Genomic DNA, 142,328 nt, shown 5'->3' with positions numbered 1-142,328 from the left:
GCAGTACTTCAAGTTCCATTATCGCATGCGTTGGTAAAGCAACTTTGTTCCATACCACCTTCCCCAAGATTGAGTCACTGTCTAGTTACAGCTGATCCTGCAGTGTTTTAAGATGCTGTCCAACCAGTGAGTACACAAACTGTAAAATCCACTGTCCGCATACCTCCACTCAATTTCTCTTAATATTTTGCACTCAGAACTCCTTATACTGCAGACTGTGTCAGTTTGTGCCAAATACATTATGTAATTCCAAATAACAGGTATTACTAATGGGTACATTGTGCCTCTTCAAGAATGATAGAAGTTTCTATTTTTAACCTAGAAGATCTCTAGAAGATACTCAAACCAATGATGACTTCTGCATTTTAGTGAAGACGTGGCAGTTATCCTGCCTGGTGGAAATTTTAGACCTTCATGGCATACACAGATAGGACAGCCAAACATCGCTACTGGCTTAAAACTTGGGCCACATATTTAGTACCTTTATGCTTTCTGGCATTTATTTTCCCTATAAAACAATCCTAGAGCATTCTCCCTTGCAAGGATCCATTGCACACAGACCTTAGCATATTGATCTACACATGCAAGATGGGCTATCCGTCTTGACAAACATTCTTTCAAAAAGAATGTATGCTTGACCTTCCACCACTGACCTGGCATATGAACCAGTTGCAACACCTCAGAACCCCTGCCTGACTGGATCTTTCAGAATACAAGCTTGCATTTTACTACCTTTTAGTAAATTATATAAATCAAACTACTGGAAGGAAGGAACCTTCAGATTATTATAGTTTAGAAGCTCTTTCTACATTACTTAAATATACAGACCTGCTCTTGGTGGGTTACAACTTTTGCCTAGCCAGTTATGTACAAGACCAGGAAGACTCAATGCATCCAGACTATACAGACTCTGTCCTGCTAACACAGGAAGCTGTTACAAAGTATCCTTCAAGGTCTGAAATGAACCAGAAAGGATTATGACTATCCCTCCATCTTCTTCTCTGGCAATGGGGAGAGGGAAGATGCTCACCGAGAGTGTGTTCATACTAAGTCCCTACCAATGGAGATGTTTAAATGGAGATTGCTCTTGTTTTGTGATAGATGTTATTTAAATTGGCCAGTTTTTCATTATCTGCAAAACTAAGCCATTTTGTTCCACCTGGAACCCCAAACTTCTTTCAAATTATATGCTATGTTCTGTGCTATCAAAAAATGGCTGTCTGCTTTCTGTAGACAAACAAGAGTTCTGGCCCCTATCCCTAACAAGCAGGAAAGAGGGGGTGCAATGTGGATGCTCTTCACATGCTGCAAGACAATCTGCAGCTGGGGTCTAATTCTGGCACCAAGGTTCTAGGAGACACAGTTGTGATGTACTGTATATTTGCACAGAGCCAAACATGGAAACTAGAAATGGGTGTCTATGTTTCTGATGAGTATGAAAAGTGTCCTATGAGCCCTACAAGGGCCTGTAATACAAATCTGTGGAATTAAAGCAGAAGAATTCAAACAGTTGCTTCCTAAGAAAATAAAGGAGAACATCATCTTAATTAACCAGTCAGAGCATCTGAAAGCACAGAGGGCACTATATTCCCAGAAATCCCAGGTAGGGCTGGCTTATCCTCTCAGTCCAGTATGGAGGATGCTCTGGGACTCACTCCTCTCCAACAGGAAGATTATCTTCAATCCGTCTGATAAATTTCATCCTTATTTCAGTGACTCCATCTCCTTTTAATGTGTCCTGGACAAATTTGACATCCACGGCCATCTGAACCTGTGATATGGGAGAGAAAAATATAAATACTTTTGAGATACTTATCTAGGACAGTCCCCCAAATTGCTTAGCCTCTTTCAATCTTGTTGCATGTACAGAGGTTAAGAAACTCTACCCCATTACTCTACCAAAAGGTTATCCCCACCCTTTACTAACCTCACCTAAGATTTACAGCAGCAAAAAAAACCACCTCTCTAGCCCAGAAGGCTCTTACATTCCCCAGTTAACCACAATTCTAGCCAATGTTCTGTTAACAAAGATCGCAAAGTACAGGCAAACTCCCACACCCCATAGAACTGAAGTATTAGACTCTTAATCATAGGGCTGTCGGTTGGAGCTCAGTGTTGGGCAAAAAAGATGCCTGCATTGTAAGGAGTTGGGCCAGATGACTCTCATGGTCTCTTCCAACAATACAACTCTTTGATTCTATATACAGTAGTACCTTGGGTTACAGACACTTCAGGTTACAGACTCCACTAACCCAGAAATAGTACCTTGGGTTAAGAACTTTGCTTCAGGATGAGAACAGAAATCGCACGGTGGCAGTGCAGCGGCAGCGGGAGGCCCCATTAGCTAAAGTGGTACCTCAGGTTAAAAACAGTTTCAGGTTAAGAATGGACCTCCAGAACAAATTAAGTTCTTAACCCGAGGTACCACTGTGCCATCCTGACCACCCTCTCTTCTGCTTCCAGGCAACTGGAATTTAGTACACACAACTCCATTAATTTAACTCAGAAAACTATGAATTTGCAGACCAATGGCTACATGTATTCTACATATCTACCAGAAAGAACAGAATATCTTGTTTATTTCATTTATATCCAACCTCAAAGTGGCATTCATAATATATTCTTTGTATGAATGAATGAACTGATTTATTTCAGTCACTGACCACAGTGACTATTATTTGTATAATTATATTTTATTATACACACACAATTTATATTCCATGCATTGTCACAGCACCCTGGCACAGGTTGCAATCAATAAATGTCAGTTATAAGTTAAAAACACAATACACAATCCTTCACTCTCACCCTGACTGTTATTATATGGCAGTTCAATAGTTTGAGAATCAAAGTTTTTGTTAAAATAAAAGGATAAAGCTGCAAGGATTGCCAGGAAGAACCCAAACATATAACGCTTAATAAAACATTCTGAAACTAGGACAGCACTGGAATGTATTTTGACTTATCAGGTGACGCTGGCATGTGAGTGGCCTTGAACAGCCCTCTATTCCTTCTCATTTGATTATCCTCCATGGTCTATGACACTAGTGATTCTCTCCCCTTTATGGTTCCCTAATAGGTGAATAAATATAGTTGTAAATCTGAATCTGGACTGTAATGAGATACAGAAACCAGCCTCCCCCACCAATTTTCTATGCATTCCATCACTGAGAAAGTAGGTCTAACCACTGCTGCAATTAGTATCCCCCTTTCCTCACCATTTCCAGGGCTCCTCGCAGCACACCACATAATAGGTTAGAGTAAATGAGAGATGAATGGTTGTCAGGAAGCTCCACAAAGTCCACCAGTGGGTTGTTTTCCAGGATAAGGGAGAATTCATCACCCGCTGGACTCCAGTTTGTGATGCTCGGGGTGATACCCAAGTACATTTTAAATGCCACCTGCCAAACAAGACAAGCACAAAGGACTAGGCTTACACAGCACAATGTTTAGCATGAAACTCTTTTATGGGTAACTAAAGATCTGGCCAAAGAACCAGAAGCAATTCTGTTACATAACATACTTGATGCAAACCTTTTATTACACATCAGACCAGGCTTCCCCAACCTTGCGCCCTCCAGATGTTTGGGACTATAATTCCATTCAGACCCAGCCAACATGGCTGTGCTAGCTGTGGCTAATGGAAGGTATAGTTCAAAATATCTGAAGGGCACCAGATTGGGGAAGGCTGCATTAGACAGGTAATGAAAATTTGATCAGAAGCAGTAGAAAGCATTTGCCCATGCCAGATCCAATATATCCTCTCCTAGAAAACAGTGTGGTCCAGCAACATTTGATCCTAGATTGTGTTTTTAGACAGATATAAGAAAGAAGGCATATGTTGCTGCCATTAAAAGGTACAGCATGATGCCACTATGAAACGTGTTATGTGGCAGGAAAATTGTGTCCTTAGACATCTATATCCCCACAATGGAAACCTTGTAATAGGCTAGTATATTGGAAACAGAGGGGAATAATCAAAGACAGGCATCACCTTAGCTATTACATCTGCAGTTTCTCGGAAGTCATGGCATCTCCCGACATTGGATCGGGCCAGGAAATCTTCAACGAGTCGAACGCCTATGTTGTAGCCCCTGTCAAGGGAGCCAAAGAGCAGCATGCTATAAAACTGACAGTGTAATAGAGTCCAACTTGAGTCTAACATTATAGGGATAGAAAGTAGAAGGGAGAAAGTCTGTTCCCTCCCTTTTCTTCAAAAACTCCAGTGAATTCAGAAAAATAAGATTCATTCTGCCTAGAGATGTAAAAATTCTGGAAATTTTGAAACTGTGGAAAAAACCCTGCCCTCCTCCCCGGGCTTTTTTGGGGAAACAATTATCCAGGGTGAAACAGGAAAGAATGTCTCTCCCCGCCTCTGAATTTTCCCAGCTTTTTTCTGGGTCTTCACATCTCTGATTCTGCCAAGTAGATGTCCCACAGAAAGAGATCATCCAGTACCCCTAGCTACTGATATTTTGTAAAGATTCCACTCTGCCTCCACTGGTTTACTTACATTTTGTCAAGCTGCTTGTTGACATCTTCATCATTCTCATAGTCCTTGCACAGCTGAGTGACCAAAGCGCCATAAGTCAGAGTGAAGAGCTCCGAACTCTAGACAAATTCAAAATGCATTTAATTTAGACCAAGATAGGACAATCTACACATGTTTAGGGACTGCCACAAAGAACAGTTGGGATTGGCATGGAGAAATGAAATGGGCAAGGAAGCTTCAGCCTCATAGGAACACACTAAGCACTGAATTCTGCTGGTGTTTCCAGCTTCAAATTTAAAACACATTTGTCTTGGGGGCTACTAACGTGATCAGAAGTTTGACAATCTTCAGCTGCTCATCAAAAACAGTTATTCCATCTTCTGCATTTGTAACGTAACATTCTGCTTAAGAGCTCAAAGGAACAACAAAGCCTCCTTGGTGTTAGGATGGATGTGCAGTAGAGATGTGCATAGCATCAACAAAACAAAGGAAAAAACAAACTATAATATCTCCCTCACATTTCCCCAAGCATGAAGTAAGTAAAATATACAACCAAATTAAATCCTTTGATTATCGGAATTGTAGTTACACAAATACCTTCCTGTTAAAAACTGAAACCTGTCAGGATTATTAAAAAGTCTGTGAAGTAAGTGTCAGCTATATTAAGTATGGTCTGCTTTAGGTTTTATTAAGGTTTCATTTTATACAGCAAAATGTCTAGTCTCAGATTAAGAAACCTATCACCTACCATGAGATGCATAGATGCGGAAGGTGAAATGAATGGCAAATACCAATACTACAGAATGAAAGCAGCAGGCAAGCAGAAAGGGAGAAAAAAAGAGACAATGTCAGAGTTCAGTGAGACAACACAGATCACACCACGTTCTCACAAGCTCAACACAAAGTCAAAGTGCAGAAGAAAGAGTGAAGTCAAATTTGGAATTAAGGTACGTTAGATGTTATTTAGGATTCAAACATGCTATTTCTACCTAGCAGCAACTGATGAAGCCAGCCGTCAAGACATCTCTCAGAAGGCTAAGAGATGCTGGTTTTGCTTGGTTTTAAAAAGGCAGAAAAGGCCAACCATCTTACAACCCCAGAGTCATCTTTGAAATAAGAAGGGTCTGTTTTAGAAAGTAACAGGACTTAAAAAGTGAAAATCAGAAGACTCAGCCAGTTCATGTATGGGGAAGGAACTTAACAAGCAAAAAAGAGAATTAACAGGTTAGTAAACGCATTGGCAAGGCAGCTGAACAGAACAGTTTATGAAGAATGCCTGGCTGCTACCAATCCAAGGTATAGTCATTAAATTATTTAAATTTTGAGCATTTCCTAGAGTTGTGGAGTTGGAAGGAACTCCAAGGGTCATCTAGTCTAATCTCCTTCAAGGCACCTATCACTAGGTAGTAAAAAGAAGAAATTTAAGTTGGTGCACATATAAATTCACCATTTTGGATCAATTGTTCAATAATAATCTTACAAAAAAAACCAAGGACATTCACGAAAAACAACTTGGAAGTTTATGGTCCAAGCCAGGTGGATAAAAATCAATGGTTTAAAAATAAATAAATAAAAAATGGATTTTTTTAGATTTAAATCGGATTTTTAAAATAAAATTCTTTTGGAGAAAAAAAAATCTAAATATATTTTTCTATTTAACTTACATTATAGTCCAAAGGCTATTAATCAAGAAATAAGGATTTGTTTTAAGTTTTTCATGTGTGCTAAAACTCAGTCTAAGTTTTTTTTTTTTAATGTTAAACCACATCAGTTAACAAACATGGATACATATGCTATAATGTTATTGTTCTACTTAAATAAATTGTTTAAATTGTTATTAAGGAAATGATTATTTTTCTCCTTCCAATAAAGTACAGCAGAAAAGTTGTCCAATTATAAACAGTTAAATTATTAAACCTCACAATAATTTCATAATTATCTGTCTATGTATTTCTAATAGTATAACCAAATCAGTAATTTTTGACATAACTGTAAAAACTACTCTGAAAATTTATTATTCAAAAAATGACACCTTCATCTGGTTGTAAATATTAAGCTTATACCAGCAAGATTGAATCACTCTGTAAAAAAAATGATTTAAATCAAGTCTTACTGACTAGTGATTTAAATCGATTTGATATAAATCAAATCCACCCCTGTTCCAAATGTACAAAAACCTCTTCCAACAGCATTATTAAAAGACTACCTGATAAAAACAGACTGCCTAAGTTGTGAAGCTGGTTGGCCACTGCAATTAACTGGAAAACAGTAAAAAGTTGCAGTTTACACATGCTTCAATGGCACATGCGTTAATCCTGTCAAGTGTCATAATCCCATTACTGTTGTGGAGGAAAAGCAGCACTTAGGCCCTTAAGTACACCTAAGGCAGTGATGGCCAAACTTGGCTGGCCAGATGCTTTGGGACTACAATTCCCATCATCCCTGACCACTGGTCCTCTAAGCTAGGGATGATGGGAACTGTAGTCCAAAAACAGCTGGAGGGCCAAGTATGGCCATCACTGACCTAAGGTCAAGAGAGGAGTTAATAAAATAAGCATTGCATCTTAAGCACCAAAGGACAGCAATGGCCACAAATGAAATGTATTAGCATTAAGCTATATTAGCATTAAGCAAATTAAAATAGCTTCTGTATGTGTTTGCCAACTATTCACAACTCTACTGGATAATTTTAAAGGGCCACAATCCTGCTACAGTTTTAGAATATTGGATATTCGCAGGGTTAGAGCCCGATGAAAAGAAAAAAAGGACCAAAAAAATCCAGCAGTGATCCCCCCCCCGAACATTCTTTGGAGATTTGTCCCAATATCATAATTTAAGGTTTTGTAGCAATATCCCCATTTTTGTTGAACTGTTATCACAGAACCAGGTTAGAAACAGACATAAGAATGAAACGTGAGAAAGGCACCAAGACCAACACACACACACACACACACACACACACACACACACACACAAAATAGCCTGAATTAAAACATTTAGCACATAACACAACATATTTCTATATAATCTAAAGCAGCATTCACCAACATGGCATGCTCCAAATGTTTTAGAATGCAACTCTCATCAGCCCCAGTCAGCATGGCCTGCTTATTAACATGAAGAACATGAGTTTGCAGCACTAGCTCACTACAGCTTAAAAATCAGGTAACAAATCAGCATGATTGCCCATTCACATAATTTTCAGAGATCCTGCATAAACGTAAGGGCCACTTCACACAATGTAGATAAAGCATCCTTTATTTCCATCAGGGCTGACAGTAAGGGCTCGTCCACATTTCTGCTTGCCCTGTGCCTTAGAAAGCACAGATCCGAGCATTTTTTCTGCTTGTCCCATACTTTATAGCCATGGGTATGAGTGGCTTTGCCTTTGCCCTGCCACAGTCACATGGAAAAACCGTTTAGCGATAAATCGAAGCAAACATCAATCCAGAGAAAACTCTATTGATGTTTGCTCCGAATCAGTGGTAAACAGCAGGTTGTGCTGGGGGGAAGCATTGAAGCAAATGGAAGTGTGGGTGTGCCCTAAGTGTTCTGTTTAAAAGTATGTTTTGAAGACGACCAAATTTAGCTCTTCAACAGAGGGATCCTAAAACTGAAGACTAGGAGACTTCACTTTTGGAGATTACGTGCCCTCCAGCAACTAGGTAATGCTACCTATTTCAGATTCTACTGACTCCTTATCTAGTACAACCCCCTAAAATTAATTTAATGGACCTGCACGTAAAGCAAAGGACAATACAAACACAAACAATTTAATATCCCAAGTGCCTGACAAAGCAACAAGATGATGGGATGGGTTACTTGGAGATCTACTCTTTTTCCAAGGAATCCATTACATCTTGTTGGCCAGAATGGAGAATAACTCATGCCACATGGAAAAGCTCCACTGCACAGCACTATGAAGATGATCACTGCTACAGAGTAGGACCCAAAATGAGCTCTAATTTATACTTAACCAGTTCCAGTTCAAGCCTTCCTACACCACGTTCTAGAGGCCTATTCAACTCCCATTTCTTTGCTCCCATCTACCTAGGGAACCATGGTCTGCAGCAGAGGGCACTTAAGAGCAGTTGTGTCACCTGCCCAAGTAATCTTGAAATTCCAAAGAGCAACCAAGATGTTGGCAGGAGCACTAGCCATGCTTGGTGGAACCTGCCCAAGGGGATTTCAGAATGTATCACGACCCATCAACCTCTAGGGATGGACCATTTAAACAGCCCCTCCCATCTATAGAGAGAAAAACACCACCATAGTAAGCCTAAAGCTCTGGCTGAAACGGTGTAAGACAAGACATTTAAAGGAAAGCCCCCCACTATCTTCCTGCCCAGATGAAAGCACCAGATCCAAAGATCTCCAGCATGAGAATCAGGTGGATTATATGCTGGGACAGCTCAAGAACTGTCATGGCATTCATGAAGTCCAGAGTCACTGGACATCTAGTCTCAGCCCAATTCTGTCAGCTTAGATAGGGAGATGGTTAGTCAGTGGGATGGATGGCAAGCACCAACAGAATCTCTGATCTGTCTCAATTGCTCAAACATTCAAATCCACTGCCAGAAGATTGCCTATGAAATGATGCGGCCTTCAGACTGAAAAAGTGCCCATGACCTACCCATCTTCACAAAAAGTCTAGTAGAGGGAGATGGAATTCTTAGAAATCACTGCAACCCTCCTCCATTAACCCTAAGTGGCTACTACATTAAAAATCCAGGTGGACAAAGCTAAGAAAGTTCAGCTCCACCAAGCTCATCTACGCACATCTCATTAATACAGATCAGTAATGCAGGGATTCTTGTCTATGGTTAAATGAAGGACAGTTTATGCTTTCTCTGTGTCTTCATAACCATTATCTCAATAATTCTTTCAACAATCCTATAATGTAGGTAGGTCAGTATTATACACACACTCTCCATATTTTTATGTTGTGAACTGCTCTGTAATCTCCAGGTGAAGGGCAGTATATGAATTTAATGAAGAAGAAGAATACAGTTGGGGAAGTCAATAAATAGTGGCTTGCCAATGGGTTTATAATCAAGATACTGACTTTACAGGATTAAGGCATAGACAGCCAAGATTAGTAAACTCTTCACTCCATTATCATGGAAATCCTTACACCAACCTTATCAGGTAGGTCAGTAGCATAATTTACCCTATATGGGAAGATGGGAAGATTAAAAAGCACTATTTGTCTATGACCAGCTCAGTAATCCATGATTGAGGTGAAATTTGAACAGGGGGCTTCTCAGTTCACAGGGTTTGGCACAGCCCCATAGAACTAATACTTTACTGCCCTGGAAGATTAAGGACAGACAAAAAGAACACAGCCCACAGAATTCACAAGAGGCAGTGACGGCCACCAGTTTGGATGGCTTCAGAAGACAATTATGGAGGATAAGGCTATCAATAGCTACTAGCCACTTTTGTATGCTATTTGTATAGCGAGATAATGTACTTTCAAAATAAGGGTGTTTAACAAAAAAAAGCAATCTCCAATTAGTGCATATCCCCAGATGCTTGTAAGCATTTATTAAGAAACCACTACACTGCCCTTGACCTAAAAAATGTCACAGAGGCATTTACAACAAAATAAGGTGATATAAAACATAGTATGAAATAATATTTAAAACATTCATAATGAAAATTACATAATTATCAACTTAACTTTTAAAGTGATTTGATCCATTAGCTCTGAAAAGCCTGATAAAAATGAGACTTTCTTTTTTTAACCTGGTGTCTGAATGACATATCAATGACCAAATTTTGCGGATGATGGGAGGCACAATCAGGTTGCTGCCACTGCCAGGAGGATGAGGACCACCAAGAGACTGTGTACTCTCTGGCCTCCCAGACAGAAGAACATGATGGGAAGTGGGGAGACCAGTCTGGCTCCATCCACGGGAGGGCAAAGCTGCAACTACTCCAACCCTGACTTTCCTCTTCCCTGTTCATACAGGGGTGTCCTTTTTGCATGGTGGTGTTTAAATTGTGAGCCTACAAGCTGGGCCTCCTCCCTCACAATTCAATCTATGCCTACAATTCAAATTGCAGGTGTTATTATAAGGGAATAATAATACTGTAATAGTAATAGTAATAATAATAATAATAATAATAATAATAATAGCAGCTGCCTGTCTTGGGGTAACTGAAGTGAGCAAACCCGCTCTTTTGGGATTGTTTTATTCGGACTTTATCCTCTTTCGTGCCTTCGACAGAGGTAAGCTAATAAAAGGAGGAATGAAGGAACAAACATGGCCCTATTCAGGGTGGGAGGAAAATGCACAAGGTAGAAGTTAAGCCTCTCCGCTAAGCCTCCCAGCTGTCCATGGCGGAGGCGTCTTCCTCCCGCCCCTCAGGGCTCCCTTCCTCCTCATGAGACCTGCCGCCGCCCCCTCGATTCCCCCCACCGCCATTACCATTTTCTTGCTTTCCGCGCCCCCGCGGCTGCCCTGCCGCGCCATTCTGCCTCCTCCGCTGTCGTCGGTCTCCTCAGCCCGGCGGCTTGCGAAAAACGGGCCGCTGCGATCGGTACGACAATCCTCAGAGGGGGAAGGAAACCGCCCGGCCTTGACTTTTAAGTCGACGCCGCTCCTCCCACCCTGGGAACAGAACTACTACCCCCAAGGTGCACCGCGCGGACGCCCTGTTCCAGTTCTCTCGCGAGGCATGCCGGGAAGCTAGAGGCTTCGCGCAAAACTACTGTATACTGTATTAGACGGTTGCATGTGGCAAAGGGCGGTTTGAGTCCCTACCCAGCATGCTTTGGAGAAGGCCCGGGAGACGACGCTATACTACAGCTCCCAGCATGCTCCTGTAGCCGCTTTGCAAAATGCCATAGAGCCGTGTTCGGTTACCAATGTGAAGCGGAGCAGTAGAAAAACGGGACGCGTAGAGCGGCTCCACATTTCGCAGACGTAAGAAAAGATGTAGAGTAAACCATGTTATTTTCTCGACGGGTCATTTGCGAGTTAGATGGGAGAATCAGTGTTTTTGTTCCTGGGGGCAGACAAAGGTCATAGTCATAGACATCAATAGAGAAAGACAAGATTTTAGCTTCCCTGTGCTCGGACAGCAGAGTATCCACCTAGAAACTAAAAGAAGGAGGAAAGAATTTTCTAGATCGAGCAAAAATCTAATTTTGGAATAGTTGTTGGAGTTTTTTTAGGAATAGTTTTTTTTTAATTTTAAATCCTAAAATACTACTATTATTGATAACACCATCACAACATGGTGATGATTTCGCCACTCTTAGAAATAACTTCACTGATACAGTGTTGCTATTAACCTGTGACTTAAATATTAAATAAATATGAGTGGGTGGGGACTTAAAGCATTGAGAAGGAAGTGTCCTGCTTATGTTGATTCCCATGCCAAATAAAATCCTTAATGCATTCAAGACCAACAATAACCATGAAACAAGGACAGTTTACTGCCCTTTTCATAACACCCAACACCAGTTGACGATCTCATTCTGTCTAATGTGGAGATGGGAAACCTGTGGCCCTCCAGATATGGCTGGACCACAACTCCCATTACCCCTTGCCATAGTGCATTGCCTTGTTTGTTTAGTCATGTCTGACTCTTCGTGACCCCATGGACCAGAGCACGCCAGGCACTCCTGTCTTCCACTGCCTCCCGCAGTTTGGTCAAACTCATGTTCGTAGCTTCGAGAACACTGTCCAGCCATCTCATCCTCTGCTGTCCCCTTCTCCTTGTGCCCTCAATCTTTCCCAACATCAGGGACTTTTCCAGGGAGTCTTCTCATGAGGTGGCCAAAGTATTGGAGCCTCAGCTTCAGGATCTGTCCTTCCAGTGAGCACTCAGGGCTGATTTCCTGAAGAATGGATACGTTTGATCTTCTTGCAGTCCATGGGACTCTCAAGAGTCTCCTCCAGCACTGTAATTCAAAAGCACTAATTCTTCGGCGACCAGCCTTCTTTATGGTCCAGCTCTCACTTCCATACATCACTATTCATAACTATATGAACCTTTGTCAGCAAGGTGATGTCTCTGCTTTTTAAGATGCTGTCTAGGTTTGTCATTGCTTTTCTCCCAAGAATCAGGCGTCTTTTAATTTTGTGACTGCTGTCACCATCTGCAGTGATCATGGAGCCCAAGAAAGTAAAATCTCTCACTGAAAGTAAAATCTCTCACTGCCTCCATTTCTTCCCCTTCTATTTGCCAGGAGGTGATGGGACCAGTGGCCATGATCTTAGTTGTTTTTATGTTGAGCTTTCACCCTCATTAAAAGGTTCTTTAAATCCTCCTCACTTTCAGCCATTAAGGTTGTGTCATCTGCATATCTGAGGTTGCGGCAATCTTAATTCCGGCTTGGGATTCATTGAGTCCAGCCTTTCGCATGATGAATTCTGCATATAAGTTTAATAAGCAGGGAGACAATATACAGCCTTGTCGTACTCCTTTCCCAATTTTGAACCAATCAGTTGTTCCATATCCAGTTCTAACTGTAGCTTCTTGTCCCACATTGAGATTTCTCAGGAGACAGATGAGGTGATCAGGCACTCCCATTTCTTTAAGAACTTGCCATAGTTTGCTGTGGTCGACACAGTAAAATGCTTCTGCATAGTCAATTGAGCAGAAGTACTGTATTTTTCGCCCCATAGGGCGCACCGGCCCATAGGGCGCACCTAGTTTTTTTGGGGGGGAAATAAAGAAAAAAAATTCCCCCGACCCCAGCCCCCAGAACAGGCTGCTATCCGCAAGCCTAGGGAGCCCGGCGGGAAGTCGCACCGGTCTCCCCAGGCTTGCGGATATCTTCCCAAAGCCCAGGGCGTGTGGCACAGCGCGCCCCAGGCTTCTGGATGCAGGAAGCTGCCACTGCCAGCCTCCAAATCAGGTTGGGGAACAGCGGGAAGGAGCGCTCTGCCTCCCCGCTGTCCCCCGAGCTTGTGGGGCTGGCGGTGGGGAGAAGCGCTGCTTTCCCCACCGCCAGCCTCCAAACCAGGTCAGGTTTGGAGGCTGCTATCCGCAAGCCTTGGGAGCCCGACAGGAACTCCTGCGGAGCTCCCAAGGCTTGCGGATAGCTTCCTGAAGCCTGGAGAGCGAGAGGGGTCGGTGTGCACCGACCCCTCTCGCTCTCCAGGCTTCAGCGAAAGCCTGCATTCGCCACATAGGACACACACACATTTCCCCTTCATTTTTGGAGGGGAAAAAGTGCGTCCTATAGGGCAAAAAATATGGTAGATGTTTTTCTGGAACTCTCTAGCTTTCTCCATAATCCACCGCATGTTTTCAATTTGGTCTCTGGTTCCTCTGCCCCTTCGAAATCCAGCTTGCACTTCTGGGAGTTCTCGGTCCACGTACTGCTTAAGCCTGCCTTGGAGAATTTTAAGCATAACCTTGCTAGCGTGTGAAATGAGTGCAGTTGTGCGGTAGTTGGAGCATTCTTTGGCACTGCCCTTCTTTGGGATTGGGATTGTAGTGAAGCTGGGAAATCTTGGTGTGTCGGGTGCTGGTTCACATGGGAGTGAGGCATTGAGGGAGAGATAAAACTGTGGCTTTCTGGGGAATGGGTGTTTGGTCTCTTTAAATGTAAGGTGTGAGTCAATTACATCTTGACTCTAGGCAGGATGAGATGTTATCTGATTTGTAGACCTTGGTACAGTTGGGGCCTGAGTGTGGATTGGGTTGTAAAAAAGGTACAGGAGGCTATCGAGTAATTTACAACTTGGGAGCCTGGTATGCATAAGAGAGGCTTGGGAACAGAAGAAGAGCCTTTTGATCTCAAGGTCTTTGAGTCCAAACAAAGTTCAGCTGTGCTGGTCTCCTGACAATTAGGAGATATAGTTTCCTCATACAGCCATTGGTAAATTGGTAATTAACCTAAAGAAATGATTGGTCCCTAACCTGTCCTCCACTTGGGTTTTCAAGGATAAAAGATTTGGGAATTGAGATGCAAAGGGTAGAACATCTTGCCCTGGTGCTTCGCCTGGGGGTGTATGACCAGTGAAAGGACTCTTGACTACTTGCTGTGTTTTGAACTATTGTTGCTGCGTGAGTATGGTTTTAGCTAGTTATATTTTACGTTTTTATTTTTGTTTGTTTGTAACCTTCTAAGAAATGTGCAACTTTTTGAGTGGCTTTTTCAATAAACTTGGAAAACCTTTTGTCTTTTGTACTCTGTGCCTTTGCTCGGGGAAGCTAAACTGGTACATACTGTTTGGACACCTATCAGTTGAATTTCTGTCTGCATCACAGTAAAGGTACTCAGGGCTGGGCAAATCTGGTAAATATTGAAGGGGGGGTTCCCCTCCTTGAACCCCATTCGAGGGTGGTCCAGGAAAGGAGGTGGTGGCAGCTTTACCATTTGGCTTGTGATTTGCAACACCTAGATCTTTCCCCTTCCTGGCCAAGTCCTGCCAGTGTCTAGGAGGAATGGGGGGGGGGGATGGATAGCCCTGCTTACTACAGGGATGTAGACTGATCCTTCTCCAATCCTCTGGCCACTGCTGAGTTTTCCAAACTTGCTGGCATATTGAGTGTAGCACCTTAACAGCATCATCTTTGAAAATTTTTAATAGTTCAGCTGGACTATCATCACTTCCACTGGCCTTGTTATTAGCAGTGCTTTCTAAGGCCCATTTGACTTCACTCTCCAGGATGTCTGGCTCAAGGTCAGCAACCACACTACCTGGGGTGTGCGAGACATCCATATCTTTCTGGTATAATTCCTTTGTGTATTCTTGCCACCTCTTCTTGATGTCTTCTGTTTGTTAGGTCCTTACTCCAGTGGAAACAAGAAATGTGGATCCTATTGCCCTTGCTTACTTTTCCCATCTGTATGATGAGTAGATCATATGGCTTCGATTCCCAACATAGTTCACAAAGTTAAGTCTCAGTCTGATCTAACTTCAGTCCAGAGGTGGAGCTGTTTTCTGTGAAATCTGCCTTGGAGGGAACATAGTCCTAAAGAAAGCAGGCCTATATTAAATATACTAAGGACATTGTAACAACATTTTTTTATTATAGGATCTTCTTTTTTATGGGTAATCTTGGACCACTAAAAGCCATAACGCATTTCTTTTCTAAATGGCATATTTAATTCTTTTAAAAATAGTTAAGAAAAATACTGTGGGGTTTTTAAGGGCCAAGAAGAAGCAGAATGTTTGTAGTGTATGATACGATATGTGGTGTGACATCGGTGCAGCTCTGTCAACTAATAATGGAAGTTGAGGAGAGGCAAATCACATTGACTGTTTGTTTAATTATCCCTAAGTAAAACTGATATCATGGAAACATACTATTTCACAGTACATAATTTACTTTATGAATTTTGCTGCCTCTGAATGTCATGATGGGCTTAGGTGATTTTAAAAGTGGATTAGATGAATAGATAGAGAATAGATCTACCAATGGTTACTAGTCATAAGGTTTCTGTCAAATACCAGTTGCTGGGGAGCAGGAGTAAGCTATTGCCTTCATGATCTGCTTCTGGGCTTCCCTGGGGCATATGATTGGCTACTGTAAGAAATAGGATGTTATGGTCATGCTTTGCATGCAAATGATCCCAGGTTCAATCCTTGACGTCGCTTGTTCGAAACTCTGGAAACTACTGCCAGTCAGTAGAGATAGTACTGAGCTAGATGCAGGGCCAGCCATACCATTAGACAAACTGAGTTAGCCGCCTCAGACAGCTTCTTTTGGGTGTCATAATAGGGGCAGCAAATTGTCAGTTGTTTAATTTCTTGTTATTGTAGTTGTACTCCCAAGGAGGGTGATAGGCACTTGTGGGGAGCTCTGCCTCAGGTGCCAAAATTACTTGACTGGCCTCAGATATTACGCACCATGAGCTGGAGGGGGAGGCGTGGAGAACCATTTGCCACTCTGCCTCAGGCAGCAAAATGTCTTGGGTCTGTCCTGACTAGATGAATTTGTGGGCCAAATTAGTGTAAGGCAGCTTCCTGTACTCCTGCCTATTAAACAGGAGCAGTGTCTCCTTTCCCATGAAAGGTGTATCTGTGCCAGTGGGGCTTATTTGGGAGGAGCAAAGGATTTTGCAGTGACAGAGAAAAGAACAGAATTCCTTAAACCCAAGTGATACCTCTTTTTTACACTCTCATACTTTCCCAAGTGGTTGATACTCCTGGGCAATATTCAACTGTGTGCTTTTCTTAAGAGGAGAAACTTATTTCTTAATATTTAGTGCTGAGTCAAAAAAATAAATCCCATGATTTTCTCCAACCATTCTCCATCACAATGGACGTTAGACTAAGTCCAGTCTTTATTGAGCATTTTTTCTGAATTAAGTTATATAACGTTCATTCAAAATTCATTCTGATTTGATTGTGTGATGGTTAATCATCCCAGTTAATTGTTCATCTCACACTTTCAGTTCTTCCTCATCACTTTTCTAATTGCAACATTCCTTTAAAAAGGGGCAGGGCGGGATTTATTGCACTAGAGCGCTGTAATCCACTTTAATTGCACTAACCCGAATCCTTCCTGCAAAAGATGGACAGTCTGAAGGAACCCTAGAGAGGGGCCTGCTTTGCATAATCACGAGCAAATTTATGACACCTCCTTGCTGCTTTCAAGGAAAGCTATCACAAGCATTTGATGGGTGACATTTGCCATAGTCTTCTGTGACAGCTGTTTGGCATGACAGGGGCACAACTGTCTCCTATAGATAGGAAAGGCAGAGCTGCCTCTATTAATAAAGTGTGGTGGTGTGAGGTTGCAAATTCATCCCGTGGCTTTGATAACCTTAGAGCAAGGCCTCGCACCCGAGGACGCATGTTTCAGAGCAGAGACAGGAGATGGGTGCCAGAGGGGCAGAAGGCTGTGTGTTTACTTCATGCCACAGCCGTCCAAAATCTGCATCCAAAACAAGTTTAATTGGTGAGCCGGTGTGGTGTAGTGAGTTGGACTAGGGCCTAGGGAGACCACGGTTCAGATCCCAACTCAGCCATCTAAATGACTCAATCACACTCATGTCCAAATGTGGCTAGGAGAGAACAATGACTACAGTCCTGGAGAGCTGCTGCCACAAGATTGGTAGATCTGCGGAGCTAGATGGACCAGTACAGAGCTGCCATTTTGTACAAGGCAGCTTCATGGCAAGAGGGAGACTGGTTTGGCTCCTTCCCTCTCCTGGTGTTAGCTCAGTTGCTCTTATGCCTGTTTTCCCTCTTTGCTTTGCTTTCCTTTCCATTTTCCTTTTGTATCATGCCTACTAGATTGTGAGCCTGCAGACAGGAACCATCTTATCTTTTAAAATTATAGATGATGAGGATAGTGATTAGAGGAGTTGATGTTCATAAGACCGTTCAAGTCCAAAGTTGGGTAATTACCCAACTATCCCACTGCCTTTCTGGGTGACAGAAAAGCTGAACAGAAAAACTATCTTGCCAGTCCCCTAGATGAGGGGCCCACCCCAAACAGCACTTCATAGCTGTGCTTTAAGCTGCAATTGGTGCTTATACTGAACGGATACTCTTGACTCCCAAATGTTTAACTTGGGGGATTTCTGTTTATCACTGGACTTAACCCAGGATACTTTAGGGCTTTGCAAATCAACAACGGCTCACCTTTTTCTCTTGTGCAGCCAAGGAATGTTCCCTGGTCTTTGAAGAGTGGCAGAAGGCCCCAATACCACCATTAATATAGCCAAGGGGCCTTGCTGTTACATTGGGGGAAAATGTTTCTCTGTAATTTATGGGGCTTTTAAACTAGGTGGGGTCCTTTTTGTGCTTGACGAAAACAGCATAAGGAAGAAGGAATGCCAAATCAATGCATACCCTCCCCTTCCCCTCCAAAATAAATGAGTGGGATTGAAAACATAATGAGAATTTCCAGAGATGGGGGTGATGGGTGAGTTCCTCCTCTCTGTCAGTTTCCTCTGGGGAAGGGAGAGCTGAAGGGGATAATGGCATAAATGGGGGTGAACACTATAGAGAAAACACAGATGCAACTTGGTTTTTGCTGATGCTGCAAATAGCATTTAAATATATCTATGTGTATCAGATTAGTTTGGTTGGGAATGGATTTTGGATTGGTTTTGTTAGTGTAGTTACATTATCCACACATCACAGCGGCAAGCAAGACTTTGAGCCACTCTGGTCTCGTTTCTGTGGTATTTTTAATCGTCAGTCCAATACAGAGAACTGTCAAACAGGTAAAGAAGTACAGTGGTACCTTGGTTTAAGAACAGCTTAGTTTATGAACAACTTGGATTAATAACGCTGCAAACCCTGAAGTAGGTGTTTTGGTTTGTGAACTTTGCCTTGGAATAAGAACATGTTTCGCTTCCTGTTGAGTGTGTTCCATTTGTAAATTGAGTCCCCCACTGCTATGAAAAAGTATGCTTTGGTTTAAGAACGGACTTCCAAAACGGATTAAGTTCATAAACCAAGGTACCACTGTACTTTCATTCCCACGCTTGCCCTTTGCTACTATGCTCAGAAGTTGTGTGGTTTAGGAGTTTAAAATATAAACTGCTATTCTCACAAAACTACAAAATGATACATTTTTAAATTACCATCACCACAGGTGATGGGTGAACTCTCCTTTGCTCAAACAAAGATGGTCTTGGCTTTGTTCTCTCCCAGCTTGTAATGATAGTGCACGAGTGCTGATGGTGGTCCACACAAACCTTGTTGCATTGTTCCTTGGGAATTATTGATCTGAGCACCAACGATGGAAGAAAAATTCAACTGCCTCCCCCCTCAAAACATACAGTGGTACCTCAGGTTAAGTACTTAATTCGTTCCAGAGGTCCGTACTTAACCTGAAACTGTTCTTAACCTGAAGCACCACTTTAGCTAATGGGGCCTCCTGCTGCTGCACAGCTGAATGACATGCCCTGACCTCTCTCTTTTTTGCTCCAGCTGCCTCCATTCCTTTTCTTGTTCTCCCCCATGCAGCCATTTGGAACTTTAGCTGGAAACTATCAGCCTGACGGATGGCTCTTGGGGCTTTTGTTTTCCTTTTTACGCAGGTGGAAGCCTTTCTTTCTCACCTACAGAAAATGCTGACAGTAAAACTGCAGTTTCCATTGTGGGTGAGGAACAGGCCAAAGCACGTTGACTCTGGTTCCTTTTGGCCAAGCTCAGGCTCCAAGGGTCTCGTCAAGTTATGGATATGCCAGAAGTCCTGGCTTCTCATCTAAGCAGCTGTGGGGGGCAAGGGGGGAGGCAGCTAGATCCCCCCAGCAGACTTCTGGAGTTTTCCATGCGCTACGTGTTGGCCATCCATTACTTCATAGCCATTCCTGCTGTCTGGCACAGAGAAAAAGCAGATGGTAAGGAACTGTGGCACTGTCAGATCCGATCAGACCCAGCTGGTGTTTTTAGCCAGAGGTTTTTTTTGGGGGGGGGGAGTGGATGTGATCTGGATTACATCCCAACCTGCAATGACCGTATCTGTGTTGCGTGCAGAAGGTGTCAAGTTCAAACCCTGACATCTCCAGGTAGGGCTGTGAAGGGAGCAGTGCCTGAAACCCAAGAGAACAACTGCCAGTAGACAATGTAGACAATGCCTGTCTCCTTTTCTGCATCCATTTTGTGTTATGCCACTCCATGGCAGCCATTTTGAGACTGGTGCCATGGCACTTTCTCAAAATTCCGAATGTGCCCACTGGCCTAGGAAAGCTGGTGACCCCTGCTGAACAGTCTAACATACTATGTCCATATCTTCCATATCAGCCAGCTCTGAGCCTTGAACCTGTCTCGATCACTCCTAGATGCAAGGGTCATGACAAAAATAGCCTCCCATTGGCTTCATTGGGGGCAGGGTGAGGAGGTTAGTCCATGGGCCAGGGGCAGATCCCCCCTGGACCTTATCTAGCCCATGGGCTGGAAGTTCCCCATCCCGGCTCTTACCATTATACTCGGACTCCAATGTTTGGCTGGCAGCAGCTTCCTCCAGCTCCACACCCGTGTAGAAGTGAAGCCAGAACAACAATTGCTTGAGATTGTGATCACAGCGACTGTTGTAAAAACCAAGCAGTCATTCCAGAGATGTATCCAAATTCAATCCTGTATTTCAGCCAAAATCTATTCATCATAACCAGGGTCACTTTCCAAACTGAGAGTGGAAGCCTGAATGTATAGAAATTGTATGTTTCATGTACATGACATAATCCCCCAAGTTGGCAATCAGTTTCAGTTTCCAGAAAAGACTTGGATATTATCCTGCTTGAGCATGAAAGATTTTCCTCAAGTCAGTGTTCTTCTGGACCGTGGATTGGCATCTGTGGTGTGCTGGAGTTTGTTAGAGATGATAGTACAAAGTCTTCCAGCAGGAGAGTCTGACCTGGTGAGAAAAAAGACTTTGTTTACCCCTTGGAGGCAGAGAGATTGGGGGGGGGGGCGCTCCAAAAGTCCTTTTAATCATGCATTCATCATGATTTGCATTCATGTTGGTATTGGAGCAGCTACACAGGATTCCACTTTCAGGACACTTTGGTGCTTTTTTAAAGAGTGTTTTAAAAAATACATTGAATTTTCCATAAGGCTCACCATCGCCATCTAGTGTCACATTGTGTCAAATGTTTTATTTGCAGCTGTATAGCTGAGTCCTTTGTGCCTGCAAAAGTGTGGTGGACATACTGCTTTGTTTCCAGTCAACGCATCACCTGCAAATTCCTGCTGAAATCCTGTACCTTTTTACACAATAAATGTTCTGGCTTATTTCTGAACCTGCTTTTGTTGCGCTACAGGGTAATTCTTGGGCCTGGAGGCGGCTTCTAGACCAAGCATATGTTCTGTGGCAGATTCTTCTCCAAATGTTCACAGACTGTACGTTCAGCCCGGATAAGGAGCCTTGCAATTTAAAATGCTCTAGAGCTGGACAGAAATATTACTCCCGATGACCTCTAAATCAGAGTGATTATGCTAGCCAAAATATTTGTGTTTCAGGGATATTAATGAGCATAGCCACACACACAAACATCTTGCAAAATTTAAAATATGCAAGGGGCCAGTGATCCGGATGAACTATTTTGCAAGATATTTCTTAGGAGGAGGGGGAATAAAGGGCAGAATGGGCTGTTTAAAAGAAGGACTCATGACCACTTAAAGGAGTACTAGCTTATTAACTGTATACCCTTGAATTGACCATTTAATAATCTCCATTTTACATTAATTTCATACTCCCATAGGCTCAGCAAAAATACATTTTTTTAATATATTGAAGGAAATGTGCGAACATACAACATTTTCAAACTCTGCAACTAGAAAGGGGAAAAGGCAAGGAGGGGACATTACAGAGGTATATAAAATTATGCATAGTATGAAGAAAGTAGATACAGAAATGTATTTCTCTCTCATAATACTAGAACTCCAAGATAACTAATAAGGCTAAACGTTGGAAGTATTTCAGGACAGATAACAGCATCTTCAGGACTTCTCACAGCATGTAGTTTAACTATGGAATTTGCTCCCACAATATGTAGTGGTAGCCACCACCTTGGATGACTTTGAAAGATTAGAAAAATTCACAGAGGATAAAGCTATCAATGGCTGCTGGCCATGCTTGCTATGTTGTGCCTCCACTGTTGGAGGCAGTATTCCTCAGACTGCCAGTTGCTGGAAATCACAAGAAGGGACAGTGCTTTTGTACTTGTGTCAAGCTTATGGGTTTCCCAAAGGCATCTGGTTGGCAACTGTGTGAACAGGGAGGCTGGACTAGATGGGTCTCTGAGGTTCTTTATATTAAACAGAAGAAAATGCCATTTTAAAGTCTGTTTTCAAAGATGAACTTCAGTTTCATTTAATATCCCAAACTTTCGGGGGCCTACAACATTTCCCAGACTTTGGCCCAAGATGAAGTGACATATAGACAGGATGTCCAAAGTGGGGGGGGGGGGTGGGGAGGGGAAAAAGACAGAAAGAGGCAAATTGAATATGTACAGCACTTTGTAAGAAACAAATTCACCTGGGCAGAGAGCCAAGTCAGAAAATATTGTTGCATGCCACCCCAGTCTCTGAGTGATGCAAGATTCCAGGGGTTCCAAGCACTTACCCAAGGTTCAGTTTCCGTGGAATGAGGGATACCAGAGACTGTGGTGTCTTTATGTTATATGGTTTATTTACGCACACAGTGGACACTCGGGTTGTGAACGTGATCCGTGCGGGATGCACGTTCGCAACCCGTAGCGTTCACAACCTGCAGCGGCGTGTCTGCGCATGCGCGGGTTGCAATTCGGCGCTTCTGTGCATGCATGACCACCAAAACCCAGAAGTAACCCGTTCCGGTACTTCCAGGTTTCGGCGGTCCGTAACCCGAAAAAATGCAACCTGAAGCATCTGTAACCTGCAGTATGACTGTATATGTAGCCTGAGCCTACGTTGGAGGGGCTCACAGCATTAACACCCTAAGAGGGTCTTGATATTTTCATAGCCACAGCTTTGGATTCAAACAGAAATCAGACATGTCTCTCCCTCTCAGGCTTTTGCCTGCAGCCTGCTTCTAACTTCAAGTCCTCTCACACCCCTCAACTCTGGCTTTTGTCCTTCTAACTACTAGCCAGTTGAGGGAGGGGAGCCCACCCATTTTCCCTCTGGCACAGAGCTACTTCCTTCATTACCTTAATGACCTATACCTAGGGGCCATTACCAAGAAGATTGCCTGGTTATCCCAACAATTGAATCCTTTTTGGATCCAGGAATTAGAAGGGACTCGGGAGGGATAAGGTGGCGGGAGGGACGCGGGTGCCCATCAGAAGGTCGGCAGTTCGAATCCCCGTGACGGGGTGAGCTCCCGTTGCTCTGTCCCTGCTCCTGCCAACCTAGCAGTTTGAAAGCACGTCAAAGTGCAAGTAGATAAATAGATACCACTCCAGCGGGAAGGTAAACCGCATTTCTGTGCGCTGCTCTGGTTCGCCAGAAGCAGCTTAGTCATGCTGGCCATATGACCCGGAAGCTGTATGCTGGCTCCCTCGGCCAATAATGCGAGATGAGCGCCGCAACCCCAGTCAGTCACGACTGGACCTAATGGTCAGGGGTCCCTTTACCTTTACCTTTACAGGCATGCAGCCTAACCCCCCACCCCCAAACTCACAACAGCGTAGAGCTGGGAATCAAAACCGCCTTCCCCTACTTTGAAATCACATCATGCCAAATTCCTTCTTCTTATTATGCCAGGAGGCCCCCAACATAGCTGGAACTCTGAAGCAGGAAGTGCTGGGACTTTGTTATTAGATGGAAGATGACTAGATAAAACACTGAACTCCTCTAAGAGGCTCATACAGCCACAGTTAATGACTTATTTTCCCCCACCCGACTCCACATTTCTCCTGTCAGCAATTTTATGTGAAACTGCACCATGTTAGCAATTCTCATACCAAAAAACACTAGGGGTGTGCACAGGCCCCAGGCTTCCCCTTAAAAAAATATCCTATATGTTTGTTCTTTGCTCTGTAGTTTGGGTTCTGAGCCATTGTGTCAAAATGAAACCCTGTGTTCCCTCTTCACTCTTCATGCAGTTCTAAAAACTCTTATAACGTTTTTTCCCATTTGGCAGAAACAGATGAAATTTGCCAACACAATAACTCCTCCAGAGTGGATTAAGCCTGCCAAATTGCAGACAAATAAGCTCAGAGACTTTTGTGAGGGGAATTAAAGTGATTTACTTTACTCCATGATCCATATTAGGTCAATGCTTTTATTAGGCCAAGTAAAACACCAAAATCAATGTTAGTTTCACATTTTTGAGAGGAGCAGGGTTTGTTTGTTGCACTTTCTTTTCCTAAAATAATGAAGGGTGGCTGAGTAGCTTGTATATTTAAATGCAGCTTGTATATTTAAATATATAAAATATATAAAATATATTTATATATTTAAATATATAAAATATATTTGCAGCTTCCTGCTGGCCATCTTGACTTTCCACATACTTTTTTTTAGTGGTGGGAGAGGATGCCTTTCAGTAGGCATTACAGGTGAAAATATACTTAGTACTGCCTGGGGTGTGATTGTCCGCTAACAGTGATTAGGAGTTCTGGAGTATTTTTTCCCCTCCCATGCAGAGCTGCCGATTATTATTTTTTAAGTTAAATTTAACTTTTAACTTAAAAAAAGCCACAAACTCCTCTGCTGCTCTGCTTTAACAAATGAAAATAAATAAATAAAATCACCAGAGCTCTTTAGTGCATCAAAGCCTATTGACCTAGAGCACTGGTTTTTCACCTTTGGGAGGGGTTCACGAGCCCCTCCAAGAATCTGATTAAAGCTATGGACCCCCTCCTTAGAAAAACGCAGATACAAAATATTGCATACATTTTATTTTATTACATGGGTTGCGCCCAGTTTATGGGTGCCTAATCATGGATCCCCTAGGGTTAAAAACTCCTGAACCAGAGTAAAGGAACATAGGCATAGAAGAACACAGAGAGGCAGCACAGAGAAAAGCACGGAGTACAGAACAACAGCTGCATGAGGCTTTGTGTGGGCACATTGTTGACATTGTGGTTTGATTCGGAAAGGGGAAAAATAACTGTGGTTTGCCTTGTTGTCCAGTCCCAACACAGAGTGGTTGCACACACCGCCCCCCAGCAAACACTGGTATCCACTGTGTTTTGTGGAGGCTAAGGACATAGATGTACAGTGGTACCTCAGGTTACATACGCTTCAGGTTAAATACGCTTCAGGTTACAGACTCCGCTAACCCAGAAATAGTGCTTCAGGTTAAGAACTTTGCTTCAGGATGAGAACAGAAATCGTGCTCCGGCAGCGCGGCAGCAGCAGGAGGCCCCATTAGCTAAAGTGGTGCATCAGGTTAAGAACTGTTTCAGGTTAAGAACGGACCTCCGGAACGAATTAAGTACTTAACCAGAGGTACCACTGTAATTACTATCATGGGCACTACCCAATAGATCACCCTTCACCAGGCCTTCCCTCACATTAAGTGCTGACAATTATTATTATTATTATTATTATTATTATTATTATTATTATTATTATTTTATTATTATTATTATTATTTTATTTATTTTATTTTATGGGGGAGAGCAATAAATAAGTCTGTTAGGTACTTCTGGAGCTCTAACCAGGAATCCCATGGCAAGTAAGTCTACCAGGACCCACTGACAGGAGGGGACCCATCATAGGTCCCTTCACCCAAGACCCTTTCAGTCCTTAAGCCGCACCCACAGAGAAACCAACTACAGTCTGAAATGTGCATCCTCTTGCTCGGAAATTGGCAAGTTTTACAGGTTTTCTGTGCACTGACACAAACAAAGGAACCTCTTCCATTTGGTCTAGCTTTTCCCCATCTCATTTTGGATGCAGGAGGCTGGGATTCCTCAGACCAGACCTATGCAGACAAGTGACGCTCAAACTGTTCATTCAAAGTTTCTTTAGTGACATGTAGAAGGGACCAACCAGCATTTATGCAACTGGGAATGTGCAGGGATATAGAGAAGTTGTTGTGTTTAAAAAAAAAAAAAGTTGTTGTGTTTTCTCTTTTTTAAAAAAGAGAAAAGGGAGATACCGTAAATCACAGTCTGTGTGGGATTCCATGGAATGGAGCCATAAACATTTATTGGAACAAATACGCTCCTAATTACCCTTGTAGGATAGAGCAGTAGATCTTCCCGAAACACAGTTTTAAAAAATGTTTGGGATTCTACTCAGAATGTCTCTCAACAAATGAAACTGATTTGTAAAAAAGGTTACTTGGGGGAAAAAGAGAGAGATTGCACATACTTTTGTAAACCAAGAAAATCTTTAACAAAAATACATTTTTTAAAAAAGAAAAAAGAAAGTTTTGGAGAACAAATTTCAAGTAAGAAAAAAGGGTTGGGCTGTTACAGGGAAGTTCTACGTCTAGACAAAGCAGATGTGATGGGTATGTTTTGCAGTGGCTCTTGAATGTGAGTTGTGGACCATGCAGCTTCTGGGTAAAATCAAATCTAGGAGGTCTCAGGTGACCTGCCAGGGCTGTTTTAAGGATTAAAGGAATGTACGTATGTTAGGTGTAAAAGGTAAAGGTAAAGGTACCCCTGCCCGTACGGGCCAGTCTTGACAGACTCTAGGGTTGTGCGCTCATCTCACTCTATAGGCCGGGAGCCAGCGCTGTCCACAGACACTTCCGGGTCACGTGGCCAGCGTGACAAGCTGCATCTGGCGAGGCAGCGCAGCACGCGGAACGCCGTTTACCTTTCCGCTGGTAAGCGGTCCCTATTTATCTACTTGCACCCGGGGGTGCTTTCGAACTGTTAGGTTGGCAGGTGCTGGGACCGACCGACGGGAGCGCACCCTGCCGCGGGGATTCAAACCGCCGACCATGCGATCGGCAAGTCCTAGGCGCTGAGGTTTTACCCACAGTGCCACCCGCGTCCCTTACATGTTAGGTGAGCTAGCCTTAAATGGGGTTTAAACTTGGGTTTATTGTGGACCCCCTCTAGCTGGGACCTGGCCTGAAACAAGATATCCTTGCTCCATGTCTGATGTAAGTACAGCATCCCTGGGAGATAGCCATCCAGCCTCTGCTTAAATACCTCCAGGGAAGGAGAACCCCCTTTAGCCATTTGTTAACAACCCCTTACTATCAAGAACATTCCCCTAATGTTTAGCTTCAATCTGCTTCCCTGATGTTTAGGGTTAATGCTTTTAGTCATGGTGCATGCACCTATCATGAAGGCTAAACGTTAATGCTAAGTTCTCCCATGCCAATTGTCCCTGCTTTGGGGAAATTTTCTTCCTGTGCTCCTGCTTTATCACTGAAGCAGGATTTCTTGTGCAGTCATATCCCAGGTGCCAATTTTGGAAACAGAAACTCTTGTTTCTTTCTCTTATCCAGCTGGCTGGCAGAGGGGGTGGTTGTGGACAGAAGTGCGCTGGAGAAAAGCAGAGAGATCCAAGCGCAATTGACTTTGGAGTGTACATTCTTGCGGTGTAATTATCTCATCAGAAGTGGAGCTTGACTCTGTGAGCAGAGAGACAAAGCATCTTTAAATGAAGCCAGGCTGTGTTCCAAAAACCTGTAGGGGGCAAGAGAGGAGGGAGATGGTGGGAGGGTTTAAAAAAAATCATAATAATAAAACTTCCTGCAGTGGTCAGGAGGACGTGAGCCAGGGATTGGAGAAGCAATTGACGGGGCTTCCCTGCACGCGGACACGGAGTGCTTGAAGGCTGTCTCCCGTCACACTTCTTCAGAGGAAGGTGCAATAGGTCACAGCGTGGGACTGAAGGAGCTCAGATACACAGGAAAGCTTTCTGAGGCAGGACTGGAATATGAGGAACTGGGGAGCACTGGCATATCTCTTCTTCCCTGTTTGGGCAGGGGTGAATCCAGTGGTTCTAGGACTTGGCCCCCATGTGAAGGGGAAGGATGCTCCTGCAAGGCACCTCCAGCACCAGCTGCAGCATGGCTCCTGCACCTACACTTTCTTGCTGCCAGAGCTTGGGGGCTGTGACTCGCCTGCTGCCGAATACCAGGTTTCCAACTCACTCCAGAGGGATGCTCCGTCCCTAGCCGAGGCCAAGTGGCCAGTAAAGAGGCTTCAGCAGCTGGAAAACATCATGGAAAACAACACCCAGTGGCTACAGAAGGTAAGACCAGGGGCTTGGATCTGCAAGGGACTGTCATGTCCTCCTAGGCTGTGCATACACCATACATTCAAAGCACATCCCACCACCCTAAGAATTCCGAGAACTGTAGTTTGTTGAGGGTGCTGGGAATTATAGCCCTGCAAGGGAGTAAACTACATTTTCCAGGATCCTTTCTGTGTGCTTTAAATATATTGTGTATATATGGCCTTAGATCAGTGGTTCCCAACCTTTTTTTGGCCATGCCTCACCTAAGTATCTCAAAAATCCTGATTCCCTCCACACACCCCGTGACATATAATTATTATTATTCAAAAAGTGAACTCCTGTTCATGTGGAGGAAGCCTAAAAGGCCATTAACTGTTAATAACTCATTATGGGGTTTCCGTATAGCCTCCCATCCAGGCACTGACTGGACCTAGATCTACTTTGCTTCAGGAAGGTTGCAGCATCATACCTCCAGCCCCCTTGTGCAACAGAATCCGGGGAGATCTGTATAAGTCCTCTGCAGAGACCCACAAAGGACGCAGTCAGGTGGGGAGATCTCCTGTACAAGCTCCATTAGCATTAATGAATGCTCCATAAGAGAGGGCATAGCACCTAACATGCACCTAAAGTGTCACAATGTGACTAAAAGACTGAGTTGTGAATTGGAAAATCTCTTTGAATCTTGCTTTTGCCTTGAACTGAGAATGGGTGAATCTGTCAATTTCAGTTTCCCTCAGTTTATCATTTTTTCACTCTTAAGTTCAGTTCTCTACACTTTATGATTTTTTAAAAAAGGCTGCATGAATATCCACCAGCATTTTAGTATTTCTCCTAATATGCACATCTTTGTGTGCAATTTTGCCAAATATATATGTTTTTTACGAAGCAACTTCCCCTAATATAATGCATTTTTATGCACACTTTACTCTTCAGCCATGGATCAGGACCCACAGGCAGGTCACAAAGCCACACCGGGTGGGTCACAGCAAAGCTGTTGATGCCATGTTGGATTCTAGCTTAGGCTGACCAAAGAAGCACAATGTGCATGTCTGGGCCAGAACACATTCTTCTGATCAGATGCTTTTTGTCAATTTCCACAAGTGCTGCAATGTGGCAAGAGAAAGGCAGAATATCTATCATCTATCTATCTATCTATCTATCTATCTATCTATCTATCTATTGCTATCTTTCTGGCCACCTACATTCTCATGCCTTTCTCCTGCCACACTGTGGGGCTAGTTTTCATTTAGTAGTAAGGCTAAGGTAACAATATGTATATTGCTCTGATTTTCCATTTTAGGGTTAAACAGCATGCATTATTAGCACAATTAAATCTAAATCAAAAGTATAAATGTGAATGCTTCACCTACAAAGTAACCTGCTGATCAAGGTACTGGAGCATACTAGGTATCGCCCCCCCCCCCAGTCAGTTGGCAACCCTAATCTAAAACAGTGGCGGATGTGACTCAGGAATACGCAGTAAGATGACCACAGTGACTCCTCTGCTTGTAACCTCATCCAACATTTTAACGATTAATCAAGAGCAGGCAGTTTCCCCACAGTGAATGTGCATGTGCCTCTGTCATTTTCAAATTGCTTTATTGCTGCTCTTGTTCTTAAAATAACAGTGCTACTGGCTTTTCAGCTATGCACATGCAGAACAGTGGTGGGGAAGAAGAATGACAGATGCAAAAAGGGGGGAGAGGGGGCAATGTACTTTAGGAATGCATTGCATATACTGCTCTTTTTCCAGCCTAGCATTTTGATATGCATGTGGACATTTTCATGACTCTGTAATTATATCATTTTAAATATACTCTCTTGAAAGTTCTCAGTACAGGCCCGGTAACTAGAAAGTGACCGTCCGGTGGCATTAATATCCTTAGATACCCATGTTGGAGTTGCTCTCCCTGCCAGAATACTATTTCCCTTTGCTTCAGCTGTTTGAGGGCAGCAGGCGGAAGATGCTTTCTTCAGGATGAGACACAGGCTTAGGATAAAGAGTGGTTACACATGAGCATTCCACATGGAGGTATCTATCAGCTATGGAGACCTGATTGCATGCATTGGGTTGACCCTGAGGTCTACAACCATCATATTTCTTTAAGAAGGGGGCAGGGAAGGGTGAAACGATTGTTGTATGATTCTGTCAGGGCTGGCCCACTCATGAGGCAAGGTGAGGCGACTGCTTTGGGCAGCAGGATTCACAGGGGCAACAGATCCAGCCTCCAAGGAACGCATTGCCTGCTGCTGCAATGGTAGAACCAACAGCTACAGTGTACTCCTTGGAGGCTGGATCTGCTGTGTCATCAGCAGCCCGCACCCCAATGCCACCTCTACAGCAGCCTCTTGGGGTATCCTAGGGATTGCATGCACTTAGCGTGAGGTTGATTTGATTCCCCCCTTGTTCCCAAAATAGATCTTTATCCCCCCGCCATGTTCATTCACTCCATATTCCCTGGTGGGGGGAGCATTTTGTGGTTTGCCTTGGGTGCCAAAATGTCTTTAGCCAGCCCTGGATTTTGCTCTGGCAATACCCCACTGGCAAGCGAAAGCTAAGATAGTCTGTGGGACCATTAGCAAATCTGGGTCCAGACAGCTCCCTAACTGCGCCCCCTCCGCAACCTCTGGCGCCAAGCCTGCTCTCTAATTACAAGTTTTTGGTCGGGCAGTCTTGTTTCCAAAGGACTCTGCTTCCTGCCCTGTTTTATTTTGTGACACTCAGAACAATCTGTCCGCCCTATAATTCCTGCCCATTAGCCAGCACTGCAGTAACCAGTAGCCTTTAACTATAGGAATGAGAGAGCTTTGGGGGCCTTATTAGACAATGCTCTTAAAAACATTTGAAGGTTCCCGTTCTCTGGGGTTTATTGGTAAAGTCTTCCTCTTCATCAGGAAATCTTCTAGAATCAGTAGGAGGCTAGAGATAAAACAAATGTATTTGGGGGAGATATTCTGGAGCGAATCACGTACCTTGGCCATGTATGTTTCTAAGTTGTGTAGGAAGAACTGCTTTCACTGGAGATTAATTTTGCTACCTTAAAAAAGGAGCATGTTGTCATTTTAAGACTCATTTTGACAGGTTTGAATCATGGGTTGCTTTTCTGTATGCTGCTCACCCCTTCTCAGTTCTGGCAATATTACTTTACACCTAACACAGCAGTGGCTTGACTCCAGCTCCCATCAGCCTCAGCCAGGACAGTCAGGGATGATGGGAGCTGTAGTCTAACAGCATCGGTTGGGTCACAGCTTCTTTTCTGTTAAGAGGTGGGATCTGGATCAGCATTTCCTCAGCCAATCTAAAACCATACCTATGGAAGGCTCCTGACTTTCATTCCACCAGCACTGAACTGGGTCTGGAAGCTAATAGGAAAAAGTGCAGATGAGCCAAAATAGGAAGGCTGCAGTCCACTGGTCTGCAAAGAGCTCCAAAAGGCTCTCCAAACTAAGGGTTTATCCACACACCAGTTCATCCTGTAAGTTATTCTGTTTGTCCCGCGATTTCTGGTCATGGGTCCAAGAGGTTTTAGTTTTGTCCCTCTGTTTTCCCCGGGAAAACCCCGTGTTTACTGCTGGACCAGAACAAATACCATTCCACGGAAACCCATTGATATCTGTTACAATTCAGCAGTAGACAGCAGGTTTTCCTGGGGAAAGCAGTGGGGCAAAGAAACTCACTAAGGTTTCTGGTCTTGTGCCTAGAAATCACGTGACAAACTAAAGTGTGGATGAGACCTAATGAGCAACAAGATGGCAAATTACCGTATTTTTCGTCCCATAGGACGCTCCGTCCCATAGGACGCACCTAGTTTTTTTGGGGGGAAATAAAGGAAAAAATGTTTTCCTTTATTTCTCCTCCAAAACCAGGTCGGGTCCCCGCTGTCCCCCGAGCTTGTGGGGCTGGCCGATGTCTGCCCGGCGCGAGGGGCGCTCTGCTTCAAGGCACGCTGCGCGCCAGGCAGCAGGCTGCTATCCGCAGCGTGGGGAGCCCTGCGGGAACTCCAGCAGAGCTCCCCACGCTGCGGATGTCTGCCCGGCACAAGGGGCTCTCTGCTTCAGGGTGTCCCGTGTGCCGGGCGGCAGGCTGCTATCCGCAGCCTAGACAGCCCTGCGGGAACTCCCGCAGGGCTGCCTAGGCTGCATATGTCTTCCCGAAACACCGGGTGCTCTGCTTTTGGGGCGCCCAGCGCTCCGGGAAACAGGCTGCTATCCGCAGCCTGTGCAGCCCTGCGGGAACTCCCGCAGGGCTGCCTAGGCTGCGGATGTCTTCCTGAAGCCTGGAGAGCGAGAGGGGTCGGTGCGCACCGACCCCTCTCGTTCTCCAAGCTTCAGCGAAAGCCTGCATTCGCCCCATAGGACGCACCCAGATTTCCCCTTCATTTTTGGAGGGGAAAAAGTGCGTCCTATGGGGCGAAAAATACGGTATGTTCAGTGTAGGTGTAAAATGATGCTCATATCTCACCCTTTTAGAATATACGGCATACAGTTCTAGTTGCCTCATCTCAAAAGGAGGTAAGGAAGTAGAAAATATAAGCTAAAAGATCAGGGAATTAAGAACATATTTTGTATGAGAGAAGGCTAATGTATTTGGGGGTTTTTAATTGCGGGGGAAGACAACTGAGAGGCAACACAATAGAGGTTAACTGAATTATGGAATAGGTTGTGTGAAGAAAGGGAAGAAGAAGAAGTAGTTTGCAATAATAGGAAGTCCAGTGGGGAGGGGGCGAATCTGGTGGGATGATCATGTTTGTACATGTGTTGGCCAAATCATCTGCATAAACAGAGAGGAAAGAAAAAAATATTATGCAAAGAGCTTCTGAGAACTGAAAGCCAAATATATATCTCATTGTTTGCAAGGAAACATCTTTTAGTTTTAAAAAAATCAGACAACCATTGTTGAAAACAAGCCATGGGAAACTGTTTTCATGCTGATGATCTGAAACTGCTGTGCAATCATACACATGTGCTGCTTTTGTTTTGGCAGAGAGGTTTATAGAGTGGTCATGTTGCCGATTATCAGGAACATAGTTTCCAGGTGCCAAAATGTACTTGTAAATATTGGTTAATATTTTATACAATGATTTGAAGAGTGAAGATGTGACATTAATTCTGCACACTTTTCTTATGCAAATAGCAGTAAGTCTGAGTTGGTCCCAGGACTGTGGGGCAAATAAGAAGGGGGAGTTTGACTCCACACTATAGCACCACATTTATAAGCACAGGTCCGGGCTTTCCAGGTCCAAGCGGTTGCTTTTTTGTCTCAGTGAAAGCCTACATTTTACTGCTGAATTGGAGCGAACAGCAGTCAGGCTTTCCACAGGACACTTGCCTGCCCTAAGTAATTGCTAGACAAGTTGCTAGACGAAGCTTCAGGTAAATGAAAGAACAGGGGTGAAAATCAAGGACATCACAAATATAAGCTTAGAAAATTAAGCCCCACATTTTCAGCTATAAACTAAGGTTGGCATAGATCTTCCATTGGTTTTAGGGAAGAAGAAAGCAACCTAGAGGTTGGTCTGCTTCCATTTTTCGGAAGTCATGGTGCATGTGTGATGGAGTATTAAGTCCTCCTCCTAAGTACAAACTTTTATGATCTCTCTCTCTCTCTCCCCCCCCCCCCCGCCCACTCACTCATAAACAGCTGGAGAACTATATCCAGGATAGTGTGAGAATGGAAACATCTGACAACCACATCAGTGCTGTGCAGAATCACACAGCGGCCATGTTGGAAATTGGCACCAGCCTTCTGAACCAAACGGCTGAGCAGACTCGCAAGCTCACTGATGTAGAGATGCAGGTAAGCTGGGCTGCTATTTAGGGAAGGCAGAGCAGAGAACTCTGAACCCCCCTTTTCTCTACTTCAGATCACTTGTGATTATTTTTTCAGGAGCCCTTGTATTTCTTGCCAACGTGGATTCTACAGGCAAGCAGTTGTTACAGACAATTAAATGGGCCATGGAGGTTGGTCCATTAGGGAAAATGGGGCACTGCCCCACCAAGCTCAGTCTGCCTCCAGCCACCCCCCCCCACCTCAACACCCCCTTACTCGCAACCAGTACAAGAGGTGACACTGGCTGGCTTCTTCCTCCTCAGTGCTGCCTTTGTGAAATTCAGCAAGGTGGATGATGTGGACAAAACCTGAATTAGTTGGCTCCACCTATAATTTGCTCTGGCTCCGCCTACTTTTTGCCTGCCTCACTGTTGAGTTGCTTGTTTTTCCCTCTACTCACACCAACCAGGTTTTCACCCAGACCTCACGGCTAGAAATCCAAGTGCTGGAAAACTCCCTTTCTACCAACAAGCTTGAGAAACAGCTGCTGCTGCAGACTCAGGAGATCAGCAAACTTCAAGAGAGGAACAGGTCAGAGCTGTACTTGCTTCGTGCAGAACAAATCAAGGCAAAGTAACAGAATCCATGCATGTTTGTGTAATTTTACTCTGGTTGCAGAATTTTTGATGTCTAGCTGTCAGGCCTGGCCATGTCATGAGACACACTGAGCAACATGCCTCAAGTGGCAGACTGAGATGGGCAGCAGCCTCTGCTGGACTGCCAGAATGAGCATGCCCCTTTGCCACTCACTGCTTGCCACTCAAGCTCCCATGATCAGCAGCTGCTTGGCAAGGTACTGTTGAAACCTTGCAAGACTTCTTAGCAGTGTCTGCAGTAAGTATCAGCTGATGACACTGTGAGGTGGGGTAGCAGGAGGGTCCTAGGTCGTCTCAGGTGAGAAAGAGCAGGCAAGTTAATATGGGAACAGGTGGTTCTTCAGCTATCTTGGTACCAAACCCCTGATCATGTATTTTGTATCTTTCGTAGACTGCTAACTACCTTGGGTACACTTTCTAAGACAGAAAGGTGGGGTATGAGTGTTTTAAAGGAAATAATACAATTAATATTGCTGGCCTGTATGTGGAGGATTCCCATTATCCTTTCCCTTCCCTAGCTTCCTAGAGAAGAAGGTCCTGGCTATGGAGGGGAAACGTGAGGAAGAGCTTCAAGGCCTCAGGTCTGAGAAACAGGAAATGCAGAGGTTGCTGTCCAAGCAGGTGGACCTTGTTGGGCATCTGGAACAGCGTCTGGGCGCTGCCCTGGTCAACAACACAGTCCTCCAGAGACAGCAGGCCTCCCTGGCAGAGACTGTGAAGCTCTTGATAGGCTTGGTGTCCCAGTGCAACCGTAAGTAACTGTTTTCCCTGAAGTGATTTTTTCCCCAGGGCAATCCTGCTCTACTTATTCAGTGCACTTTGGGGCTGGTGTCAAGGGCTGACATCTGGCCCACATCCCAGTAGGGAGCCTGTTGATGTGAGCTCCTGAGACCTGCTGCAGTGAGGAGGAGACTACCTGAGGGTGTGTGTGTGTGTGTGTGTGTGTGTGTGTGTGTTGCCCAAGGGCACAGCTGAATGCTTCTGTCTGCACTCCTAAGATCCCTGGGAATTATCCACTGCAGACAAACATCTACAAGGAGATGGCTTCCTATCTGGTTGGCCACTGTGAGAGCAGGATACTGAATGAAATGGGCCTTTGGCCTGATCCAGCAGGGTTTTTCTTATGTTTTTAACTTTCTGAGTCTATGCCTACAAAAATGCATGCATGGACATTGCACAGATTGAAGACGGCTATACTGAAAGCACCTCTGTCTGACTCTTGCAGACATTTCTCACATCCGCCCAGAAGAGCAGAAGACATTCAAGGACTGTGCAGCTGCATACAAATCAGGGTTCACCGCCAGTGGCATCTACACACTGCAGTTCCCCAACACTACGGCCACCGCAAAAGTGAGTGCAGGCATCAGGGCCTAGACCCACTAAGAATGGGGGCCCTGTGGCCCATCAGATGTTGCTGGACTCTCAACTCCCATCAGCATCACCAACAGTCAGGGATGATGGAAGTTGTAGTCCAGCAACATCTAGAGGAACATCTAGGAAGTGGGTGGTGGATTGTGTTAAGGGATGCTCTGTTACTCCTTTGCACCTATAGATGGACAGTTCCAGGCAAAGATGCAGAGTCCCTCTTAGGAAGAATTGTGTGCACACGCCTCTGAATTCCCTAGAATGTAGAAATCCTCCCTCCCTCCTGAAGCTCACTTTCCCACAGCACTTTTCTCCACATATCCTCCCTCTTAAAAAACAACAACACAACCACCACCAACCCCCAGGGCTCTGAAACTGGAAGTGAACCTGCACCTGAGAAACTCACAATCTGTGGGTTCTTTGTCCAGCTCTGAATATGAGGTGTTAATGGATGGTGCAGAATTGGAAGAGTTGTTGTCCCTTAGGGCACAGCTGAGGAACCTCAGGCCCAGCTGCAGCTTCTGGACATTTGTGAAGTTTCCCTTCCATTAATGTACTGCACTCCTTGCAGGTCCTCTGTGACATGGAGACCAGTGGAGGCGGCTGGACTGTAATCCAGCACAGGACGGATGGTTCTGTCGACTTTCAGCGCACCTGGAAGGAGTATAAACAGGTAAGGAAGCAGGTGGGCAGAGTAGTTTATCTCTTTTAAGGACCAGAGATGTACTTGAATTTTTTTTTTTTAAAAGAGTTTTAAATCTAGCAGAGGCAGGTTCACTTAATTGCTTATGCCTGTGGCAGCTGCTGATACGATCCTGTGCTCTTCCTTATGTCCATGACAAAACCTATTCCAGCACCTATTGCACAGAGAACGAGTCAGACTCCGATGCAGTGAAACCACCTGCACAACTTCTGCAACTACTTTTTTATGTCAGCTCCAATTGTGCAACTAATTTGTATACCAGATCTGTCTTTTCCCCTTTGAAGTGTCTCCTCCAATTTACTATGCTTATGGCAGCCATCAACGTCCAGGGGTGGGGTGAGCCGAGGCAGGATGTTCCGCGGGGCCTCCGAGGATTCTGCCTGCCTCCTCCCACTCAGCTGCCCTACAGCCAGCGTGCATAAGCCACTGCGTCTCTCCCAGGAAAGACAGATGGTTCGGGTGCACTGCAGACCCTGCAGTGGGTGCCGCCCGGCATTTTGTCACCCCCCTCAATGGTGACACCCGGGGCGGCCCGCCCCCCACTGCACCCCCCTTCCTCCGCCCCTGGATGGGTAGTTCAGACAACCGTATACATGTAAAGGATCTCTCATATGAAAATGTTGGGGCCAGCAGGCAGGGATCGGTAGAGGGGGCTGAAAGCAGAGTTATTTGGATGATGATGAGTAAAATGAAAGTAATATTAAAAATAGGCTAGCCAACACAAAATGACAAATGAAGGTAATAGACAGGACAAAAGGGTAAGAAAAACCCTTTAACGGATAGAAAACCACATTGCCATCCTCAAAATTTGTAAAAAAAAAAAAATCACAATGGAACAAACAACCCACCCACCCACCAACTCCAGGTCTAAACTATTAAAGTCTAAACTATTAAAATACCAAAAGAATGAGTGGGCCTTTCAAGTTGAGGCAAGTTGTGAAGGAGAAAATAAATTACAGCAAGGTGTAATTGCATAAGGTGAACCGAAGAAAAACCTTTGTTTGTTGAGAATACTGGTGCAGCAAGACCCTGGTGGGGTACTTACCTGAAGTTTTACAATTAGTTCGGGGGGGGGAATTGAAGTGATTTGCAGAAATGTCACATTTCTCATTTACTAGCAAGGGTCATTTGCGAGTAGAATGAGAAATGAGCCGATTTTGCACTAGGAAATTCTGAAAGTGAGTGAAATAAAACTTTCCTGCAAGTTCAAACCCTACTAAGGAGTAGGCTAGTTTCTCACGGAAAATGAGAAGAATAGAACCTGTACGTTTTGCTTCATATCTCAGGTTCTACAAATGCTAGAAACTATTTAAAAAGAAGCAGAGGCAGATTGCAAGTGGTGGCTTCTATCATTAGTAACTACCAAATGGAAACTTCTTGTTTGTTTTGGAGGAACATTTGGTCCTCTGAATCCCTACCTGCAATTTGAAGTGGTACAGTCCTGACACAGGTTCACCACCTTAGTAGAAGCCAACCAGGTTGATTACCAGCTGGGATTCCCCCCCCTCCCCACAATCTCTGCCATACCAGACCAGGCGGGCTCTGTAGCCTCGGTTGAGCCTTTATGTGGTTCATTTGTGAACTGCTTTCCCTAAAATATCTCTAAGCAATTTCAAAGTAAAAGCATGAATAAAAACAGTTAGAAACATTGTCTAAGAGGTGAGACAGTCTTCTGTAACTTCTGTGATGTGCTGTATCAGGACTCTATTAATCTGTGCCTCCTCTGACATTTCTGTGTTTTTCTTGCAGGGCTTTGGGTCCCCACGTGGAGAGCATTGGCTGGGCAATGATTTCATCCACTTACTCACCACACAAACTTCCTACTACCTTCATGTCAAACTCCAGGACTGGGAAAACAATGAGGCCTATGCCTTGTATGACCACTTCCATGTAGGGCCTGAGGAGCATAACTACCGGTGAGGAGCTTATTTCCTTGTGGTGCTAAAATAAGCACCTTATTCAGGCAGGGAACATGCTCCATGGCTGCTGACTGGCCCTAGTCCATGAAGGTCAGTTGAAATTTCAGGCCTAGCACCACCACTAGTCCTACTCAGGAAGTGCTCTGGAAAGGTCCAGCCCTGAATCCTACCAAACTTGCTGGACTCCAATTTAAAAATAAAACACAATTTTTAAAACCTCTTGGTGTTATTTCTTGGCGCTAGAACACCAGATTTTGTGTTTCAGCCCTCCAACCAAATAATGTATACACAAATGTGCATATTAGGGGCAAGTGTATTTTATTCAAAACTGTATTTTTAAAAAAAGTTTATATTAGGTGAAATTTGCACTTAAGATGCTGGTGAATTTTCATGTGGACTAAAATACTAATAATTGCAAACTGTTAAGGAACTGTAGAGAACTGAATTAAGATTGGGGGAAATGAGAAACTGAAACTGTCCCGATTCGTCCATCCCTAGTCACATCTAATTTGGCCCTAAAACCACAGTGCAGGACTAAGAAAGAGGTTGGGATAAGGGTTTCGGCACACCTTACTAAATGGTCTGCTCTGGACCAAAAGCATTCAGCTCTGTTAACACTGATTTATAACTACTGAGAGCTGCTGGTAACCATGCAAGTGCATGACCTCAGGTAGGAAAGAGATCTTCCTGGATTGCAGGAAAACAGGGATACACATAGTACAGAGATAAACAAAACGAGGAAACCGCCTGCTTATGAGACTGATGGCACAGCCCTACCACATTCAGACTTTTTGAAATAAACATTTCACCTAAGGCCAAGCAAGTATACCTTGTTTCATATTTCAGAGGAGAGGCAACCAACAGAGCATTGTAGCTGACAATGGTACGTTCCCCCTTTTGCCTCTGCAGGCTTTATGTCGGGAGATACAGTGGCACAGCTGGTCGCACGAGCAGCCTTAGTCCCTCAGGGACAGACTTCAGCACCAAGGACGTCGACAACGACCACTGTGCATGCAGGTGTGCACAGATGGCAGGTGGAGGTAATGAGCAGAAGGGGAGGGGAAGTGTGTGCCACACAACTCCTACATTGTGTTGCAAATTCATATGCCTCAGAGCACAGGTGACCAATCTGCTTGGAAAGAGTGACTTGGGGGGGTTGCTTCAGGGTTTATGGGCAGAGTACCCCAAGGTTCCTTGTTCTTTCTCTTTTTCCTCCTCCCTCTGTCTCCAGGCTGGTGGTTTGACGCTTGTGGACCCTCCAACTTAAATGGCATTTATTACCCACCCAGCCCTGCCATGAACAGGTACAACGGCATGAAGTGGCACTACTGGAAAGGCCCCAGCCACAGTCTGAAGGTGACCACCATGATGATCCGCCCTGTGGATTTCAGAGAGGAATAAGAGGAGCTCGCCATGTGGCTGAGATGGACAGGCTCCAGCAAGATCAACTGAAACTCAAATGCAGCGATGTGTCTCTGTCCAAACTTGTGCAATCTCTAAGGGGGAACTATGGGTGGGTGTACTTTCTGGGAGTCAAAGAACATCACTGTACTTGATATTGGTGGCCACAGGGGGCACTAACCACAGAAGAAGCACAAGGTATATATCCCAGATGCAGCCTTGCCTGTCCTGTGTATATAAGGAACTCCTTTAAAGTCCAGAATCCTGAGGCTGAAAATGGCTTGACTTTTAACAGGAGGCCTGGGGAGGGTGTGTGTAAGAGAAAGCATTTATGGCTTGAAAACATTCAGGTGCTGCAGGAAGAGCTGAGCTAGACTTTCTGGAGTCAGGCAGAAACCGCTTCTGCGCTCTCTGTGGCTCCTGGTTTACACCTCCGTGAGCAGGGTAAATTCGGATAATATGTCCATGTGTACTTAATAATTCAGTTTGGAGGACAATGCACTCACTGTTTTGTGTGCCTTTAACGGTAAGTTTGAACCTTTCTTACAAACTTGCCCCATGTATGGCTGGTAGATTTCTCAACCATCCCTTAGTGTTCTATGCAAAATGTTATTGACTCTCGCTGGCAGATGAAGGCAGAAGTTGAAGCGTTTAATTTTTTCTTACTCCACACTTAACTCTGTTGTGAATTGTGTGCTGATGTGTGAGTATGCACACGTATGTAATCTAACAAACAACAAAACAGTGCTAGATTCAAGTGGATTCTGCAGCCTAAGAAGCTAAGAACATAAGAAGGGCTTTGCTGCCTGAGACTGAAGGTCCATGAAGTGCACCAGCCTGTTTCATACAGTGGCCACCTCGGGAACCTGGCAGGCAGGGCGTGAAGGCAGAAGCCCCCTCCTTTTGCTGTATTCCAGCATGTGATCCTCTTGGCTATATCGCCTCTGGAGTCATATAGCTATGCTCTTTAGTCATTGATAGCCTTCTCCCTTATGAATCTGTCTTGTCTCCTTTGCCATGAATTTAATTCTGTGTTATGCGAAGAAGTTTTTTGGGGGGGTTGCCTCCCCACAATCTATTCTTGCCACATTCTGTCTCATCTCAGAAGCTAAGCAGGCCCAGACAGTGCCCAGATGGGGAGGATCACTTGAGAGTCCTGAGTAATATAGAGATATATTCTCTGTTCACTTTCTTCAAAGCATGCCTAATCTTATAAATATTATGTCCTCTTTTAGAACTCCCCCACCAACAACAACTATAAGCCCCAAATTCTGCAAACTTTCCTTTTTGGGAAAGAGCCCCAGTTTAGATCACGATAGCTGTCCTTTTCTGCACCAGTTCTCCTCTACAAAGGGGTGATCAGAATTGTGGCCAAACTACCTTACATCAAACCATTGTGATACTCAGCATTTGATTTTTCCTTCAGCTGCAAAAATAAAATTAAAATGTAAAAATGTGCCTGAGAACCATCATCTGCAATTCAGATGAAATAAGATATTGGCGCTAAGGTTTCACCATCAAATGCTGAATAGCTTGCGGCAATAACTCTTGATTGAGATATCTGCACCCGTTCAGACTTGTAAATGTTTATAAAAAGAAAGCCATCCAGCTCAGAGACATTAGAAGCTGGAGAGAACTTCTGGGTATACAGAATGGCCTCTGGTTGAAGGATAATACATATTCTTTTGTAAACTGCTTATGAGTTTTCTGCTGAGTAAGTGGTATATAATTTTTGTTAAATGAAATAGGAAAAAATTATAACTTCTACCCCTCAAAAATTATCTTGGTACTTCTGTAGCAGAGGAAATATTGCTTAGAAATCTCTGCACCCTCCACATTCCCACAACTACCACCTTTCCCAGGGTCTGGTATGAATTAAAAGAACAAGTCATTGTTAAAGGCAGAAGCTGGTATGTCACACTAAATCAGGGGTGGATAATCCCTAGTTTTGAGGACCTGATCGGAACCCAAGCAAATTTTGCTGCCTTGTCCTCCAGACCCAACCAATTTAGCTCACTGATGCCAAACAAATAATGGTTTGAAGTAGACACAGTAGCATTGGGGTGGGGAGAGCCCAGGGTCCCGATAGGGATGCAAATCACCTTCTTTTGAGTCAAAGTAGTAAGATGGGGAGAAAACCAGAGCCTGAACATACTGCCATCACCTCGTTGGACATGTCACTTTGACAGCCTAGCAGTCCCACCAGCTGCCACTGCCAAAGGCCTATCTGGTCCATCCAGGATGGTGCTAAGGATAAGAACAGACCAGTGAGAAAAATCACTATACTTATACTGTACAGTGATTCCAGCCCCAAAGATTTCCATTTGTCCAAAGACTCATTATCACCTTGCTGTACAAAGGCCAATTGTTTGGGAAGCAACCACATGTCTGGAATCAAGTTTCAGCTCTATTCAAACTTCAGTGTATTGTAGAAGTTTGTTCCTATCTTAATTTCAATGCTTTTAAAAAAGAGAGATTTATTAGAGCCAGTAAAGAGGGTGGAGGAATATAATGGAGGCCAATAAAAATGCTATCAAGTTAGAGATTTGGAGGTTCCTTTAATCTTCATCTGGCGACTAGCAGGCTTGGAGAAAGTATATACAGTATACAGTGATGGGGTTTGGTTTTTTGTGGTGGGGGGAATTGAGTTTGCAGTGTGACAATATGGTGTTAGACTGGTCTTAGACTGTATACTCTAGCTTAAAAGAAATATCTCCTAGCTAATCAGTATTTGATCACTAACCTGTTTTTATCTGCAGGTAGATATATTTTGGGTTGCATTTGCCTAGCTTCTACTCCTCTGAGTAGACATGTTGAAATTAGTGGGCATAAGTTAGTCATGCCCATTATTTTCAATGGATCTATTCTGAGTAGAACTTAGTTGGATACACCCTCTCGTTTGGTTCCGTGGCTTCTTTATGACTGTTGTCATGATTAATTTGGTACGCTGCCTTAATGTCAAATAGAGGGCAGATTTAAATAAATAAAGTAGAATAAAATCAAGGTGGTTGTCTTTTCTTTGAAAGCCTATGTGAAGGTGTCTTTTCTGAGGCTCTGCGTGCAAGGAAGTGTAAGAATTGTGATGCTGAATCAGAGCAAAGTTCCATCTAGGGCTATAGCCCATCTTTGAAAGGAGCCAGCCAGAGGTCCCTGGGAGGATTATAAGCACAGCGTGATTGTGATGGAATCTCCTATTGTTTGTTCCCAACATCTGGTACTCATATGTACACTGCCTCCCAATATCCCTCACTATCTTGGCTAAAAAGTTATCCATTCCTTCTTTAAAAAGCCACTTAATAGGCACCACAGACTCCTGTGGCAATTAATTGCATAGAACAAGGGGGGGGGGTACCTGCGGCCCTCTCAATGCTGTCGGACTCCAACTCCCATCAGCCCCAGCCAGCAAGGTCACTTGGGTCAAGGATGGTGGGAGTTGTTGTCCAGCCACATCTGGAAAAGGTTCCCCAGCCTCCATAGAGTAATTGTGCACCATGTAGTTAGTTGTCTTTCCTTAACCTAGCATGCTTCTGGACCAGCCTTCCTCAACCTTGAATCCCCAGATGTTGTTGGACTGCAACACCCATCATCCCTGACCCCTTGCCCTGCTAGCTAGAGATGATGGAACTTGCAGTCCAACAACATCTGGGGACCCCATGGTTGAGAAAGGCTGTTCTAGACTGTCACTATTTTGGGATGGGATTCAGTCCGGTTGTGCAATTATAGGTGATTGGGAGGCCTTGCACAACAAGCCCACTCCTCTTAAATATAAGGATTTCTGCAGCAAGGAAAGTCATAGAAAAATGCACTGGAAAGTGTGGAATCTAACCGCCACGGCAACAAACCAGGATACTGTAAGTGCTTTGGAATGGGTCATCTGAAAACTTCCCTAGTGTCTAGCATAAAATCACCATGATTCCATTCCACATCTGGTTTTGATTGAAAAACACTGTTATTGTATTATTATTAATAGGAACATTATAGTAGTTGTTACAGAATCTAGCTTTAAAAAAACAACAGTCCATCGCCAGTTTCTAGTTTATCTGATCATGGAAATAAATTGGAAAAGGCAAAATATTAAGATTTTGTGGTATGTCTGAGAGAGTATAGCGGGCCCAAGACATTTTACTGCCTAATACAGAACAGAAACTGGAACCCCAAGCTCACCCAAGCTAAGGTGCCTAGCACCACAACTAGCCATGTTATTTTGGCACTCGAGGCAGGAAATCCCACAAGCACCTCTTCATTGGAGTCAAAATAAAACAATAATATATTGAAAAACTATTAGCTGCCCTTTATGACACCCAAAATCTGCTGCTTGAGGTGGCTGCCTCACTAATGTGCGTATTGCTGGAACTAGGCATGCCTCTTGATCTCCATGACTGAAAATAATATGCATACAAGTGTCAACTCTTCCTTTGAAAAAAATGTTCTATGTGACCATTTCACCTGAAAAAGAATCTTGTGTAACACAGAAACTTGCATTCTGTGGCCTCATTTCTGTTATATATGTAAAATATATATTTTTTGTGGAAAAAATACTAATAAGAGCCTGGATATGACCATCAGTTGATCCTATTAAATGAATGATTTCCTCACCCCAGTGAATTTCCCCTCTCAGGCGTTGATTTGCAAATGGATCATTGAGATCAGGTTTCTTGTTTTGTTTTTGAAACTCAGGGCCCCTCCAGACTTGTGGTTTATTGTGGAACATGTCCTGCACATTAACAGCACATTAGTGGTGCCTTTATTTTGCTCCAGTTTGGTGATGCTTTCCCCAAACAGCCATTGTTGCTGCCTGGAGATGTTATAGCGGAGCAGAAATTAACCTAAACATTTGTCATATAAAAACTTACAGGACTTCATCAGGAAGTTACTGGACATGCACTGATTGGAAAAGAAGCAGTGCCTGCCCAAAGAGTATTGAAAGTGACACTACCTGATAGCATCACAAGCCGAAACCGTCACACATGTGCAATGAAAACGACGTCTGGAGGGGCCCTCATTGGATTTCGGCAAACCAGATTTTTAAAAATTGCGGGGGGAAGTACACGGGCGGCATTTTAATGCCAACGATGTCGTGGGACCATCCCACACACATACACACCCCACAACCTTGCAGGCAAGAAGAGCACCGATCCGCTTGGAAGCAGTCCGGGCGATTCCCGGCGAAAGCTGGCCAGGTGCTCGCGCTTTCCCAAGAGCCAGTGCATGAGAAACGCGCGCCCTCCGATGGACAGCCGACGGCGACAGGCTGGAGCAGCAGCCCGCGGCACGGAGGGAGGCTGCAAAAGGAGGGAACGGAGAAGTTTTCCCGTTGCAGCTTGCACCGCTTGGGAACAAGTCCTGCAGCCTCCTGTATCCACCCGGGCCTAGAAAGACGCTTCCCGCAGTTCCGCTTGGTCTTTCAGAGACGTGGGAAGGGGAGGCCCGGATCCAGTGGCGCCCTTCCAAAAGACCGGAGGGGGGGGCACAGCCAGGGCAGGATAGGAGCAGCCTGCACCCCACCCTCGGGTTGCGTAGGCTGAAGGAAGCCGCCGGAGCCTGATAAGCGTTTTGCAATCTGCCTGCTGAGAAAAACGGCGCGGGCGGAGGATCTGGCCCCAGATACGTCTGCACGCCTAAATTTCGGCTTCCAGGGAGAAAGGGGGCGGAGAGGGCTAGGCGGCGCAGCGGGTGCTTTTACCAGCGCGATCTTGTCCGCCTTTACTTGGAAGAGGGTCCTCCTCGGATTAAGCGGGGTTTACAGGTAAGCGAGCGGGCCAAGGGCTTTTTAAGATACCCCCCAACCCAATAATTATTGCTTTAATCCTTAACGAGTGTAATGAAATACCGGTATATCTTACAGCCTTTTCTTTTTGACATATGCGGTGATAGTTCGCCACAAGGGACTTGTTGTACAGGGAGTTGTTTTGAGCTAAAACAGCCTGTGCATTAGAGGCGACGCTCAGAGCAACCTTGATCTAGGGCCAGGGACACAGGGTGGTTTGGAGTTTCCTTAGTCAAGATTTGTCTACTCCTTTTCCGCTGTAGAGTTTGAATGATTCCACTGGAAGTTGCCTTTGTGCAAAAAGAACAACTCCTTGAACTGTTACGTGATAGGACCATCAAAGATTAAAAAAAATTGGAAATGAGGTTTCTCAAATTTTGGCTTTATGCTACCAAAATTTCTCAGTTGCTGCATTACCACTGAGTAACCTGTGCTTGCCATTGAAGAAATTTCTGTGCTGCTGCCATTTGGTAGTATGTATCTTTGCAAGACAGGTTTTTCAGCACTGACTCTTATGGAAATGAAATGATCTGAGACAACCATCAAACCCTGCGTTGATGTACCTGTTGGCAAAATGCAAACTCCACCGTCCCACTGGTTCTTGCATAAATGAACTTCATTGTGAATGAAACTATTAAAATAGTTTATTACAGCTAACACTGATTAGTGTAACCATATGTTTTTAGAAATGCAATCAGATGTTTGGTGTTCTTACAGTCCCATGAACAAAATTGTGTAAATTTGTTAACTACTATAAATATCTCAACAAATTCCACATGAATTTAAGTGATTTTTTTGCATGGATGTCTCAAGTAATAATTATAATATAGGCAAATTTGCAGTTAAAATGCATAAAACCAATGGCTGCTGAAGACCTTTGGTCATGTGACAATAAACCAATAGGTCACTATACCAAAAAAAGATTGGGAACCACTGGCATATAAGATTGCAGCCTTCATCTCTTGAGTTTGGGCAGAGTAGGGTTACTTCTCTCCAGAGAACTTTTTTTACTGCTTTTTCTGGGGGAAATGTGCCATTTTTAGAAATGCCTTGGTTTCAGAGAATGTAATCCGTAAAATATGAGCACAGAGCAAGTCACGTTGTGTAACTGGAATGACTTCAATGCTGATGACATCTAAAATCAAGATGGTGTGTGGGCACACTCATCTGGGAAGTTTTTTAATTAATGAGTTAATACATTTATTGGCACACATCAGGGGTGCTCCAAAATGCTCCAACATGGAGGGGTGCTCCATGGATGCTTTCAGAGCCACAATCAGAGCACAAGGAATGTGCTCTCCCCTGTTGCAGATTGGGGGGATGTGTCCAAGGTGAGTACCTTGTACCTGGATTCTGCCAGTCTGAGACAGAGGCAAGGGAGCACAGCAGGGATGGGGAATGTGATACCCTCTGGATTTGCCCCACCAAACTCAAGTCTTCCCTTAGCTGTCAGTTTCCTCGTCCTTAGTTTCAGTTTTGCCCTTGCAGAATTCAGCAGGGAGAAGGATGGAGACAAAACAAGACTTAGTTGGCTGCACCTGCCATTGGCTCTGGTGCCACCTACTGTTGGGTTCCCAGCATTCCACCCTACCAGTCCCAGTGGGCACTCACCACCATTTTGTGTTCTCATCCACGATGCCATTCAAGGAAAAGGGGTCCTTCTTTGGAGGGTGTGATTGTTGTCCTTGGTGGTGCTCATATTTGTTTCCTCTCTCCTGTACCGAAAGCGATGGCCTTTCTCCACATCATCGTCCTACTGCTGGTGGCTGGGCTGTGCATGGGCCAGGACTTCCCTTTCAGGGACCCCACATTGCCTTGGGAGGAGCGGCTGGACGACCTGGTTAGCAGGCTGACATTGGATGAGATGATACTGCAGGTACAAGAAACACTTTTTGACCATTTGACAGAGGTGGCAGGGCAGAACAGGTGAGGAGAGGCCCGGCAAAAGGCATCAAAGCTGCAAGAAGGGAGGAGGGCTGGTTTGGAATTGTAAGGAACATCAGACTCCTGCTGGATGGACCAAGGGACCATTGAGTCCTGCATCTTCTTTCTCATAATGGCCAACAGATGCTTCCGGGAATTTAAGGCAATAGCTCTACCCTCCTGCAGAACACAATGGGACACGGGCGGCGCTGTGGTCTAAACCACCGAGCCTAGGGCTTGCCGATCAGAAGGTCGGCGGTTTGAATCCCGCAACGGGGTAAGCTCCCGTTGTTTGGTCCCTGCTTCTGCCAACCTAGCAGTTTGAAAGCACATCAAAGTGTAAGTAGATAAATAGGCGGGAAGGTAAACGGCGTTTCCGTGCGCTGCTCTGGTTCTCCAGAAGCGGCTTAGTCATGCTGGCCACATGACCCGGAAAAACTGTCTGCGGACAAACGTCAGTTCCCTCGGCCAGTAAAGCGAGATCCCAGAGTCCCAGAGATCCCAGAGTCGTCGGCGACTGCACCTTAAGGTCAGGGGTACCTTTTTACCTGCAGCACACACAATAACTAGGATTTAGTTGTGCACTCTCTTAGAACATGGAGGTTCTTCTTAGATCTCATGGCCAATTGCAATGAAATAGAAAGCCTGGATAGCTCAGCTGGCTAGAGTGTGCTGCTGATAATGCTAAGGTTGCAGGTTCAAACCCTGTATGAGAAAGTTGCATATACCAGCATTGCAAAGGGTTGGACTAGATGATCCTCATGGTACCTTCCAACTCTACAATCCAACGTGATAGAAATCTATAAAACTATGCATAGTGTGGAGCAAATGGGTAGATAAAAAGTTTTCCTCCTTCTCTCTTAACACAGACAAAAGGAAGTACTTCTTCACACAACGCATAACTATGGAACTCGCTCCCAAAAGGTGTAGTGATTAATGGCCAATGACTTGGATGGCTTTTAAAAAGGGTTACACAAATTCACAGAGAATAGGGCTACCATTGGCTCCTTAACCATGTTGGAGGCAGTTCTGAATGCTAGTTGCTGGAAACCGCAGAAGGAGAGTGCTGATGCACTCAGGTCCTGCTTGTGGGTTTCCCAGAGGCTCTTATCTTATCGGCCACATCCCCTGGTAGGCAGACCCATTATGTAACTGGTGGGATGTAGTAAGGCATGTAATCCTTAACCCAGTGGAATGGGACCTTCAGCTCCTCTGGACTCCACATTTTTATGGAATGTCCCAGGGGATGTAGAGAGAGGCCAGGAGGGCCACATTTGGCCCCAAGACCTGAAGTTTCCTACCCTTGCGATGCATCTTTACTTGAGAGTAAGTCTAATTGGATTCAGTTGGACACTTCTGACTAAACATGCATGGGAGTGGGCTGTAAATGTTGCAAGCCTTGTTAGTTAATTTGGAATAACAAGCCTTAGCATAGACAGAATAGATTCCCTGCTTCTCTCACAAGTGTGGGTTGAAAGGAGGGAGGAAAATCTACCACTGGTTACTTGGTGTTTAGAAGTATTTAATATGCACTCAGTGGTCTAGTGGGAGTTGCCATCCCAGTGCACAAAGGAATCATCCCTTTGGGATTCCCTGAGCTGTAAGCTTAATGCCACCGCATTGCAAAACAAAGACCAGGTACGGAAGAGTTCTGAGGGGCTTCCTCATCTGCTGACTGGTGCTGTGGCTTGTTCACCCACAGATGGCAAGAGGAGGGGCAAAGGGCAACAACCCAGCGCCGCCCATTAAACGACTGGGCATTGGGCCCTACAGCTGGAACACGGAGTGCCTGCGTGGAGACGTTGGGGCCCCAGGATGGGCAACTGCTTTCCCCCAGGCCCTGGGCTTGGCTGCCTCCTTCAGGTATGGCTGCTGTTGAAAGGTGGGTCTTGGCTGTGGCTTCTCCTAGGTTCCCCTTGATTCCCTTTCAACCTATTCTACTAGTGTCCCATTTTGGCCCCAACAGAGTTGCTGAGACTCTGTCCTCTGGGAGGGCCCACTAGGGCTTTGCCATGGTCCTGCCTTGTTGAGTGCCAGACAACCATGAGCCACCATTTTACATTTCCCAGTGTGCTTTGTAGGAACTTACCCCATTATACTGATGAAATTAGGCAAGCACCTTTCTGGCATTGTTTCTATCACCTTATAAAAATGTTTTTGTTTTTCCAAGCCTACTCAGATTTCCACAGCTAACGTGCATTTTAACTTGTGATTTTCTTTTGCGATCATTTATATTTTTAACTATTGATATTTGGAATTACTTTTAGATCAGCTTGTTTTTTAACTTTTGGCTTTCCTAGTTCATTTTAATGTATTTTTAAATGTTTTCTGTAAACTGCTTACAGGTTTTGACATCCGAGTGGTAGAGAAATGTTATTTTTAAAAATAAAATAAAAATCACTTTCTGAGGGATTTTTTTGAAATTTAAAATGGCAGTTGCCTAGCATGTGGAGGGGTCCCTTGAGTGCAGGAAGGGACCCTAATAAAAGCAACGTACCAAGGGTTCCTTCAGCCCTGGAGCCAGTCCTGGCCTCGTTCTCTATTCACACCATCTCAGCTCCTCCTAAAACTGCTGCCTGAAAATTACACTTCTAATTATTAGAAATGGTTGCTGATATAAGAGAAGCAATTCTGCTTGGTTGCCAGCTGTCTCTCCCCCCCGTCCTGAAGTAAGGTTCCTGAATGACACAAAGCCCTGTCAGATGGCAACCTGGCCTCCATTCCTGTCAGTTGCAAGAGGCAGTGTCATTTTTTCCAGAGAATTGAAGTTTATTTGAAAGAGGAATCACTTCTTGAGATGTGTGCACACATTCCCTCGTCACCTCTAGTAAACGGGTTTTGTATAATTTAAAAAGCTATGTGGATCAGAGACTGAAGAAGGAATAAAGAAATACGGGTGCCTCTTGAAAACCAGATTCAACCCTCTGAAAAAATATTTTCTAGCCTCACTGAAGTAGTCAATCTATTCCAAGGCCCCTTTTTTTAAAAAAAAAAATGCTGGTGGGAAGCTGATGTGATTTAAATGCCCCTCCATATAGCCAGTGTGGTGTAATTGGACTAGGAAAAGGGATCAAATCTTCACATAGTTCTGAAACTCAGTTGTGAGGACATTTTTGCCTCAAGCATTCAGTCAAACAGGACCTAAAATGTCTCCTGAAGTGCCTCAGCCCAGACATAGGTTTGCTCCACTCCCATCCCAGCCTCTGCGTTCAGCTTCAATAGCAACTTGCTAGATCAAAATGTCCTTTTTGACTTCCTCTCCACTGCTGCTTCTCTTTGCTGACAGCCCTGAGCTCATCTACCGCGTGGCCAATGCCACAGCCACTGAGGTCCGTGCCAAACACAACTACTTCATCTCCATTGGTAATTATGACGACCACACTGGCCTGAGCTGCTTCAGCCCCATGTTAAACATTATGAGGCACCCACTGTGGGGCAGAAACCAGGTATGAATGGTTTAGGAAATGGGGACTCCACAGGTGGGAGGATACAGAGGGATGGGCAGACCTGTTCATTTCAGTTTCTCATTTTCTGCTCTTAAGTTCAATTCTCCACATTTCCACATCAGTTTGTGATTTCCCTTCTAAAAAGTCCTCACGGTAATTCATCAACATCTTAGTGTGGATTTATCCTAATACGAGCATTTTTGCAAAGCAACTTTCCCCAGTACAATGCCTTTTTTGTATGCTGTTTTCACCAATACAAGCATTTCTATGCACACTTTACATTAGTATGTGCATGTTTGAACACATTTCTTAGCTTGAAAAACAGCACTTCAAAATTCAGGAAAGAACGAATTTCATTTTTATTTTTTTTAAAAGATATTTATTGAAGTTTCACAAAAACATAAGTTTACAAAATGAAAAAAGGTCATATAATAAGAAAAAGATACAAAAAAAAGAACATAGAGAAATACATGAAAAAGAAAAAAGATGAATAAAAATACAAAATACGAAAGACAAATAGCTAAAAAAAGAATTAAAAACAAATCCGTTTTTTGTAACTTTGAACTCATTAGCTTATTTCCTTGGCCTCCTCACACCTCCCCTTTTTATATTCCCATTTAAATAATCAAATCAGCAAATCCTTACCCTCTTTCATTTATCTTAACTCTGTATCTTAACATATTATAACTCTATATTTTCATCCATTATCATATTCTTATTAACTTTGTTGCTAATGCCACTTATTTTCAATCCAACATCATTTTAACATTCATTAATTTTACAGTATTTCTGAAGATAGTCTTTAAATTTCTTCCAGTCTTCTTCCACCAACTCTTCTCCCAGGTCTCGGATTCTGCCAGTCATTTCCACCAATTCCATATAATCCGTCACCTTCATCTGCCACTCTTCCAGGGTGGGTAGCTCTTGTGTCTTCCAATACTTTGCAGGAGAGAACGAATTTCAAACGATGGTTGTGTTTCAGTTCTTTTCTTGTTTCAGAAAGTGCAAATTAAGTAGGACTGTCTTTAAATGAAAACTGAATCTCATTTATTCCCCATCCATAGTGGTGCCTAAAGTGGGCAATAAGAGCCAAATATGGATTATTGGGGAACACATGACCTGTTTCTGGTCAAAGGTGTTACTCCTATTACCAAGCTTGGAGTATTGGGATGGCTATTTTTTCTTAGATATTTTCATATTCTATTTATTATTTACTTAATTTTGTAAGAATAAAAATGCAGGAATATGAAAAAACATGAGAAAATATGAGAAAAATGCTGCTTGTTTTAAAATATTTTACCAAAATATTCCAATACCATCAGGTACAGTGGTACCTCGGGTTAAGTACTTAATTCGTTCCGGAGGTCCGTATTTAACCTGAAACTGTTCTTAACCTGAAGCATCACTTTAGCTAATGGGGCCTCCCGCTGCCGCTGCGCCTCCCGAGCACGATTTCTGTTCTCATCCTGAAGCAAAGTTCTTAACCTGAAGCACTATTTCTGGGTTAGCAGAGTCTGTAACCTGAAGCGTATGTAACCTGAAGCGTATGTAACCCGAGGTACCACTGTATATGAAAAATGTAAATCTGACAAACAAAACGGTTTTGTAACAGAAATCTCTCGATTCAAATCCGAGATAGTAAACTCTAAAAGAAAAACCCTCTCCAAAGCATACTGACTCCTCCTTGACTGGGAAGTCAAGGAGGAGGAGGTCACTGCAGCCATGGTTAGGTGGTCACAGGGTATTCAATAACCATGCCACAGTGGGGAAATTTGTGGAAGAATAATTGGAAATTCACAAACTGTTATACTCTAAAAGAAAACTTCCTAAAAATGCAACACCGATGGTATCTAACACCTTGGGAATTGTAAGAGATGTACAAAAATGTCCCCAGTAATTGCTGGAAGTGTGGAGATAAATCAGGCACTTTCTACCATATGTGGTGGCTATGCAAAAAAACCAGGCATTTTGGGAGGGTATCCACTTAGAAATACAAAAAATAATAAAGACTTCCTTTAAGAGAAAACCAGAAGCTTACCTCCTGGGGATCATAGATTTGGATATCCCACAAAAAATGAAGAGTACCGTATTTTTCGCCCTATAGGACGCACTTTTTCCCCTCCAAAAATGAAGGGGAAATGTGTGTGCGTTCTATGGGGCGAATGCAGGCTTTCACTTCAGGAAGTTCTCCATAAGCCTTGGGAGCCCGTGGGAGTTCCCGTCGGGCTCCCTAGGCTTGTGGATAGCAGCCTGCATCTTGAAGCCTGGGGTGCGCTGCACAGCGCGCCCCGGGCTTCGGTTCCCCGACCTGGTTTGGATCTTGGCGGTGGGGAGAAGCGCGCTTCTCCCTGCCGCCAGCCCCACAAGCTCGGGGGACAGCGGGGAGGCGGAGCGCCGCCATCCCGCTGTTCCCTGACCTGGTTTGGGCTTCAAGCAGATACCCGCAAGGCGTGGGAGTCCGGCAGGAAGTCGCGCCGGTCTCCCAAGGTTTGCGGAGAGCTGCCTGTTCAGGGGGCTGGGGTCGGGGGAAGCTCGGAATTCCCCCGCCCCAGCCCCGCGCCTGGGGGGGGAAATAATTTTTTTCCCCTTTATTCCCCCCCCCCAAAAAAAACTAGGTGCGTCCTATGGGCCGGTGCGCCCTATGGGGCAAAAAATACGGTATATTTTTATATGCCACAGTGGCAGCAAGAGTCCTTATCGCTACAAAGTGGAAGAGTGGTGAAATCCCTTCTGTTCATGAATGGATCCAAAAGTTAACGGATTATGCAGAGTTAGATAGTTTATCAGAAAAAATAAAGAACAAACCAAAACAGGAATCATCTCAAAGTGGGAAGTCTTTAAAGTTTATTTGAAAAACAATTACAGTAGTTTAAATTCTGCTGCAGCATTTGAATAACTTTAGTAGTAGATTTAAGAAAGATCTGAAACCTTAGATAAATCAATAATTAGTTAATCAGTTAATTTAAGACAAAAACATGTATGGGCAACAAATAATTAATAATTGAAATAAGGAATGGGCTGGAGGTCGGGTCTATAGTCCAAGGAACACTTTTTGGTTTATTGATTTGTAATTAATATTGTCCTTATCATGGTTTGTTTTGTATTTCTTGTCTTGTTTGTTTTTCTTTTTTGGTGTATCAATAATTATTATTTTTTTAAAAAAACCAAAATTTATGTACAGTGGTACCTCGGGTTACAAACACCTCGGGTTACAGACTCCACTAACCCGGAAGTAGTACCTCGGGTTAAGAACTTTACCTCAGGATGAGAATGTTGGGAGTAGCTCAGAACTTACAGGGTTAAGAGTTCTGAGTGATGACGCCTCACATTCTTCGAGGCGTGGCAAAAGAACACTGACGCAAGTGGGAGTGTTCTGTATCTCTGAGAGAGAGAGAGAAAGACACACACAGTGTGCGTGTTTGCTCTGAGGGAGAAAGGAGCAACATGGGCGAACTGTCGCCAGGCAGAAGATTTACGATGTGTTGATCTGTACGAGAATAAAGACTTAAGATAAGGAGACTGCTGTGTTTCAGCCTGAGTTATTACCACACGACAGAACGTTCCTGCTTCTCCTTCTGCTGTGTTTACTCTGCTGGAGTCAAAAGGTCTTTGAGAAAGGTCAGAGCTGCGCAGGGAAGTGTGCCGGACCCCCGGACTAAATTGACTCCGAACAGGTTATGGAGGTCAGCAATAAAGATAAGCAACGTTCGTGCGTGTGAGAAGAGCTGCAGCCAGAGGCCAGCCGATGAGACGCTGGGAAGGGAAACTGCAGGCAGAATCGGCTGAGGAGCAGCCAAAGGCCAGCTAAGGAGAAGCTGATGCCAGCTAGAGCGAAGGGAGCTCGCTGGGAAGGCTCTGCCGGACCGGGAGGCGCTGCTGTTACCTGTAAGTAGGCCGGGCCCCGGGGGAGAGATGGCAGACAGCCAGGAATCGCGTGCCGTCCCTTTTGAAGAGGCAGACGGGAAGGAGCCCTGGGAAGGTTGGCAGGCGCTGAGAAGAGTGGGAGCCACACCAGAGGGGGCTAGACGTCAGCCTGGGGGACGCCCAGAGGGGGCCAGATGCTGCACAGACGCTGCAGGGGCTGAGGAATGCCCAGAAAGCCCAAAGTGGGCTGAAGCCGTGTCTGAAAGCTGCTGCGATGCTTTGACACGCCAGAGAGATGAGCAGCCGTGTGCTGGGAAGCTGCTGAAAGCTGGAAAGAGGAAAGCAGTGGCAAGCTGTTCCTCTGGAGGCTGTGCACCTAAGTTTGGGGGTGCAGGCCAGAAAGGCCAGTCCAAGGGTCTTGAGAGTGCCCAGGCTGTTTGGCAGGAGCTGGAGGGGGTTTGCAGAGAAACCACAGAGCTGGAAGCCAAAAGCCACGTCCCCAAGCCTCAAAGAAAAGCCTCAAGTAGAGTTGCTGGCAAGAGTGGGGGGGCACTGACGTCCAAAGGCAAGTTTGAAAAGTTCTCCACTCGTCGCTGTTTTGTTTGCGGTTCTCCGGAGCACCTGCGCAGAAGCTGTCCACAGCGAGACAAAGGGCAGGAAAGTCCCAAGGACATTTCCCATGGGAACCAGGCGGGTTTCCATGGCAACAGAGGGAGCAGGCGTGAGAACGCTTATCAGCTGACTGCGTCGATGGCAGTTTTGGAGAACACCTGCAGCGACAGCTCCAAGGTCGGAGGGAGCAGGAAGTCAGTTGCTAAGGCAACAAAGAAGGACAGCTCCAGAGGGGGGAGAGTCCTACGTTGGGTTGTTGACTCGGCTGCGAATGCCCATCTGGTAACAGCGCCACCTGATGGACAAATGTGGAACTGCAAGGCTGTTTCAACTGAGAAAACAGTTAGATTTGCTACAGGTTCACAGGGACGTGTAACCCATGTTTCTAACATGTTTGTCTCTTTTTTACAGGCTGAATTGAAGGTTTATGTTCTCCCTGAGTTAAAACATTGCCTGTTATCTGTACCTTGCCTTTTACAGGAGGGATATTCAGTGAGTTTTGAAAAAAATGTTTGCACAATTTCCAGAGGTGGAGAGCAACTGGTACGTGTTGGGAAAAGTCAGAACAATCTCTTTGTTCTGGAATCACCTCTGGAGGGTGAGGGGAATACTGGGAAAGCCACTGATCACACTCATGTGTCGTGTGCTTGCGTGTGGCACAAGAGGATGTCACATGGGTCCTGTGAGGACGTCCAGATGTTATCAGAGTGCACCAAAGGTTGCAAGGTAAAAGAATGTGGTAAACCTTTGAATTGCAAGGCTTGCAGGAAAGCCAGAAACAAGGGATTTAGCCATCCCAGAGTAGAGAGAGTGACCACAAGGCCTTTTGAGCTTGTGCATGCAGACCTTTTAGGTATGCCACAGCCAAGTCTGGGCAAGGCCAAGTGGCTGATGGTGCTGACAGATGATTTTACTAGGAACTCCTGGGCTTTCACGCTGAAAGCTAAGGAGGAGGCAGCGCAACTGATCAAAGATTGGGTTGCAGAGGTGGAACAGAGGTTCTCCACCAAGGTGCAAGGTTTCCAGTTTGACCGTGGTCCAGAGGTCACTGGGTCTGCTCTAAAGAGTTTCTTTCGCCAGAGGGGGATACGTCACAAGGTGACTTCTCCTCAGAAGAATGGCGTGGCAGAGCTGAGGAGTAAAGCTCTGGTCCGAGCATCCGAGATCTTACTGGATGACTCTGGGTTGCCTCGCAGTTTTTGGGGGGAGGCGGTAAAGACGGCCAATTTCACGATGAACAGGTGCTACAATGCAGTGGTAGGTGACACCCCATATTTCTTGCTCAACGGACAGAAGCCACAGGTGCATTTCTTCCGTTCGTTTGGTTGCAGGGCCATGGTGCCTGTACCAAAGTGGTTGCAGCAAGAAGGTGGTCCAAAGTACCAGGAAATGATCTTCTGTGGGTATGAACCCGCGACAAAGGGGTGGAGATTTGCATACCCAGAAGGTGATCAGACCAAGCTTCTGGTCAGCAAGCATGCTGAGTTCAAAGAGCAGCAGGGAAATAGGTCAAGGCGCAAAGTCAGCCATGACACTGTCTCAGATTGTCTGTCTGAATCCGAATCTGAGCAGGAGGGAGAGCCAGGTAATGGTGATCTGGTCAATGATCAGGATCAGGACCAGGGAGAGGCGTCTCCACAGGTTGTGAAAGGAGTGTCCAAGAGTGAGCCCTCATCTCCTGTGCGCATAATGGAGAAAGCTCACAGACGTGTCAAGTCAGAGGGGGAGTCTGATGAGGAAGACGCACAAGCTGGCCCCAGTGGGTCAGGAGAAGAACCCCAGTTTGTGCCCAGGCGGTCTTCACGGGCAACAAAGGGAATTCCACCTGAGAGGTTTCAGGTCACAAATGTGTGGGTTGGTTTCGCACAGTGCGAACCTGAGGTTTGTGAGGTTCAACAGGTGCCTAACAACGATGCCAGGAAGGGGCGAAAGGCAATGGGGAAGGTGTTGAACACTCAGAAGTCCTCTCAGAACGTGATTCGAGAGGGGGTGTTGGGAGTAGCTCAGAACTTACAGGGTTAAGAGTTCTGAGTGATGACGCCTCACATTCTTCGAGGCGTGGCAAAAGAACACTGACGCAAGTGGGAGTGTTCTGTATCTCTGAGAGAGAGAGAGAGACACACACACAGTGTGCGTGTTTGCTCTGAGGGAGAAAGGAGCAACATGGGCGAACTGTCGCCAGGCAGAAGATTTACGATGTGTTGATCTGTACGAGAATAAAGACTTAAGATAAGGAGACTGCTGTGTTTCAGCCTGAGTTATTACCACACGACAGAACGTTCCTGCTTCTCCTTCTGCTGTGTTTACTCTGCTGGAGTCAAAGGTCTTTGAGAAAGGTCAGAGCTGCGCAGGGAAGTGTGCCGGACCCCCGGACTAAATTGACTCCGAACAGAGAACAGAAATCGCGCGGCGGCAACGTGGCAGCAGCGGGAGGCCCCGTTAGCTAAAGTGGTACCTCAGGTTAAGAACGGTTGCAGGTTAAGAACGGACCTCTGGAATGAATTACGTTCGTAACCAGAGGTACCATTGTACTGCTTAAAATATAGACACCAAACTATGTACAGTTCAAAAACAATATAGCAAAAATAAAATACAAACTAAATAGAACATCATAAATCAATAATACAATACACTAACTGGGTCACACCGCAGGAGAAACTTGTGTAAGTAAAGAGGTCTAAATAAGTGGCTAAGATGTAATGCTGTTGGCATTTATCTAATTTCCAAAGGGAGGGAATGACTGTGGCTCTCTCACCAGAAGTACCAGACAGCAGGTTCCTTTGTGGTGATGAAAGGTGTGGACACCAGGAACTGGGAGGAGGCGGAGGAGGAGGGACGTGTCACAGAGAATGGGCATGACCTAAGTCTCTGTCTGTCTGTCTATTCTTCAGGAGACTTACGGAGAGGATCCATTCTTGACCAGGGAGCTGGGTGTGGCTTTTGTGACAGGGCTGCAGGGTGACCATCCCCGCTATGTCAAGGCCAGCGCTGGCTGCAAGCACTTTTCTGTCCATGGGGGCCCCGAGAACATCCCTGAGCCCCGTTATTCCTTCGATGCCAAGGTCAGTATGACTGGCAGGTTGGGAGCTGGGAGGTGGCAAGGGCTGAATGGAGGAGGTTTCCTTGTCCTGTGTGCTGGCTCATTCCCTCCCTCTCCCTGCTTCCGCCATCATCATTATCATTTATTTGTATGCCGCCTTTCCATAGTAAACTATGCTCAAGGCAGCTCACAACACGAAGAAAGTTACATACAGTGGGCCTGCCACTGATGCACAATTTGTTTTTGCGATTGTGGCCTTAGGCTCATGGCTGAAAAATAAATAAATGGAGTGAGGGGGAAACCTGCTACAGAAAGAGTTTGTAGAGCTCTGCACCTTGTTTTTCAGCCTCTGGGAAGGATGTGTGAGGCTCTGGGACTCTCTCAGGAACCTTGTACAACCTTCCCAAAGGCCGGTGAGTGAGGCAAAGGGCAAGGCCCACTCTGGACAGATAAGGGTTGGTTAATTTGGTGGGTGGGTGGTTCTGGGGGGTTTCCTGCCTTTGCACATGGACCCCGGAACAGAACCCTCACATAAGTGGTAGGCTCACTGTAACTCACTAAGTTACAAGTTATAACAAAATTGAGATAATCAGTTGGTTAATGAAAGCATCTCATTACGAAATATTCAATTCAATTAAGCAACCGCCTTTTAATTCATAATAAGAATCATAGAAATGGAAGGGACCACAAGGGTCATCTAGTCCAACACCCAGCAATGCAGTAATATTTTGCCCAACATGGAACTCAAACCCACGACCCTGAGATTAAGAGCTTCATACTCTTATACAAAAACTTGAATCACAAAAGCAGCAAAAATAATGCACCACTGAAATTAAATATTGGCTCCAAAATCTTGAATCCCCTAAACCTCCCTTCCAAACTATTGCTGCTTTGTGAGTGGGATTCAATCACATACCACATACACTGGGAGAGCCAGTGTGGTGTAGTGGTTAAGAGCGGTGGACTCGTAATCTGGTGAACCGGGTTCGCGTCCCCGCTCCTCCACATGCAGCTGCTGGGTGACCTTGGGCTAGTCACATTTCTCTGAAGTCTCTCAGCCTCACTCACCTCACAGAGTGTTTGTTGTGGGGGAGGAAGGGAAAGGAGATTGTTAGCCGCTTTGAGACTCCTTAGGGTAGTGATAAAGAGGGATATCAAATCCAAACTCTTCTTCTTCTTCTACCAGCAAATTTGGGTTGTGCAGTAGAAGTTGATTTGGTTCTCTTGCACAACAAACAGCCCACTGCTGCTCCTGAGCCCCATAGCTATCCCCCTCTGTTGGTGGGCAGAGCTATGTGTTACATGCAGATTGCTCTGCACTCCCTGAGTTATCCTGCTGCTGTCTGATACAGTAAAGGGTGTTGTTGTGTTGCCAGTGTTCAACTAAGATTCAGCAGCCAGTCTTGTTGACTTCTCTACACAGAATGGGGAGAAAGACGCCATCTTGTTCTTTGCTTCAGGCAGCAAAATGTCTCGGGCTAACCCTATTTCTAGGTGTCCTGGAATTTTGCCAACAATGCTTGGGGTGGTGGTGGTGGTATGCCAGGAGGGAATGATATCTGTGCTCTGTACCAGGTGGAGGAACGTGACTGGCGCATGACCTTCCTGCCTCAGTTTGAGGCCTGCGTACGTGCTGGAACTTTCAGCTTCATGTGCAGCTATAACAGGTATGTCTGGGTTCTCTCCCTAACTTTCGGATGGCAATGGGATATTAGGCTTCAATCCTGATCCCAGTTAACCTGAGAGTGAGCCCCCATTGAATTCAGTAGGATGTTCTTCTGAGTAGACATTGTTAGGCTTGTGGCCCCCAACGTTTCTCCCAACTGAACGTGGCTGAAAAAGTTTCCCACCCCTGTGCTAAAATTACGTGGTTCGTCATTAGAGCAGGGGGCATACCAACAATGTTTGCAACGCTTTTGAGCCTGATAGCTTTCTTTCTCGCCTGTGCCAGGATTAATGGAATCCCCGCCTGCGCTAACAAGAACCTGCTAACAGACATCCTGCGTGGAGAATGGGGCTTCCAGGGCTATGTGGTGAGCGATGAGGGAGCTGTGGAGCTGTTATGGCTTGGTCACAACTATACCCACAGCTTGCTGGAGTCTGCCATAGGTGAGCACTACCCAGCATTGACGTCCGGCTCTCAGCCCAGAGTGGGCAGCTCCCCATAATGAGGACGGGGTGAGAAATTAGATCCAGTTTGCACTTTAATGAGAACATAACCCATTTTGTAGGTCTTGGACCAATAACATGAATCAAAACACAATTATCTTTCAGAACCCACAGTTGTCTTACTTTTGCAACGCAGTTCTCCAATCAAACAGTTGGCATCTGTCTGTCTTGGGAGCCAATGAAGGAGTATTGTGTACAAAAAGGATTATATATGGGGAATGTGTGGATAAAAGTCTATATATTAGTGAAAATAACATACACAGAAATGCATTATATCAGGACGTGGCTTGCAAAATGGTGTATGCTACTCAAAGCTGCATACCAGAATGGGTATATCTTATTAGTAATTAGAAACTTTAGTCTGAATGTAGAGCACAAAGCAATCTATTATGTATTACCGTGATTAATATTTTTGTCCCATTCTTCTGCTTGTAACGCATCCAGAGGTGCTTATGTTTAAAAAAGATACAATGCAGTTAAGTTCAGCTGAAGAAAAGTTGTGTCTCTGAACTCTTGGACTATAATGATCCCAATTCTCTACCTCTCCTGCTGCAGCTTCTGTGAATGCCGGATGCAACCTGGAAGTTTCATACGGGATGGTGAACAATTCTTTCACGTTTATAGGCCAGGCTGTTGCCAAAGGCAACATCTCCTTGGAAGTAAGTGGTTCCACCCAAGGGGAACAAGGAGTGGGAAAAGGTGGGTCATTGGATGCAGTTATGAGTCACCATCCAATTGCAGCTCATGCATGCCAAAATGTGAAATCATCCTATTTCCTAAAGAATATCCTACAGATAGACAATGGCGCCTGAGGAGCATATTCCCTGATTGAACATTGTAAAGGTTCTAGGGGTTGCTCATGCGTAAATCGGCGCCACACCTGGCTGGGTTGCCTGAGTGAACCCTTTCTGTCCGGACAGCCACTTGCCCGTGGCTGTCTCAATCGCTGGCAGAATCCGTCAGTGGGCATTTCTTGAACTTCTTCCAGCAAAGAAGCTCTTTGACGCCTAGTCTCCGCCTATTCTCCCTGTGCGGAAGCCTTCTGCGCAGGGAGGGTGTGGGCAGCGGAGGACCCGTGCTCTCCCCGCTGGTCCCCGGCAAGGAGTCATGGAGCCACCTCGCCGATTCCCCCATCTGCCCCCTGTGCTGGTCCAGGGGGGAGGTTACCGTGGGGCGAGGTCCAGGACCTGAGTTGAGGGTCGCCAGACAGTCCTCCTCGGGCAAAGCAGGGCCCACAGCGAGAAGCCGGGCAAGGACAGGAACTCTGGGGGAACAGGACTGGATGCTGGCCGTTGCTCCCGCAACCCAAGACTGGGCTGACTGGCCTTTATCTTCTCTGAGGCCAGGGGCAGTCTCGGCTCCCAGGAGACCCGCCTCTCCTGGCCTTAAGGCGAGCACTCCTCCTGGGAGAAACCAGTTCCCTTCGCCTCTCTGCCCTGAGCCTCTGCAGTTCAGGAGAGGCTGAAGGGTTACTGGACCCAGGGGGAGACTCACCTGTAGGCACTGAGTCCTCAACCACCTCCGGAGCCAGAGAGGATTCACCTGGTGCCTGCTCCTGAGGATCCAGCACAGGTGCAGGTGCTTCAGATCCAAGGCCCTGCCCCAGTTCAGCCGGCCCTGGAGGCGGGGACTCCTGTGCAGGCTGGGATTCCTCCGGTTCAGCCTCTGAATTGGATTCCCAGGCCATCACACCCCCCTTCTCCACTGGTGCTACGCTGATTTCCTTCCCCAGAAGATGGGCTGCTTCTCTCCCTCCTGGGACGCTCTCCCGAATCCCTCTGGAGCCCTCCCTCTCCCTCCGGCTCCGATGGCAGTTCCCTGACAAACATTTTAGTTATTTAGTTAAGATATTTAAATATTGTTTCTCCAAGTAATTTCCATAAAAGTAATACAAAATGGAAAACAGATTAAAACATCGGAAAATAGAAAAATTAGAACAGCATCCATAGTGCCTCCCCAAAAGACTCTTACCTCTTGCTCCAGAGAGATCTGGTGCTTGCTGGATGTTTTAGACTAAGCTCCCATCAGCCCCATTCAACCGTCCCTTATTTGGCGGGAAAGTCCCTTATCCCAGCGCTGTGTCCCGCTGCTGTCCCTTATTGATGATGTCCCTTAAATTTCCTGGGTTTCAAAGGAAGCAGCTCCTCTCCCTCCCTGCCTGCCGGCAGGGAGGAGGGAGGCTCCAACTGTGTTTCTTGGCTGCGTTGCTCACCCAATAAGGAGTCTAAGAACGACTGGGGGGTGGAGCTTGCATGCCTTGTGCCGATCAAATCGGCAGCGTTGCCTGGGAACTCGCCTTTGCTCAGCGCTTCCCAGCAGAGAGGTGACGGTGGTTTTCCTTGCTGCATCCCCTTTACCGGGTTGCTGCGCTGTGGGAACCACCGCTTGAGGCTTCGTTTGGCTGCTGGCTGGGCTTTCTGCCTTTGGCTCGGAGGGGCTCAAAAGTTGAACGTACCTGTGTTCGGAAAATCCCTTATTTTGGCTGCTGATCCCTTATTTTTGAGGCTGGTGGTCCCTTATTTTCAAATCTGTAAGTTAACAGCTATGGCCCCAGCCAGCATGGCCAATGGTTAGGGATGATGGGGGTTGTATCCCAAAACACCAGGAGGGCACAAGCTTGGCTGTTCCAGAGAGTAGTATCGACACCAGCAGGTTCAAATTTTGAGAAACAGGTTTCCTGACAGTACAAGGTGTTCAATAGTGGGACAGTGTGTTAGAAGGGAGTAGCCTCTCTGTTATTAATAGGTTTTTTTTAAAAGCAGAAGCTGTATGACTATCTTTTAGGGATGCTGTAACAAGGGTGTTGCTCTAGATGCCCTTTGAGATCCCTACAACATTTTTAGTAGTCTGTGGTTTGAGGCTTTTCCTCCCCTTATGCACATTCTGCTTCTGTTCCACTCCTAACTCTGAGACCAATACATAACAAAGAGGAAATGATAGTAATAATAATGTTAATACAATACATGATATAGCTACTAATATTTCCTCTGTCCCTGATCTCAGTAGTAGTATTTGAAGCAAAGAATATAGCCACACCAAAAAGATAGCTCTAACATACTAATTCACCAATCAGTTTATTTAATTAACTTGTAAAATACAATCCTAGCAACTGTCTTCGCAGCAGGATTTATTTGTGTATTTTATTAATAGCCTCAATCAAATGTTCCTTTGCAGTAATCTGAAATAAATCCATCTGGTCCATTTACTTACTATATTTGATGTTTTCTAATGGCTTGGTTTTCCTCAGTATTTTGCTTCTCTCCATGTGTAATTGCTGTAGGCTTAAAACCTTTTGGGATCTTAAGAGCTGTGTATGTTTCTGTAATATTCTATAAGCTCTTCAGTTATATATGACATTGCAGAAGGGGAGGTGAGTGAGGCTTGGCTGACACGGTTTCACGGGAAAGGTGGGGAGGTTCCCCACCTTTCCCTAGAAGTCTGTGGGAGTGAAGATCTTTCACCCATCTCCATCCTTCCATTACAATGCTGCTTCACTAGCCAGCTCTGTGCCTCCCCTCCCTCCTACTATCTCCTGCAGACGATCAGGGGCAGTGTCCGCCCACTTTTCCGCACCCGCTTGCGCCTGGGTGAGTTTGACCCGCCATCCATGAACCCCTACAATGCCCTGGGACTGGAGGACGTGCAGACGGAGGACCACCGCCAGCTAGCTCTTGAAGCTGCCATTCAGTCCTTTGTCCTGCTAAAAAACCAGCGCGGGATGCTACCTCTTAAGGCCCCAGATGCGTTGAGGAAGAACTTTGCAGTAAGTGTTCCATCATGGAGTGGTGTGATGGGGAGGGCATCTCGTCCCTTTCTCATTCTCCAGAGTTGCATCGCCTCTGGCAACACTGGAACAGGGCAGACTGCAACAGAGAAACTAAATGCAGAACTCAGTATTGAAAGATTAAACTATTGATTTACTGCATTCTGTGCTTTGCGTGCATTAAAGTTTCTGTTTCAAACCCTGCCATCTCTAGCTGAAGGGTGGAGAGAGACCCTTGTCCCAAGTCCTTGAGGAATTGCTGCCAGTCTGTGCTCGGTGGACCTGAGTGCAACTGCACTGTCCCCACTTGTGATTTCCAGCAATTGGCTGGAATGGCAGTGACCATTTTCTGTTTTTCACATTAGGTTTCAACCCCTACATGTTGAGACACAATAAGTGCCCACTATTTGCACATTCTGGAAGCAATTTTTTGTTCCAGCAGACTTTCCCAGCTGGATAAAGGGGTGTTTTCCATGAGTGTCTACCTTGTGTGGTTTTCGTTCGGTTTTAAATCCATTTGCTTTCTCTCTCTCTCTCTCTCTCTCTCTCTCTCTCTCTCTCTCTCTCTCTCTGTGTGTGTGTGTGTGTTTAATTATCTTCAATGTACATCACCTTGAAACTGTTGCTTGGAATGTGATGAATAACTTAATAATGTTGCATGGCCCCTGGTCCTCCCACTCTCTGAATCATCTGAATCCCATTGTGGCCCCTAATTTCTTCTTGGCAGGTGGTTGGGCCCTTTGCCGACAACCCTAGGGTTCTCTTTGGGAACTACGCTCCAGTCCCAGAGCCTCAGTACATCTATACACCCAGGTAAGTCCTGAAGAAACCTCTCCTCCCTCCTGATCCATCCTTGGAAGGCATTCCTGGTAGGATGCTGGACCAGCTGTATCTTCATTTAAATTGAATCTACACCCTAGAGTTGGCCTTACTTTTTGCATGCAGAGTAGGGCCACCTTTGCCAGACAGATTCTGCAACAGACAAGAAATTACGAGAGTTTTCAAAAGGGACTGAAGTCCTTCAGGCTGAGGACATGCTGGGTGCCAGACCCATAACTGCCCTTTAAGTAGGGCTGTCTCATACACACATCCTTGTTTGATGCAAGGTTGGCTCCCTCGGCCAATAAAGCAAGATGAGCGCCGCAACCCCAGAACCGTCCACGACTGGGCCTAACGGTCAGGGGTCCCTTTACCTTTACCAAGGATAGAATAGTTGCTGTTCCAGAGCTCAGAATGGCTCGTTGCATTTCCCATCCCATCCTTTAGGGTCTGACTTCCTTAGTTTTACTAGTAGAACCACATCATGTGCATTTCAGAGTCAGAACCTCTCGCTGGAAATGAAGCTTTGAGCATTCCTACACCCAGCACTCTGCTTTCCCCCTCCCACACCGGGCACTTATTTTCCATTTTCATTTACTTCCCTCTTCTGCCTTTGCTTCAAAACAAAAAAACCCAACCCTTAGTGTCAAGGCCAGCTCTTGGAAGCCAAACACTCTATTAAAAAGAAGCAAATACACTCTCATCAATGCAGTGAATTGTAGCCACAGGCTTTGGATGTGCATGGTCCAAAAGTCCAAGAAGCCACTGCCACCCTAGGATGCCAGACACAGCCCACCACCCTGTATGGCCCTGCTGGGTCTCCATAACCCAGCTGGCTTCTGTTGCCTACTCAGGGCAGTAAATACATGGTGAGGTGTATGTGTGTGTGTAAGGTTGGATGGGGCTAAGTTCCAGGCAGATCCCACTATGTGGCTGGTTTGGCTTTGCAGTCCATGGGTTATGCAGGCCAAATCCAGATATTTTTTGGCAGGGAACAAATACGTTTCCAGTGTTTGCCCTTAAGAAACTGAGAGCTGTTCTCATCTCTGCCTGGTGCAGGAGGGGCCTGGCAACAATTGCGGCGAATGTCACCTTTGCTGCCGGATGTACCTTACCCACGTGCAGCACCTATATGCCAGCCCAAGTGAAGGCTGCGGTAGAAGCAGCAGACATCGTGGTTGTGTGCCTGGGTACAGGTAAGCCCCACATCTGGTGAAGAAAAAGGGTAAGAACAGCACCATGCTTTTCCCTATGGTGCAACGTTCACTTCACATATTAAGTAGTGAGACCCAGGAGACCATCTGCTTGCTGCAGCACTGCAGGCACTGATTCTTTAATTTTAATTCTCTGTATCACAGGGTGAGAAATCCATGTGCATTTTTATATACATACAAATGCATCCATGTCCACACACCTTGTGGTTATTTTCCTCTGTGCAGTCAAGTACATATAAAGCCCCTTCTATGCCTTAGTCAGTAAAGAGGCCTCCCCAAATTCAAGGACTGCATGGATCGCCCTGCTCCTGACCTCACACAACTTCCTTGGCCCAACCTCTGTCGGCATCTGCAAAAGGAAACCTTTTTGCAGTGGACCTATTTGCAAGATGACAACCTGTGCAATTGGAGTTGAATGGCAGGAAAAGCCGGGTGCATAGAGGTCTATGCATGTGCAGGCTTCTCTATCTATGTGTGCACAGTGCACAGACTTGGGTGGGTGGGATTCTGGGGAAACTTCAGTCAGCGGCAGGGCCAGCCTTATGGGTTCACAATCATTGGTTCTCATGGAACTCCCTTGAGGCATTAATCATGACAGCAGGGAGCACAGATGTTGTGGTCAGTGGTGATGGGAGCTGTGGTCCACCAGCATGCAGACCTCAAGCCACTCCATCAGTGGAGCCTGGCTTCTCAGTAAGACTGATGGACATCTTCTTTTGCTTTTGGAGAGTGGTACTTTGCCATTTCTCAAACTTTTGGAAAGGAGATTTTCAGAGAGGAGCCTCCTTGGTTTGTTTAGGATGAGGACAAGAGGGAAGGGAGTGGGTGGGCTCTTTTAACATGCCTTCTAACTCCCTCTGCCCAGGAATGGATCTGGAGACAGAAACCAAAGACCGGAAGGACTTAGCCTTGCCTGGCCACCAGCTGGAACTCCTTCAGGATGCTGTGGCCTGGGGTAAGCTTGATGTTTTTGCCCCGGGGGAGACTACATGAGGAAGGGGGATGCCAAAGGCACTTGGTTGCACCAAACACTATAGAAGGTGGGGCCTGCAGGTAACCCACAGCAAGCAGCCAATCTAAACTCTTTTGTGGCTCATGGGCAGTTGTGAAATTGAGGTGTTTGGTGATGGTGGTGGGGCTCCCTTGGCAACTGTTTAGATTTACCCTTAGGAAGCTGCCAATGTTGAGTCAGGCATTGGTCCATCTAGCTCAGGGTTGTCCACATCAAGGGCTGCATTCCTTCTGGGATAATCAGTTGGGGGCCACATGCTGGCAGTGGACAGGGTCAAAGGCATCAGTGGGTGAGGCCCAGAGCCAAATGAGGACAGGGCATGCCCCATTTGCATCTCTCTACCTGCTGCCTTCTTCTCTCCTTCTTCCTTCCCAACCAGCAGGCTCTGGGGTAGGGAGGAATTGGTCTCACCAGAGGTCTCAACTGATAACTTGCAGAAGTCTTTTGAAAGTAGGCCGTATGTTCCCTGAGGGCTATTGATGCTCACTGCTGGCTGCTCCCAGAGAGCTTCCTGGCTGAATAAGGATTTGAACCTTGGACTTGAAGTTCCATGCTCTCCAGAGTGTTGGGTTATGGCTCATTAATGAGTGTTTGCATGCATGGCATTGATTTGGCCTGTTTATTAATTGCTTAGAGCTTTGATTTCAGCTGCTGGACGTCCAGTGATTCTGCTGCTGTTCAACGCAGGCCCGCTTGACGTGAGCTGGGCCAAGGCACAGGACAGTGTGGGAGCGATCTTAGCCTGTTTCTACCCAGCTCAGGCTACCGGCCTGGCTCTTGCCAAGGTGTTGGTGGGAGCTAAAGGGGCAAATCCTGCTGGCCGACTCCCTGCTACGTGGCCTGCAGGCATGCACCAGGTAAGACTAGGATGCCCAGAAATTTGTAGGTAAGACAATCCCTGCCCCCACAGACTTTCAGTTTAACAGACATGACATACAAGAAAAAAGGGGTGGGGAGGGAGGAGGAGGGTTTGGCTCCAAGGGCTAGATCCATATCAGTATTAGCCATGTATTATGACATCACATGATAGACAGGTGGGTTGTCCCACTCACCTGTCAAAATCCCTTGTGGGTGCTTGGGAACCACAGCACAAGGGGCCTTGCTAGCCTTATGCTCAACATTTTGGGAAGCACAGTGCACTGGGATGGCAAAGCACTTTTTTGTCCCGTCCTCTGGAGAAAGGAAAGAAGCCTGCATTTTATATGCTTTATTTGCCATGCACCTGTTCCCTGAGCAAAATTTAACCCTCACCTGTCAGCCTACAAGTGGGGTTTACATTCCGCTGCGTTGGCTGCAGGTGTGTATTCCTTCCTGGCATCCAATGAAATATGGGCATGTTTTAAGGGTGTATGTGAACCTGAGCCTTGCAAGCAGGAACTGAGCAGGAAAAGCAAATAGCATTGTGGGTTTTTGAGGACATGTTAGCTAAGACCCTTTACAGGCACCATGGGAATTACTGGCAAGCACACTGGTGTCCACAGGTGCTGCATTGGTGACCCCTGAGCCAAGATATACCCCTTGCTATTGGTTGTACCTTGTGCATTTCCCACCATGTGCCTCCTCATTCAGACTGGCTTGGCCCATGGGCTTCTTCCCATCCCATTCACTCATTTGTGGCTGTTACCACAGGTTCCACCAATGGAGAACTACACGATGGTTGGACGGACATACCGCTACTATGGGGACGAGGCTCCGCTGTACCCCTTTGGCTATGGGCTCTCGTTTACCACCTTCCAATACAGTGACCTGGTGCTAGGTGCCAATGTCGTGCCCATTTGTGGTAACCTCAGCGTCTCTGCAGTAGTGAAGAACGTGGGCTCCAGAGATGGCAAAGAGGTGAGGCAGCATGTGTGTATTTGCCCACAAACTGGGATAGCAGGGAGAAGAGGGAGGAATTCAACCATTGCCATAGCGCTATGGCAATCATTCCATCAGTGCAAGCTTTTTCAGATGGAAAAATCCCCCCTCCCCTCCATTTGGAACAATCCACCTTCTCCTCCTCCTGCTGTTCTGGGGGTTCTCCTGATGTGCCCAAAGGCAATTTTCGGGTGGGGGAGGAAAGGCATACCATGCTAATGTAAGTATTTCTGCTTAATGGGACTAGGTAGTTGAATCCCTCCCAATTTTAAATATATATATATATATATTATTGATTATTGTATTGATTGAGAAAACAATACAACAACAATATAGAAGTTAACAGAAGAGCAAGCAGTTGAAAAGCTTTTGAGGATACCTAAAGCAGAAGACTTTCGAGTCCAAATGACAGAGGATAGAAGCCACTTCAGCCAGTGTTCCACTGTCTCAGGAAGGCAGACAAATGATGGAGACCTTGTATATGCCCTTTAGCGTATTCCAGAAGTGAGCTCCAAGTAGCAGAAAAGTCAAATGGTTTTGCCTTTGGGCAGTTTTATGCTGAAAGTCAATTTTTCTGCAAGTGGAATATGCAAAAGTCTCTGAAGCCATTGCTCAAACGTTTAGCTGACTGCCAGCTTCCAGGTTTTTGCAATTTCTCGGTGAGCAGACAGTAACAGGAAATATATTAATGCGGTATGCCCCCATGCATCATTGCCATCTATCCTGCCCAATATTTTAATGGGGAGCTTGAACCAATGATATCTAGGGCTAAGCATAGAAAAAGACTGTGGAATCTACATCCATTTAAAAAAGCAAGTTTCTAGCCCTTACGGCTGTGAAGATATGCTTGAAGTGTGTGAAATTCCTGGTGTGATCTTGGAAGCCAGGGAGATTTCTGAGCATGAGCCCGAAATTGGTTCCTGTTCCCTGCCCCAAGTGCACTTGCAGCTCCTTACTGAATAGCAGGAGCCAGGAAGCGCCTTCAGCCACTTTGGTTTGATGAGCATGTATTTCAGATCTGGAACTGGTGGGTGAGGTTTTGGGAGAGGGTGTTTTGGTGTCCTTGTCTCTGGGTAGATGGGACATTATCCCTATGCATCTGCCTTTTGTAGTTTGCAGTTCAGGCTGCTTCCAAACAGTGCTGCTGCCTCCACCACCAACACATGCAGGGGTGAAAACTCCTAGAAGAGCCTTGGGGTTTTCTCCTCCTAACAGTTCCTTCCTTCTGCAGGTGGTGCAGCTCTACCTCCGCTGGGGAGGGGCATCCGTGCCAGTGCCACGCTGGCAGCTGGTTGGCTTCCACCGTGTTCCAGTGCCTGTGGGACGTGCCGTGAAAGTACCCTTCCAGTTAGACTTCAGCCAGAGAGCCATCTGGGCTGGAGAGTGGCGTCTGGAGCCTGGCACTTTCACCCTTTTTGTTGGGGGGCAACAGCCCTTCCAAGAAACCCGGGCCCCTTCTAACATCCTGCAAGCTGATTTTACAGTCTCGGGGAAGGCCAGCCGCACCATCCAATGCTAGTCGTCGGAACTGATGAGGGAGGAGGCCCCTGAAAGGCAAAAGGGCATCTCACTCTGTCAGGCCATGTATATATGAGATGGGTTTCTGCATTAAGTAAAATGTGCAGGAGGAGGGAGAGACTGTGAGGCCCTATGAACTGTGGGAGAGGGTAATATCCCTCTGGATATACGCCAGCCTTGTTTTTGTGGCCTGTGCGGCAAGAACTGTTTTCAGTGGAGCACTGGTGAGGCTGGGGCTGATCTGGAGAAGAAGGTTCTGGGATAACAGAAGGTTGTTCTCTGAAAGGATTATTACAGTTTGCTTTTTAAAGTCATTGATCATGTCTTCAGCTAGCTTTGCTAAAAGTGAATAGGCAATAAAGGGCTCAAATAGCAGCAAGCGGAGGATGCTTGAAAGATCCTTGTTTTGGTCTGATCTCATGTGTCATAGGCATCTGGAGGTGGGGTTTGGGGCACTTACATCATTGGAACTGGTAGGGCAGAAAGCAGGAAAGCCAACAGTTTTTCTTCTTTTCTTCTTTGGCGATCACTCCTAGACGAGTAAGGTTGTCTTCCATGAACACGGTCTTAGCGGTGTGTCCGTAAGTGACTGTGGAGGCCAATTCTGGATCCTCACGTCCTTCCACAGTGGGGACAGAGGTTTCTGGGCAGAAGTTGATAATGGTGAGGGTTTGCCAAATGTGCCTTCCTCTTAGCTCATTTCTCCCTTTCGTCTTGAGTTTGAGTGTCTTCCAGAGCTAGTTATAGGCAGAACCAAGTAATTCTAGTTTTGTCCCCATCCTCTCCTTGCTGAGTTCTGCAAGGGAAACAGACTAAGGAGGAGGAAGCTGACAGGCAGTGCCAACCCTTGAGCTGGGTGCAAGTAAGAAGAGAGGCAAGTGGGGGCTGGCTGTGGGTAGACTGTGGGGCAATGCCCCTTTCACCCTAACTGAGCAGCCTCCATTGAGAGGTGGGCCATGTTTCTGCTTTTAGTCTCCCCAGGGAACTGTCCCCCTCCCTCTCTCCTTATCACTCAGCATAAGGATGCTCAGCATCCTCATCCAGCCACAACCCCCAGGATTCTTTTGTTGAAGCCATGGCAGCTAAAACTGTAAAAAAGTTATTCCCCCATAAATTGACTTGTTGCACATATGAGTCTGCCGTATATGATGTCAGGCCACAGGTCTTGCTGGGGAGCATCAATTCTCAGTCTCTGTTACCTGAGATCCTTTAAACTGGAGGCAGGGGAGGTTGAACCTGGAATCGTCAGCATAGAAAGCAGATGCTCTGCCAATGAGCTATAGTGGCTCTTTCCTTCTGCCAGGCATCTGTTTAAAAATGGTGTGCATCAGTGCACAGTTGACCTGTACCATGCCACTTCTTGTGTTTTCTTAGTTCTCCTCTCAACCATCAGCGCTTTGCTAATTTTGTCCAAGGTAATCAAGAGCTTTTGATTGGGTTGGGGCTCATAGCAGCCCCCACTTCTCCCCTTTTTCTTCCACTGTGAAATATCATTGCAATGTGACCGTGAGTCCACCAGGTGGAGGCTTTGCACATGTTTCCACCACCTTCCCACTTATCATGAGGTTATGAGGCTAGCTAGCTGCTCTGCTTTCTGGAGGACCACGTGGCATATGTTTGTCTAGGAACAAGCCTCATCCCTACAATGTCTATGGCCAGTTTCCATCTTCATCTACAAATTCCTTTTGCCTCTGGAGTTCACAGTTGGGAGAGGTGGGAGGCTAAGGGCTCCCCCAGACTGGTGGGCTTCTTTCCTTCCTTCTTTCTTTCTTTCTTTCTTTCTTTCTTTCTTTCTTTCTTTTTTTGCAGGTGTCATGGATGCAATAGTAGTGGTGGATTTACACATCATTCAGCTTTATTGGTTGTTCTGTGATACTTCCCCAATGTTACTACTTTATTGCTGTTTGGAGGGGTACTCTTCACTACAGTGCAACAAGTGGGACAGCACACATACCCCGAACATTTGCAGTATGCGGTGATGAGGAAAGAAGCAATATGACTGGCCCAAAACTTTTGTAGGCACAAACCATGTTGAAAGTGGGAATTGTGTATAACTGCCCAGATACCATCCTGAGTACAAATCATGCAAGCATGCACAATAAAAGGTTTGGCCAGAGGGGCTTTTATTTTACCTATCCCAGAGGGACCAGATTTGGCCTAAATTGCTGACACCTGGCCTAAAAGGTGGTGAACTGGCTTTCCCAGTTCTGATGGTTAAGTGAGGCTGAGGGACCAAGATTTTGCCCAAGTCGGTGACTTAGACCAGGAATCAAGTCCAGCTACCAGTAGATTGCCTTTTTAGCTGCCCAAATTAAGACCAAGACTGGCTTGAGCATATACAAAAATTAAGGCAGCAATCTTCTTTATGCCTTTACTAGGTGATGGCAGATACTGATCATTGGTAAGAGGGGAATTGGGAGAACTTGAGAGGTTCTCAAATGTTTGGGAGAATGTTGACTATTCAAGCTGGCAGATTCATGCATCTTTTTGATTCACTACATTGCTGGATTCTTGGGGTACTTCTCAAAGGAATATTAAAGCATTGTTTGGATCCTCAAAGGGAGAGGGTGAGTAGGAGGGCAACATCCATCTTCAAGCCCAAGAGGTGAAACTACTTCAACCAATAAATAATATAATGTTTTGTTCTTTGGACACTGAACCCGCCAAACTGCACAAATTAGTGAAATGGAGTGCGGAAAAGCAATGGTATTTTTAAGGGTGTCCAGGAAGCAGTGTGGAATTCAGTAGGGGGTACCCCCAGACTCTCTTAGTGAGCCAGGGATGACTGTTGCATTGCTCCAAAAGGATGGGTTTACTTCTAAGAGCTGGTTCCCCTTATCTAAGGTATGCAAGTGTAAGGTAGCTTGGAAGTAGGATCACGCCAGATGCCTTCCTGGAGAGAAACTGCTACGGGAAGAGTGATGTCACATGAAGGTGTAGCAAGCTACTTGAAAAATGACTGGTGTGTGTGTGTGTGTGTGTGTGTGTGTGTGTGTGTGTGTTGGCATGTTTTTGTAAAGATTCTTGGGAGGTGAGGTGGATGATGCAACATGCCACATTGCCCACACATCAGGTCACCAACATCAGGGCTAGAGGGCAGGCTTCACTCTCTCTCTCTCCACAACCAACAGTGGAATTAATGGGAGCCATGTGCTTGTATGCAAGGAAGTGGAATGGGATGTGCTTTCACAGGGTCACCATTGGGGTGGATGCTGTTGTTGACAAATTTCAGGATCCAGTCTGCCTACCGCCTGCATAGTTACACATTCTGGATTCTGTTCCTTGGAAACAAAGACTACAAGAGAGAGAAGACTTTGTCTCTCTTGTATTGCTGCCAGTCCTCTTCAGGAGTCTTGCAGGAGCCGGAAGCTGCTAAGACCATCTGCTCGAGGGGACCTACAAGATTCAAGAAGCAACCTATTTGAAAGAAGTTCACAGAGGTCCAGGGTCACAGGGGGTCAGAGATCTGCTACTATTCTTGCAGGTCATCCAGTGAGCTTTATGCCTGAGCGGGGATTTGAACTCTTGTCTCCCATGTCCTAGTCCAACTTCCTCACCACTAAACCACACTGGCTTCTCCACTGCTAATGTGTACAAGAATAAATGTGAATTTTCATGCGGTTTAAAACAAACAAACATGAAAGTGCTACAGACGGAGGGGAGATTAACTAAGGTTGCCAATGATAGTTGTTGGGTTTTTTTTATTGGACCAGTTCCAATGTAATTAACAGCATCCTTCCAGGCAGAAATGTAGCATCCAGCTTTTCCTGGCACAGTAGCAAGAAAGATATGGGAAAAGCTTGCCCTCATATATTCCTGGCTGCCACGGCTATCATCAGCCACTGCCTGTGGTGTGTTGGGATGGTGACTGGAAGTGTAGCCAGTCGGCAGGGTTTATATAATGACCGGAAAATCAATCAATATAGCTTTTCTGTAGATTGAGTTCCTGCCCTGCCGCCTCTCAGAAGCGGTTGCCCTTCTGGGACTTATGGAAAAATCTATGAGTTAATTATGATAGAGCCCCAGGACGTCACGTGAGATGCAAGCTGTTCTTCTCTCACCTCTGAAGTATAGGGACCAGGCAAGGTCAGCCCTGAGATGTGGGTAATGAACATGCTGAGCTTATGGGAACCACTGGGCAGAATTATGTGGGCAGCTGGGTGCTTTGCCCAGAGAGGACCACTGTGCCTTTAAGGATGCCACAGAGGAAAATTACACCAAAAGTGGAATCTCTTGTCACTGCAGGAGTGTGGTGGAGAATATTCTCCTGATGAAATTCTAACTTTGGGGTCTGACATGAAAAGTCAAATGTAGTGCCTCAATACATTGTTTGAGCAGCAGTTGAACTTCATTTAACACCAGATTAAAATGCAAACAACAACACGCCAAACTCACACTATCTCCAATGTGGAATGATAAATAATGTTGGCCATGTTGCCAAAAGCTGCACACAAGAAGGAGAAGGCAAGCTAGGGGGATTACCCCCCCCCCAAGGGTAATCTAGTCCAACCCCTGCAATGCAGGAATCACAGCTAAAGACGGCCATTCAACCTCTGCTTAATAAAAGCCTCTAAGGAAAGAGAGTCTACAACTTCCCAAGGGAAACTGTTTCACTGTTGAACAGCTCTGACCACCAGAAAGTTCTTCCTGATGTTTACTTGGAATCTGCTTTTTTGTAATTTGAACCGATTGCTCTCTGAAGCAGGAAAAAACAAGCTCGTTCCATCTTCCACGTGACAGCCCTTCAGATATCTGAAGATGGCTATCATTAGTTTTGGTATAATAGGCATGTGCTTCAAGCACATAAAGAGAGTTGTGTGAGGGAAGAGAATCCTGCTGGCATTAGAAACTCACCTAACAAATGGCTGATGACTGGGAAGAGGTCTAGGGAGGGAATATAATATACACAGGAGGTAAGCAGGTTGAGAAAGGAAAGGAGGATGGGGAAATGATGGACGAGGCAGGGAACTGAGCTGAGGTCTCAAAAGTAAGATGAGAAATTGGATGCTATGCAGACAGGAAAATGGTTGTGCCGGAAGGGCTGGTGGAGAGACAGGATGGCTACATGTGGGTCAACCTAAACAGTATGTAGTAGCCTAAAAGGCAAGGAGTTGAGGAAACAATGGGTGATGGACATGATAAGTCAAGGAAGAAGAGAGACTGGAGCAAAGCTAGAAAGCAAGCCTGGGCTCATGAACTATTTCCAGGAAGCAAATGGTCAGGTAAAAGGAAGAGACATGGTGGCTTAGTGGTAGAGCACATGCTTTGCATGCAGAAGGTCCCAAGTTCAATCCCCGGCATTTCCTCCAGGTAGGGGCTGGGAAAGACTCTGCCCACTATTGGCTGTGGGCTTCTAAATTGAGTACATTTTGTGATGTTGAGCTTCTCCTCTGGGCTCACAATGGAGCAATCACAATCCTTGCAGTGCAACATGGTGACAAATCGCTGAACCCACCAGCACAAACGGACCACTGGAAAATGCCTTTTGATTTAAGTGGCTGAAATTTTCAGTCTCCCCCAAGTTTGTGCAGGTCTGTCTCATTCATCTCTGCCATGTGCTTCTGGAATAGACCTGTCTCTCTGTCGGGCGAGTCAGGTTTCACCCTGACCTGCTTCCCTGCCTACAACATTCTCCTGGCGCTGAGTCAGGCAGGCAGACGGGGCTGGATAGAGTTTCGCAGGAAACCTTTGCCTCTTATGCAGGGATGCACTGCTGGAGGAGAAGTAGGATCAGGGTAAGCTGGCCACAATTCAGAGTGCAGCCACAATTACGGGGTAGACAGAAATTCAATAGGAGCAGACAGAAAGATGCTGTTAATGGCATGAGTTCCAGGTCTGGGACTTTTGCCTCTTGTGTAGGTTTTTTTTTTCCTATTTAAAGCACAGAAGCCCAGCAAAAACAAAGGGCGAGGTAATACAGAAAAATGTAGCATCTGAACAGCCCTCTGCTCAGAACTTTCTGTTTCAGGAGTTCCTGTGCTCAGATAAACAAGCCGGGCACTTTCCCATCCTACCTGCAAAACATGGATGGGTGGAGGAAGGATCTCACGTAGATTAGGTTGCCACATTTTATTGGCCTTGCCTCTGGGCCTTTAACAGGAGCTTGATGCGCACACACACACACCAAGCTTCAGTTGCTTAAATTTCTGTGTGTCAGCTTGCTGTTGAAGGCTCAGGAGTACAGCCATTACAAAAAAAAATGTGACAATTCCTGCCCCTTGTGCATTGCCAGAGAGCTCCTTGAAGTTGCAGTTCTCCATCCTGAAAGCCACAGAGACTCAAGTGGGAGGAGTGAACTACTGCCAGTTAGGAAAAGGTCACCTGCACACCTGCACAGAAGGCAGCAGCTGCTATTCCTGGTGGCAGATGCAATGGCACAGGTGGTGCTAAGAGAGGTTGACTTGCCAGGGACTAAAGCTCTCTAAGGAAGAAGCAGGAATGAAGTGTGAATCGGGAGATGATTTCAGAAAGAAGATCTGGTTTAGCGATCTGTGATGTGGAAGAGTTGCTTTCAAACCCACTAAAGAGTCACCTTCCCTTCTGGGCAAATTCCTGGGGGCCGTGTTCCCAGGGTGGGCAGGGCCAGAGGCAAATGTAGGCAGAGCAGCAAACATGAATTTTACTTTTGTACAGTAGGCTAGTTTCTCTCCGTGCTCCTGCATCCCTCTCTGCCCACCATCCAAACAAGCAAGAACCATTGTCAGAATTGAAGAAAGCATTCAAGCCAGGCATAATCCCTTAAGGAGGATGCAAAGTAAGTGAGTTGCTGGGGAGGGTGTGTGGCCTGGAGGACCCCATTTGGCCTTTGGGCCTTACTCTCCTCACCCCTGCTTTAACTGCAGCCCAGCACACTGACATAGAATAACAGAACTGTGGAGTTGGAAGGGACCACGAGGATCATCTAGCCCACCCCCTGCAATGCAGGAATCTTTCACCCAACACGGCAGCAGGCAAGCCTTCCTGCATCACTGCACCTCCCTGGCAGGGAAAGCATCAACAGCTAAATGTTTGCAGGTGTTCAGCTGCTGTTGAAAGACACAGGGCCAGTTAAAAACCCAGGCAATTCTAGGAACATTGGAGTTTGGCCTTGCTGCTGGGAACAGCTCATAGGGGGAACCGATGTTATTGGACTACAGCCTCCCATCATTCCTGACCCCTGACCATACTGGCTGGGGCTGATAGGAGCTGGAGTCCAACAACTGGGAGGCACCACACTGGCTGCCCCACCTAAAGGCCCCATTTAACACCCTCACCTATTGAGCCGCACCTGAAGTTAGTGTGTGTCATGCAAATGACGTGGTGTCCCTTCCTCTCTCTCTCTGCTGCAGATAATAGGAAACCCTTTGAGTGTGCCAACTCATCGGTGCCCAGCCATTCCTTTTATCTGAATCATGCTCAAGCACCTACGCTTCCAGAGAGCAGGGATCAGGAAACCTGCCTGGCTAGTGTGTTTGGCAAAGATTCCAGTCAGCTGGATGTGCTTGTTGCTCAGTGGCAAGCTTCTAATGTGGGAATTAGGCACTTTAAAAAGTATTATTTTGCCCTGAGCTCTCGAGGGCAGAGGATACACCACTTTCTTCCAGTAGAGCTTCAGCACATCAGCACAAAGGTGCCTGACCTTATTCTCATGCTGGGGAGAGTGTGCTTCCTGCAGACCATCCCTCCAGTCTCCTCTGCCCCACACGTATTATCCAACCCCTTTAATCCCATCCCAGAGGCGTTGTCCCCAGATAGCTTCCTCCTCCTCCTCAGTTACACAGGGCCTGGTACTAAACTGCCCAGATTGGATTTTGAATCACACTCCCGGAAGATCAATTTCTCCCTTGTGTGTTTCTGCCTCTCTGTTGCTAATGCTCTTCCATTGCCATGTCCTACAGGCAGGCCCCTGCATACAATCATGGAATGGGAAGGAATCCCCACAGTTTTCCAATCCTCCCCCTGGCCCCAACGTAGGACCTCTTCAGCAGATGTCTTTCCATTCGTCGCTGCCCCCCCGCCTCTGCCTTAACCACAGCCTCCTCTTGCCAGCTTATTTAGCTACTGTACTCCTCTGTAACTGGACACGAATCTATTATTTTTATAGTCTGAAGAAGGCGTAGGCAAATTCGGCCCTCCAGATGTTTTGGCACTACAACTCCCATCATCCCTAGCTGACAGGACCAGTGGTCAGGGATGATGGGAGTTGTAGTCCCAAAACATCTGGAGGGCTGAGTTTGCCTATGCCTGGTCTGAAGGCAGGGAAGGATTCCTCCTTTAATATTCCTATTAAAGACTTACTCAAATTTCTTGGAACAGTCTGCACCGGGGATGGAATGTAAGGGTGTTCTCCTCTTCCTAGACTTCAGGTCTGTGGAAACTAGGACTCTCAAGATATTTGTGGACTACAACTCCCATTAGCCCCTTTGGGTCCCTTCCAACTCTACAATTCTATGAGGGCTGCTCACGCTGCCTGAGCGGATGAGCATCCTGGAGGGCCACAGGTTCCCCTGTTCTGCTGTTCTCGAATCAGCCTCAGACTGGGTGAGGGAGAGTGTTGCTGTGGCAGCCAGGGATGCATCTATCCATGACTACTGCCATGTTTCAATGGTATTGATAGGAACCCAGCTGCCTCAGACAGGAGACATTTGCAATATATATCTGCAGATCTCAGGACTGAAACTGGGACCTTCTGCATACAAAGGAAGTGCTCTGCCATTGACCTACTGCCCTCCCTGTAGCTCATATGCGGCAGTGGAAGTGCTGGTCACATCCGCACCATGCATTTAAAGCATAGTGTTTCTTTGTCACAGACCTACAATGCTCAGCACCCTTACTCTTAAAGTGGCACAAGAGAGCTTTAAATGGGTGGTGCAGATGTGACCTCCGTCTCCTCGTTTGACTAATGCTACCAACACAAAATTATACCCAGTGATGGTGCATTTAGCTAATGTTAGATTCTGGACTTAATAGTCTTAGGGGGTGCAGGCGGGGCTTTTTAGATGGCAATGTGCATTACTGTCACTTCAAAATGTAGGAAAGCCAACCCTGGTGCATCTGGAGGTCTTGCTGCACATTCTGCTGAGTGGGACCCTGGATTTCTTGACCACATCCTGCGATGATTTCACGGCTAATTATTATGCTCACTAATCCTGAAGAACTGCCACACCCCAGTTCTATATGCACGGGAATCCCTACAGCATCTATAAAATGTACTAAAAACAAGTGGTGGGAGTGTTAAGGAGTATAGTTTCGTTACAATTCACTAGCTGCACTTTACTTTTTTTTTTTTAATCTAATCTAAGGTAGATATAAAGGCAAAGGGTGCTACTTTTCCAGAAGGGTCAGGTGCAAATTAAGGGGAACAGCAATTTATTTGGAAAGCTAGTTCAATTCTGAACTAAAAGCACACTCTGCACATGCTCATGGCTCCTGTTCATTCGTTTTCTTTATGTGGCTGCCATCAGTGAAAAATAATAACATGTATAAGAAAAGTAATAAAAATGTGAAACGACGTATTCTTGATACTGTAGAACATGCATACTTTGCTTACCCACTGCTTATATAAGTTATGCTGGCTGAATCTGTATTTTGCTATACTGAAAGCTAATAAAAATATGTGTGTGTGGGGGGGGTTATGTGGCTGGTAAAATTTGGTGTCCCAACAAATCTGGAGAGATCCTGTGTTCACTAATTCCCTTGTTAAAAGCAAAGAAACAAAATAAACTATTGTTTTCTCAGACAAATGACACTAGGCCTTTGAACAGTGTTTGGATGGATCATGTCCATCACAGACACTTTCCTTTGGATAATGTTTAAAAGGAAAATGTTTCCTTCTGGGGAAGACAACTCTGCATATGCTTTGAAGCACCTGGCTCGAAGTGGTCGGGCTTTTTGTCCCCCCCCCCCGGAATTTTTTAACACAACAGCTGACAGCTCTACTCACCAGATCAGGATGAGGAGAGCATGACAAATTGATGGGGTGGTGGTGGTGCACACGCGGTCAGGCCCAGCTGTGGCACTGAAGACCCACGGCTGGGAGTCCTCACAAAAACAGTTAAAGACACCCCCCCGCCCCGTCTAATGCCTGTTCATACTTTTCTGTTATGACGGGTAAAGGAAGTGAAGTGGTGAGTGCCGCCCCCCACATTTGCACTGGAAATTCCCCCAAACAGGCTTCATCTTACATCCTCTCTCTTCTCTCCCCCCCCCCACCAACTTTTCCCCCTTTTGCTAAATGAGTCACCCTTTCAGAGTCTCAACATGTTCACGGCCGCGACCAAGAGGCGAAAGTAAAGAGGGGTGCGTGCGTTTGGCAATCTGGGTTTCCCAAAGCTCCTCTGTTAGTTTCGGTGTCCAAGGGCTTTGAAACGTTGTCCAAATAATTTCGGCTGCCCAACTGTATGTGTCTTTATACTCTAGTCGGGCTGAAGTGAGCATGACGTGAGTGTAAAACAAGGCTTCCACCCCTCCCTTCTGTCTCCCTGGTGATGGTAGCTCCCAGCTTCAGAGGCCAGACTAGGCAGGGACTGTACAATAGTTGGAACTCTCTTTGCAATATCAGCTGCTGCTGCTGCTGCTGCAACTGGACAAGGGGGGGGGGACGGGGTTGATTTATGCTGGTGGTGTTTTTAAATATATATTTTAATATATATATCCCTTGATTTGCTTTCAGTCTCCCTGGCTGAAAAATTTTGCCCCCCCCCCGCTTTCAAATTCCAGCAGCACGGAGGGGAAATTAGAAGGATTTTTTATTTGAAGGAGGGGGGGGCTTCCTCCCCAATATTGTTGCATTCGGAGAAGATAATTTTATGAGTCTCTTTGCGGGAAGCAAGTTTGTTGGATATTCTCTCTCCACCCTCCACACGCCCGGAAACTGTGGTGGAAGCTGGAATCATCTTGAAGAAGGAGGAGGCGGAGGAGGAATGAAAAAAAGAGGAAGGGCTTGATTTATTTTTGTTTCTAATAGGATTATATGTTTTATTTCTGCTTTACTTTAGAAATTAGAGGATCGGGAGGGAGGGATTAATAAGAACCCGGAGAGAAAGACAAGGTGGGGGAGGGAAATCACACCCATCCTATCCATCACCTCCTCAAAAAAAAAATACACAGAAGCCACCATGGAGAAGAAGGAAGAGGCAGCAAAGGCCTTTTCGGTGAAGCAACAGCCGGATGATATCCGAGGTAAATATTTGCTCTGCTAAGAAGTCATTTTTAGAGGATGATGTTGCAAATTGTTGAAAGGGCGGCGGAGCGGGGCGGGGGCACAGGAGGAAAGAGACAACAGACTTTGAATCTGTGTCCGGATTTCCACCCAGATCTGCGAGTGGGCACAGATAAGGGGGTCCGGGGGTGTCTGTTTGCTGCAGCAAGTTGTAGAACATTCGTTCTCTTAATTGTTCTCCCCCCTTTCCAAAAACATGAACTCATCGCCTGGCTATTTTGTCTGTGCGGCTGGCTGTGCCTGATGGACATTTGCTACAGGGGCCTTTTGGGGAGGGGGGAGTCGGGGGTGCTGGATGGATGTGAAGAAGGATACAGTATTGATTCTTTAACTAGGATTCCGTATCCCCCATGCAGGGAAGGGAGCATTTTGGGAGGGGGGCCGGTTGGAGGCCACGTTGCTGTGATATTGAGGCAGGGGGTGCCCGGCCTTCCACAGGTCACTGATGTGGGGTTTATAAATAACCCTCTGTCCGAAGCCCTACCCAACCCCGGATTGGCATTCCTCCCGACAGCTGCCTTTGGGAGGCGACCAAGCCATCGAGGAGACCACCTGCCCCTTTCTTCTGACTTTGTGAGTGGGGGAGGTCAACCCCTGGTCGCTGTTGAGAGAAAAAAAAGAAAAAAGAAAAGCCGATCCAAGTTCAGCCTAGCCGAATTTGAAGGTGTCCAGGGCCAGGACCCCCGGGTGGCCACAGAAAGGGCTCCGTCGTGGGCCTAGTTCTGCTCTTGCTTATGCGACTGGGGTTTTTGTGAGAGGGTGGACTCGGGAGGGAAGGGGGGCAGGGCCCAGCCCCACAATGGATTAAAATTCCCTGCCGCTTGGAGGGAAAAGTTGGGGGCTGGCTCTCCAATTAAAGGGTCATTTTTTGTCCCTGGGGAACGTTTTGAGATGGAACTCTTGGTCCTCTGCCAGTGAAGTTTGTCGGAATCTTAGCATCTTGCCAGTTGTGTGTGTGTGCAGTCAAACAGAGAGAGATAATCTTTGCCATTTTCCCGCTAGACACCAGATATCTGCTTGTCTGCAAGGGCAACATCCTGTCTCTGTTGTACAGCCTGGAAATTTTTGCCGGCACACATGTGGGTGGGCTGTGTTGGCTAGAATTTGGACAGGACATTTTGTGTGCTTGTGTGAGTATGTGTTTGCTTCATTTGTAGAGAATTTGCATTCTGGGTTTCTTTTTGGAGTTCTGCTTTGTTTTTTGTTTTTTTGTCCAGAACTCTTTAAAGGCCTGCTTTCTGAAATCAACTGCAGCTTGGGGCTTAAAGTTCCTTTGAAAACTTCAGGGCTTGGCCATTTCCTTTGTCCTCAGTTTCGGAGACAGGCTTTAGAAGATGACAGCAAATAAACAAGGTCCAGTGTTAAGGATCTCACGAGTCTTGCAACTTACTTTGAACTCCTAAGGTTTGAAGTTCTTGGTTACGCCTTTTGTCAGAATCTTGTGGGGCTACTAATATCCGCCCCCCAGGATGAAAATGTGAGCTAAAGTGGAACCATCTCTTCTCGACTGGTGAACTTTGGTTTTGTTCTCTGAATGTTGGGAAAGTGAGATTGTTACTTTGGTGTAGTTACGCAGTGGATAATCTTGCCAAATGAAATGTAGGCTGGAAGCAGCAAGGGGGTTGTTCCGAAGGCCATGTAATTGGCAAATGCTGGGTTAAGTAGGGAGGGGTGTGGCTGCCTTCTGAGGCCTCTATAGCATGCCTGGGACCTGGCCAGATGAAGCAGTGTCTGTGAGTTGTCTTATTTTGGGTTTTGCTGACTCCTGCCAAGTAACTGGTGACTTGAGTGCAAGGAAGAAACAACCGAAAAGAAAGAGGAGTGGCAAAACCATAGGGATATGGGGGACTTCCTATCATCATTCACTGCCAGTGATGGCGTTGAGTGTGTTGTAGGCAGCGAGTGGTGCATTTACTGGAAAGCACCAGAGGTTTTACATGGGGAAATAGGAAGGCCTGGGTAAAAGAAGGTGTTTAGGTTTTTGGGCTGGGGTAGCTCAGAGGTGATGCAGAAAGAGACAAAGGCACAGGGAATTACCTGATACTGAGTCAGACCATTGGTTTATCTAGCTCAGTATTATTGTCTACATTGGCTGGCAGTGGCTTCCCAAGGTTTCAGGCTGGGTTCTCTCTTGGTCCTCCCTGGAGATGCCAGGGATTGAACCTGGGACCTTCTGCATGCAAAGCAGATGCTCTGAGAATGCAGATGTGTGGAAATCAATTTGAACAAAATCCCAGTTTTTGGATCCAGGCCAACAGGCTTGACTGGATGAGGTTGGATTCATTTTTATTTCTTTTTTTAGGTTTGGAAAGGCCTGGCCCAAATTTCCAGGCTTCTAAAGTGTGTACTTAGGGAGAAGCAATGGGAAGTAGCTCCCTATTTCTGAGGTATGGAGGTGGAAGGAGCCACTCCCACCCCCCAAGTTGCTACTTCCCATAGAAACCTCACAGGGGATCTGGAGCCAGACTTAACTGCACACTGTGGGATTTAAAATGTCTGGAAACATGCAGGCAAAGGCTGGAATATGAACAGCATAAAGGCCGCAAGGAAATTTGGCCTGGTGGTGCTTCCCCCCTGCCTTCCCCCTCTCCTAAGAGGCTGCTTGACAGGAGGCCCCCTTGGTGCTAATTTGATTCTCTCTCAAGTGCCTGGAGATCATTTCCATGCCCTTGGAGAGACCTCTCAGTCGTTTGCACAATTCCAAGCTATGGGGCAGGCGAACTCTGCGTTGCTGTATTCTGGGCCTGAATTGTGTGCCTGTGTGTGGGCCATGCAGGATCTTGCCCCTATAGTATGACTTGTAGTTGTCTTAAGCAATGTGGGCTGTGTGTTGGTGATGGATGGTATATATGAAGGGAAGCTCATAGCCTCCAATATCCTGCAGCATGATCATGGGGTCATGCTTGTTGACATGTTGAGGATAACACTTTCCTCTGCCTGCTCCTTACCTTGTTTCCTATGCAGCAGCTTATCCTCCATGGATCTGAAAGCCAAGGCAGTGCTTAAAGATAGGATAGAAAACCATAATTCCCCTACGGTAGGTTTTCAACAGTTCAGAGTGCATCTCAGCATCTATAGTGTATGAAATGGAGGATTTTGTACCACGTCCGCATGATGCATTTTAATGTTTGTGCGCAGGATTCTCTGTGCATGTGCACTAGGGATGAGATAGCTCAGTGGTAGAGCTTCTGCTTTGCACGGAGACGGTCCCAGGTTCAATCCCTGGCATCTTCTGGTACTATTGGGAAAAATTCCAGTAGAACTGTTGCCAAGTCATTGCAGACAATACTGCTGTGGTTCAACCGTAGAGCACATGCTTTATATACCGAAGGTCCCAAGTTCAGGCCCCAGCATCTGAACCTCTATTTTCAGCCTGAGGACCACATTCTCTCCTGGGCTACCTTCTGGGTGCCACATGTGAGCCCAGAGGCAAAAAATGGATGGAACAGATAATGTGTTTCCCAAACTTAGGCCTCTCCAGCTATTTTGGAACTACAATTCCCATCATCCCTGACCACTGGTGCTGCTAGCTAGGGGTGATGGGAGTTGTAGTCCAAAACAGCTGGAGAAATACTGATGTAAATGTCACAAACCCCTCTCAATTCTCCATCTATGCATTCAAAGACATTTCAGCTAGGCAGAAACGCTCCAGCAGGGCTGATGAGGCACGTGACCTTTGGGAGAATTTTGAGGGCCAGGTGGAGAGACCTGAAGGGCCACATTTGCCCCCTAGATCTGAGGTTCCCCATCCCTGGTGCAGACAATACTGAGCTAGGTGAAACTGTGGCCTGGCAGAGTCTGTATTAGGTTGATAGGTTCCTCTCTCTTTCTCTCTCTCTCCCCCTCTCTCTCTCCCTCTCTCTGCCTCTTCCAAACTAGATGAGATGCCATTAACAGAACTATCAATTGCACGAATGACTTTTAAAAAGTAAGCAGCAAACACTGAGCTGGGGGTGAAATCTAATCTGGACTTCAGCAGGGGCCAAAGGGTTAAAGCCCCCACCCCATCCCACAACTGAGCTTCAATCAGGATCGGGACCCCACAGCTGCAATGTGCTCGCAGGCCATTTGTGAAATTGCTTGTTGGCATAGCATCTCATCTGTGTTGCTGCTTATCAGTTTCCCCTATTTTGTGTGAGCTGTGGCTCCAGCCCCTTATGCAGCCGCAAATCATGGTTGACATTGCCTGTTTTAATGTGTTAATACTTTCAAAACTGAATTGTTTATCAGGAATGTTGTATGATGTTTTGAATTGATCTCACCTCCCTTGACAAGTCGGCCTGGGTGATTTTTTCATGCTTCACATTTTTAGCTCAGTGCTCAAGGTAGACAACCAGCCTTTGCTCTAGTCTCAGCCTGGCCAAAACCTTATTGATCCCCCTCGCCATATTAGAAGATTAGAAAAAGTAAATACAAGGAGAACAGAGATTGCTGGTGGGGGATGGGGAGACTGAAGTGTGGGATAAGACATTTCCCACGATAAAGCTTCCCTGCATAAAGCAGGGGTGGAGAACCTGTGGCCCCCCAGGTGTTCTTGGACTGTATCTGCGGTCACCCATTCTGACTGAGACTGATGGGAGCTGGAGTCCACCCCCATCTGGAGGGCCACAGGCTTCCCACCCATCTACCCACCTCTGCAGTAAGATATCCAGTGGAAAAGACTATTCCACAGGCCTGAGAATGAGCCTTGTGGGCCTCTTGGTTGGGTCTTGTATTCAGCAGCACCCCAGCCAAATAGGTGCTCCATTTCCACCCTACCCCAGCTGAAGCAACTCATTTATTGCTCCTTGATTTACAGCCCAGGGCTGCAGTCATATGGTGGTGTGTGTGTGTGCAAGGATTAGAACTGCTGAAGATGCTCCATTACTGACCTAAAGCCCTTCCTCCAGCCTAGTAATATGTTCCCACCTGTAGCCTTGTGCACTACAAACCATCCATCCAGACCTTCCATTAGATTAGGGAGTTAGGAAGCTGTGTTAGGTAGAGTAATACCATTGGTCCACCTTACTCCGCCAGTAACTGATGTCTGTGTGGAAGGACTTTGAGTTCAGGCCATTTCTGGTGCTCAAAATAGCTTCCCAGGCTCAGAATTCTTGAACGCTGAATGTTTGTTTTTTGCAGCTGGCTTCAGTATGTGGATCTCAGGATTCTAGTAAGAAATACACAGAACAGTCTTCACAAGCCTGAACATCAGAAGAGCTTTTCTGCTGGGTCAGGCCAAATCCTAGCCTAGCATCCTGCTCCTGCAGTGACCAAACTGATTCCAATGGGCAACTCACAAAGAGAACCCGGAAGCAAAAGCTCTCTCCCCACCTGTGATACCTAGCAATTGGAAGTCTAAGGCAGTGGAGGTAGAACATGGCCATTGATATCCTTACCATCTGTGCATTTCTCTGGTTCTCTTCTGAATCCACCCAAGCTGCATTTGTCCCCCTGCAGTACTGGGGTAGATGGAGCAATAGCCTGACCAGATATGTGGCAGCTTCCTAAGCTACAAACAGGAGACAGCTTGGAGTATTGCTGAGCGGTCCTGGACACTACAGTCCCACCAATCCCAACCCTTTTTTGCTGCTGTTCTGCAATCATTCTGGTAGGGAACAAGTGATCAGGCCCCAAATCTACACTCAGCGTGATCGCTGAATAATCAAGAGTTTGCCTTGAGGCTGGCTTTGCGTCCGCTTCATGAGCTCCACCCAGCAGCTCTGGTTAGAAAAGACATGGCTAAGCTTGGCTTGGTGGCCCCTTTTGTGGGATGGAGGATTGAAAAGGAGATGAACAAGCCCCTCCACCTGGCAGTCCCTCTTGCAGAGATGGCTGAGTCACCCCTAACCCGAGATTGCTGCGTCAGATGGTTGAATTAATGAATTAATTGATCAAACTTTCTTTTGTCAAGCAACCAAAGCTCTGTGTTAGCTCTCCTAGCTGCCTGTTTCTCAGGCAGATGAAAAATTCAGAGCCTTCCATTGTTTAGAAAGAAGCAGGACATTCCTTTCCTTTCCTGTTTCGATGATCTCCAGATGGGGGAGGCTCAGGCAGTTGTGGAATCTGTGCGCAGTGCGCAGGGTATGCCTAGGCAGCCAAGCAGTGTTCCGGGGGAAGCCGTTGCAAGGAAGCACCAAAGCAGGGGAAGGGCCACAGCTCAGTGGCAAAGTGCTTTCTGTGCACGCAAGAGGTCTCAGATTCAATCTCGGGCATCTCCAGGTAGGGCTGTGAAAGATTCTGGTAGAAGTGCTTTGGGAGAAAGGAGCTATTTAGTAGCCTGGTTCACACAACACTGAACTATGGTTTGTTTCACTTGACCATGGTTTGCTTAAACGTGCAAACCCAGCTCAGTAGACTAACTATGGCTTGTTTCCTGCCAACAAATCATGCTGTGAAACCATGATTTGTTGTTGGCTTGCAAACTGCAGCTTATTTTAACTATCGTTTTGTGTATGACTGAACCCAAGTAGCACCTTAACTATGGTGTCTTTGGCGACCCCTCTCCAGAGGTGCTTCAGGCTGCAGAGGCATGTGACAAGGTCTGATGGAAAACAAGCTAAGTGTAGGAATAAGTCATGGATTCTTTGGTCATCTGTGAGGTGGCTTGGCGTTTGTTGAACAAACCCATGGTTAAAACAAACCATTGCCTTATGTGTGAATGCAGCCAGTGTATGACTTGACTTGCTTGACATTGCCTAATACATCTAACTATTTGGTCTGCAGGCCTCTTTCTGAGCACCTCTGAAGCCCAGTTGGGGACACGTTGGATCTGGTGGAGGCTGGGAGTAAGGGACTCATCCACAAAGCCCCACTGTATTTCGGAGGTGCTCAGAAAGCAGTGAGATTCTCATTGCTTTCTAAATAATTCCAAAGCTCAATGCAGCCATGGGGACGAGCCTTCTCCCCAGCTCTACCCTCCAGTTCAAAGGACGGGGTTGCCACTGGCAACTTGGTGTGCATGTTTGTGGAGCCCCTGTTCCAACATGATTCTGTGCACAAAGTGCTTTCCCCTTCCCTCAACCACCATTTCCACTTTGGGGATCGTGGCTGGATTTCTGCAAGACAGGGCACAGATGCCAGGTGGTCCTGTGACAATTGCCTATACCCCAGATTTTTCTGAGCTGTGTGTGCATGTGTAGGCACCCTATAGCAGCCCCTGCTGTCGTTTTCCAAGGTGTTCTTCTAAATCTGCCCAACCCTTTCCCATAGCCAAGAAGTAGCAGGTGCCCTGGCACTGCGTTCCCTGGGCTCCCTATGTCTTTCAGTTTGGATAAAGCTGCACCATGACGGAGCACTTGTGATTGGGAGTGACGGGCCTTGCAGGGCATCTCAGGTTCCCTGGCTGGCTTTCCTTCATGTATATTTTAACCCAAGTGTAAGCCAACGCCTGGCTCCCACCCCAGAGCCAAACGCAGCCCCTTAGTCCCTGCCAAGCCACAGGTACAGAATGGCTCCAGCCCTCCGCTATCTTTTCTTGATGTCTCTCCAGGGTATGTGTGTGCGCACGTATAGAAAAGCGCACTCCATGTGCGCACATAGGCCATCCATCCACAAAGGATGCTTCAGCGGCCCGGCAATTTCAGACTCAGCCTGAGTTTTGTACAGAGTCCCCTCAGGGATTTCTCCCTTTCTTAAAACCACTCTCTTCTAAGTTTATTTTCTTCGAAGCAATCTACATTCTCTTTCACTCTGCAAAAAGAGTTATTTTGACTGCTTACGCTCAGAGAGGTGCTGTCATCTGGAAACATGCTTTTCCTTATGCTTTTGCCATTGACCGGAAATCTTGGGGGAGGGAGACATCCTCCCTCTCCCCCCCTCCCAGCAAATAACACTACACCTCTGAGCCAGCTGATCTAAAGGCGATTTGCAGAAGTTGGTTTGGGACAAACAAACAAAAAGTCTTTTCTCTCACACAGTGAATTAATGTGTGAAACTCCCTACTACTCTTCAGGTGAGGCAATGGCCACTCGCTGCCATGGCTGGAGGAAAAGTAAATCAACACAGCAGCCGAGTCAAAGGCTTAACTTTCATGTTTCCTGCAAAAGGACCCATGTTTAATCCCAGCATTTCCAGGAAGGCTGGGAAATGAGCACCACTTCCTGAAACCCCAGAGAGCTTCTGCCAGTCAGTGTTGACCAGGAAATGGGTCACCTCTAGATGTTGTTGGACTACAACTCCCACCAAACCTGACTGTTGGTCATGTTGCCTGGGGCTGATGGGAGCTGGAGTCCTGCAAAACTGGAAGGCTACAGTTCCCCCATCCCTGGTATAGATAGTACTAAGTTAGATGAACTAACAGTCTGACTTGGGGAAGGGCTATAGCTCAGTGGCAGAGCACATGCCTTGCATCCAGAAGGTCCCTGGTTCAATCCCTGGCATCTCCACTTAGGTCAGGGAAAGACTCCTGTCTGAAACTCTGGAGAGCTGCTGCCAGTTAGGGCTGATGCTCTGACTTGCTATAATGCAGCTTCCAAATCTTTGTGGTCAGAGGCAGTATACCTCTGATTAAAAGAAGCTGGGAAGGCCATCATCTTTATAGTTTGTTAGTGAGTTTCCAGAGCAAGATGTTGGACTTAGACAGACTTTGGTCTGATCCAGCAGTTCTTATGTTCCTTGAGATCCTCCATTTGCCCCTTCATGCCAGGTAGGACTGGCAAACTTAATTCCTCAGACAGAAGACTTCTTCAGGCTTGCTAGATACAGTTTTGCTGAGATTAAGAGTAATAATTCCTTGTGCTCAAATTCATTGGGGTCCTTGAGGGGTTTAAAACAACGAATCCTTTCCCCATATGTGACAGGAGAAAATAGCAATTGGTGTTAAGAAAATCTGAACTCTCTTCAATGCTTCTTGCTATTTTTGTATTGCATTTTGCCTTGTGGTCATTCAACAATGAGAAAAGCAGTTGTTACTTTTTAACATCTATTCTCTCTCTTTGGTACACTTGACTCTTTTCAGCCTTTGGGATACCCAACCTTTTTTACCCTGCTTTGCAAAGCCTGGAAAGAAAATGTTGATCCTTTTTGACTAGGGCTGCCATTTCAATTTTCACTCTGGTTCTGTCAAACACTGAAGCTTTATGGCGTAAGGGAAAAGAAAATTCTTTAATGGTTAAACTTTACATTGCTGTTTTCAGCTATGAACTATCCCGAATAGGTAAAATGATGCATTAGCTTGTGTGTTGTTGTTTTTTTAAAGAAAAGAATATCACCATACAGACTTTTATAATAACCTATATCCCACCCTTGTAATTAAGCTCTAGCCTGGTAAGCCACACATGACATGGGATTCCACTACAAGTGAGGGAGTGAGCTGGCGGGGGAAGGCTAGAGAACATTGACCATTCCCCTGTACGCAGCCTTGTGGGAGGGACAGACCTCTCTTCCCCATCTCTGCCAGCTTGCAGCAGACTATTTATTTATTTATTTATTTATGCCTGCTGGTAAATTTTGTCAGTTTATTTCCAAGGCTATTCTATCCTGTTTCTGAACTTGGCCAATCTGCAGATGGATATTAGAAAATGGAAACTAGGGGATCAGGAACTCATGTCGACATACATTGTTCTCCCCACCCCAGCCCTGCAAGGTAGGTTAGGCTGAGCTTGGTGGCTGAATTGGGATTTGAACTGTGGTCTCCCAGCACTCTAACCACAACCCCACACTAACTCTCACCTCAACACACTTACAGGCAAATAGATGACTGGGGGGAATCACTTTTGATTTTCTCCCCCAGGGGTAGTCAATATGGGGGCCCTCCAGATGTTGACAGTCTAATTAGAAATTCCACCACTAGCCATGCTAGCTGTGGCTGACAGCAGCGGTAGCTGAACGATGTCTGGAGGGCACTGTGATGGATACTTGTGTTCTAGCCCCTGGTTCTCCACGTGGCTCCTGCTTGCTTACTTCTGCTTACGACTCCTTCCTATCCCTTCAGTAAAAATGAGAACCAGAGCTGAGTACACACCGTACAGACCTACAGTTCCCAGCACCTTTAACAAACTTTAGTAGTCAGGATTCTTTCTTTTTCTTTTTGCTGGGCTGGCATGTGCTTTAAATATGTGGTGTGTATGCAGCCCAAGGCAGGGTGGGCATTAAGAAGAAGAAGAAGAGTTTGGATTTGATATCCCGCTTTATCACTACCCGAAGGAGTCTCAAAGCATCTAACATTCTCCTTTCCCTTCCTCCCCCACAACAAACACTCTGTGAGGTGCGTGGGGCTGAGAGACTTCAGAGAAGTGTGACTAGCCCAAGGTCATCCAGCAGCTGCATGTGGAGGAGCAGGGACGCGAACCCGGTTCACCAGATTACGAGTCCACCACTCTTAACCATTATACCACACTGGCTCTTTGTGGCATACTGGGCAATGTGGCATTTGTGGCATACTGGGCAATGTGGGGGACATGGCTGACCTCGCTCCCCAGTGGTCCCTTTTAACCTGTCCTGTCTGAGCATCTGGTTTATTGACACCCCTACCACCTGGTTTTTCTTCCTTTCCCTCCTGTGTTATATACGCAGGATCATATCCTTGCACTTCAGATTGGCTTCATTTATCACATTTATATCCCACCTTCCCTCCAAAGAGCTCTCAAGGTGGCATACATGGTTCTCTTCCTCCTCATCTTAGCCTCACCACAACCCTTATGTGGTAGGTTTGGTTAAGAGGCAATGACTGCCCAAGGGCAACCAGTGAATTTCACTGCTGAGCAGGGATTTGAACCTGGGTCTCCCAGCTCCTAGTCCCAACATTCCTACCACCAGCTGTCATTTACTTTATTTGACCACATCAGGTTTGGTTGCTAGTGTGGGACTGACTTTAGTCCTCTTGACACATTACTTGTGTGTAGGTAATATCCTTGCTGATGGCAGAGCGAGGATGTGTTTTTTCACCCACACTATGGTTAGGTCTGCTTCTCATAAGAACTATGCATTGTGCAGAGGAATTCAAAGGTGTGAATAGGTATGTGTAAGGGACACCTGTGTCCGCTCTTTTTGTGGATGTTGTACCAAAGGGTGATGGTTATTCCGGGTTTCTTAATCCAGTTTAAAAATGTGATGATGTGCCTCTGACAGGACTCCTGTCACATACAAGGCAAAGCCTGGTTCATACACGCATGTTCATTTCTTGATGATTGCAGCCTCAAGAGATCATTGGCTTTTGTGAATGCTCTACAGTGGATCAAACACAATGAGCAAACCTCTCCCGCAGCCTTGCGTCACAACAAACACCAATATGTTTCTCAAATAGGGTCAGCTCACACATTAACCTACTAGTCCTCAAGGTTGTGGGGCATTAGGAGAGCACATTGTTGTGAGCTTTAAATGCATTGAAGGCCAACCTGCTCTCTAGAATCCAGTTTGGTCAGGGTAGCTTTGCAAATACATCCACAAAAGTGACATCAGTCATTTTCCAACAACCAAATATCCCTCCTGATAATGAGATCTACATAGTGAAATGCTGATTCAGGGTGTGGTCAGTGACAGCAGAGCCGGGGAGTTGCTTCCTGAATCTTGGAAACAATTGCTTTGATTTTTCTTGCTTTGGCCTCTCCCAAACTGGAAGAAAGCCCCAGGAAACCCATTTCCTGATTACCTTCTAGCTAGCTGATCCTAGATTGACACTGATATGACATCCCTGCCCCCAGCCCCCAAGGTACAGGGGTTCTTTCCCCTTGCCCTCCTGTCTTTTCACAAGGCCCTACATCCCAGGGAACAGCCCTGCCACAGCTTGTATGCCCAGAGAGACTGCACGCCTCATTAAACACACAGACACACAAATACTTCCTGCAGATTAACTTGCAAGTGTACCTTTTCACACCTGGCTGGGAACACCTGTCATTGTGATCAAGCAGCCATGCCTTAAGGGAGGGCACTAAGCTTCGCTAAAGGTAACCAGCCAGCCTTATAGTTCCTGATTTGTACTGTTGGATGCAGCATCAGTGCTCCCCCTTTGCCCAGTTTGAATCTTGCCTTAACAAATTCAGCCTATGTTTAGAGAGTGTGTGACTTTGGCAGACATAGGTTCCTTACTAATTAATGTGAGTGTTTAGAGCGGTATCTGCAGGTTGTGGTCAACTCACTTTTAGTCAGCTCACACCCATTGAAATTAATGGACCTAAGTTAGTCATGGCCATTCATTTCAATGGGTCTTTTCAATCAAAGTTGAACCCTGTATACACCTTTTTTCTGACTGGTGGGCTAGGGTTGCTTAAAGGTTTTCTCCACCCACTGCAGCTTCCTTTCCCCAACCATCTTTCTCACAGCTGGATTTATGTCTCGTATGCATTGCAGGAGGCAGGGGAAGCTACCAGGAAGTTTGCAGTAGGAAAAGCAGCAGGGAGAGGAAGGGTTAAGCACCCTCTGGCCAACTGCATTTCCCCCTAAAAATGACCCTTTGCAAAGTCACAATATTCAGCAAACACAGAGAGAAGAGTAACCTGTCATTTTTTCCTCTGCTGATGAGTTTGAAATGTTGAAAGAATAAAACTGGCCTCCTTTGTAGGGTTGGTGACTTGTTCTCTTCACACAAACCCCTTCTTCAGCTCTGCCATTCGTAGCTAGGCAGAGCATTTTCACTCTTGTTTACCACCTTGTCCCTCACCCAGCTGCACACCTAGGCAAGGGCATTTGGTACAGGGCCCTACCTTGTGGCAGAAAGGATGGGAACTCAGGAAAGCCTTTGGACAAGGCAGGGCAGGGTTGCTAAATTGGTCTACTTGGCAGAGAAGACAGAACCTTGCGGGGTGGGGGAGGCTTAAAAGGACAGGGTTTGTTTTGTCTGGAGACATGAAGGCAGGGCCTGATAGCGTGTGTTGCTTGAATGTTGGGAAACTTGTTATCAGGATCCTTGAGGAGAATTGAGTCTCTGGGGCCACCTAAGAGGCAGGGGAGAGAGCCACAGATTCACAAAGTCATTTTAGAGCAGTGTTTCCCGAACTTGGGTCTCCAGCTGTTTTTGTACTACAACTCCCATCATCCCTAGCTAGCTGGTCAGGGATCATTTGCACACTAGGCTAGCCTTTTCACACTCACAAATCCCTCTCGATCCTCCAACCAGGCAAGCAACAGGCTTATCAGGGTTCAAAGACATATTCTAGCCAGGCAAAAACACTCAAGGAAGTGAGGGGTGTGGCTGGGGAGAGTCCCAAGGGCCAGATAGGAAGGTCAGAAGCACCACATTTCTCCCCTGGGCCTGAGACTCCCCACCACTAGTCTAAGTCAGTTGTTCCGCAGTTGTCTCTACTTCATGCTGCGGACAGCTAACCCAATTCTCCCTTTCAGGGTGTAACAGAGACTGAAGGATGTTTTATCAGGCTATTTCTGTCCTGCAGGAAAGGAATGGCTCCTTCAGAACAGTCCAAGTACAGTCGCATTTGTTTCCCAACAACCTGGGAACCGTCTTGCTCTGTTTTCTAGTTGCAAACTAAAATTGGACTGAACACAAACTCTCTTATGGGAAGTGCAAACTTGATATTCTTGAGGCTTTTCCAGAGTAATGGCGGTTGCTGGGGCCTTTGAACGGTTTGAATTCAGCCCACTGGAAAAGTGCTGCATTTTAAGTGATATGAAAGTCTTGCCCAGCAGTGTTTGATCTGCGATGTCTCATTCACACATGTGAGCCTGTTGCTGAGCAAGGACTTGTAAACAGGCCATAAGAACAGAGCATAAGAATGGGGAACACAGAAAGCCTACCAGATAAGGGTTATTTGCATTGAGTGGCAGCTCTCCAGGGTTTGGGGCAGCGGGCCTTTCCCAGCCCTATCTAGAGATGCCAGGGATTGAACTTGGGTGACGTCTGGGGTGGAAAATCACAATAGTAGTCTATCAGAGCCTATCTTGGGAAGATTTAAAAACAGCTAATCTGGTCTGTGTGCCAAAGGTGGGGTTTGCACTGCTTGACATTTCTTCCAGTCTAGCACCTTCAAGGCCCTGTCTGTAGACGCATATGGCAAAGTTGGCAAGCTGATGTCAAGGGCATGGTAATGTTAGCAAGCTCAGCTTGAAATATGCATTTAAAGACCCCCTTCCTCCTTTTCTGATCTTTTCTTCTTTTGATTTTGCCTGTCTCTCCCCCTCCTCTTAACAACTATGTGGCTGAATGCACCATCAAGATTACCTCTCCATTCCTGGACAGGGATACTCTGATGGTTGTAGTCCATGCATTGATAACTTCAAGGCTGAATTACTGTCATTCGCTTTATGCAGGGCTGCGCCTGAGCCTGGTTTGGAAGCTCCAGCTGGTGCAGAATGCAGCAGCCAGATTGCTAGTGGTCGACAACATGTGACACAATTGTTAAAGCATCTGCACTGCATCTACTACCATCCAGGTTCAAGGCAGTGTTGGAAACTCAGATATATGTATTAGCTAATTGTCAAATGACACCTTAAACCTAGGTTACGGTCACCACAACAGAATGTCTAGGTGCCTTTTTTGCGGTGGAATTTGTTATAATTGTTATTATTATTATGATTCATCTCATTTCTATACTGCTTTATATTTTAAAGAAAAAAAAACTCAAAGCGGTTTACAGCACATTAAAACATCAAAATAAAGCAATCCAGAATAAAATGAATTCAAGCTTTGAGGAAAATATTTCAGATCCTTCTTTAAGTGACATTTTGCTTTCTGCATATCTATTTACCTACTTAATTGATATAGCTGCCCCATAGCAGTACTTAGAAAGCCAGTATGGTGTAGTGCAGGCATCCCCAAACTCAGCCCTCCAGATGTTTTGGGACTACAGTTCCCATTATCCCTCACCACTGGTCCTGTTAGCTAGGGATGATGGGAGTTGTAGCCCCAAAACATCAGGAGGGCTGAGCTTGGGGATGCCTGGTGTAGTGGTTAGAGTGTCGGACTGTGACCTAGGAGATCATGGTTCAAATCCCCACTCAGTCATGAAGCTCACTGAGTGGCCAGTCACAGCCTCTCAACCTACCACAAAAGGTTGATTGGGGGGATTAACTGAGGATGGGGGTAAACCATGTACACCTTGAAGAAATATGTGGAAAGAAATGCAATAAATTAACCTTTTCTGCTTACCTGCTTAAGAAAGCTGGAGGGGCCAGCCAGTTGGAGATGTTAGTTGTCAACCTGGCATCCAGAGATCTCCATGTGGTTGCAGTTGGACATGCACGAGTCGCAAAATGCACCTGGTGCCTGCCTAATTTCTAACACTGGTTCAGTGACGTTCTTGTATTAATTTACAAAGCGATGAGCAACTTAAGTGCTGGGTACTTAAGTTCTGTCCCTGATAATCATCTGATGGAATGTGGCTGGAATGTTCCCTGAGTTGGGGAGGCTCATTTGACAACATGGAACTGTGCCTTTAAGTGTCACCGCCCAATCCTGTGGAATATTCTGCCAACAGAGAGTCAGCAGGCACCTTCTCTTTCAACTTCTGTGCCTGCTGAAAACTTTTCTATTCCGTCAGGATTATGCAGGCAGTTCAGAATACATTTTCCCACAACAGTTAGCTCATTCCTTTTTTTAAAAAAAAACCCACAAAAACCTTTCTTTATATGGTTTTATGTGCAGTTGTTGTGAACTGCTTTGATCTTTTCTGTATGAATTAGCGGTGTGCAAATACTTTTATGAATAAAAAAGACAGTAAGCTAAGAAAGTCAGCTTCTAGTCAAGCTTCTGTCTTGCTGAGTGGCACAATGCACTTCCCTTGTGCAAGCCCAGCTTCCAGCGAACGGGAGTTGCATCAGAATGCAGGCATCCTCTGGCACTGTGCCTCTTCCCTTCAAAGCAGCTAGCATGGGAGACGCTTTCTTGTGGCTTGCATCCGGGCACACCTCTTGCATCTCTTTTCTGGAAGCACCCATCCTGGCTCCATTGGTGCAGCAGGGTGAGGTGCAGCAGTGGAAAGGATCTCCCTGGACGCACAGCAGAATCCAGCCCTGCTAAGCCTTCTTGAAAGCACCCATCCATTTGCCCCGCATGTGCCTCTGTGGGTTGGAGCCAAGGGGGCAGGGCAAGGACTGCCTGCTCTTGCAGCTGTGGCTTTGCAAACCCCATATTTAAGCTCTCTGAGGCTCCCTTCAGTGATGGGGTCCGCTGGCTCTTCCGCCCTGTAATTGGTGACCAGGCGGAGAGAAAAATGCAGCCTGCAATCCTTCTGTGTAAAGAAGCTTAGCTGCCTTCTCTACTTGTGTGTTGTGGAGTCCTTGAGACAGGCTGCACTGGCTGTCATCACTGACGGTGGTAACATTAAAAAAAAAATCTCCTGATATCCCTTCCTCCCCACATTCTCATCCCCTAATTACAGAAGGATGCAATTGGGTGGGTCATTGCTGAGTCCAGTTGTCTGCCCTGCTCCTGATATCCTGCACCAAAATCCTATCTGATGCCTGCCAGGGCTTTCCTGGTGCCACGTAGACAAGATCATGTGTTGGGGCATCCTCCAAGTTAACTAATGCAGAGTCGGGACCAACTCCAGTGCCTCCAGTGACTGATATGGATTAGGATCTGACCCCCCCTCAAGCATAAGCATGCCTGGGGAAAGCAGCAATGCCCCTTGGTAGACCATGCCAAGATGACATTACAACATCTTCTTGGCAGTGTTTTTGTGTTGGAGCTGCCCTTGGGAAAGAAAGGATTCAAATCCCTTTTCCCTGAATGCTGTGGTTGCGATGAATATTGGGTACACACCCCTGCGTCAACCTTTTTTTTTTTAAAAGGTGTGGTTCTAAGGGCCCCTCCCAACAGCCTTTTTTATTGTGTATTTATGATCATTTGCGCTCATTATGGTATTGGGGTGGTTAGGTATATGCAATCTCACTTTCAATACTGTTTGCGCCTGCATAATTTTCAGGTAGGGCATGCGGCTTTGTTTCCAGTCATGGCATGTTCTGTAACTTCTTGCTAAAACCCTCTGACTTTTTATACCAGCAAAGTTCTGGTTTGTGTGGTCCTAGTAAGCCATATAGTTTAGCTCACCACATTGTGCAAACTAGACCAGAGTAATCCAACAACAACCATGGCATATTTTCATTTACAGGCTATAGTTAAGGCACCAGGCTGGGTTTGCATATAATGCTAAAGCAAGGTTTATTAACTTAGATTTATTTAAATGCAGCAGGGCTTATATTTGGCACTGTTTAAATTTTGTGCCAATTGCAAACTCCCACTTTCATCAGTGATTAACTCCAATTGGGAGCTCCCAAGCGGCACTCACAACAGCGGGGCTTCCATTGCATGCCAGGTTTTTAAGCTGCTGAATTGCAAAGCCACACTTGCAAAAGAACAATCAGGAACACACTCAGAAATTCCTGTTGTTCCTTTGCAACTGCGGCTTTACTTGCCCCACACCTGATGTCATATTTTGCCTGAATGGCAAGCCTTCTTCAATGCAAATCACCAAGATAACATTTTTTGTTATTGGGAAATATGTAAATACTGTACATAAAATAAATAAAGTGCATTTGGCAGCTTAGGAAATTTAGCAAGCGTTGCTGTCATCCATACGCTTTCAAGATCCACATCTCCAAACAGCCCGATTTGTCTCCTTTGATTCTCACCAGCCCCGGCTGTCAGCGTTGCTTTTTGAAGAATCCTAAAGAGTGAGTAGTTTTCTGCTTTGAAAACTCTTCGCTTCCTCCACTAGGTTCCCAGATGCTTTTACTCTGCCCTGCGGAGCTAAGGTGCTTTGGTGTTGCTCATTCTGTATCTCTCCCTCCACCCCGCTGAAAAGTGGGGTGGGGGGGCCTTGATCGAAGCATGCTCAGCCTTTTGTGGGTAAACATTCAGAGGAAGAGGGTTTCCCAATTCAGGCATACTGCGTCCGCCACCTGTTGCATGGCACCTGCTGTTGCGTTTCAAGGAATATGCAGAATTATGCTCAGTTGCATTCCATTAAAGTATCAAAATTCAATTTGCTGCCGTCTGTTTTGCAGTCTGTTCTGCCGTTGGTGGCGGAAGCTGCTGAACATTTACATAGTTGGAGCTAGGGTTGCCAGATGCTGGGTACAAACATCTTGGGGGGAGTGCTGTGGTCACATCCTGTTTGTGAGCTTCCGAAGGCTTACGCTTGGAAACAGACCCCTTGACTAGATAGATGCTGATCAGATCCTATAGGCATTTCTTAAACCTGACCTCTTGTATACAAGGTGGATCTCTAGCATGAGAGGTAGTGGGATGCCAACATACCCCCACTCAGGAAATTGCCTCGAGTTATTGCCGAATTATGGCCACAAGGGTTGCATGGGGTGAAAGTACCTATTTTAAGCATCTAATCTTTATTTCAGAAGCAGTCTGATGGAGAACCAGCAGCCTCCCGACTGCAGTGGTTTAAATGAGTGCCACTAAATTTGGAGTCTTGAATGTTCCCTGGTTTCACCACACAAGTGTTGATCTGATTATCTAGCCTGGAACATGTCATCGGGAGAACCTGAGAATGGTCATAAGAACACAAGAAGGAGGAGCCTGGCTGCTGGGTCAGGCCAAAGCTCTATCTGATGCAGAGCCAGCAGTAACGCATAACCATTTGATAGGGTGGCAGGGGGGCTTTGTGCAGCAGCGATCCTTGTGTTCGGGCAGGACCAAAAGTCTATGAAATGTTGGAAGGTGTGTTATGTGGACCCCACTGCTGGGATCTCATGTGGTGACTTGGTTCACACCCACCCACACCGTGGATTTCAATCACATGCCTTCCTGCAAAAAAAGCTGGGAGTTGTAGTTTAAGGGAATTGCAGCTCTGTATGTTCCCAGGATTCTTTGGGGGAGCCTTGTGCTTTAGATGTGGATGTGACTGTGTGTTTCTATTGATAACAGTGTCTGTGTGTGTTTAGATTGCTTTGGGGCTCAGGCTTAGTAAAAAGAAAAAGGTGGGGGGTGCGGAAAGCAGTTGATTCAATTAGCCACGCGTTCTTGAGTTACTTGACAGCCTTATGTAATTTTTGTCATAACAGCAATTTTCAAAGCAAAACCCTCCCTGATGCCAAATGTTTCTCTGCCCTGCTGCAACCTTTTTTATGTTATCCTCCACCTCCTGCTCCCCCCGCCCAGTCACTCACGGTTCCCATGACTTAAGTACATCAAGCAATTCCATCCTTCTCCCTCCTGCCTCACTCTCTCCCCCCCCCCCCGCCGCTTCGGGCCTTTCCCATCTTCCTCATTTGGCCTCGGTTTGACGTGTGTGTGCGCGCGCATGCGCATACAAAATAACTATGAGCATCTTTCCTCCCCCCCCCCCCCGGTCCCGTTGTAAACTGGAAAGAATCATGGGTGTGGAACAAAAACTGAAAGAAGGGAGATCTTGTGACCAATTTGAAAGCACTCCCAGCTTCAGAGTCCTGCAGGCTACCCAGAGTTACATCTTTCCATTAGCAGATGCCATCGTGTATGGACAGAAAGTGCAACCCCCACCCCTTTAAAACCAAGCTGCCAGTGATGGAAGGGAACCTTGCACCCAGAACGTGTCCACACTTGTGGAAATATACTTTTTAACTGAATGCAGTTTGGTGGAAAAATAGCTGGAGGAGATTGCTCAACTTTTGCATCCCTTTTTCTAAGTGTGTGTGTGTGGTCAGACTGGAAGAACTCGGCTCTCTGCCTCTGGCCTTTTAAAGTCAATAGAAAGTAAGGTAACTCTACATTGCTTTGCCCGGAGTCTTGCTGGAACTTGGATGCTAAACTGGCATTTGCACTGAGACTGTGTCCATCATACTCCCATTTTCTGCACACTGACTGCGTTTCCAGTGCTGGTGGGTTTTTAATGCATGATCACAGGACATATGTATACTGTAAGGTAAAGGTAAAGGGACCCCTGACCATTAGGTCCAGTCACGGACGACTCTGGGGTTGCAGCGCTCATCTCGCTTTACTCGCCGAGGGAGCCGGCATACAGCTTCCAGGTCATGTGGCCAGCATGACTAAGCCACTTCTGGCGAACCAGAGCAGCGCACGGAAACACCGTTTACCTTCCCACCAGAGCGGTACCTATTTGTCTACTTGCACTTTGACGTGCTTTTAAACTGCTAGGTTGGCAGGAGCAGGGACCGAGCAACGGGAGCTCACCCCATTGCGGGGATTCAAACCGCCGACCTTCTTATCATCAAGCCCTAGGCTCAGTGGTTTAACCCACAGCGCCACCCTGTAGTTCATTACAAAAAACTATTGTTTGATGTGATGCTTCTCAAACAAGCTTCACTCTGATTGGAGTCTTTAGCCTTGGGATCCTTAAGCCAGTTCCTATCCTTTCTAGCCAAGATGTAAACACCTTTGCATAGGGTAGAGATATCCCCTCCCATACTCCCTGTGTGTGAACACAAACAGCAATGAATATGACACTGTGAAGCCCTGCTGATGTGAACAGCTGGGGGGAAAGAACTGGGAAATGCATTCACTGGCGTCTCTAAGGCGGTAATGTGAACACACCCTGAGATGGGGATTAGAGTCATCCGTGAACACACCAGAGATTACAAAATGTGCAAACTACTTCCTTTTTAAATGTAGCAGTTATTTAATTTTTTTGAGTGCATGCTTCTAGTCCTCATGTTCACACAAAAAACAGCATGGATATATAGTCTACAGCAAAAGAGTCAGAGAAAACAGTTGGCTTACATCAGACTTCCATTGGCCAGAGGATATACGGTAACAATCTTAGTTCAACATGGGCCCCAGGTATTTACTGTGCCCCTCCCCATATTGTTACCCCTCCCCCCCTTTAAAAATAAGTAATTAATCCGCTACTTCATGCAAACCAGTTTTGCCTGCTGGATTTCTCTACTCATCCCTTCTGCACTGTGAAGCTTCTAATGATACCAAGCCCATCCCTGACTGCATTCTGCAAGCCCCATGGACCCTTCTTCTGGTATAAACAGCAAATACAGTGGTACCTCAGTTTGTGAACTTAATCTGTTCCGGAAGTCCGTTCTTAAACTGAAACCGTTCTTAAACTGAGGCGCACGTTCCCTAATGAGGCCTATTGCCACTGGTGCCCTTCCACTGTTCGGATTCCGTTCTTAGACCGAGGTAAAGTTCGCAAACCGGGACACTACTTCTGGTTTTGCGGAGTTTGTAAACCGAATAGTTCGTAAACAGGGCTGTTCTTAAACCGAGGTACCACTGTACTGTTACTGCTTAATTCTAGATTAGAGCCTTTAGCCCTATTTATGCAGTGCTTTCCCACAATTTTGTGGAAGTGAAATTAGAAGTTCGACGTAAGCATATAGTGCTAGATTATACTGCAATTCTGTTCCCCATGGGCAAGATCCCTTCTATAATATTACTCATAAGCAAATTCCATTCAGCAAATGTCCTTTCTAATGTTAATTAAAAGTTTCCTGTATTCAATTTTTATTTGATGTTTTTATTGTTTCATGCTGAGCATGGCAATAAGATTAGTGGCAGATTTATTTCCCCTTAAAAGTTGTCTCAACATTGCCCACCTCATGTCAGTTTCTTTTTCTGCAAGGGGAAAAAGCTTTAATTCTAATTTTTAGAGTTAAATAGTCCCCCTTTCTTGGGAAGATAAATGGACTCTGGGAGGCTGTATTAAAAAGGCTATTCATGGCAGGCAATTAATAGGACATTCCTCACTAGTTTTACTGCCACACTGAATGCAAAGCAATAAATTACCTGAGACTGCAAACAGGAAGTGTTTAATTAAAGCTATAGTAGCCATTGAGAGTCATCAACACTTGTCTGCACAAAACAAAATTGTGCAGCAGCTGTATTTTACTACCCCAAAATTGCCACAAATCTGGTCTGAGGGGAGACCACAACAGAACACCACAAAACTGGCTGACAGTGACATTAACTGGGAACTCCGTAAAAAGTGAGTAAACAAAGGGTGGCAATTCTAGGAGGAAGAATTGGCTCAGAAGCAATCTGCCTTCCGCCCTCTTCTCCAAAACCCACTATTTTTGCAATCTGAATAGGTTGTGCTAAGGTAGCTGAGTGATGACGTTTCCCCCTCCAGCTGCATAATTGGGGCGAGATGCAGAATTTAAGGCAAGTGCTTTATTGGCCAGGTGCACCAACAGTGTCTGCTGTGATTAGTTTTTGGAACCTTGTACCAAAGTCACATGCTGTGTTTCTGAAAACGGTAGTTACTTACAAAGAATATTCCTGTTTGAGCTTGCAGACTGACTCTACTATGGTCTTGCCATCAATGTGTCCTTATGCAGCAGGTGCCAAAGAAGGAAGGAGATCCGTACATCTCAGTGTCTGTCTGTGTACATGTTCAGTCTTTGCCAGTGTTCTAGCTATGTGGACAAAGAACAGGATATTGGTGAATCTGGAGCTGGAAGTTCTTACAAGAGCCTACAGTTACAGACAGTGGTGTAGGTACGGACCTACTAAACTGTCTTATACTGAGTTAGGCGTTTGTTCATCTGTGCTGACTGGCGGTGAGTCTCCAGAATTTCAGGAAGGAATCCCTCCCAGCCTTGGCTGTGGATTGAACCTGGGACTTTCTGTATGGAGAGCATGTGCTCTGACACTGAGCTATGGCCCTTCCCCAGAGTAGGGCAGAGATGGAATAAAGCACAGCCACTTATTTCACAGCAAGAACAATGATGTCATCTCCCAGGGCACTATTTGCCAATCCTCTGAATGCCAAATATTGGGGCTGGGGTGGGGACATAGCCAAAGAAACACATCAGAATAAAATTAAGGGAGAGTTGTGGTTCGCTGACAGAGCATCTGTCAGTGCCTGCTCACCCCCCCCCCCCGCCAGGAACTCACCAGTTGGAGTGGTGAGGACAGCATAAAGTGGGGGTGGGGACTGGAAAGCTCAGTAGTAGGGATGCAAATTGCTAATGGGAGGGGAGGAGGCAAGGATCAGATGAGGAGCAGGGCTGTGTGTGCGTATGAGAGAGGAGAGCATGTGGAATAGTTACACCCACTGTGAGGGATGAGGGAGAAATCCGATTCAGTTTACATTTGAAGGAATTTATATTTAGCTAATTTGCACTTCTGAAACAAGATGCAAACCGAAACACCGCTGTCCTTCAGAATTCTTTGATTTTTCTGTGCAGTTCTGTAGCCAAATAAAGTGTACAGAATGCTTATACTGAGGTAAAGTATGCACAAAATGCGTATATTTTTGGAAATAGGATACAGTAATGGGGAAATTGCTTTGCGAAAATTGTATAATGGGGGAAATTGCAAATATTTGGAGAAATTCACATTAGAATGCTGGTGAATTTTCTTTGGGACTTAAAAATAATAATCCCAAACTCAAGTGGAAGTGTGGAGAACTCTTAAGACTTGAAAATGAGAAAACAGAGAGAAATAAACATGGACAGATCCAACCATCCCTCACTTCCCTGCTGGCATGTGGCCCGCAGAGCGTTAGCTGACGGGATATGTGGCCCTCGGGCCAAAAAAAAAGTCCACTACCCATGATGTAGAGACAATACCAATGGCTGGACTTCGTGTAATTGCCTTCCTAAAATTAACAGCTTGGAAAAGAAAGGCTGTTGCACAGTGGCAGAAGGCCATCAGAGAAGGGCCAAGTCCGTCCTCTCTCGACAGAGACGTGGCTGCAGAAACAGCTGTCTTCAGCAGACCCTGCCAAATGTCATTCGGAAGTTTCTGGGAAGAGTCATGGTGGGCTTTCTTTTTGCAGTCCTGCTTCTTTCCCCCACTTCTTCAGGCAGCAGTGACGTTTCCCCAAGACCTGCCCCCCAAATCACCTGGATACTCTGCAGCAGCTGTGGCATGGGCCTTAATTAACATGGATTGGAAGAACGGCTTTGTTAGTCAAAACATTAATTACGATAGCGCAGGAAAGCCCACACCACCACCCCTGCTTGGCATTCCTGGGTGGCATGATTAAACTGAATTGGCTGTGGAAGAGCAGCAGAATGAAAAGGAAATTTGTTAATGCCATTTGAAATAAACTTGCAGCGCTCTTTGGAATCGATTTCTCAAACGCTCTGGGGTCTAGTTGTCTCCAGATCTCCTTGCCAACCGCCATCCCTTCCATACTTGCCACTCGGTTGTTCTCCTCCGCCGCTCCCCCCCCCCCATTTCCACCTCCCTCTCTCTTTACTTTCTGTCTGCTGAGGTCCCTTTGTCTCGTGCATGGAAATGCACCATCCATCATTACCCAACAGAGCAATTCTGTCGACTGCGCAACTTGTAGCTGCTAATTACACAATGCAGAGATGGTTAAAGGTTTAAAGGAATGGCGGGGGGGATTGGGGATAGCAGAAAATATACAGCATTTTCTGTTGGCTGCATGTCTCTTGCCAGAGAGGAAGGTGGTGGGGCCAGAGTTCAGAGGCAGAGCACAAGCTTCATGAGCATACGGTCCCTGGTTCAATCCTGGGCACCTCAAGTCTTAAGAAAGGAACAGTGGGCAGGTGATGAGCAAGACCAGGAGGGCGCCATCAGGGAGTCCACTCAGCTCTGCTCCTAAGACACTGTTACATCTTCTTCACTCAGGGCATGAAGCTGTTGTGGAGTTGGTCCCCACAGGAGACAGTGATGGCAACCAACCTATATTGCTCTAAAAGAGGATCAGACAAAATGCATGGAGTGTCGGAGGTGTTACGTGGCTGGGGCAACTCTGTCAGATGGGCAGGGCGCAAATAAAAAAAAATCATTAAAAAAATTGTTATGTCTCTGAATATCAGTTGCTGGGTATCTCAAGGGGGTCTGTGGTCTGAGATCAGATTTTTGGGCTAGATGAGCCTTTAGCCTGATTCAGTAGCTCCCTTCCATTGCCCTGAAACTCTTACCTTTCTCGCCACCCCCTTATATAGTTGCTTTTAACTGCTCGGAAATGTACTGGGAGCCAATGTAGATCTTCCAAGACCGGTGTTATGTGGTCTCGGCAGCCGCTCCCAGTCAGCAACGTACATGAGAATTCTACAGGATTCTGAAAATGTAAAGACAGCACCCAAAGAGCCTAGGCAGTGTTAGAAACTCAGCTATATAAGCTAGGCACCAAATGGCACTTTAAACCTGGGTTACAGTTGCCACAGCAGAATGTCTATTCTCCAGGGGGTTGTGCTAGATGACCCTCGGGGTCCCTTCCAGCACTACAATTCTGCTATTCTATGATTTCAACTACATTGCTTGCCTATAGCTTGCACTTGTCCCAGTATGCAAGAAGGAGAAACACACATAGTGGAAATGGAAATGGTATTAACTATGGACTAAGGCAGAGGTTTTTAAACTGGCTTGATGGAGATGTCTGTCACCAGCCTGGCACCCAGAAATCTCCATGTAGTTGCGTTGGACCCGTGTCAGTAGTAAAATGCACCTGGCACCCAGGGAATTTCTAACACCGACTAAGCGCCAAATGACAGGGCTGATACCAAAGTAAAGAGGTACCCCTGGTTACGAACTTACGGTAATTCGTTCCGGAGGTCCGTTCTTAACCTGAAACCGTTCTTAACCTGAGGTTAAGAACGGTTAACCTCTTTAGCTAATGGGGCCTGCCGCTGCGCCGCTGGCACACAATTTCAGCTCTCATCCTGAGGTAAAGTTCTTAACCCGAGGTACTACTTCCGGGTTAGCGGAGTTTGTAACCCGAGGTACCACTGTATCTGGCCTGCTGAGATATAAAGCTGGGTGTGGGTGTGTTTCAGTTTTACACATGTAATAATGGGGGGGGGGTTCAACACATTCCCCCCCCCCACCTTGCTGGGTTGCTTTCATTCGTTTTCTCCCACCCCAGTTGCCTGTACTGCAGGGATAAAAAGTGTGTGAATTCTGTTACATGCACTTGGGATGTATATCACATTGGAATAGGGACTGAAGATTGACATTACAGGCTTCACTGAAACATGCATTTTGTGTTGGGGTCCAAAGGAACAAAGGGAAGTGATGTTCTACAGAAGGTGTTCTGGGACAGAGTTCCAGGCATAAGGGGAAGTACAGGAGAATGGGCAGAGTTGCTTGCAGGAAGTGAGGTTAGTTGAGTTGCAGGGATGAACCTCAGAAGAGCCTGGCTGCTGAATCAGACCAGAGGCCCGTCTAGCTCAGCATCCTGTCCTCACAGTGGCCAATCAGATGTCCCTATCTGCAGTGTTTCTCAAACTTGGGTCCCCAGCTGTTATTGGACTACAACTCCCACAATCCCTAGTTGGCAGGGCCGGTGGTCAGGGATGATGTGAACTGTAGTCCGAACAACAGCTGGGGACCCAAGTTTGAGAAACACTGCCCCCATGGGAAGCCCGCAAGCAGGACCCGAGTGCAACAGCAGGTCTTTCCACTTGCTCAGGGAGAAGGGATGCATCCAGATTGAAGAGCAGAGAGGATATGTGTGAGGATGGGACAACCTCTTGCCTTAAAGGAGGATTCTCTGCAGGCAGCCACTCCAGACTGTTTACAGCCAGAGTGATGATGGAGGGTTGTGACACAGAGATGCATGGGACAAAGGTGACTCAGATCAGGAATTCCTGCAAGCTGAGAAGCATGTTTAGCAAATTATCCTTGCTATGAAGCTCTGCAAGAAGAAGGCAGAAAACAGCAGCATAACAACTTAGTCACCGGTGAGTCCAGGCTGGGGGAATGCTCATTCCAAGAGCTCAGCATGGCAAATAACTTCTAAATATGAAAATAACTATCCAAGGCTAGGAGTTTGTGCTAACTGCTGTTCTTTTCTCTTTTTTTAACGGTCCAGCTGGGCCTTCCAGATGTTTTGGGCTATTTGCCCAGCCAGCACAGCTGGAGGACCCTAGGTTGGAGAAGGCTGCTTTATTTTGCAATTTCCCTTAAGCTTTTTACATGACGTAGCTTTGAGGGGGATTGATCTGATGGAGGAGCTTCTCTGAGTCAGAACACTTTCAAACCCCCACTTTTCTCATTCAAAAATAATGGCTTGATGCAGGATATTTGGTTTCCACTTGTTGCTCACCCCAGGTCTTTTTGTTGTCACTGTGTCCCCTCCCTTCCCCAGGACTTTTCTCTCCCTTCAATCTTGACTGCTAGCTGGCTGGCCTCACCCCACCCTCTCCCCTGCCTCCTCTTCATGACTTCCATCCTGCAGGAGTCTGCAAGGAGCCTTCTTCAGCACAAGGCGGGGCAAGCATTTATAGCCTTCTTTTGTGGTTTCCGCCAGGTCTCACGCTGGACGTTCTTGTTCCATTACTTAATTGTTGTCTGCGAAGGACTCTGTTGCTACGAGGGAGGGGTGTGTGTGTATGTTGGGGATGGCAGTGAATTATGTAACTGGAAGCAGGAGCGAATTGTTGACTCTTCCTGGTCCAGATCATGGGCTGGTCCAGATCGAGGGCACTTGGGGGCAGAGGGTGGCCGTGAGTTTCTCCCCCTACATGAACCAGCTAATAGAAAGTGTAAAATATTTGTAGAACCTGAGATAGGAGACACTATTACTCTCTCTCTCTCTCTCTCTCTCTCTCTCTTTGGCAAGAAACTATCCTGTGCCCCCACTTTTCAGTGCTTCTTTCTTTTGCACATGCATGCACACACAGACACCCTGGAAAAATTCCTGCGGGTGCCTGTGCTCCAGGCAGGGCGGGTGGGTAGAAGAATGGGGGCCCACAGCTCCTTTGAAGTCCTCCATCTCCATTTAACAATCAGAGGAGGGAAGCTTGGAAACAGCTGCCTCAGGAAATCTTACAGAAGCAAAAAGTGAACTGCGCTTGGTGTCAGGAGAGGGTTTTGTGTTTTGTGTTTGGCCTGCTGTGCAGATATTAGAGGTACAGGGACCCTATGGGGCGGGGGGGGACAACCACCCTAAAGGTGGCAACTTTACGTAGGGCCCATAAAACGATACTTTGCTGCTTCATCTGAGTATGCCAGTTTCCGGGCCTGAGGGAGAAGGGGTCTTTGTGCCCTGCTGGCACTGTGCCCAGCTGTGATTGCTGTTTACTTTAAATGAGCTGTGCCTGGCACCCCTGCCTCAAGCTGTGAGGGGAGGGAGGGATCGCTTGCCTAACTCTGGAGAGCTTGCCTGAGAAGTATTCGGAGGGGATCTCCTCATAAGCCTTCTTCCCTCCTTCTGTCTTACAGCCCCGGAAGGTACCCTCCCGGAAGCAACCCCGCTCCCCCTCAGTGAACGGACTAGCCATTCGCCTGTCACGGCGCCCCTCATGAGGGAGACAGAAACACACCCAAGTGACCAGCCTCTCCCTCCCCTCCCACCAGAAGCCACCCCTCTGCCGCGTGCTGCCGCTCCCACAGGGGCAACGGCGCCTGCTCAGAATGGTCCCCCGGGTGTCAAGACTGCCACGGTGCCCCCTGTGGAAGCGAAACCTTCCCTTCAGACTAACCAGGCCGGCCCACTGCCTGCCACAACGCTCCTGGCTGTGGAGGCCCTGCCCCCTAAGAATGGCCGCCCCCCGCCGATAGGTGCCCAGGCATCGCCTCCCTCAGAAGAAGAACATCGCCAGGAAAGCACCCAACAACCAGCACCCAAGAGTGAACAGCCTTCCCCTGCCCAGGGGCCTTCCAGACCCCGGACCAAACAAGGTATGTTTGGGGCAGAACTTGAAGCTGATCAGAAATTTGCAGGGTGAGAATCTTTGTCACCACATAATTTTCCTGAACTGTTTCTTGTGGAAGATAAGTTTGCAGCTTCTCTGTTTGAAACACACACACACACACACACACACACACACACACACACACACACACGGCAGCCAGGGGTTTGTCATTATGATGGGTGGGATCTGCAGAAATAGAGAACCTCTGGCCTGTGGGCTTCATTAGGAACCCTAGGCCTCCCCCATTTGGAGTCTTTTATCCCATGGGCCACAGGCTCCCCATCTCTGTCCCATGTGAGTGTTGTTTTTATTCTTTATTTAAAATGCTTTCATTTCACCTTTCAGTACAAATTTTCTGGACAGCTTGTGCTAAAAATTACAGCAATATAATAAAACAATTTTTAAAACCTGTGGTAAGAAATACAATAAGGCAACAGGAGAAAGGATTCCCTCTCATAATGCTAAAACTTTGTGGACATATGAGGATTGTTGGAAGATTCAAGTGAGAAAAAAGAAAGTACAAGAAAGTACTTTTTCACGCAGCACCTAGTTAAATTATGGAACTCACTGCTGTAAGGGGGAAGTGATGGCCACCAAAGTGGGTGGCTTTAAAAGAGGAATGAATGCCCAGCTATGGAGGAAAGAAAACATCTTTTTCCATAAATCTCTTCTTGTGCAACCAGCCTGGAAATGTAGCAGGCTAGAAGAGCAGGAGATGGATTCCTCTGACTCTTCTCCTCCTCCTCCATTTGACTTGGTAGAAGGCAACATTACATTCTGGCCTGCTGAGAGATGAGTAGCTTGCGTTTCCATGCGGCCCAGGGAGAAGAGGGCCTTCACTCCCCGGAGTCCATCATGGAAATAGCTAGTACAAACATTTGCAAGCTAGTAGTTTTTTTGGTTATTTATGTGCCTGGCTTGATAGCCTTCTGCTGCTGCTGCTCCTCCTCCTCCACCGTGGGGTATATCGCCACAAGGCATCTAGAGTTGGCTCCCTGAATTGGTGCTAGAGAAGGATGCATGATGACTGGCAGAGTCACAGTACCATCTGCAGCAGTTCTCTTGCTTCTTTTCAGATTTTTGGTCCTACTTGGAGCCTCAGTCCTCCCTGTTCATATTATCTGCTGTGTGATTTTACTCTTCCTTACTTGTCTTCCTCCTCCTCCCCACCCTGCTGTTTTACTTCTCTAAAAATATAAACATTGATAGTTTGTTTTTGTTTCTCCTTTATTAATAATAATAATACTGCTGCCAGTGATGCCACTGGTGTGACCCCCTTCAGATCCAAGTGGGACACAGTAGTCTAGAAAGACTGGTGCAGACATGAAGAGGATTTGATGAATGTCAGGGTTGCAGGGGGTGGGGTGGACTTGCACATGACTTTTCTAACTGGCCTAACCTCTTCCTTCTCTTCCCCAGATACCCAGAAGGCGCAAGCCAGGCACAAACTCGCTCGAGAGCGACGGGAAGAACGAGCCAAACATCTAGGTAAGAAGCAAGCTTGTGTTTGTGGGGCAGAGGAAGCTTCAGGCCCTCTCCAGGCAAGGAAGCTTGCAGATCTTCTGGGATCCTTGCCCAGGACCCTTTGGTCCATCTATCTATTGCACACTGACTGACAGTGATCTCCAAGGTCTCATACAGGTGAGTGAGAAGGCAGATGAAGAAGGGATCAATCTCTCTGTCCCTCCTCTACCAGTCAACTTAGTTTCTGTGATGGCCATGAAGGAAAGCCGCTTCTTCCACAGCTGGCACACAAAGTAGACTGCCAAAAGGGGCACAGATTGCTTTGTGATTCCTCTGCCAGTCAGTCCACCTGATAGACGGCAGAGTGGGTTTTTTTTTTACCTGCTAAGAGACTGGTAGCCTGGATTTCCTTGCTGTCCTTGGAAGAGGGGATTTTCCTTCCTCTTCTGCCAGTACAGAAGTGTAGGCTGCTAACTTCTCAGCAGGCTGGTACAAACATATGAGAATGCAGAAAAAGAATTGCCAGATAACTAAATTTTTACAGAATAGATAGCTTTCTCTCCACCCTTCTTTACTGTGGATTTAGTTAGGTGAGTTAAAACCTTAACATGCATTTACTTGCATGCAATTTACCTAATCAGTTGTGTTCCCCACCTCCCACAGGATTACTATCATGTAAGCAGCAGAGCAAGCAGAAACTTCTTAACCCTGGCCAGTAACCTCTTACACCTGCCCAGCCCCATCCTATACCCATTCCCCCATGTTTGTAGCTGACCTTTTGCAGCACAGTATGTAGGCTCCTTGTGTGATTTAGAGCCCTGATCCTCCAGGACTCTAAATCACCCAGAGAGCATCTCCAAATGAACAGGGCAGGCTCCCTGTGGCAGACATTCAGCCCCCAACACGTGGATGGCTGCAGCAGTGGCAACAGGAACATGCAGTAGTGGGGTGAGGCTGTTGATCTTTATCCTTTCACCCTCCTGCAACAGTAATTCTGCGTGTGCGGAGTCTGGCAGAACACGAATCTGCACGGCTCTTGTATTTCGAAAAAATTCATCTCTCATGTGTACCAAATTGTGAGTGGGAGAGAAATAATCACACTCCTTCCTTCCTTCCTTCCTTCCTTCCTTCGTTCCATTGGGCCAGCAAGTCTAGACAAACACAAACTTCATCCAGTTATGCATCCCCCTTCTGCCCCCGTCATGTGCATCTGTGAGATGTGTTGTAGGTAATGTCTTGGCAAAGAAGATTCCTTTCCCATGCAGTAGACCTCTAGTCATTAATTTTGCTGGGTGCTGCTTTCTGTTCTGCGGCCTCTCTCCTGCTTTCCCTCTGCACCGCACTGCCCACACCATCACTCCCCCTCCTAATACTTTTGCCGCTCCAGTCTAAATCACTTTCCACCCTCATTCCCCCATTGTGTTTTTGAATGTGTTTTTCAGGCCAGCTTCCCATTCCCTTTGTTGACTGCATTGCCCCTCCCTCCCTCTCTGCTAGTATCCTGATCCACTTTGTTGTTTAGGGTCTTCCCCCCTCTCTCCCCCCCCCCCCCGCCAGCTTGCTGTCACCAGCTGTGGGCTTCATTCCTGAAGCTAGGGGTTCAGTTACTGCAACCCACTCCTTGTTTGAGTGAATTCCTGCAGGATTTTCCCTCATTTCTTCCAACTCTCCTGCCAACCCAGCTTTCCATTGCAGATAGGTCCTATTTTTATTTAGTTAAAATATTTGTGCCTTGCCTTTCAATGTTTGCTCAAGGCAGCTTGCAAGCATTTGAAAGCATTATGCATGCAAAATGCATAAAAACAATTAAACGAGTAAGTCAGTCAGTTTATTTATATACCACGACCCACAAAATACAACTGTTCTCTAAAGCGGTTTGCATTTTTAAAGCAGTCTAAATGCAGCAGAGTAATAATTGCATAATAAAAAGTAGAATTATCACTGCAATAATGTAACAACATAACACTAAACAAATCAACAATTAACTGTATATTTAACATCCATCAAAATTAAAGTGAGCATAAAGTTCACCAGTCGATAAAGTAAAAGTATCCCATAACTTCACATCCAGAAGTAGCCCCAAAACATTAGCAATGAGCAACTCCTCTCATTCATCGTTTATGCCTCAACCCCAAATACCAGAAACCCCTCTCAATAGTTCTTCTGGAAGCAGCTGCTTTATGAAGGTTCCCAGTGCTGGAGGATGGAAGAAGGCAGGTAGAAGCAGCCATCTATCCCCTCACCTAACTTTAAAAGTGCAGACATTCTTCTTCTTTACACTACAACCTCTTCAAATCTCCTCCCACCTTCTCCCCCCCCCCCACCAAAAAAATAAAATAAAATCCCTAATGAAAAGGCAGGCCTAGTTATCACGAGCATCAGATGAGGTAGTCGGCCTCTTTCTGGACTGTTCCCAGGCCTGGCATCAGCACAGAAGCGAATGCCAGGGGCTATTGTAGCTAGTGCCAGCTCCCGCTTTCTAATGTTTATTATTATTTTTTAATGGTCCAGCGCTGTGAAGTGATGCACTGGGGAAAGTTGTAACCACTGGTCTGCTTCTTAGCCCCAGTGACTCAGGGCCTTGCCCCTGAGGTGCAGGTCGAGGGTGGGACCCAGAGGCACTGGGGATGAGGAAGATGATGGATGTAGTTAAAGGGGAAGGGCCACAGCCCAGTGGCAGAGCATCTGCTTTGAATGGAGAAGGCCCTAGGCTCAAGCGCTGGCATCTCCAGGTAGGGCTGGAAAGCCCTGTCTGAAACCCTGGAGAACCTCTGCCAGTCACATTGAACTAAATGGGCCAATAGCCTGACTCAGTATAAGGCAGCTTAATTGTTTGGTGAAGGGCCATAGCTCTTGGAGAGCATCTGCATTGTGTGCAGAAAGTCCCAAGTTTGATCCCCGGCGTGTGTAAGCATGAAGGCCCAGCATCAATATCTGACATCCTAGTGCTCATCAGAGCTAACATCTGCCCTCCATGCCTGTTGGCTGGATCTGCAATCTAAATTTCCCACAATACTCTGCCATTATCAGAGTTTAGTGACTCTTTCCAGTCAGGCTAATGGGTGGGCACATGTCCTGTGGGGAGAGGACGTGGCTGGGGAAGAGGTGTGGCCTGGGGAAAGTCCCAACCGTCAGGCAAAAGGAGGCCTCGAGGGTGTGGCATTTAGCCCCAAGGCCTGTGGTTCTCCACCTCTGCCTTGGGGCTGATGGGAGTTGCAGTTCAAAACACCTAGAGGGAGCCAGGTTGGCAAGAACTGTTCTGTTGTATTCTGTCTCAGAATTTCCTTCCCTCCACATCCAGCCTGCTATACGTTCCCTAGGTGGCGAGCTAAAAACGATAATAATGTACATTCATTTTAAATAGTTTTTAAAAGCTGAACAAGAGGCCATAACGTTTTAGACAAATATATGGAGGAGAAGATCTGTTAGTGGCTATTAGGTGCTATGAGGCAAATGGTGGGGGGAGGCTGTTGCCTTCATGCTGGGATTGCAAGATTCCTGGAAGGATCTGGCTATAAGCAGGAAGGTGGCAGAGTGTTTGTTTCAGATATATATTCAGATTGCAAGACTTCCACAAAATACTCACCTTCTCTCTGCCTAAGGGACTTGTTGGATGAAATGAAAACCACACCGTTTCCTTGTAATGTAATATGTCCCAGGAGTGAGGAAGGGTGTGTGTGTGTGTGTGTGTGTGTGCAGACAGGGCTGGCTATGCACTACATTGCTTTATCTCTTCTGTCTGCTTTTCTCCCTCTTGATTCCTTGGTCTTTGCCCCAGTAGCTGCCAAGCGGGTCCTGTGGCTGGAGAAGGAGGAGAAGGCTCGGGTGCTGCGTGAAAAGCAACTGGAGGAGCGGAGGCGGCGACTGGAGGAGCAGCGGGTTCGTGCCGAGAAGCGGCGAGCTGTGCTGGAGGAACGCCAGCGTCAAAAGCTGGAGAAGAACAAGGTGGGCTTGGGGTGGTTTGGGAGCAGGAAGGGAGGCAGGCAGAGGGGAGGAGAGCCGGCAACAAGGCACATGAAGAGGCAAGCTGTGGATTGCAGTGCAACTGCCAGGCAGCAGGAAATGGAATTACATAGGACAAGGGTAGCTATTAACCTGTGGTGCTCTGCAAATGCATGTTGGACTACAGCTCCCTTCAAAATAATAATAATGCAAAACCAATACAGTCATACCTCTACCTACGTATCCCTCTGGATATGGAATCTTCGAGTTACGGCCACGGCAAACCTGGAAGTGTATACTTCCAGATTTCTTGGCGCGCGCATGCGCAGAAGCACTCAATCATGCCTTGCGCATGTGCAGAAACGCTCAATCGTGCTGCGTGCATGCACAGAAGCGCGCCTCTATTTGCGTTATTTTCAGGGTGCGAACGGACCCCTGGAACGAATTAAGTTCGTATCCGGAGGGTCCACTGTAGTATGATAGTAATACAGAAAAACAGTGTTTTCTAAGTAATAAAATCCAACAGCATTAAGCAGCAAAACATCTCTGTTATAATTCTATTCTCCAGAGATCTGAATTAATTATTTTGAGACCTTCAGAGCCTTTTAATGGTTTGTGGTTTGGAGAGGGACTTTTCAGTGGGTGAGTGGGGGGCACGTTGCTTATGAAATACCTTTTCCAAAAAGGTTAACCAAGCAACCTCATATCCACCTAGAGATCTTGGGGAAGGGTTTTTGTCTCCTCCTTTGTTATTCACTCTTTCCAAACCCTTACCTCCAAGGCTCTGAAATGGCAATTGAAGGTTTAGTGTCTCTCACAGAACGTAGAAAGCTGCCTTATTTTCAGTCAGACCATTGGTCCATCTCACTCAGTATTGCCTACAGGCCTACACTGACTGGCAGAGGCTTTCCCATGATTCAGATGCTATGGGGATGCCAGGGATTGAACCAGGAGCCTTCTGCACACAACAGCACCCCCTGCCCCATAGATGATACAAGGCGTGTTTTTACAGGATAGGCAGCTTCGTTATACAGTCAAAGCAATGGTCCACCTGGCTTAGTACTGTCTATGCTGGCTGGCAGCAGCTCTCTAGGGATTCAGACAGAGGCTCTGTCCTTTCTGACACCTCCCCTTTCCCCTTTCTTCATCAGGAGCGTTATGAAGCTGCCATCCAGCGCTCAACAAAGAAAACCTGGGCTGAAATCCGGCAGCACCGATGGTCATGGGCTGGTGCCCTGCACCAGGGCTCCCCTGCTCACAAGGATGGTGAGTGGAGACACCTGGCACATGTGCATCCTTGTGTGGGCACAGACATGCATCCACTGGGGGGGAGGGAGCCAATAAATAAGCACATGTAGGCTGACCAGAGTGAGCTCGATAGGATCACTAATGGTAGCATGGGGGGAGTGGGGCTCAGTGCTTTTGCACGTGCATGCGCTTGACCAAGAAGGGGCCTTTGCATGCTAATTTGTAATTAGATTGATTGCAAACCAGCCCTTTTTGCATGGGGGCAGCTGGCCTTGTAGTTGCAGCTTGCTGTTCAGTAGGGCCACTAGCCAGTGGATGCTCTGGCGTGGTAACTATGGTGTTGGATGCGCTGGTGTGGTGACACCCCTTCCTTGCCTCCGTGCTATTCCAAACCTCCCACATCTGTTTCCTCACTTGTTTGCATTTTCTGGACATCAGGTTTTGCAAGAGAGTGACATAATGCAGGTCTTCTTGCGGCTGGGCAGTGAGGCACATGATGCTGTTGGCTCAGTTGATTTAGTCCACAGGCATTGGCAGCACAAGCTTAGGTGCAAGGCTTTTTTTGTAATTCAGGGCACAAATATATAAGGGCTCGGTATCTGCAGGGGAATTTTCCATCCCAAGAAGGTAAGATTTGTGATCGAAGATCGTTTCGAGCCCTTATGGTTGTGGAGAAGAGCTTGCGAGAGAGTGTGCAGTTTGTTATGCAGGCTTAGCAGGGCTCCCTCCAGACAGCAGACAAGGCAATAATCAAAGCTTGCCTGGTCACCTGTGGTGAGTAACGATTCCCTCCAGGCAATCAGACAGTGAAACTTTGCTAAAATCAGTTTTTTTCTTCCGGGCCATGAGTGATTAGCATAGCTATATCTGGACAGGCAAGCAAGTGAAAATGTTTGTGGACTAGTAATACTTCTGGATTATTGCGGTGCTCAGTTTGGTTTTGAACTCTGAAGTCCTGAGTGGGCTGGGACTAAACCTCCTCCCCCTAATTAGCATTATAAGCACTTTAGAGTGTTAGAAGCACTTTACATGTATTATGGTTTTGGAATCCTTATATCACCCTTGTAAGGTAGGTCTGTTGGCCATGACAGCTGTTAAATGGAACCTCCATGATCAGGGGCAGTATACCTCTGAGTACCAGAGTCTGGAAACAAACCTTAGGGGAGAGGGCTGTTGCATTCATGCCTGCTTGTGGGCTTCTTGGAGGCACCTGATTCGTCGCTGTGGGAAACAAGATGCTGGACTTGAATTACCTTTGGCCTGATCCAGTGGGGCTTGCTTTACTTTCTTATGTAGCTCAGTGTTACTGTCCTAGCTGGGAGAGAGGAAGTGGCTTGCCTAAAGTCAGCTCAGTGAGTTTCTTGCAAGGGCAAAATTCAATCTGGGAACTTCCTGACAAACAACTCAGTCTCCTCTCCTCTCAAGAGAGATCCTCTTCCTATAGAAGCCTTCTGATCAGGAACTGGGGACCCTCCTCCCAAGTCCTATATTTTTACTTGGTTATAGGGCAACAGTTGTGGCCTCCTCTGTTTGGTTCCACCCCTAAGAATCTTTCTTTCATGAATGGAACCTCAAACAATGCAAACTTTTAAAAACAATTCCATATGCAACCATGTGCATGGAGTTGTTCTTAAATGGTTGCTTTGTTTTTTATATATAGAACTGTTTTTAACTGATGTGATACATTTCTTGTTTTACAGTTGTTAACTGTGTGTGTGTGTGTGTGTGTGTGTGTGTATGTTATAGTATATTTTATTGCTGTAACCCACTCTATGACCTTCTGGTGAAGGACGGGTAAGAAATCTCATAAACAAGTTCCCAAACGCTTCGGCTTTTCAGAAAGACCCAAACCATCTAATATTTTCGCAGGCATTAGGCTGGTTATGAGTCTCACTTGTGGATTAATGTAGTGTATTTATTTAATTGGCTTCCTTTGCTTTTTATAGTTTTGATATCACAGAGTATTTCAAATTTTATTAGCTGTGTTCGGTTTTGAGGTAGGAAAGGTCACTAGTCTAAATAAATAGCTAAATACCTTTCTGAAATGATAGGTACTAGGTTTCATGCCTGCTGAGAAACTTGCCCTTCAACCTGGATGTTCTTACCCTTAGTCCTAGATGGACTGAGGTTGGTTGATGGGTGGTTACAATGGTGGCAGAACACTCTATATGTGTTTAAAGTACCTCTTTTAACATTATTTATTTGCTTGTTTGTGACTTTTGTGGCTGAGCAGGGAATCAGTACCCTGTCTCCCCTACTCCAAGACCACAACCGTTACAGTTCATGGTGACTGGCTAAGAGCTTGCTCATCTGCATGTCTTTTCCAGTAGATTGTAATGACTTCTCATTGTGCCCTAGCTGTAATCTACACCTAGTGCTGTGACTCTGTACAGGACAGCTCTTCCTCCAGGGCAGGGGCTATACCTTCTCCAAATTGCAGTTTGTTATGACAAGTGAGACCTGCAACAAAATGTTGCTGCATATCCCCTCCTTCTGAGACAACCTTCCCACTTTAGGGTCCCACAGGCTGCTAGTTTGCAACTCCCATCTTTCCTTGTCATTGGCTGTGCTGGCTGGGGCTGGTATATTGTCCAAGAGGATCTGAGAACCCAAGGTTGGGGAACCTGATCTTAGAGGAATGCTTCCATCTAGAGCTCCAGCCAGTCTGAAATATGAGCTTTGTTCTCACCGGGGAGGACTGCATTTTGCAAAAAGAGGACAAATCACATATTTTCCTTCCTCTGTTTCCCCCCGCTAGAGCTAGAAGGGTTTGAGTCAGCATCTTAGGCATTTTACAGCTTCAGGATACTCATTATAAGCTGTTACGGTAGGTGTGGGGAACCCTAAATTTTGCTAAACTATAATTTCCATAATCCCTAGCCATGTGTGCTGGAGCTGAGGGGAGTTGTAGTTCAGCAAAATCTGGAGGGCCACAGGTTCTCCATCCCTGCTACCAAAGGAGTGAGAGGGGGAAACAAGTCGTTGTGGAACTTTCTCTCATGGGGCTGCATCATAGTTCCTTCAAGCAAACTATGCAACAAGCTTAATATTTTACTATCATAAGCTACAACCATCTCACATACATATATACCCAGATAAAAAACTCTTTTATTTCCCTCTATCTCCTATCAAATTGCTGAGGGCCTGTCCAAATGCTATAGAAATCTCTCTTTGTCTGTCAGAAATTTGCCTCAGGGGAAATTTCCTCCACAGTTTACCTCAGAAAATGCAACCAACTGGGGCACCTGCATCTCCAGGGCTTTGCCGTCTGTCTCTGTGAACTCTTTACAAAGTACTAGGTTTTAACAAAAGTTGTTGGACCACAGTTAATCTTATCCATTAATTTCAGGTATGACAAACATTGCATCTGAACCTATATGTTTTGGCATCAGGCTTTCATCAGTTTTGTCCTTCCCCAGAATCAATGAAGGGCCTACTGAGTGGCAGGTGACTTGGTTGCCATGGCAGCGAACATGGGCTGGTGGGCTTCTGACGGTGATGGCAGGAGTGGAAGGCCAGGCAAAAACTAACTACCAGTATCTACTGAACTATTATAACATCTTAATAGTTGGGGATACCAACAACTGCTAAATATTGAGAAAGAAGATCCAGCTATCTTTTGAGGCGTTTGGTTACCTATTCAGGCCCAAATCTCAGCATTGTTGCTTCAGAATGGAGATTCCTTCCTTGGAAAACCACAAATCTTGCCATTTTGATTTGAAGCGTCTTGATTGTTTTCAGCCCAGTTTGTTGTTTGGTGTCTGAGCCTGAAGAGGGACACACCTGTGGTTGGGCACAGCTATTTTCTGTACCACAGTCTGGCCTCCATCTTGTATTCACTGTGATAATGGAAATGTTTCGTATGAAACCAGTGTTCAGGGATGCCAGGAACCTGGTATTTAAAATCTGCCACTAAGGTCCCAGCCTATATGTACTAATCATGGCTGCTTGATGGGACCTGATTTTGATAAAAGTGCAGCAGGAGCAGGCTATGAATCGGTGCCTGCACTTTCTGCTTTGGATGTAGAAGAAAAGGGTACTAGGCTCTTTATATCTTACCAAACAGGGCGTTTTTGTTTCACAAAACCCAGGATGTACTGCTTTCCTGGAGCTGTATACTCTCAGGCAGTGAATGTGCCAACCCTCCTTGTGTCAGGCTGAGCCTTGGCATGCCATTGAACAAGGTGTGGTTGTGCTGTGGATCAGCACGAGAACAGGTGGTGCTGGTCTTGCACCCTTGCAGACATGACACAAGATGGTGCAGGCTGGCGAACCAAGCACCACACTCCGAAACCCCTCCACCAAATGTCTCCGTTCCTTTCCTGCTCCTTCCAATGCATGCCCTTTTGCCCTCTGCCGCTGCATGCTAGCATGTCCGCCACTTCCCACCCCCACCGCCCTTAACACCCGTGTGTCTTTTCCCTCTCGTAGGTGCGGGCAGGTGCTCCCTCTCTGCCGTAAATCTCCCCAAACATGTGGACTCTATAATCAACAAGCGCCTCTCCAAATCTTCCGCCACTCTCTGGAACTCGCCCAGTAGAAGTAAGAGACCCCTTGGGGCACCCAGCAGTGCCAGGGTGAGGGAGGGCAAGGGGCGATACTGATTTAAAACCTGTATCCATTCCTATCCCATTGGCCAAGGCCTGGCGAACACATTTAAAGCAATTATTATTATTATTTTTTATGATACCTATAACACCATAAGAGTTTGGGTAGCAACTCCGCCCAAGCGCAAAAGTACAGAATTTGGTATTCAGCAAAGAAATCAGCATTGTAAGGACCTCAGCTTCAATCCTTTTTTTAAATGCAAGTTTCTAGTCCACCTTTGTGAACATGAATCCTGAACAGCAGGGTATGCAATTGGGAAAGTAAACGGGTAGGTCTGGGTGATAGGAACAGTGATATCAGAGACCCTGTTGTGCCCACATATATGCAGTATGTGGAGAAGGAGGAGAAGGAGAGATTGTGGCTGAACATTAGGAGAAAGATGATGACAGTAATAAGAGCCATTTGACAATGGAACCAATGGTCTAGATAAAATAGAGTTGGTGGGCTCTCCCTCGCTGGCGGTCTTCAAGCAGAGGTTGGACCAAGTCATGTGCCGGGAAGGCTCTTGTTCTGGACTTCCTGCAACTAACTCTGATTCTGAGGAAACAAACCACTGCCCCAAATAATCATGGGAACTGTAGTTCGTTAAGCGTGCTGAGAGTTGTTCGGATATCCCTATTCTCAATGAGTTACAGTTCCCAGAGTGGTTTAACAAACTCGCTTTTCCCAGAGAACACAGAGTAAGTGCCTTGGTGCCAGGCTCCATGCAAGACGATGGGGCACAAGGCAGCCAGGTGCTGGATTTGGGCTGGGAGAGGGTCTGGGTAGGGAACGTGCTCAGATCTACCTCTTCTGCAACATTAGGTTGCACCTTTTAACCTGCAATATCAATGTGCTACTTTCACAGCCCAGCCCCTATGCTGCATTACTAACACTGGTCTACTCTCCAAGGTTGGTTCTAAACTGTTCTTACCCTTCACCTCAGCCTAACTTCAACCTGCAATATTAACACTGGACTACAATGTAAAGGCTGTTATTTGAACACTTGCTTTTCAGCTATATTCTTGCCATATTACAGTGGTACCTCGGGTTAAGTACTTAATTTGTTCTGGAGGTCCGTACTTAACCTGAAACTGTTCTTAACCTGAAGCACCACTTTAGCTAATCCTGCTGCTGCCGTGCCGCCGGAGCCCGATTTCTGTTCTCATCCTGAAGCAAAGTTCTTAACCTGAAGCACTATTTCTGGGTTAGCGGAGTCTGTAACCTGAAGCGTATGTAACCCGAGGTACCACTGTAGTCCCTCCTTTCCCATTTCCTATAGCTAATCCTAGGTTTGATGGCAGATAAAATAACCAGCCCTGGTCCGAATGATTCTTACTTCCTGCCTGCCTGTCTGCCTTCCATTTTTTTAAAATAAAAAAATAGATATAGATACCACCAAATATACCAAAGTCATTGAAAACAAATAAGTACTATAAAAGTAGCACTTAAAAGAAATGAGATAAGCATAGCAGTATTCAAAATCAACCAATTGGTTAGATAATAGTAAATCGGTTTAAATCCTGCCCTTTGAAAGGCAAGCAAGGATGGAGCCAGGCAGGTGTTCATGGGGAGAGTGTTCCATAATCTAGGTGTTCCTGCATCAGGGATGGAGACCCTTTGGCCCTCCAGGTGTAGGATGTCCAGCTATCATGGTCGGTGGCCACACAATCTAGGTCAGATTGGAGGGAAAGTGGTTGAAGATGGAAGAAGCCAGAATTGAGGATGGGTAATATGGATGGAGGTGGAGATGCTAACACCAGGTGTTGGGACATCTGTGGCATTGAGCCATCCGGACTCTTGCTTGCTGGCAAGGGGAACAGTTAAGAAAGCTGGTTTTCATATAGTGCTTTCTGAGTATTCAAAATGGTTCATGAATACTATCACAGTTGTCCTTACAAGATGCTTGAGCGGCAGGGTGACATTATTGTCCCCATATTTCAGATCAGGTGGGTTGGCCTGAGGTTAAGAAACTAGGGCTTTTCAATAGCCTGCCTGATTAGCTTGTGGCACAGAAGTGCTGTCTGGGGCTGATGGAATTTGTAGTCCAAAACATCTGGAGGGCACCGGGTTGGAGAAGGCTTGTCTATTTTATCTCAGTAATGCCAAGTGTGAGTGCCACTGGCTCCCCAAGGTCTCAGCTAGAGGTTGGGCAGTTACCTGAGCCTTTCCACCCCAATGAACTTTTAGCTGGAGATGTCAGGAATGAGTCCGTGCAAAACAAGCATACGTGACCACTGGTGCCCTGTGCAGAAGAACCTCTCGAACACACACACACACACACACACACACACACACAGAGAGAGAGAGAGAGAGAGAGAGAGAGTGCTGACTTGCCACTGATCTTGGACACAGTGCTGAGATATACTTGCTCCACTTACTGCTCTTTCTACGCCCTTCCCAAGTCTCTTTCTTTCTCTCTGTGCTGCAAAGGATAGTATTATTCTCCCCTAGTTGTTTTGTTTCCTAGTTGCTTAGTGATGATTAAAAATACCCTGGCCATCTGAACAAGATTCCGGAAGAGGCTAAGTGAGCAGCAGAGTGAGGAGAGGCCTGTGTCTGAGTCAAGAGGGGCCTGCAAAGAGAACCATTCGCCTCAGAGGGATTGTCCATGTGGAATGCAGGGTTGGGTGGTGCCCCCCACCCCCACCTGCGGAGAAGGGGCTTTACCCAGAGAAGAGCAGCATCCCATTCAAGGCTTTGAAAAATATATTTGTGTTATTTGTTACTCCTCTCTACCCCAGCCCCAAATTCCTCTGTTCCAAATGATCGTTGAGAAGTGTCTCTATTTTATCTGATTTTATATAATCTTTTTTTAAAAAAACAACACACATGTTATGCTTTATGCTTGGTACAGGAAGCAATTCCTACAATATCTGACAACACAAAGATGAAATACCCTACAAAATAAAGTTATGTGGTATTATTTAAAGTGAATTAAAAATCTGCCCAACTGTGACCATTGAAAATAAGGATTTCTTTCTGGAATGTGCTTGAGTCCCATTGTGGGACATGTCGTGCCCATACTTAAGCTACATACCTTTTGCTTCCTCCCCCTCTTTGATACTGCAAACATCACATTTGTCAATATTGTGACTTGCTGCCTACTGGCTCAATCTGTGCACTGAAGACTTTATCAGGTGCTCCTGGTCCATATCTTAATATGTGTCAATATTGGTTGCTAAATCGTCTGCCTTGCCCAGAAACTCAGCTTGTCACTGCAGAGTCCTTTTATCCCTCGGGGGGGGGGGGATGGCTTTGGTTAGTTTCTCAACCAAGTGGACCTAAGTACAAGCCCTGTATCTGGCAGACACCTTTCTCTCTTCTGAACGGTTCCTCTGCAACCAGCCCTGCATATTGCTTAGGAGACAAAATGCCTTGTATTAGGTAGGCTTGGTCCCTGGCCTACTTTTGAGGAGAAAGTGGTTCCGGAGTTTGTTCCCTGTTTGGAAGTCACCGGGAAGCAAACAACGAAATGGCACCAAGACTCCTCCCCTCAACTGAAAGCTGGAAGCTGAAGCTGGGCCTTGCAGAGTTGTTGAAACTGGAACTAGCAGGTCTTGGCCTAACTAGGAGCATTTTGTCTCCCTTTCCCCCACCAGATCGTAGCCTACAGCTCAGCCCCTGGGAGAGCAGCATCGTGGACCGACTCATGACACCAACACTGTCTTTCTTGGCACGCAGCCGGAGTGCTGTGACACTTGCCGGCAACGGCAAAGACCAGGGTAAGTGGGAGCAGATGAGGGAACTGAAATGCTATTGAGGGGGAGGACTTGTCCCATCTCTGGTTCAACACTATCACGACTGGGTGGGGATAGTTCTTTTTTGCCCGGGCTGGCCCAAGACATTTTGCTGCCTGAGGCAGAAGAGCAAATGGCACCACTCACTCACCCACCAACCAAGCCAAGGTGATTTATACCCCAAAGACCAGCCAAGCCCCTCTCTCAACACTGGCAGAAACAACAACGACAGTGAAAATTTTAATTTAATAATATTTTAATGATATTTGTGACACCTAAAATCCGCTGCCTGAGGCAGCTGCCTCACTCTGCCTAATGGTAGAGCTGGCCTTCATGCAGCACCTTTGCTGTTCTGCTAAACCCCTTCGTAAGTCCCACACTTTGAATCCTCCACCCTCTTCTTATAAGCATGTAACCCCTCCCCTTCGCCCCATTTAATTGGTGGGGGAAAGAGGCACCCTTTTACTACTAACCATTGTGCCAATGAGTATGAAAGACAACTAGCATTTCATTTGTTTTCACCCAACTCTCATCTTTATTCATTTACAAAACTTGTATCCCAACCCTCCCCTTTTTTTAAAAAAGCAACCTCCAGGTGGCTTACAATTTGAAAGCAGGAACAGAACATCATTAATTAAAACAAAATAAAATCAGTGCTACAGTGTAGCAAGGATAAAACAGTAACGTAATGAAGGGTATCAGCCAGATGAATTTAGCATGTTTAATCAATATTTCTAAAGCAGCTGTATTAGTACTTCGTATTTCAGAATGAGATATTTTAGAAGCAAAATTAAGGAATAATTTATGATTATGCTTAGCTTGCCCTGTTTTCAGAATATTGGACTCAGCTACATTAGTAAAGAAACAGCGATTTGAATGCACTATAAACATGCAACACCAGATGGCACCAGAGAGCAGGAAATTTTGAAACATGATTTTCCAGAGGTTTTTTTCTTTTGTTATAATGATCTAATTTCTGAGTTATTTATAGGGTGTGTGTCCCCCCCACGCCCCATGGGTCTAGATCCACCCATTGTCTGTAAGGGTTGTGAGTGGGAACAAAGTAGTATCTCTGTATTGTCAGATTTCATTTACAGACTTCTATTTGCAAATAGTTTTATCTTTCAGTGGGACAGCACCTGTGCTTTGGAACTCCCTGCCTAGTGTCCCACATTCTATTGTTTTAGATGCCTGCTGAAAACTTATTTTTATTTCAGCAGCCCTACCCAGGCACAACATTTACTTATATGTGTTTGTTTTGCATGTGGGCGCGTATATGTTTGTGGGTATCAGCTGTGCTTTATCTACAATTGTATTATGTATTTCTCTTAGTGCGCTTTGTGATTAAGCAGTTCATAAATCGTTCTAAATAAATAAAATACTCTTGGGCCTTCTTGTGCTCTGCTCTCTGGCTGGCCTATTGACAACTCCTTTCTCTCTTGTTCCAGCAGTACCTGTGTGCCCCCGCTCAGCCTCTGCCAGCCCCCTCAGCCCCTGCAACAACCAGCGCCTGCATCATCGCTGCTCAGAGCGACAGCGGCCGGCAACCAGCAGCCCTGATGTGACACCCCGGCGCAAGGCTGAGGCCTCCCCTGTGAGTGACTGTGTGCTCTTTCTCTTTCTCTCTCTCTCCCCCACATCCCCACCACTGATGAGCCGCCTAGGATGCTCTTTGAACATTTTTTATTTGTATTTGAGCCTGACTGTCATTGTCTTTGTTGGTCCTTCTACCAATGGCCCACTCCCTCTACCCTGCCTCATTCCCTCAGAAAAAGAAGGAGAAGAAGGATAAAGATCGGGAAAACGCCCAAGAGAAAAACGCCCTAGCGCTTCGCAAACGCAAGTCTATGCCGTCATGCCAGCCTCGCCAGCCGCACACACCTGAGAACAGGTAGGAGGAGCTCCTAGGGTGTGTGTGTGGTTCTGCTACTCCATCTTCACTTGAGATTTGGCAGATCTTAGTTTAGCATTGCCAAGCAGGGCTCTCTGCAGAGGTGCTGTTCCCTACCTATCCTCAGGAACATCAGGACAGTAGCCGTGGTTACCTTTTATTAGGCACAGGGAACCTCAGGCTCAGGAGCCAAATGCTGCTCTGTCTGGCCCTTGAGACTATTCTCCAACTCGGCCTCCTCCTCAGGCCACACCGCTGACTAGCCATGGTCCACACTCCCCTCCCGTTCTTCTGCTGGGCTTGACTTTATTCTTGACATGTAAACAATGGCTCTTGCTTGCTTGGATGGATGGACAGTGTAGACACCTCTTGACTTTTTTGGGTGGCTACTAGAATCACAACCATTGTCCCACCACCATTGGCATGAGGCACCTGGAAGGCAACCCATGAGGGAATGTGGCCCCTAAGCTAAAAAACGCTTCCCCAGTTCTGCTATTAGGCTGTGGCCACATACTGAGTGAACTAGGAATAAGTTTACATTTGCCCTCACTGGTTCTTGGTAATTTGGGCCTAGCCTGGCATCAGGTCAGCAGGACAGTGCTGGTTGGTTGGTAAGGTGCAGCAGCTTTTCCTTTCCCATCTGACTGTGTGTATTTGTGTTCCAGCAGCCCAGGCCCCAAGCCCAGGCCTGCCTCTCCAGCTGTTGCCAAGCAACGCCCAGCCTCACCTAGCACAGGCCCTGGTTCTCCACATCGGGCAGGCCTGAATCGCAGCGCTCAGTCCTCGCCCAAAGTGCGGCCTCGCAGGGAGCACGACGGGCAGTCAAAGGTCCGTGAACGCAAGGATGAGCAGAAGGAACGAGGGTCAGCCTCCCCTGCTCCAAGTGAGACCCCCAAGGTCACGGGGAGCAGCGAAACAGCACAAGGTGAGGCGATATCCTGCTCTCCATTGTGGAGGGATTTTGAGTGAAGGTTGTCTTCTCTTCTTAGGGAGGTGTTCTAACCACATATTGGTATTCCGCTGACATTTGAAAAGACACTGGCATTTCCTTGGTCCCTTGAACAAGTCCTGTTTCAATTGCTGTGCTGTTTTAAATAAGATTGATTTATGGCATATCTTAATTACCGGTGTTTTTATTGTTTATTACGAATGTTTTCATAGCAAGTAAAATTTATATCCTGCCCTTCCTCCAAAGAAGCCCCGAGTGGCAAATATGTCAGTACTAAAACAATACAATTAAAACTTCTAAAAAGTGTTTAAAGAGCCTTCTAAAACCAGGTGAAAACTCCTAAAAACCATCACCTCCTCTCAAAACTAATAATTTCAGGGTTGCCAGGGACAGGTCTTTCAGCCAGCCAATGCCTGAGTAAACAGAAATGTTTTTAAATTCCTCCTAAAAGGAGGCAGACCACCTGGGAAGCACCACCAAGAAGGCCCTGTGTTGCATTTCACTGCCAGCCAGGCAGCTTCCCAGTGGGAGCACCACCAACAATTAATTGTAATGTTTTATTCGTTGTGTATTTTAATTATGAATGTTTCTGTTTTTAGTTATTGTGTAGCTGGTTTTCATGCTTTGTAAACTGCCTAGAAGCCTTCTCTGCCACTGAACAGTGCATAAATTAAAATTCAGTGACGATGACAATGTGTTTGGGGCTCTGCAGATGCTGCCGCTCCCTCTGGGGCTGCGAGTCCAGTGCCAGCTCCTCCTCCTCCTCCTCCAACTCCAGGCAAACCCATGGCAGGCACCACAGACCGAGAGGAAGCTGCCCGGCTCTTGGCTGAGAAACGGCGCCAGGCACGGGAGCAGCGGGAACGAGAGGAGCAAGAGCGCAAGGAGCAGGAGGAGCAGAAGCGGTGAGTCCCTGGGTTGAGATTGATCAGCCATTTAGACATTCAGATTTCTAGACCTTATGATGTTCATTGTGCAGGTGGAGCATAAAGCTGGTGAAATCCTAGAATCCCAGATGAAGCTGAGGCATAAGAGACATTAGGCCCCCCACTTCCCTTGGAGGCAATGTTCTGCTGGCATGTTGTCCCCACAACCCACCAGTCTTTTGGTCTTCACATTGTTGCCTCTTCCCTTTCTACCAGGTTCTTGTTTAAAGATTTCATTTTCTTTTGAGGGGGGGAGGGAAGCAGAATAAATAAATGCAAGCATCTCCATTAGGCTGCAAGATGTGGGCTTTGTTGGCAAATCATTTAGGGGTTTTCAGTAGAAAATTTGGATTCACGTTGTGCACATGCAACAGGTTGAGTGGGGGCTTGGTTTAGCTTTATTAAATTTGTTCATTGGCGTCCCACAACCAAAGAAAGCTCCGAAACAGCTTGCAGAAAGAGAAATAAAACATTCAAGTACAAGCAATGGCAATCTATCCTGTAAAATAATGCAAATATACTAAAAGTGTCCATCCAATTAAAAGCAAATATAGCCACACCTCTTCATAACAAATGTCAACACCACAAAATAGCTACTGAAAGCCAAAATCATTATTGTTCTCCAGATGCCTGTGATTAAATAAATATGTGCCAGGGAATCCTCCCTGGGGAGAGCATTCCATAATCGGGGCAAGGGGTGGGGCTTCGACAGAAAAGTCTTGTTCTCTTATTGCCACCCTCCATCTCTTGAAGGGGGCACACTGAGAATCCTGAGAGATGTTTCACTTGTGTTTAGCTTGCAAACCTGTTTTCAGGCCCTTGAATGATAATAACGCAGTGCATTTGACCATGTGTATATTCCATCATTGTCCAGATCTCTGGAATTAGGGCAAAATCTTCCCAGAGCAAGGGATGTGGCTTCCAGGCAGCCCAGTCTTAACATAATATCAGATCCCATTTCTTGTGCTTTCCCCCCAGTATAGAGGAAGGGCTGAAGGGAAAACACCTGCTTTTCATACAGATCTCGGATTCAATATCCGATATCCCTAGGTAAGGCTGGGAGAGACCTCATTTGAAATCCTGGAGAGCCACTATCCATCAGTGTAAACCAGAGCCAGCCCACCCATGAGGCAAAGCGAAGCAACTGCCTTAGGCAGCAGGATCCAGAAAGGCAGCAGATACCAATGTAGATCTTTCTCCCCCACCCCCCTTGTTTCTGATGTAGATCTTCACTCACCCCTTTTTCCCTGGCGGGGAGGAAGGTGCCATTTTGTGGTTCGCCTCAGGTGTCAAAATGTCTTGGGCCAGCCCTGGTGTAAACAATATACTAAGCTAAGTGGACCAGTGGCCAGACTCCATATAAGGCAACTTCCTATGTTCTCCCCGTGGAAGTGGGAGGGTGGATGGGCCTGAAGCAGCTGTTGTAATGGTGGTGTTTGGTACCCTTAGGCGCCTAGCAGAGGAGCGGGCTCAGCAGGATGCCAAAGATCGGCTACAGCAACAGGCTGAGCTCGCCAGGTTGGAGGAGGAGCGGCGGCAGCAGGAGGAGGAGCGGGCCCAGCAGGAGGAGCGCGAGGCCCAGGATCGGGCCCGAGCTGAGCAGGAAGAGCAAGAACGGCTGCAGAAACAAGTGTGTTTGCTGGGGTTTTTATTTGCTGCTGCTCAGGAACTGCAAGAAACAATATAAAACAGTTTTAAAAACTTACAGTTAAAAAATTACCTCTAGGTAGGGACGGGAGAGACCCTGTCTGAAGTCCTGGAGAGCCACTGCCTGTCAGTGTAAAGAGTACTAAGCTAAATGGACCAATGGTCAGGTCTACAGTAGAGCAGGGGTAGCCCTATCATTGGGAAAACTGAGATGGCCGCCTCAGGTGGCAAATGCTGGAGGGCAGGCAGGGGTTGGCAAGATGTTGGAGAGCAAGGCATCATGCAGCCTGTGCTGCACCTCCTATGCTAGGCCACAGACTGCTATGGGGCACTTCGATTGTGTAAACCTAAATTTTATGGTCTTTGCTTGAATCCCTCCAGCAAAATAATACCATGTTAAGGCCACCCTAAGGCTCAAGTGCCAGTCTGGTTATACTTGGTACATGAAATTGTGTGAGTGTGTGGACATTTTTGCCTCAGATGACAGAATGTCTTGGACTGGGGCTGTAATGCAGGGTTGGTGTGCTTTTCAAGGGAGAGGGTGCTTTCAGGCACTTGGGGGCATTTTAGGGAATCAGACAGGATGGAGAAGCACTGCCATCTAGTGGTAGCAACCGGTTACATTTTCTTGGATGGAAATTACACTTTGATTCCCTATGAATTTGGGGGAGTGGGTCCCTGCAATTTCTCTCTTTGATTACTGTGTTGGGCCCCAAGACCCTGGCAAGCAAATTAGGATAGGTGTGATTGAAGTTCACACACTTGCTGTGATTTAACCAGCAAATTCAGGTTGCATGATTTGTTTTGACATTCTTGCACAACGAAACCTGCTTCCACAGAAAAATCAGACTTTTGCAGGAAGGAAAGTGTAGGATAACAGTTGATAGATGCTATGCTGTATAACCTCCCTGCAAACAAATCAGGATAAATACTCAATAAATAGCCAACATCGTCTCACCTCCCCACAAACTTCATGCAAACAAATTGGGGTGAGTGCTTAGCCAGAATTTTCAGCACTGGATCAATATATAGTGGGTGCCCTCCATCCCCCTGGAGTTACGATACTGCTACTGTGCAAAGCAGATATGTTAACGCTTCCTAATTTTAAAACCTCATGCAGTAAATTTTTATGTTTTAACTTTTATAGGTCATGTTCTGTTCTTTCAGCCTTGTTCTTATCCCCTGCTGTGCATTGTAAAGGCCTTTGGCTATATACGTACAATAAATTGATTGGAATTCATTTTGCCCTGGAGTTAGACCAGGAATGTCCCCAGTTGCCCCCTTTCCAGATGTCCCATCACCTCTTACTTAGTGACTGGGCAGGTAACTTCACCCAAATGTATGAACTTCTCCTGTTGGCTGCAGAGGGAGGAAGCAGAGGCCCGTGCACGCGAGGAGGCCGAGCGCCAGCGGGTGGAGCGTGAAAAGCATTTCCAGCGGGAAGAACAAGAGCGGCTGGAGCGGAAGAAGGTGGGTGTGCCTTTCTCTGCGGGGTGTGTGTGTGTGTGTGACTGAACAGCCCAGATTGTCTGGATAGGTAGAAGAAAGAGAGAAGGCAGCTGTCTCACTCTGCCCAATGGTAGGGCCGATCCTGCACAATTGCAAAGTGATCACTTGTACGCCACAAGCAAAGGCTTGCACTGCCTGTATATTAAAGCTTCCTCCCACTCCCAGTTAGCACCCGTGGCTGAGAAAGTGGCAAATGTTTGTCTGTGAACAGGGACAATGTCTGACAACCTTCTTCCTCCTCTTTCTGTCTGCAGCGGTTGGAGGAGATCATGAAGAGGACACGAAAAGCAGATGGAGCTGATGCCAAGGTGAGTCATTCTTCAGAAAACGGGTCAGGGATGACATCTTTTTATTTAATTTATGTCTTTCTGTTCTTCCATCATGGACCCCCCAGGCTGCATACGTGTGGTTCTCACAAGGTGCCCCATCCAAGCACTGACCAGACCTTGACCTGCTTAACTTCAGCAAAGCCTCAGGTGCCTTCATACCCCAAACCCTAGGGCTGGCTTGCCCTTAAGCAGGTGGTGAGCCACTGTTTGCTGGGCCAAGGGACTTTGGTACCTGAAGCAGAACATGCAGTTGGCAGCCCTCATTATTAATGATACACCAACTGCTCTTGCACAACACCTCTGTGTGTTTCTATGGTACTTTTGCAGGAGGGCTTTTCGGGTCTGACCTCAGTGCAACCCATAATCTGCCATCTCATGGTCAGACACTCTCTGGGCCCTTGAGCTCTTCATCCCAGGGACCTTTGCAGGACCTCCTGGAAGGCAAGGTGGGCCTAATTCTACCCCAGGAAACAAAACGGGCCAAGCTTAACTTCTCCAGTGTGCTTGTTCCAGACCTGCTGTCTCTGCAGTGGCGTAGCGTGGGGGGTGCAGGGGGGGCGGGCCGCACCGGGAGCAACATCTGGGGTTAGGGCAAATCCACGGGTTAGGGGGCGCAAATCCACGGGTTAGGGGGCGCAAATTACTTGCCTTGCCCCGGGTGCTGACAACCCACGCTACGCCACTGTGTCTCTGTGGCCTCTGGGACAACATGACAGTACAGTAGTCAATCAGTCAGATTTACTTGTTCATCACAAAAATACAAAGCCAGTGTGGGCTGTAGCCAGGGCAGGTCCTTGGAGTACCCCATTGTAATCTATTGGACATGACTAACGTAGTTCCATTTATTTCATAGAGTCCATTTATTTCATAGAGTTAAATTTAGTTAGAAATACATTTCACTAGAAGTACATTTTAGCATTGTTGGTCTCCAGCACACAGGACCCCCCTGCTCCATGTTGTACAATGAAATTACAACTGATCCTTTGAGCTGCTAAAGCAACACAGGAACCTTATATCCCTATCCATGAACAAATACAATAACAGATTATCTCCCTCTTACTGCCTGGAGAATCAGGCAAATTTAACTGTTGGCATTTGTTTTTGCAGAAGAAAGACAACAAGAAACTTGTGAATGGGAAGGAAGGGAAACAAGAGGGCGAGGCAGACACAGGTGAGAACCACCCCTTGTACCGGATGCTCTGCTAATTATGAAAGGGCAGGATCACAGGCTGGTTTTGGAATCTGGCCCCCTGCAGTTCTGAATCCAGGTTCTAACTCCAGGATATTGCCCACTCTCTAGTCAGCTATACTTTTGTCCAGGTTGTGTCCATGACAAATAGTCACGGAGAGGGAGCTGCAGTCACAGGTAGCAAAGACCTGACTTGCAAGCATCTGGACACAGACAGTGAAATGGGCTTGACCAGGAAGAGGGCATAACTTGACCAAGGAAGTCTTTGTAGCACTTCCAAGCAATTGAAAAGGTTTGTAGCAAACGAGTTGAAGCCTGAGGCTGCCTCAGAGGGTTGCATGGCTGAGGTCTCTGTCCCTGGATTCAAAGGCCTCTTGTAGCCTGTAACAACCTCTTTCCCTACATTCCCAGATGGAGAAAAGCGCCCTGGAAGCCTTCCCAAGGAAGAGGAGCTGCCCGAGATGCAGGCGTCAAGTCCAGCCGGTCGCAAGGGGCCAGCCCCTGAGGGGACCCAGCACAGGTACCACCTACAGCAGGAGTGACGTGTTCTTAGCTCAAGTTGGTGCCAGTTCCTCTGTTACAGGAGCAGCATAGTTGCTACTTCCCTGAGATCCTTCCTACACCAAAATGAAGGAATGTGTACATGGCAGGCCGGGGGCAGAGGGGATCTCATGTGCGAAGGACCACCAGGGGTAGGAGAAGCATCTATAGTGCTACTCTTCCCCAGGGCTTCCTGTCCTTCTTCCTCATGGTTGTGTGACCTGTGGAGTTTGTGGGAAGCAGAATAAACCAAGCGACAGAGAGGGATTTAAACACATTGCCAGAAGATGGTTTATTATAGCCTCGCCCAAGATGTTTTGGGCTACAATTCTCTTCAGCAGGCTGATGGGAATTGCAATCCAAAACAACTGGAGGGCACTAGGTTGGGAAAGGGTAGTTTATTGTAACACAGACACCAAGCCCAATGTTTCTTGGATCACCAGAACCTTTATCTGGGGTAACTAGCCTTAAGACTAGACATTCTCACATGGTCGCGCCTAGGGGATTCCAGTGGGGACAAAAGCATTTGTACGAGTTGTTGTGCTTTTCCCATGGTGCAGTGTCTGCATATTCTGCCCATTACTGAATACTTTATTTAGAATACACAATTCTGAATACTTTCCTTTAAAAAAAAGCAGGTTGCTAGTCCTTATGGTTGCAAATAGGCCAAAAAATAAGTGGACAGTGCTTGGTGTAATCTCAGAACCCAGATGGAGTGTGTGTGTGTGTGTGTGTGTGTGTGTGTCTTACCAGGAGCAGAGCAGATTGTGCAGTGTATGCAACTTGAGGAGGGCTTGATTTAGATTGCAGTTTTCCACTCTCTGTGGTACAGGATTTTCTTTTTTTGTTGTACACTGCCACCCCCCCTTGCTTTCTTCTTCCCTCTTTGAGACAGGCCTTTGCTTGCCACATCTCCATTTGGCACCCTCCCCTCTCTTTTGGTTGCAGCTGTCCTGTGGCTCCTGCCCTGTCCCTGGTGAACGGCCTGCAGCCCAGCAAGCACGAGAACGGCTTTTCCTCCCCCAAGGAGCCCAGCGGGCGGGAGCACCCCGTGAGCCCCGGGCTGAGCATGGCTGGCGAGCCCATCCTGCCTTTTGCCAACAAGGAGCCCTTCCTCAGCAAGGCGGTAGCAAAACCCCCACAGATCACAGGTGAGGGGCTGCCCCTTCTTTGTCCAGCAAAGTTCAGGAGCTTTAAGCAAGTTAAAGGGCGTGCTTCATATGCAAAAAACTGGCCCAACAAATGCCCTGAATAGAGGCAGTGGCAGGCAGGCAAATGGTCTGGAAGTCAGTGCAGAGGATGTGAACTTTTATTGGGATCAAACGGTCCTTAAGGTCCCATGGGCCCAAGTTGCTCAGGGATTTATGAATTAGCACATAACCGTTGAAGCTGGCCTCGTGGTAAACATTGTCCACCTAATGCAGCATTGCCTGTTACACTGATTCCAGAAGCCAAGGCTTATTGGTGCTTGTGAAAAGCCATAATCAGTTCCTAAATGGCAGGAGCTAAGCAGCTGGTTTTGGCCGATTTTTTTTTGGAGGCAGGAGGCAGGCTAGAAGATCCTCTGCAGCTCTTCCAAGTCTCTCTGATCCCTTTTTAACTTCTTTCTCTCCTGCAGAGGTTCTGTAAAGCAGCGACGCCACCCTCCCCCACCCCAAAGGATGGGTGCAAACAAGGTGCCAACTCCAGGCTAGCTCTAACCAGAAGATCAGCCCAAGGCTCCCCAACCTGCAAGGATCGAGGAGGTGTCAGGAGCCAGGCTGGGGGCGGCCCAGCCCCACGGACTCTTCTCTTTTCTCTTACTGTTTTCATTTTATGATTATGATTATTTTTTTAATATGCACCTTATCAGACTGACCCTCAACCCATAGCTCATCCCAGACGATATAATCACATAGTTATTTAACTGGCTGGGTACAAAGGATGTTAATAATGTACATAAACTTCAGTGTTAGCATGGGATTACGCAAGCAGTTACCTCTGTGGTATCGCTGCCCCAAAACATGTATTCATGGGAGATGCCTTTGGTGGGTTACTTTTTAAAAATGTGGGCTGAGTCATGGCAGGGGAGATTGGATCCCTTGTACACGGTTGGGGTCTGTGTGCAAGAGTGTGAGTATGTATGTGTGTGTGTGTGTGTGTGTGTGTGTGTGTGTCTGCCTGTTACAGCCAATGGAAAGCGTCTAGATTTCTAATTTAAACTCTCACTATTGGTCCCAGCCAGAATACCTGCAGGATTGTGTGTGTGTGTGTGTGTGTGTGCGCGCGCGCGCACCATTAGCCACTCAACAACTGCCGTTGTCCTACACACTGTGCTTTTTTTGGGTGCTGCTGTTTCTGTGTGTGTATGTGTTTCGTGCGTGCGATGGCTGGGGCTGTGTTTCGCTCAGAGTCATTGTGACAGTATTATGCATCTGAACAACCTTTTGTGGACAATAAAATGGAGAAATGGCAGGTGACATCTCTTCTTTGGGCTGAATGTTCACAGGCTGTGTTGGGTTTCCTGCTGGGAAGGACTGGGACAGTAAGCAACCTCATGCCACCTGCAGAACAGTTTCCTCCTACAGTTTACAGTGGTTTGGAGCTCTGGGACAGTAGCCATGTTCTCCATCCCAGGCCACTGGGATGGAGCAGTACAGACCCTGGAGACAGGTAGAGAGAAGCAGATGGGGAATAGTATAAGCACAGCCTTAGTAATTTTGATGCTCTGGTGGTCAGTTTAGAAAGTTACCAGAACCAAGTGACTTTTCCTGAACAGTACCACTTCAGTATGAAGAGGAGAAGGAAGTGGAACTTCTCTGGAGTTTTCTGTGGGGGCGGGGAGTACTAAAAATACAAAAAGATACTAGTCTTGTCTCCTCCAAACTTTGGTCAAGAATCTGAGTCCGGGATGGTGCTATGCAGAGGAAATCTCTCAATGACTGGGCTGACCAGCAAGCAACCCCGGTGCGTCCCCATCTGCACACCTTATTTTCTCTTCTATAACTGAACAGCTGACATTAATTCCTGTGGAGCAATGTATAATAATGCAGTGCACTGGAGGACAAAGGAGCATCATGGGGGCAGGGGAGAGAGAGCAATGCCTCCTTTCTCAAACGTAAGGCAACGTACAGTAAATAAATTGCATTAGACACACAAACCACAAACCTAACAATAAGCAGCACAAGAAAACCCAGACAACCACCAACTAACTAAAAACCCATCAGAAGCTTGCTAGAGGAGGGGAGGGAGCTGCCACTTGCCCAAGAGCCTGGCAGAGAGCCAGCGGGATCCCTACAAAGAAATACCTAAGGAGAAGAAGCCGCTGAAGTTTCACTTGTTCCTCCACACCTTCCGGAGGAATCGAAACCTCAGAAGTCCAAGTGGCTGAAATTGGGGGGGGTGGATTTTGTGCATGCAGCGTGGGAGTCGGTGAAAGCCCCCCTCCCACACCTGTTGCAATTGGCAGAGCCTGCTGTCTGTTGATGGCCCTGCTGTCCCCTGCTGGGGACTTCTTAATACAGGGTTGCCAAAATCTCAAAAAATAAATTACGGTTTTGAGCTGTTTTTAGGAACTTGCCAAAAATCTACACTTCCGACATGGGTTGCCATACGTCCGGATTTTCCTGGACATTTTAGCGATTTCCCACCCGGGCACTGTTTTCAACGGCCAAATCCCTCTATGTCCAGGAAATTGCAGACATATGTCAACCCTACTTAATAGAGCTTTCCTGCGCTAGCGCAGAGCAGAGAGCATCTGCAGGCGGGAGATGTTGCCGGGGGGGGGGGGGGAGCTGGAATCCTGATTTTAGTCCTGCAAACGGCCTTGTGAGCTGGCTTTCTTTGGAGCTCAGTTTGCAAGGTTCTTGTTACTGCTAGAGAAGCAAAGAGGATGGTTTCAAAGATACTTTTCCCCTCCCCCCTTTTTTTTACCCCTAGTCAGGGCGAGGGACGCAATTTCCCCAACAGGCCACATCTTGTTTGCGTTGCCTGCCGGCTGAAACTCTTATGGAGTGCTGAATGGGAGATGGTTTCAGCACTGATGGTTCTGGACGTTCCCATTTCTCTGCATTGCTTGTTTGGAGCACCAGCTGAGCTCTTCAAATGAGCTCTCACCTCCTCTCCCTCCCCGGTGGTTTTAGACCTTGAGATCTAAGTGATACCTGGAAATGCCCAAGTAGTTTCCGTGCTTTGGAGAAAAGCTGCAATAGTAACAGTTCTACAAGTTTGGGTTCAACATCTGGATGAAATGGGCTTCGGTCTGTTTTCGAAGCGGGCAAAAAAAGGGTTTGCATTTTGAGTAACAGCTGGAGACAGCAACCTTAAAAGAATAATCCTAAACATGATTTGGAAACCAGTGTGACTTACTTGGGAGCAAATGTATTTTGGAGCAAGGTTCTAGTGTGAAATACAGAGATGGTTCCTCTCATGAGTCCCAGCCAGTAGGGCTAGTTCTCGTCAGGAGTAATGGGAAGGCCACAGATTAGACATCCTGACTCAATCCATTTTGGTTCTTGCATCCTTATCCAGGTCACTGAAGTGAGGCCGCTGAATAGTCCTATCTCTTGATTTGTAATTAACTTATCCTTTCTAGGCTTGCTTTGAGTTACTTTCTCGAGGTAGATGCTGGCATCTCCAAGGGGTGGTTGGTGCTTGTACACTTGATGCTGCCTTGTGCATGTGTCCAGCGCCCCCTTGGGGACTACTAAATTTTGCCACACCTGGAAGATTAGAAAGATTCAAGACTGTGAAGAAACAAAGTGAGCTCTCCTTTTTAAATTCCTTCCTCCAGCTAAAAATGCGGCAGATGTTTCCTTTTACGGATTTTGCTGCCCACCCTTGTAATTTTTATTTTGTGGCTTGAGTGGATCAGGGAGAGTTTGCTATTCTCCACCTCCCCAAACCCTTCTCTATGATTACTTGCTTTATCACAGGGATGGGGAGCAAACTGTAGCCCTGCAGATGGTGCTAGACTTCAATGCCCAGCATTCCTGTCTAATTGCCATGCTGGATGGAGCTGTTGAGAGTTGGGTCCCAACAGCCTCTGGAGGGTCACGGCATCCTCCTATCTACTCTGTAGTTTGTCCATGTGTACTGTGTTGGTCCTGTGGGGAATCTCACTCAGCCCCCTCCTTCGTGTGTGAGGTACTCAAAAACTGGCAGGTATTCCAAGCTATGGGGAAGGGCTCAGTGGTGGGTCCCACATTCAATCTTCAGTCTTGTGGATTCAGCTGGGAAAGACGCCTTTCCAAAATCCTGGCAAGCCCCTACCAGTTTGTTCCTAGACCAGGCATGGGGAGTGTTTAGCCTGCAAGCCAAATTTGGCCTGGCACAGGATCGTTTGATCTGCAGGGCTGTTTTCCCCAAACCTGCTCCACATTTGATGCCATATATGCAGCTTGGCCAAAAGACCAAGCCCACTTGAGCAGCTTCCAAGGTGCCCAATAACAAGCTGGAAGAATCCCTGCCCCTTGCATGCATTGATGCAAAGAAGCACCTGGGAGGATCACAGAGCCATTTGCTAGCCTCTGACATCTGGGTAGAGAGCAGAAAGGGGGGGTCATAAAGGGCCTTGTGAGCATCTCCACACCTCCCCTTTGCACCCTGGACATTGGCGGCACAAAGAAGACATCCTTTGCAAACGTACTTGAAGCAGCTACCCACTTCCTCCATATTTTAAGCGGGGTGGGGACTGCTGCTGCAGAGAATGCTTGTTAAAATGGAAGACTCGCAAAGCTGAACAAGGGATTTTGACAGCTGGGCAGCACCACCTTCAAGTTTTAGGTGTCTAAATATTAGGTAGGCAGCTGCTGCTGATTATTATGATAATATTGATATTTACTGTCAGTTTTTCACCATGCTGAACTTTCGTTGAAGGATGGTCTACAAATTATTAAAATAGTGCACCTCAGTTGTATGTTCTTGTAACGGCATGGGTTGCTGCAACTGGTATCCCTGTTGCAGTTGGAACCTTGGGTTCAGTGCTAGAAATTCCCCAGGCGTGTTTAGCTACTGGCGCAGGTCCAATTGCAACCATGTAGAGAGCTCTGGATGCCAGGTTGGCGACTGACATCTCAATCGGACTGGCCCCTTCAGCCTTCTTAAGCAGGTAAGCAGAAGAGCTTTTTGCATTCTTATCCCACTTCTTCCTCCAAGGAGTACAGTACATGGTTTATGTACGTCCTCAGTTAATCCCTACAACAACCCTGTGAGGTAGATTAAGAGGCTGTGACTGGCCCAAAATCACCCAGCGAGCTTCATGACTTGAGTGGGGATTTAAGCCATGATCTCCCAGGTTAGTTTGACATTCTAACCACTACGGCGCACTGGCTTCCTGAGCACTTCTGCTATGCGGCAGCAATATAAATTAACTAGGTAAATAAATATGTAGAAGCAAAATGCCACTTAGAGAAGGATCTTGAAGCTTGAAATTTGTTGTTTTATTTGGATTGTTTTATTTGATGTTTTAATGTGTTGTAAACCACTTTTGAGATTTTTTTTCTTTAAAACATAGTGGTATTGAAATGAAATTATTTGTATTAATAACTGCAAAAAAGGCACATAGACATTCCACTGTGGCAACCGTAACCTAGGTTTAAGGCGCCATTTTAGGATCAGTTTATATACAGTGGTGGCTCAGGTTAAGTACTTAATTTGTTCCGGAGGTCCATTCTTAACCTGAAACTGTTCTTAACTTGAAGCACCACTTTAGCTAATGGGGCCTCCCGCTGCTGCCGCGCCGCTGGAGCACGATTTCTGTTCTCATCCTGAAGCAAAGTTCTTAACCCAAGGCACTATTTCTGGGTTAGCAGAGTCTGTAACCTGAAGCGTATGTAACCCGAGGTACCACTGTATCTGAATTTCTAACACTGCTCAGGTTACATTGCAGCTGAATCAGTGGCTGGGGAAAGGATGTCAGCAACTGCCTTTGCTGGTGGTAGCCTTTTTGGCATGTTCCAATTAAGTAGTACAGTATGTCCACCGTTTAGGGGACTGAAGCAGGGCTTGGGCTTCATCCACTCAGATTTGCAATTTCTAATCTCTTTTGCCTTGACTTCTTTTCATCCCAGGTGCTGCAGGGTCCCAGTAACACTGCAGCCACAATTGGAGTAGTAGTGCTAGATGCCTTACCTGAACTTGGGGTTTATTTTTTCTGCTAGTTGATGTGAAATGATAGCAACTCATGAACAGCCAGTTAAAAATTGAGATGTCCATAGCACATAGGATACACGCCAGGGGCAAGCAAACTTTAATAGCAAAAAACATTTGCTTAATATGAATGTTGTTGGCCTGCCAGACAGCCAGTTTTATCAGTTACCAGCCAAAAGGGCAAAGTGATACCATATAATCCCAACAAATTACAGAACTTTTTTTATTGCAAAGAAGGAATCAGGCCATCCTGTAGTAACACTGCCAACCAGAAACATGTCACTAGATACCTATTTACTCATGGTCTTAATTGGTTGTTGCCTTCATGATGTCAGTAATGTCTACTATATGGACCACCTTGAGTGCTCAGTATCACAGAATAAGAGCTGCACGAGTGGTACCACCTAAGGTCAAGTCTAGTCAGTGTCCTCTTCTGGAAAACCTTTTTAGCTCATCTTGGTTACTGTATTCAACTGCTTTAATAAAACCTTCATTTATACCAGTGTATGGATTGCTTTCAATGCATTAAGGAAGTTCATAATTGGTGAAGTGACTATTCTCACCCACCCTTGATGGGCAGACACCAATGAGGTTTTGCAGAGTATTAACAAAAACCGCACTGTTGAAGGGAGTATAAATTGGGGCCCTCTTACATTCCCAACAGTAAATTGCATGCTGTGCAGTAAGCAGAGCCCTCCTTTGTGCTCCCAAACACAAAGCAGGCTTTTAACTTAACTGTTTTCCAAAAAGGCAGCTTGGAGGAGTTTTGTCTGCTGTTGGTTTTGTAGGTGTCTTGAGAAAATTCAGTCCCCTTCAAGTCT

The 142,328-nt window shown here is 46.3% G+C and overlaps 4 protein-coding genes and 1 long non-coding RNA gene across 32 annotated transcripts in view; 3 read left to right on the top strand and 2 right to left on the bottom strand.

The window, feature by feature from the left end:
* Nucleotides 1–11,210, bottom strand: part of TRAPPC3 (trafficking protein particle complex subunit 3) — an 11,729-nt gene extending 519 nt beyond the window's left edge. The window contains exons 1-5 of the mRNA XM_083625648.1: nt 10,927–11,210; nt 4,514–4,611; nt 3,995–4,094; nt 3,219–3,401; nt 1–1,771 (exon numbers count right to left, since the gene is read on the bottom strand). The exon at nt 1–1,771 is cut by the window's left edge and continues 519 nt beyond it. Coding sequence (XP_083481774.1) covers nt 1,652–1,771; nt 3,219–3,401; nt 3,995–4,094; nt 4,514–4,611; nt 10,927–10,971 — 546 coding nt within the window. The 5' untranslated portion in view covers nt 10,972–11,210 and the 3' untranslated portion in view covers nt 1–1,651. The remainder of the gene's footprint in view (nt 1,772–3,218; nt 3,402–3,994; nt 4,095–4,513; nt 4,612–10,926) is intronic.
* Nucleotides 11,211–20,119: 8,909 nt separating this feature from the next.
* Nucleotides 20,120–40,584, top strand: LOC310767934 (angiopoietin-2-like). The gene is made up of 11 exons (XM_083625542.1): nt 20,120–20,785; nt 21,189–21,267; nt 27,755–28,023; nt 33,650–33,805; nt 34,248–34,369; nt 34,953–35,185; nt 35,660–35,784; nt 36,371–36,472; nt 38,252–38,418; nt 39,331–39,461; nt 39,653–40,584. The coding sequence occupies exons 1-11, from the start codon at nt 20,573–20,575 to the stop codon at nt 39,820–39,822; spliced, it is 1,767 nt and encodes a 588-aa protein (XP_083481668.1). The 5' UTR covers nt 20,120–20,572; the 3' UTR covers nt 39,823–40,584.
* A 4,469-nt stretch (nt 40,585–45,053) lies between these two features.
* LOC310768505 (uncharacterized protein) lies at nt 45,054–71,210 on the top strand. 2 transcript variants are annotated; one of them, XM_083626631.1, is made up of 15 exons: nt 45,054–45,568; nt 47,317–47,465; nt 49,215–49,375; nt 50,799–50,958; nt 58,326–58,496; nt 60,050–60,141; nt 60,426–60,583; nt 61,199–61,302; nt 64,182–64,406; nt 65,134–65,219; nt 66,285–66,421; nt 67,305–67,394; nt 68,100–68,308; nt 69,081–69,287; nt 70,540–71,210. In XM_083626631.1, exons 2-15 carry the CDS (start codon nt 47,319–47,321, stop codon nt 70,825–70,827), a joined length of 2,235 nt encoding a protein of 744 aa, XP_083482757.1. In that variant the 5' UTR covers nt 45,054–45,568; nt 47,317–47,318; the 3' UTR covers nt 70,828–71,210. The 2 variants fall into 2 exon arrangements, with proteins under 2 accessions (XP_083482757.1, XP_083482758.1); XM_083626632.1 differs by lacking the exons at nt 45,054–45,568; nt 47,317–47,465 and having other exon boundaries at nt 49,363–49,394.
* On the bottom strand, nt 54,120–57,950 carry LOC310768506. The gene is made up of 2 exons (XR_014551346.1): nt 57,818–57,950; nt 54,120–54,216 (listed from the first exon to the last, which is right to left on the bottom strand). It is a non-coding gene; the product is annotated as an uncharacterized lncRNA (long non-coding RNA).
* A 10,112-nt stretch (nt 71,211–81,322) lies between the features above and the next one.
* Nucleotides 81,323–136,833, top strand: MAP7D1 (MAP7 domain containing 1; the record flags this gene model as incomplete). Of its 27 annotated transcripts, none has more annotated exons than XM_083625470.1 (18): nt 81,323–81,986; nt 109,946–110,404; nt 111,838–111,906; nt 115,664–115,827; nt 116,976–117,090; nt 121,504–121,614; nt 125,262–125,384; nt 126,848–126,993; nt 127,169–127,290; nt 127,956–128,215; nt 128,952–129,144; nt 130,615–130,795; nt 132,178–132,282; nt 132,576–132,629; nt 133,758–133,821; nt 134,251–134,359; nt 135,328–135,530; nt 135,998–136,833. In XM_083625470.1, 18 exons carry the CDS (start codon nt 81,923–81,925, stop codon nt 136,006–136,008), a joined length of 2,553 nt encoding a protein of 850 aa, XP_083481596.1. In that variant the 3' UTR covers nt 136,009–136,833. The 27 variants fall into 27 exon arrangements, with proteins under 27 accessions (XP_083481596.1, XP_083481591.1, XP_083481597.1 ...); XM_083625465.1 differs by having other exon boundaries at nt 81,346–81,986; nt 126,851–126,993; nt 127,959–128,215; XM_083625471.1 differs by having other exon boundaries at nt 81,346–81,986; nt 126,851–126,993.
* Between the last annotated feature and the right edge of the window lie 5,495 nt (nt 136,834–142,328).

Source organism: Podarcis filfolensis, assembly GCF_964270895.1.
Source record: "Podarcis filfolensis genome assembly, chromosome: 8".
In the NCBI taxonomy this organism is placed as follows: Eukaryota; Metazoa; Chordata; class Lepidosauria; order Squamata; family Lacertidae; genus Podarcis; species Podarcis filfolensis.
This window is presented reverse-complemented; position numbering and strand designations above follow the sequence as displayed.

What these genes read in the sequence shown, in the direction of transcription:
- LOC310767934 (XM_083625542.1), top strand. Translation starts at nt 20,573, where the DNA reads ATGTATAGAAATTGTATGTTTCATGTACATGACATAATCCCCCAAGTT. An exon ending in TCTCCAAATGTTCACAGACT is followed by an intron (nt 21,268 to 27,754) that starts GTACGTTCAGCC and finishes CTGTTTGGGCAG; the next exon opens with GGGTGAATCCAGTGGTTCTA. An exon ending in TGCACAGATGGCAGGTGGAG is followed by an intron (nt 39,462 to 39,652) that starts GTAATGAGCAGA and finishes CTCTGTCTCCAG; the next exon opens with GCTGGTGGTTTGACGCTTGT.
- LOC310768505 (XM_083626631.1), top strand. Translation starts at nt 47,319, where the DNA reads ATGGCCTTTCTCCACATCATCGTCCTACTGCTGGTGGCTGGGCTGTGC. An exon ending in TCAGGATGCTGTGGCCTGGG is followed by an intron (nt 67,395 to 68,099) that starts GTAAGCTTGATG and finishes CTTTGATTTCAG; the next exon opens with CTGCTGGACGTCCAGTGATT. An exon ending in GCTCCAGAGATGGCAAAGAG is followed by an intron (nt 69,288 to 70,539) that starts GTGAGGCAGCAT and finishes TTCCTTCTGCAG; the next exon opens with GTGGTGCAGCTCTACCTCCG.